At 40.6% G+C, this 144,179-nt stretch overlaps 3 protein-coding genes across 4 annotated transcripts in view; 1 reads left to right on the top strand and 2 right to left on the bottom strand.

Moving 5' to 3' along the window:
- The window catches only part of MFSD10 (major facilitator superfamily domain containing 10), a 30,978-nt gene extending 10,476 nt beyond the window's left edge, over positions 1-20,502 (bottom strand). The window contains exons 1-9 of one of the 2 annotated variants that reach the window (XM_045020008.1): positions 20,350-20,502; positions 14,618-14,810; positions 12,956-13,052; positions 10,720-10,823; positions 9,403-9,561; positions 7,988-8,176; positions 4,998-5,106; positions 3,180-3,291; positions 1,519-1,627 (exon numbers count right to left, since the gene is read on the bottom strand). In XM_045020008.1, the coding sequence (XP_044875943.1) occupies positions 1,519-1,627; positions 3,180-3,291; positions 4,998-5,106; positions 7,988-8,176; positions 9,403-9,561; positions 10,720-10,823; positions 12,956-13,052; positions 14,618-14,810; positions 20,350-20,363 (1,086 nt within the window). In that variant the 5' untranslated portion in view covers positions 20,364-20,502. Of the gene's footprint in view, positions 1-1,518; positions 1,628-3,179; positions 3,292-4,997; positions 5,107-7,987; positions 8,177-9,402; positions 9,562-10,719; positions 10,824-12,955; positions 13,053-14,617; positions 14,811-20,349 lie in introns of those variants that run through there. The other variant, XM_045020009.1, reaches the window with a different exon arrangement.
- Positions 20,503-31,163: 10,661 nt separating this feature from the next.
- Positions 31,164-71,409, bottom strand: NOP14 (NOP14 nucleolar protein). Its single transcript, XM_045019435.1, has 18 exons — positions 70,937-71,409; positions 65,175-65,309; positions 63,488-63,629; positions 61,238-61,383; positions 59,401-59,538; positions 57,897-58,019; positions 56,429-56,560; positions 54,681-54,984; positions 51,609-51,739; positions 51,246-51,331; positions 49,313-49,448; positions 47,522-47,623; positions 40,947-41,100; positions 37,807-37,966; positions 35,186-35,333; positions 33,391-33,509; positions 31,897-32,052; positions 31,164-31,477 (listed from the first exon to the last, which is right to left on the bottom strand). The coding sequence occupies exons 1-18, from the start codon at positions 71,132-71,134 to the stop codon at positions 31,378-31,380; spliced, it is 2,610 nt and encodes an 869-aa protein (XP_044875370.1). The 5' UTR covers positions 71,135-71,409; the 3' UTR covers positions 31,164-31,377.
- A 508-nt stretch (positions 71,410-71,917) lies between these two features.
- GRK4 (G protein-coupled receptor kinase 4) lies at positions 71,918-143,735 on the top strand. The gene is made up of 16 exons (XM_045018928.1): positions 71,918-72,040; positions 94,686-94,781; positions 96,768-96,880; positions 105,995-106,072; positions 109,324-109,424; positions 113,306-113,398; positions 114,544-114,607; positions 114,998-115,138; positions 124,183-124,373; positions 133,538-133,575; positions 135,679-135,768; positions 137,729-137,937; positions 138,937-139,074; positions 139,834-139,971; positions 141,426-141,557; positions 143,296-143,735. The coding sequence occupies exons 1-16, from the start codon at positions 71,989-71,991 to the stop codon at positions 143,347-143,349; spliced, it is 1,728 nt and encodes a 575-aa protein (XP_044874863.1). The 5' UTR covers positions 71,918-71,988; the 3' UTR covers positions 143,350-143,735.
- Positions 143,736-144,179: the final 444 nt, after the last annotated feature.

The following is a 144,179-nucleotide window of genomic DNA, read 5'->3' as shown; positions in this document are numbered from 1 at the left end:
GCGCTGCTGCTGCTGCTGAGAGGGGATATATTTAAGTTAAAGAGACAGTTCCCATGTTGCTAAGTTTCCCTCTCTAGATTGGTCTGTTGTTTTTATTCATGGGAGATTTATTTCCTGTTAGGTGTTGGGGAAGTGGAGATTGTGTCACTGATGATGTAAAGGTAGAGAATGCCCAGACCAGATTGGCAGAACTGGGAAAGAAACTTGTGTAGAATAGAGCAATAGGAGCATTTTGTCCCCTTTCTCCTGGTAGTGCTGATGGATGCTAGGAGATGCTGCATCCGCCCCTCATCAGCTGGAGGGTTAGTCACCATGGTGCAGGGGAAGAAGATCCTTAGAGTTCAAAGAACACGAACCACCCCAAGGTAAAAAGAAACAGGACAAGATTCTCCTCTTCCTGCTGTGCAGTAGATCTCTGCTCCCATGTTGTGCTTTCCCCCTTCCTATTTGAAAGCACAATATCAGAGCCAGGTTCCACCATGTGATTCACAAAAGAGAACTTTAATTTTTCCCCAACTCTCTCACATTTTTTACAATTCAAGCATAGCTGAATTGCTGTTTTCACTCTGCTAAAGAGGAACCACACCCTCAGCACTGACCCAGATTCACCTCTGAGTTACTAGAGTTAACCGTGACTGAAGGAAACTGACTAGATTTCAAAATTGATAGCATCCCTTAGAATGATTTACCCAGCGCCAGAAAGGCAGTCAGAGATGGGATTACAATTCAGGAGTTCTTGCCTCTTAGTCCTGTGTTCCACCACTAAACCACACCAGAAATCACTGGAAAATATACTCCTCATATCACATAGACTTGAACCTGTGTGCGTGAACTGGGCTAACTCTCGGAAGTGTCAGCAGCTATAAAGAACTTAGATTACAGACATTTTAAATAATATATTAGAGGGAAAGAAGCTACAGTACTGTGGGAGATGATTTGTATGTTTTAATGTTTTGTCTGCTTGAAGAATGTCACTACAGTGTTAATAGACAAAATATGCCCATTCAGTTAGAAGCATTAGCAAATGGCCTAAAGAAGTCACTTAGGCCTGGTCTACACTAAGAAGGGGGGGGTCGAACTAGGGTACGCAAATTCAGCTACGTGAATAGCGTAGCTGAATTCGAAGTACCCTAGTTCGACCTACTCACCCGTCCAGACGCAGCGGGGTCGAACTCCGCGGCTCCCCCGTCGACTCCGCCACCGCCGTTTGCAGTGATGGAGTACCGGAGTCGACCGCAGCGCTTCCGGAGTTCGAACTATCACATCTAGATCAGCCGCGATAGTTCGAACTCCGAGAAGTTGAACTCGCCGCGTCGACCCGGAAGGTAAGTGTAAACCTACCCTTAGATGTACTGATGAAGTCAAAACAAAGCTCACTCCATCCCTCTGATTTTAATCCCTAGTACAGTTACAGCCATAAAATGCCTTCTGGTTGCTTTATTAATTAAAAAGTAGCATGTCAGAGTCGAGAGGAAATGGAATAAATACAAATAATATATGTTTAAAAGAGAAATATACCCTTTTTACGGCTTTGATTTCACATCCTGGCCTGATTCGGCGAGTGTAGCCTCCCTGGATCACAGCCATTGTCATCCCAATAAAGAAAAACATCTTGCCTTGCTGCATACTAGAAGGGGTTGGAGAGAGGAAGGAAGCACAAATTATACACGGCTACCACTCATACACAAAGTCTTCCTCTTGGATCTAGATTACTATTTCCTAAATGAAAGAGATCTATACTTTAGGTGTCCACGTGGGGCCTTAACATTCAGACAGCATTAGACACCACCACCAATCAAAATAAAAAAATAAAGGTAGACTGGATTGCTCAGAGATATAGAGCTCTTCACTTTAGCCTGCTGCTATCTAAGGCATTCCTAGGGCAGCCCAAGGGTAGGTATTCCAGGACTTTACTGACCAAAATAGGTCACCAGAAAGCCGCCAGACAGTAAGCTATGTGAAATGAGTTGTTGGTTTCCAGTGGACAACGTGTTTCACATCCTAGAAACCAACACCCCCATCGGCAGCCTCAGCAGAGAGGGGAAGGAAACTGAACAATTAACCCTGGCAATGGCCCCTTGAGGTGAGGGTAAAGGTACATTGGTGGCGAAGCTTGTACTGCCATTGCCCACGCTGTTCCTCCTCTCTAGAAAATACAGCATCTTTAATAAACCACGGACAAATTTTAAATTAAAAAGATACAAGTTTGGGCAAAACAGAATTCCTGGGCCAGTCCTCTCTCATCACTATTGGCTACCAAAGTATTTGGATTGTATCAACTCTTACCTACATACCTAGCTTGTCCTCCTGCCCAGTTCATTCAAGGATGTCATAACACAGTCATGATCATGGTCATAAGAGTGACATATCCAAACAGCGGATAGTTATTATATCAATGAATGAATTGCGCAGAAGCAGCAGGATTATCACAAAGGAAAAGGCTTCTAGTGACATACAAAGATCTTCGTAAATCATATTATGATGAGGGAAAGACAGGAATAGAAAGAATATCTAGAAACAAAACCAACCAGGGACAAGGACTACTCACAGGAATAAATGCTACAAGATCTGGCCCCAAGTTGGGACTCTCTCTACAAGCCAGCAATTAAACTGCTTTCAAGAAGAGAATAATAATATGAAAGAGTACAACAGGGTTTGATTAAAGGAATTCAGCCAACCAAAAGTTGAATTACATAAGGGTTTGCAGACTGTATATAATACAGAACTCTGCTGAGCAAATATAATCACATAGCTAAACCCTATATCCATTCTGCTTTATTTAAGCCTCAAGATACATGCTGACACAGAAAAGCTCTTTGGGTAGCTTTACATGAATCAATACAGCCAGGCCAGTTAAGCACAAATTCAATGTACATTTTCCATTTGTTCTGATTCCATCTCTGCACATCAATTTTTCTTTAAATTTTAATTATAATTTCAGGGTATTTGCTTTCCTGATAGATGTGTCTGTATTTCAACTATTCTTCCTGGCTTATAAAGAGAAAACTTGGAGCATTAGAAATCAATTTGTAACAGAATGAAGTCTTCTAGCATGTTAACGCTGATCATTAAAAGGCACCCTCGAAAATTAGGAGAAGCCTTAAGAGGGTCTCTTGAGAAAACAATGAACAAAGTAACGCTAAAGAGTACACAGCACATCTCTTCTAAGCACACTGTACCTGCTGAACTGGAATCGCTGATGGGTGAGAAAACTCAATGTGTATTCAAGACCAGAAAACAGGAAGAGATAAAGGAAATAAACTAGGCCCAGGACCTTGAGATTCTGAAGGTCTAAATAAAAAAAAAAAGAGAGAAGGAGACACTACACCATAAGTACCATTTTAAAAAAAGATAAAAGCAACATTCAGTATCACTTAAATAAAAAAGGTCGGAGACTTATTTCCGATGCTCATATTAAATATCCACATGCCACACACCACAGATTAGACTCTGGCCCCATTTCTGTGACTAGAGTATAAGGGCAAGTCTACACTACTGTGCTACATCGGTGCAGCTGCACTGCTGTAGCGTGTCTGGTGAAGACGCGCTATGCCAACGAGAGAGTGCTCCCCCGGCGGCATAATTACTCCACCTCTGCGTGAGGCAGAAGCTATGTCAGCAGGAGAGCGCCTCCCACTGACATCACACTGTGTGGACACCGCTTTAAGTCAATGTAACCTACATTGCTCATGGGGGTGTTGTTTTCACACCCCTGAGCAACATATAAATTACATCAATTTAAGTGGTAGTGTAGATCAGTCCTTAGGGATTAAAGTGAAAAATAAGAGCAATAACTTCCAAGGACGTGAACACTCAGTCATATCATTAAAGTTCTCTTCCTACTGGAAGGAAGCCAATGGGTAAAGACTTTACTACCCCCAACATTTAGCCCTCAATGTTTTCTTTAATTGAATACCTTTGTTTTATAGGACCAATATGGATGCTAATGTTGTTGGTCTATCTCTTGAGCATTAGTGGAAGTGGTCAATTATAGAGTGTAGGTGGTTTGTAATTGGCCTTGAAAAAGGAAGTGTCCTGTGCTTTACAGAAGTAGATGGAGATGGTTTATATGGTTTTATGCTACACAGTTAAGAATAAGATGTGTTTCACAGTTCTAACAATATTCCTTTGCACCATTACAGTAGTTGGAAGGACAGATTAACTCACTGGTATGACCGGCAAATTCCAAACACCTTTACTCAGAGAAAGGCCCAGCCAAAGCCCTGTGTCTGAACATCCCCAAACTTTGAGAGGGGAAGTTTGAAATCAAAATTCCATCTGAAGTTAGAGAAAAATGCCTCAGGACATAAGTGCTGTCTTCTAGTTTTTTCCTAGGGACACTCCACCCCCACTCTGCCTCTTCCCCCCAAGGCCCCGCCCTCACCCACCTCTTCCTGCCCTTGCCACACACACCCCTGCCCCTGCTCTACCCCCTCCTTGAGGCCCCTGCCCACCGCTCTCCCCCAAGCCCCTCCCTGAGCTGCCAAATAGCTGTTTGGCAGTGTGGCCGAAGAGCGGTGGCTAGTGGGTGCTGAGCATCCACTATTTTTTTCCCCATGGGTGCTCCAAGGCCAGCTGAGTCTGCGCCTATGCCTCAGGATCTGGCATTCCTGGTTTCCAGCCTGGCACTGTGGAATCAAGGTTATCCAACTCACGGCTTGCTCTGTCTCTTTAGGTCAGTTAATTTGCTGTGATGTACCTACAGCTGCAGCTAATGCCCACGCAGAACAGAGAAGGAACGATGGAAAGGAGACTGGCTCCAGACCCCTGACATAAAACCTCAAAGCCATTCCTTGGAGATAACAAAGCCCTGGTCAACACCCAGTGCAGCTTGCAACTCCCATTTTGTAAATAGTTAACGTGGGTCTGAAAGATCGAGGGGTGGGGGGGTTTGCTTCTGAAATGGTCAAAATAAAGGGAGAAAAAGTGTATTTAGAAATCACCGCCATATCAAGGGAACACGTATGGCATAATGTGAAAAAACAAGCAGCGCTTACTCTCCCTCGAAGGTGAGTCCTTTCCTCTGGTGACGGCAGAGAACTGAAACAAAGCCAGCGGACTAAGCAAGTCACTCCCTGCCTGAAATCCACACATCACGGAGGATACCTAAGAAGAGAGAGACAACTGGGGCTAACTTGTATGAACTGGAGCAGGATGCCAACAATCCTAATGTTTGGAATGCATGTAAATGTGCTTCAAAATTGGCCTTTGGTAGCCAAAAGGCGGAACATTTCTAACAAAAACCAAAAAACCAAAAAATACTCAAACCTTTCACAGAGAACAGAATACAAGGTTTTACCTCTAACCAGACTTGACAGCATAGGCCACATGAGCAAATGTTCTCCATAAACAGGTGCATACACAAACTGCAATCAGCTAATGGCACGTCTACCAGATACACACATACAAACAAGGGGTTGGTGTGCACAATTTTATCCCAAGCACCTCTAGACTGATTTTGGCTATTGATTAACTTATACCCATTTCACCCTGAAGCCAGGATAAGTGTCAGGGCCCAAAGAAAAATAACCAGCAGATAACCATTTCTCCTCTTTTACTTTACCGGTTAGTTTTGTAATTAAGAATGGACAAGTTTGCCTCTGTTCCATTCACCAATCTTCACTTCCCTGTTGTCCAGAGGGGCTCCACTGGCCTTGCATATTTATAAGGCATATATTATTATTTGTTTGCATTACACTAGCACCTAGAAGACCCAAAGATCAGGTCCCCTAAAGCTATTGAAATACATGCAACATGTGCAATCGGATACATGATCTGTATCACACAAACAACCCAAGGTGTAGCATATAAGTGACTGCTTTATTGTTTGCATTTGCAGCCCTTTTAACCAGCCACTGACACCTACTGGGAAACCATGAGGAAAAAAAAATCCTTTCTAGAAACATTGTGCTAATATGGTCTGTATTTTTTATCGGCTAATTTTTCACTGAGAGGAATCTCTGCTTTTTTAATACTTCATCTACCCTTGCTGCTTATGCCTCACCTTAGCCACAGCCTTCTGTGATCCCACAATAGATTGTTCTGTGTAGTCAATTACTGTCTCACCATCAAAGGATTTGGATTTAAAAATCAAAGTGGGGAGAATTAGAGAAAACTATTAAATATGCGAAATCACCATTGCTAAATGGAGTGGTTTCTTTAAGACATTAAGGCAGGACTAAATCATAATTTCATGAGGCAGGCATGGGGAGCCACAAGGTGGATTGAAGAGCCCTGCATAATAATACAGATGCACTTTATATCTTCAAAGCCCTGTCCAGACCTGAACTAATGAACTCTCACATCATCTCTGTCTACAAAGAGTGTCCATAGCCCTAACAGACTGCCATAAACATACAAAAGGAATTGTTTGAATTTTTAAAAGTACGCAGGAAAAAAGCATCAAAGTCCTTAGCTAGGATTTCAGACCACATGATGTATGAAAGAGCCATAAAAAAATCATAGTGGGGGAATAAAGGAACAGCCATTGCACACGACACACCCAGCTGGCATCACTTAGGGAAGGTCTAAAGTTTTTGCCATGTCTGGAATAGCACAGGCAAACTTTCCTGTGCTATTCTAAATGCCCAAATATGGAGACAGAGGGTTCTCCATTCCACAAGTGCCTTGTAAATGGAGGGTATGTTTAAAGGGCTGGGTGCTGCTTAGAAAGGAGGGACAGAGACAATGACACTGATCAAGCCTGCTGCAATCCCTAAAATCAATGGCGTTTTACCTACTTACACCCAGGGCTGAATTTGGTCCAATGCTACAAGTTTCTGTCTCCAGGGGCTTACAGAGGAACCTGTTTCAGGGCCATCCTCAGGTATACGCGGCTGCTTAGGACACCCAAAAATTTGGGGCACAACTGGGACCATAAGTGCTGACTTCTCATCTTGCCAGTTATAATAATCCTCTTCTGGGCCAAAGAATGAGGCAGGAATTACTAATTACTAAGTCTGGGTAAAATTTTCAAAAGTACTGTACCTATACCACAGAATAAGGTATTGTTTTTTGAAAGCCTAAGACTCATTTTAGAAGTGGTTTAGGCACTTGGGGGGGCATATTTTCAGAAGGTATTTAGGTGCCTAAAGACACAGATAGACATATAGTGGGATTTTCAGAAACACCTAGATGTCTAACTCCCCTTTAGGCTCCTAATTATCTTTAACCAAAAACTGAGCCCTTAAACTTCTAACTTGCAATAAGACTTTACAGAACTCAGGCTCCTAAATCACTTCTGAAAATGGGATTTAGGTGCTTTTGACAATTTGACCCAGTGTCTATCTGATGTTGGCACAGCAATAATGGAGAATTAATAATGCACTCAAAGCTGGAGTTCTTGTTCATCCGAGTAAGACACAGAAATCTCCATCCTTCCCACTCCAAGTAGAGCATTCATGGTATTTTTAGTCTCATACAGTGCTTAGGCACTACAATGACGAGCACATTATAAATATTGACAGACAATTAGAAAAAGATTGCCAGACTGTTACTGACAGCTGTATCCTGATTAGTTTAGGCTAGACAACCAATTTATGGCCTGCTTTGGCTAATGGGAGAAATTATGTTTTAAACAAATTTCACTGTATTTTCATGATTGAGTTAGAATATTGTCTGAAATTCTCAAATTAGATTGGGCCAGCTCAGGGTGACACAGTATTCTTGGGTTTGTCTATTGGCCCTATCAGTTTCTGAAGAATTTGAAGTTTAGCAAACCCAACAGAAATTCAGTGGTAACTATCTAAGCATTTTTGATGCACTGCAGTACCTAGGACATGACTGCTAATCACAATTGCTACTTTCTGTCATCACCAATTTAGGTGGGTTTAACTTCTGGTCTAAGGACTGAACCAAATCCCTGAGCCATCAGGTTCTGGAGAGTTTCTGTCCCTCCCCATTCATTTCTACTGTTTCAATCATTTTCAAGTCCTGCCCTTGCCTATAGGAAATATGGATTTTCAGAGCCACTCTCAGCATATTTTACCCGTTTTTCTTTGGGGAGTGTCTCTGGAAGCAGGAAGAAGATGAAAATGAAGTCAGCAACAGCAAACATAAGCGCAAGCAAAGCTGACCGAAGATAGAAGACCTCTCCTTTCCCTGTTTCCATGGCAAGGTAAGCTCCAATCATAGGACCCACAGTAAATCCAAGTGAGAAAGCAACACCAATCATTGCCTGTTGAGATATAGTAAACTTGAAGTTAATGACGAAGAATTTTTTTTTTTGGTAAAACTTGATAACTGTTAGGTCTGTCATGCTCTGATAGAAGCTAAATTGTTGTGCCAAATGCTAACACAACATCAAGCGTGATCAATTATGCAGGTAATGGAATTAAACACCTTTTGATCCAATTCAGAGAGTCAGTTCTAAAGCTATTCTATCTCTTGCTAAACATCCATGAAGCAAATGCCAAAAAAAAATCCACATCCACCTCGAGGGAAGGGGCAAGCGTGTGGCAAACAGCAATGAATGGCAAGGCAGAGATAACTGCAACAAAGCTGAAGCTTTCATGACTGGGCAGAAAATAAAATGAGCTACCATTCAATAAATGGCCGTGACACTTTTCAGCATGGTAAAGGGCCACCCAGAAATCATTTCCACTGCTAAGGCTCCTTTGAAATAAAGAAAGTGGAGAAAAAAAATGGGGGGGGGAAGGTGAAACGTACTCATTCAGTTCAGGATTTTAGACAAAACGTGTCTAAAACCATAAAGCCCTGGGATGTGCTTTTAGATTGTAAAGCTGCTCAGTGTAGGATGGTGTCAGTGCATCATGTGTACCACCTTGGTGGCAATGATGTTGTTTCTCATCCCCCATGGTTCTTTTGCAATTCCTAGCTACTGCCCTATCGATACAAGTTAGATAAAGGTGAGCAGGCTTTGGCCTGGGCAGAATTAGGATTGGTGGAGTCTAAGAAAAACCTATGATGGTGCAGGAAATAGTAAAGGTGCCTCATTAGGTAGCTGTCTTCCCTCCAGTTCAGCATTAAATCAGTGCACCAGAACAGGGCTATAATGCTGGAGGAAGGAGGCTAAATACTGTGCCGATTTATACCCTGTGCACACACACTGGCTTCAATGGAACTTAGCACAGAATTTAGTCCAGTGTCTTTAAGAGGAGACATTAAGAAAAATCAATCTAGGGCTGACCACTTGCTGTCTGAGTACAGGACTGAAACAGGACACTCAAAGTTCTAACCCTGTTTGCAACTGAATCCCCCTTGGGCCTGAGAACAGCCTCTTACTCTTTCTGCCTCAAATTTGCAATCTGTAAAATAAGAATAGTACTACTGGCTTACCTACCACACAGGAGTATAGTGAGGAATATTGTGTGGAAAGTGCTTTGAAAATGAAAAGTACTGTATCGACACTTGATATTATTGTTGCCAGCATTTGTAACTCACCATGCCCTTGCTCCTAGCTTTTGGAGAGTGCAGGTCAGCAATTATAGCAGTAGACAGGCTGACATTCCCTTTACTTATTCCACCTAGGACTCTGGAGAGAAGAAAAATACCAAAACTCCTAGAGATAGCCCAGAGTGCATATGATGCTATCAACCCCACCTGCAGAGAGAAGAGGAAATTTCTCTTACATGATACAGTAAAATCAGCATCATTTTAGGATCGTTTTCTAGCTAGACTAATGTTTGAAAAGTAAAATAAATGTCTGCTCCATTAATCATGAAACAACAAATGCTTTCTTGAATAAACTGGCATTTCACCAGACATGTACTACACTGAATGTCAGACAGTAAAAATCCAATAAGGAGAACCCATCTGTAATCATTTCACACAATCCCACTATTGTACGTTATGTTAGGAGGAGGTTTGTCTGATGCAAAATCTATCCTGTTAATGCATTGAAAGATGTTTAGAACACCTTTGAACAACTTGCTCCATTTTGCTTACAAGACAGCCATGAAATGGTTTCCAATATAATTAAAATGTTTAAATAAAATCTGCAACCCAGAAAAATTCTAAGACAAAAAAAGAGAAAAAATCCACTGACCTGAAAGTCAATTTTAGCCTTCAGTTTTGGTGAATAATAATTGAACTCACACATGCTTAATGTATTAATCTGCAAAGACTTTATTGGATGATGGGTTGGGTATGTAATTTGTTGCCAAGATCCCTTATGCATGTTCATACTTGCACTGTATTATACCTATAATCAGAGCCCTAAATTTAAACTCATAACAACTACCAAAAAGAGAAACTGTTTGGTGAATGTTCATTAATACAATAAATAAAAGATATGTTGCATTTCTGTCAAGTGCTTTCCAATCAAAGATCCCAAGGTACTTTACAAGGGGCTGGAGTACATAATATTATTATCCCTATTATACAGATGGAGAACTCAGGGACAAAAAGATTAAGTCCAACGTTTTCAGACTGAGTGCCTAAAGCCAAGCACATAAATCTACATGTAGGCACCTGTACAGGTGGTCTGATCTTACATGTTAGAATGTCAATGGTATTGAGTTGCCTAAAAGATACAATTAAGCGCTTCTGAAAATCCCACTAGGTGCCTATCTGCACCCTTAGGCACCTAAATACCTTTTAAAATCTGGCCCTAAGTACCTAATGTTAGACCCCCATGCTTGATCAAGTGACTTGGCCAGGGGAGGCAGCAATGGTCAGGACTAGTGCTGTGCACTAAACACACTGGCCTCCCTCTGTACATTTGATTTATGCTGATTCTAGTCAGGCTGCCAGACATACCACTGTCAACAACATGATCGGCCTTCTCCCCAAGCAGTCAGATGCAGCGCCCGTGAGCGGAGAGGAAAAAAACTGCAGGATGGAAAAGATGGAGCCAATCAGACCTAGAAAAGATTGATCATTAGACTTAATCATTAGACATGCTGCCTTAGTTTTAAACACAAAGGCAGCATAATTGTTTAAGGCCTATCACTTCACTGTGGCCCTTAAAAAAAAACACAACAACAACTCAAACACATATAAAAAGATACACAATTATAATGTCAGACTGTGGCCATGAACAGCAGTTATCTCCCTGGAATGCAAAGAGCCGCAAAATATTATGGCTAAGTTGTTATTTAACTGAATTTAACTGGGTTTTCAAGGGAAAGGGAAATGCAGACAAACCAGAACAAGATGGGACTTATGGGGGAAGGACGGGGTGTGTCAGTAAAATGCAAATTCTGTGATATTTGCTAACTCTGACTGCAAACACTTCCTGCTCACGGAGAGAGGATAATATAGAATTTAACAGTCAGGCAGTGTAACACACAATTCTTTTAAGTGGTTTATTGATTAACTGAACTTGGATCGGTCACATTTAATTAGCTTATATTTTCTCCCCTTGGTATCAAAGGCAGCAGTGAGACACATCGGAGTATGTGACACTCTCAAATAAATGGCAGTGAGTCTACATATCTGAAGAGGTTCCTTGAAACCTACATTCTGTCCCTGTGATCTTTGGTTCCTCTCCTCTCTTGCCATCTCTAACTCAGTGCCCTCATTAATTTGCAATACCTTTGTGACAAACTGCCAAGAAAATGCTTTGTTGCCATAGTTTTTTTTTTCTTTAAAGGAGAGAGCTGGCTTATATGTCTTACTTAGACCACCTATCAAGGTTGAAAATGCACACAGAGGCCATGGGTTAAATTTTGCACCACTGAATGGTAAAACTGTAAAACTCCCCTTGACTTTAAAGGAGTCAGGATTTAACCTTAAGTATTTGGGTATCTGGGGGAGAATAATTTCTTTGTGGTTGCTCAACAACAAAAAAGTAAAAAAAAATAAACAAAAAACAAAACAAAACAAAAGCCATACACTCACTTACAGCTTTAGCTCACAAGTGAAGGCAGCAAGGTTCTTTCTTATTTGAATGGACATTAATTATTATTAATTATTATTATTAGCATTAAAGGAGCAACTGAGCTTCAAATCCATTATGCTAAGTGCTGTACAAACATATAACATAAAGTTGGTTTCTATCCTGATGAGATTTACAGTCCAAGTATGACACAAGAGACAACAGGTGGGTACAGGCAGGATGGCAGGATGGAGGTTGGAAGGACGAAGTAACAAAGAGATGATTACATTTGCAATGATAAGCAGCGGTCACCACAGATGGCTGCCAACATCAGATACTCATTTGCTGTGGCGGCTGGTGCCCAAAATCATTGGTGCGCCTACAAGTATGCCCCTTCCTCACTACATCTGTCTCATAGAGGGAAAGGAGGAAGAAGGCGGGAGAAAACAGTTACTCCCCATTCTCAGCCAGAATCCTGAAATTTTCACTCATGTCTCTTGGATGTATGAAGTGTGAAGCACCAGTGAAGGGTAGTGTAATGCAGATGGTACAGTTTAAACCACAACCTATGCCAAGAATGTGAACTTGCTTGTTTACACACCTGGCCCAAAACACAGGTCTCTTACCTTCCCTTGCTCACTATTAACAAATCTGAATTAGCCTTTCAGAGGCCTTGATTCACTGCTTTGCTGCCTGCAATGACTCAGAGGAGCTGGAGAAGACTCAGTCACAACACAAGTGCCCTGGTGGCAACAAATGGTACTGCACCCTGCAGAACAGTTGCCATGCCCCTTCCATAGACACCGCAGTGTGGCTGCCGGCTGAGGTATAAATGGTGAGCCTCTAGTCACTCGACACCCCCTGGCGATCTGCCTCCATTCCTGAGAAGCTCAGTGCTAAAGTAGTAAAGCACAGCAGGCCTGGCCTAGGAAGCATTACTGAGGAATAGGTTGAACTGCTTGCCTGACTAGTCAGAGCTATCAGTTCCATGTAAGCACTACCATTTACCAAATATTTATAATCTGCTTCTCTTGGGTACTTCTAGGGCATCTTTTACTGTGGTACTGAAGCCCCAATTTAATAATGGTGCCAGATGTTTAAAAGTTGTTCATAAATAAAAAACATTACCATAGAAGATAACCTGAAAATGACACTAGATTGCAGGTTCATTCATACCTCCAAACAAGACAGTGTTGTACTTCCTCTCCAGAGGTACCCCAAACACTGCAGCAAACCAGTCCACGCCATGCTGCAGTGATAGATAGAAACCATCCTACAAAGAGAGTCATATGTCATAGTTAATGGCACTTAGGGATAGGCTGACCAGGTAGCAAGTGTCAAAAACTGGGACAGGACGTGGGGGGTAATAGGTGCCTATTGAAAAAAAACCCAAAAATCGGGACTGTCCCTATAAAATTGGGACATCTGGTCACCCTACTTAGGGAACAAATTCTCTCTTGCAGGCTCTGACTTTATTTGCAAAAATGTAGCATTGCTTTGTATCCCAAAGACGCCACTTGAGACAACTTCCTTCCCCAAGTGTATGTATGGGGTATATGCCTGATGGATCAGTGTAGTCCCAGATATATTTACCCTCCCCTTGACCTATCCTCTCTCTCTCAAAATCTCTTCCATGGTGGCACAGACAGACTCCCACAGACTAGTGCTGGGTTCTGAAGCACGAATGGGATGCAAAGCCCATGTGCTGGCTCCTAGCATCTAGCCCCTCCCTACACAGCAGAGCTAGGCTGGTTCCACAGCAGATAGAGTCCTCAGCAACCATACAGCCAGGGTAGAAATTTGCCCCATCATGCCCTATAGAAACATATGACCGGAACACAGAGCAGAAGATGGTGAATAAATGCTACAGAGCTAGGCACTAACTCCTACACTTGCTAAGTCTGGATTTTATACATAACAGAGCCACGATTTGAGTTACAAACTCATATCATCCTAGCCAGGTCTTCTACATTCCTGTTAGAGTCCTGAGACTCTCCCTGTTTGTCCTCCACGTTGCACACCCACCCTAGAAACCATGTGTTTCTATCACCAGCCTCCTACCCAAGAGGAAGGGGCTATGAAGAGCTTCACAGCTCCTCATTAAAATTACTCAATTAACCAGGGGGGATGCCGATGAACAACACAAGGCTCTGAGTCTCCTTCCCACCTCCTAGAACTCAGGGAGCAATGGACTGGGACTAGGAAGGAGACCCAAGGTTTACACTTCGCTATTCAAAGCACTAGGCCACCAGCGCAGCCCAAACTCCTCACATTTTACTTGCGAGAGGAACATGTTGGTAACAAAATGGGAACTTTTTGTAATATTTCTATGAGGCTTATGTGTGCCTCAGTTTCTCCCATAATTTGCATTGCTACCCAATAGAGGGAAAAGGGATAAAGTTTGTTCTCAGGGCAGATTAAGAGACATGGGTGTGTGTGCATTAGAGGAAACCTCTCATCTGACTACTCATCACTGGAGACCAGGCAGCCACAGCCACATGTGAGCAAAAGAACAGCAAGGCGGAGGGCAAATTCAGGACAATTACAAGAAGTAGCCACTCAGTAATCTCTGGATTTTCCCAAACATAGACACCTGACCCCGACTCAGTGGCAAAGGTGAGAAAGTCTTACTAGGCGGAGCAAAACAAATCAATCAAATCCATAAGAACAATCTAAATACACTCCAGACTTGTGGGTGCGTTTTATTCTGCATGTAGCTTTTGAGCTGTATCAGGGGAATGGGCGCCTCTCACATCCCCCCTCCCTCTGCATCCCATTCTTCAGATCACCTCATGCCCAGACTGTATTTTCAGCAGGTACAGTTTAGTTCTTACTTACATCATTCTTGCTGTAATACTCAAGGATTGAAGGAAGGAGTGGCAAAATAAGAGTGAATCCCAGCAGGTCTATAAGGAGTGCCAGGAAGACAGTGGTGATCACCCGACCAGAGCCATCTTCGGCCTCTGACTTGCCTTTGGTGGGGCAGCTACTTTCCCCCATTCTCATGGCCATGTTGTCAGGCGTCGCACTTCTGAAACAGCATAACAGCACTCACTCTGAAGCATTTCAGGCACTGAGGTTATTTCACCAAAGGGGAAGAACTTGCTGACTCATTTTTACTCCACTTCCCTCACTGCAACCGTATAGCAATTGCTAGATTAGAATCCTGGTTCACTAGGGAGAGGGCTGTTTTGCAAAACAGAAAAGGCCCCAGGCCTCACAATTCCTGGACCTTAGTCACTCAGCTCATTTGTTCTGGTAAAAGTGGGGCATGATGGCAAGAACCACTGTTCAAAGGAAAACTTCAAGCACTCAGGACAATCAGTCCCAGATAAATGAATCTGTGTCTTAACAGGATATAAGTGATAAGTCATAATATCACTAACTATACCTCTTTCATGTTTAAATACAAACAATTTTTCAGGACTTACTTATTTTGTAAAAATGTTTTCAATCCAGCATTAAAGTATAATCATGGAATGGAACTGTCTCCTCAGGCAACTATCTAACAATGTTTATGTCTACAGTACATACTACAGTGATTAGTGCTGTATAAACACCTACAACAGTGTGACTCGCTGACCACTTCAGGGAGGGTGTTTTGCTCAGCAATGGCAACTCAACAAACACTGTAAAACAAAGTTCAATTTGAAATTACTAATATATCTTTAAATCTATACAAAACCATAGGAGGGGCATAACTGTAAGGCAGCTGACTCTTTACAAGGATCTTATTTTAATTTCTCGTACTGCTAGCATAACTGTCAGCAAAATATTTTTATTATTTGTATTCTGGGAGCACCTAAAGACCCCAGCCAGGGTTGGGGCCCCATTATGCTTGCTACTATACAAACACAGAAGACTGTCCATGTCCTAATGAGTTTACAATCTGTCTATATGTCTGGCTGTGATATATTACAAAAAGTTAGCAGTTTGTCAAACAAGATGGGGCATGATTTAAATTAAAGTGTTTTAAATCAGCAAGCATGAAACATTAATTTAAATGACTGTTTTTAAACTTGTTTTGTATTTGTACTTTAGTTATTTCCCTAAAGAAAGTTTCATTCTCATTGGTTGGTATAACTATTTAAATATGTTAATTTGCAAACAAATATAGTCTTTACACTAAATTTGGCACTTCTTTTTGGTAACCAGGAAGATATCATGCATCTATATACATTAATTTAAGCAATTATATAGTTTCTCTTACATTTATTCATAGTCTTAATATTGACATTTATTCAGAGTTTTAATTTTTACTTTTTTAATATTCAGAAATGGTGACTAATGCATTTCTTATTTACTAGATGATAATTTTTTATTTGTGATTTGTGTCAAGCTGCATTTGGATGAAAATTGGGATTCAATAAAAATGTACAACAGCATTTCAAAATGGTTTTTATTAGTTAAATTACACATGCTTAAATGTGCTGAATACATACAAAATTAAAATGTATCATAACATGTTTTGCATTTTAAATTATTTATTAAATAAAGATAGTATTAACTAAAGTTAGTGAATTAACAGATTGTTTCTGGTAACTATGGACAAATTTTAAAAAGGTATTTAGATGCATAAAGATGCAGATAGGCCCCAACTAGGATTTTCAAGAGTACCAAAGCACTAGATACCTATTGGCATCTTGAGACACCTAGATACCTTTGAATATCCGACTGCATGTCCTTCAAGATATTAGAATTAATAGATCTCATCCTCTCCCACCTGATTTTCTTCATAGGTTAGAAGAGGAAAACAAGCTTTCCAGCTTTTTCAACTCCCAATCAGGTTTTCAACTTTCACTAAATTGATCCAAATTAAGAAAATATTCTCTCTGCACCTGCTAGCTAAATTGAAATCAAAGACAATTAAGGCAGAAGCTTTTCTGCACAACAAAAATTGAAAGTACTCACATTTGTGAAAATGCAAATACCATCATTCATTCAGTTGTTAAGGCTGAAAATAACATAGACATTTAATACAGTTCATGACATTGTGACACATTTATAAAGCCTGAGTTTACCTGAAAAATTAAATATGCTTCCTCTGATTCTGTAAAGTTAAAGATATTCCTCTTAATTCTGTACATAGGTAAAAATGCAGCCCCTTTTAACATCTAAAATTTTAAAGGAGGCCTCATTGATGCAGCGTTTTATTATTTTTATTTTAGTGAGTTTAATAGATTATAGTATGTTTATACCTTACCATAGGCTGTCACAATTTAAAATTTAATTTTAAAACAGGTTAATTTTTTAAACAAAAAATGTATTTACTTTAAATAAGAAAAAATGTTAAATTAATATATACTTTTTAAAAATATATATTTTAATCCATGATGTTGTCAAAACACTACAGCACAATTTCTCTACACTTACATAACAATCTTCCCTCCCAAGGTCCCGACAACCCCAAAAAAACCCAACAAATTTAAATTCTGATTCTGCGTTTACTGGATCAAGCAGTAAAAACGGGAAAAACTACCTCTTTATCCTCCTTCAATTAATAGCTAAACTACTATTGATTTCCATTGCTCAGGATCAGGCCCACTGAATAATTTCTGGCATAAGTTCTATATTAAAGAGATACTCTGTATTCCAGGTACAGACCACTGGGGATATAAAATTGTGCTAAACCAAGTAACACTCACTGGAGATCTTAAAACTATTTGTGTTCACAGATAGATATTTTCACTACAATTCTTTAGTATTGTGTTATTGATTATTGCAGCTAAACTATTAAAGAACTAACATTTTCCAGTAAACAAAAGAGGAGGACATTTACAATCCATTTATTAACAACAATTGTTGCCATAATGCAGCCGAACCTACTACTGCATGTAACAAGTTTATTTCTTTTTGTATAAGAGTATGACACTTTTTTTTTAATTGCAAGTCACTCTAAATATAAATATTTAGCATTAGTTGTAGGGCTTCTGTTTTTCCCGTTTTTTTATTAGCAACTTTTGAGTTTTGTGTAGAGGTCCAAAAAATCATAGGATTTATGGCTCTTTGAATATATTGTAACAAGTAAAGTAGATACTGTAATGAGTAACCTCTTTGTAATGTTCTTTAGTGCACTTTAATGTAGCATTGTTTCAAATACTACTACACTTTAGGGAACACCAGCAGTGTTTACATGGACCAATTAATGTGCCTCATTAGTGTACTTCAGAAATCATACCCTTGCAGTCCACAAACTACTCTGCGAAGATAAGCCCTTAGATACAAGTAACCATTTCTCATGTTTACTGGATAAATGACAGATTCAATTTTTTTTTATAAATCAGGGATGTTTATCACATAAAACCAAAAATCAGGAGCCCTGATTATTTATTTATCTAAAAGATATCTGGGTAGTTGAAGTCAACTGTGAGTTTAGTTTTGACCTTGACACTTGGGCCAGGAATTTTTTGTTCTCATTCTTCTCTGGTTAGTGGTCAGGAGAGGTTGTTGTGCAGGCCTTTGCCTTCTTCTTCAGCAAGCAAGCCAAACTGCACTTCATAATACATAACCACCCTTCTTCATTCAATACAAGCAACACCACGTCAGCCCACCCTGCTTCCTGCAATGGCCATTCTATAGTAGGGAATATTTTAGTTCAAGGAAATAGTGACGGATGCAATGCTCTGGAAGCATGGAACATTCAAAGACTATTATGCTGAGATATGACAGACACTATGAACACATGGAATAGTCAAAGACAATTGTATCAGCTTTATAAATGTTATATGTATCTTTATGGGCTAGCTAGTGATTGCATTTCTGGCTCAATGCAGAAACTCAAATCACTGAGGGATAATCAGAGCCATAACCTGGGTGAAGCAACCAGGGCAGCTTCCCAAGGTGCAAATAAAGGCGTGGCGAGGGCTTGGTCGTGGGGGAGAGTGGGGGAAAGAGAGAAAGACACACCACCTCCACCCTCTGACTCACCTCAGCAGACCACCCAGCCTGTCTGGGTTGGGGGGGTGGGGGCGCAACCAAAAAATCTTGGGGGGGAGGGGCATGTGACCTTGCATTTCCCTTTCTCTCCTCCCCCCATGTGTCACCTCTGGGTGGAAAAATGAAAAAAATGGTAGAGGACGCAAATATACTTGCTCACCCTGGGCGCCTCTATGCTTAGTTACAGCACTGGGGGTAATTAATGCAAATCTCTTATGCAGGTAAGAAGTCTGTGGAAGTTTTCACCCCCTGGGGAAAGTGCATATAGTGGTTTGACCTGGTTCAAGAGGCCTGCCAAACAAAAAACTGAAAACTGTATAAAGAAACAACTCCCACCCGGGAGAGAGTCAGTCACCCTTGATCCACAAATGGACATGAGATTGTGACCAAGAGGCATAGATCCTGTACAGGACCTGAAGTACTTTGGAACCTGCCAGGGTCTCCATGGGGAAGATGGGTGACACCTGATAAGCTAGGCATGCCTATAAACTTTTTCTTTTCTTTAAGATATGCTTCCTCTATAATGCCATTGTTCTAAATAAACAATACTTTGCTTTATGAGAGTAGGCTGGTCACTGGTTAACTCTGTTATCGTCCCCTGAGAGAACAGAAGTGTGGGTGCTGAACTGAAGTCAGACCTGCTGAGAGACTCACAGTGAAGCAGGAGGGACTGCAGCTTGAGTCCCCTGTCTGGAGAGAACAGATTTCAGGATGCTGCCCAAAGAAAGGTGATGGCTAGAGGTCTGAGAGTTCAGAGGGCAGCCCCCATGAAGGGGTCAGAGGTGCAATTCCCTCAAGAACTGTGACAGAAATCTCTTCACTTACTGGAACCAGTTCGTGTCCAGACACTATAACCTCTCCCTCTTTGAGTTTCCTTCACAAATCCCCTCTTTGTTGCTTGCTTCCTCCTTCCCTTTCCAGACCTCATTACACCTATTCAGTCCCTGGCCAGGGACGCCAGCCTCCAGGTTCCAATAAAAAAACTGACTTGGAAGCTGACCCAGTCCATAACTCACACCTAGGGCCTTAGTCATTTGTCAGCGGCAGCCAGCCTCAACCTCACAGCTCCTTGCCTTTCTGGGCTTCTGCTGGAGGAGGAAACCCGTATTTCCCACCTCCGGATTTTTCTGCCAGTCTGCAGAAGGCTTTTGTGACTCATTAAGAGACTGGGTTTGATTCTGGAGAGAGAAAGAGCAGCAGGGCCACTTTCACAAACTACTTAACCTCCTCTGAGCCCCAGAGCGAATAGAAAAAAGGCATCTGACGAAGTGGGCATTCACCCAGGAAAGCTTATGCTCCAATACATCTGTTAGTCTTTAAGGTGCCACGGGCCTCTTTTGTTGCTTTTTACAGAGTGAATAGAGACACACGATCGAAGTGGGAGGGGGAGGGGGAGGGGGAGAGTTTGAATGAGACGCAGAGACCAAAGCATCACTTAGGGGGACATTATACTAGCTTGGGGTGCTGGAGACCGACCCCTATCCCCAGGTGTGAGCTGTAGCCACCCCCACGTCCGGGACACACCCCCTGCAAACTGCCCCCCGCCCCATCGGAGACAGCCCCGCATCCTGCTCACTGTGCCCAGCACAGATCCTGCCCCCGCCCCGGTCACCCACCCGGCACAAAGCCCTCACCTGTCCGCGTCCATCTGCAGCCTGAGCTCACCCCGCCCCGGCGCGCTCCTCCCCCTCGCCGGCCCGGCCCCGCGCGATGCTGGCCGGGGAAGGGAGGGGGCGCCGCAAGCTGCCCGGTGCACAGGGACCGGCTCCCCCTCTGCTCCCCAGCAGCTGCTCCACACGGCCGCGGCGCTTCCTCTTCCGGGCTGCTGCTGCTGCTGCTGGGCTGAGCCCTGCCAAGGGGGAAGAGAACATCTTCTGTGGGTGCCACTGTGCCCCCAGCCTCACTCCCCGGCAGGGAAACGCCCTCAGAGCAGAATTCATTTCCAGGGAGAGCTGCCCGCTCTGCTGAGGAACGAGTTGGCAGTGTGTAAAGTCCCCCTCAGCAGCTCTTTTTAGAGCCCCCGCCTCATTCAGATAATCCCTCCCCCAACAAAAAAATCTGAGACGCCCCACAAACTGCCCCAGCCTGTTAACTGACCAGCCAAACCCAAGGCATCCCCCATACTGGACCCCAAACTGCCTCAGCCTGTTACCTGCTCCTCCCCTGAGACAGCCAGGTAAACTGCCCTACCTTAAGCTTGAGACTTTAGCTCCAATCTAAAGTTAATGTTGGCCAAACATTTCAACATCCAGCAAAGAAGGTATAAAGGTCTTGGTTAAAAATCAGAGGGGTTTGGTTAAAAATGTTAGTCTGGATCTGTAAAGGCAGCAAAGAGTTCTGTGGCACCTTATAGACTAACAGATGTATTGGAGCATGAGCTTTTGTGGGTGAATCCCATGCATCCGACGAAGTGGGTATTCACCCACAAAAGCTCATGCTCCAATACGTCTGTTAGTCTATAAGGTGCCACAGAACTCTCTGCTGCTTTTGGTTAAAAATGTTGAGATTACATCCGTATCTAAAAGGAAATGTTTTGATTTTTCACCTATGACTCACTGAGAGTATTAGGGTTGTCATATAACATCAACTGTACAAACATCTGCATTATAGATGCCAAATGTAATGTAAATCCTATGAAAACCACTGATAAAATGATGATCTCACAGGGATTTTATATTATCTCCTTTTTACAGCAGGAAAAACTGAGGCAGACCATGTTAGTATCCTTAAGGCCATAGAGTTAGTATTAGAGCTGGAATACAAACAGAAGTTTCTGACTCCTAATTCTGTGCTCAGACACATTTCTCTCTTGCAGTAGTCTTGTCTACATTAGGGAAAGTTTGCAAACATTTCCCTTTGTTGCCCAGCAGTTCAGTTCCAACACCAGTAGCAATCTTGGAAGCCCTGGTCTGAATGGGTCACTGGCTGATGCTGTTGTTAGTGATTAAGACACAGTACATAAAATAGCAGCCTCCTGCCTACACAAATCCTTCTGTTGCTACCACCAGTGTTAGCTTCAGCAGGAAATATTTGCAAAATTTCCCTAGTGTAGTCAAGGCTAACAGAATGTGACTTTTTAGTGTGCGCACATGCTTATTTTTATTAAGAAGATGTTTAATCTCTTACAAATAAACTCTGGATGTTGAAATGTGTGGATTCTTCTGACAGAAAATCACAAGGAAAAAGAAATAAAATTAAGGTGGCTGACTTAGGGCAGATCCTCAGTGGGTGTAATACAGCATAGCTGAATTGACTTCACTCATTGGAACTGTGCTGGTTTACAGCAGCTGAAGATCTGGCCCAGTGTCTATTTCAGGGTTACATATATTTACATATAATTAATGTCTAGGAAAGTGAGAGAATTTTGGAACATAATTTTTCATATCTATACTGCCACAGCCAGTTCACTCAGCCTGTTCCCTATCAGTACATATTGTTACCAAACTTTGGCACCACTGCAGTGGTCGACTCTGCTAGTTTATCTTCTGACCTAACATCTTACCCCCTTGCCCATTCATATAAATGCTGTGTCTCATTTGGTATTTGTATGAATAGTGGCTTGTAAAATTAGATTATGTATGGTCATGTGGTTAAAGCACAAGACTGAAAGTCAGGACTCCTGGATTCTATTTTCAATTCTGCCTCAGACTTCCTGTGTGACCTTTGGCAAGTCACTTACTCTCTGTGTGGCTCAGTATCTCCTATTTGCAAAATGAGGATAATACCTACCTTAGGATGCTATAAAATTCAATTAATTAATATTGGTAAAACACTTTGTGATCCTCAGACCAAGAAAAATTGGGCTTTCTGCCCCACTCCAGATTAGTTTCTGCTTTTGTTTCTCAACAGAGGTTTCAGAATTCCCCATTCTCTTTTCAGAAGCACTTTTGTACCTCCATATCAAACTGAGTTTTTCACAAGTAAATGAAAATTGTACTGGTCCATCACTCAGCCTATAGGACACAGGAAAGTTACACAGCACAAATCTTGCAGAAATGCAACTTGTTTAAAAATAAGAAAAGAAAATAAGTGTAAGTTAGCAACATGTGAAAAATCAGCAGCAAGAAATTTTGATTTGATAGGAATGTAAATTTAGCATTTTCTTAAAGATTTTTTTAATTATTATTGTTGACAAGTTTTAACACGATTTATGTTAAAGAAAGCAGCAATAACAGCAGCACAGTGAAGTAGATCCTGAGTTGCATTCTGTTTATCTGTATTTGAATGGAGACATCATAACTTGCAATTGGTACCTGAACTTTGTATTTCCTACCCCCTAAATCAGTGATACTCAGACTGAGGCACCTGAACCACAAGTGCCTCTTTAATGTGTCTCCTGCAACTCTTTGCAGCACATATTAAGATTATTAACTGATCAGGATGCTTTTACTATGTTATTACCCAATTATCTATTTACACTACGTTATTAACATATGTGCTGTGAGAATAATATCTATTATAAACTAATTATTTCCCCTGTTATATGGTTTAAATATGAATAGTATTACAGTAAATGAAACAATGAAGTCGCACAACTGTGGCTCTTTTGGGTGATGTTGATTGCCAATTTGGCTCCTGAACCAGTGAGGTCTGCATATCACTGCCCTAAATGATATGAAGAGAATGCTAAGTTTTAGACAAACACCTTCCCCATACAGCATCCCCTCTGCCCATTAGCTGGGCATTTGGAGAGCTGTAGTTCAGGTTTCAGCCTCAAGTTATGTTGTCAGCATCCTGGTTCTCCAAAGTTTGCCAAAATCCTCAACAAAAGGAGGGAAGTTGTGGCCTGTAAGGTAAAAGATAAATTATATTTTAAATGCCTGTGGACATCAATTATTTTTCATTGTTCATCATACTTATTACAGTAGAGCTTAGGGGTCAACCAAGAATAGAGCCTCATTGTGCTAGGGACAATAAGAGACAGCCTCTGCCCCCAAATGTTACCTTCTAACTAGAGAAGATGGATACAAGGTAGGAGAAATGGATAGACCATACAAGCAATATGAACAATGTGATGGCTCAATAGGCTCATAAATCCAGGACTAAGCTCCAAATGTCATGTTGGTTGGTTTGGTTATTTAAATTCTTTCAGTGTGGTTATGTCAGGAGGGGATTAGCTAGAAATGGGGAAGGAAAGGAGGGGACAGGAAGGACTGGAGTAAACTGCCAAGCAGCACAGGTGTGAGAGAATGTTCTGAGTTATCGCTGCAGAAAGCACTTTTATGATATCACCAGTGTCCATTAGAACCTGCTTGCACTGCTTTCTTCACCTGCCGTGCCAGCTTCAGGCAGTGTCTTTCCAAAAGGCCACACGGCAGGGGAAAAGGTGGTATATCATATGGTTTCTGGTCTCCCCTACACAGTTCTGGGTCTGAAGAGTGCTGGATCAGAGGGCAGCCCCAGCTGGGCCCCATTTTACCCCATCCCACCCAATGCAGCAGTAGTAGTAAAGGACGCAAACAGAAATGTAGCAAAGAGTCCTGTGGCACCTTATAGACTAACAGACGTATTGGAGCATGAGCTTTCGCGGGTGAATACCCACTTCATCGGATGCATGCGGTATTCACCCGCGAAAGCTCATGCTCCAGTACGTCTTTTAGTCTATAAGGTGCCACAGGATTCTTTGCTGCTTTTACAGATCCAGACTAACACGGCTACCCCTCTGATAGCAAACAGAAATGTTTATGATAGACAGTTTCCTTTGAGAAGAAAGGAACTATGGATCACTGATTGCCACACAACTTGCTGTGCTATGAGTTTGCTACATAGCAGCAGTTAGTTGTGGCTTTGATAAACCAATATCTCTCACAGGCTGACGGACACCAGTAAAAACGTAAAAAGGTCCTTGTGAAAGACCAGTAAGCACCTGTCATATGCTCCCTTCTTTGAAAATGTTGAGTTATTGCTCCATTTCCGACTGAGAGGGTTTGAATAGGCTGATATCTACACCAGCTTTATAAAATCCATCTATAGTATTTGGCCTGCCAAAATCAAACTGTAAGTGTGCAATTATGAATAGGCTAATAATGCTTTCTCATAGCATGGCCGATTTTAAATAAGAAGGGACCCAGGCACAAAGTGGAAGTCTAAATCTAAATCAAGTCTAGCTATATAGCCTTTGAAAGGATTTTTGTTCTCTTCAAAGGCAATATAATACCATCTGTGGTCTGGATTTATGCCCATCAGAACTCTGGCAAGTACTTTACATTCTCCCAACAACCATATGCCTGGCATTTATTCCCCAGCAGATTAGCTTTGGAGGAGTTGGTCTAAACATCAGGATTAATCTCTGTCAGGATATCAGGATCTCACACAGCATCTTGAGATTTTGTTTAGATGAGTGGTTCATTACCCAGTCCAGTGTGTGAAAGAAAAAGGAGTGGACTTGCACACCAGCTACTGATCATGGATATGGTTCCTTATTATTGTTATTTATTATTTGTATTGAGTTAGCTCCTAGGACCCCGTCACTAACCAGTACTCCATTGTACAAGGCAATGTACAGATGCAGAACAAAAAGATGGTCCCTGACCCAAAAAGCTGACACTTAAAGACAAGAGACAAATGGTTACAGACAGGTAAATGGAGAGCACAAGGAAACAAGGTCCTTCAAGGTTATTAGAGAATTAGGGGTATTGTGTAGAATAATTCTACAGAATAAAATTAACTTTAATTTAAAATATATTTATAGCCTTTCTAGCTGCAATGAGCCTTGCAAATATAAACTGACCACCAATGGTTTCAAGTCAAATGGGAGCCTGGCAGCTGATTTCAGGACCAAGCCCCAAGACATGAATTTCCCCTATTCATTTCAACAGAATGTTCAGTTTGAACTAATCCAGTTCAAAGACCCTCTTCACGGAAATCTAATCAGAATCCAAGTGATTCAGTGGAATTTGAATTCTGTATCATTGCAAGTGTGTTGCCTGGGGTAGCAAGATAAGGAGACATGATCCTACCTGAAACCCCGTTTGCTATTGGCTTAATAAACCTCCAAACCTATCTAATCTGCAGTCCTGGTCTGCTGCTCTCACCACTGCCTCTGTTCCTACAGTCCTGGAACTCCAGACCTTGTTCAGAACCAACCCACCTATATCCTACAGTGGCTTTTCTTCTTAAGTCCTGACCACTCCATTCAACACTCTCCTTGAATATTTCATTATTTCAGAGTAACTCCAGAACAAGCGAATGAGAATTGCCTACCATCTACTCTAACAACTCAAATGTTAATTTTTGGAAGGATTTTTTTTTTTTAAACACAAAATATGTTTAAATAAATAGCTTCACTAGCACAAAACCTGGCCTCAGTGCCACAGGTATTCAGACACTATGATGATAATTCGGTATAAAAACCTAGATAGACTTGTATTCTAAAAAAAAGCCCTAGATACACATTAGTTGTTTCAATTTCTGCCCATGTTTGCTGATCTCTGATAATACAATAGCGTTTACACTCTTGGATAGAGGTTAGGACTCCAAGGTTCTATTCCTGTCACACACTTGCCAGCAAGAGGCTGTTCTAAGAATTAAACTTTTTAGTTAAAAAAGCTCTGAGACCTTAGAATGAGAGAATTAAGTGTGATTGTGGTAAGTCAGATTCTGGCAGCCAACAGAGGAATCTCACTGAAGGACTTCACTGACATGTATGCAAATAATCACTCAAAATGAACTACACTGGGGGAACATTAATCTTGCAACAGAAAATAAGAAAAACAAGGCAGTTCACAGTTGAATATGAAACTCTCTGCATTGGCTACAGCACAACCACCCCCCCAACCCAAAAGAGTAGGCAGAGGATTGATGTACAGTGGGTAATCCCTTTCCCATTTTTTTTAAACAAAAGAGTAGCTGCATCCGTGCTACCAATAATATAAGCTCTGCTGTAGATCAGGAGTAGGCATTTTGACCGCGGTTTCATCTATTTCTGTTCAAATGTAAGCAAAGGAGTGCAGGGTCCTGTTGATCCTGTTGTACTGTCAGTTTGCAATAATGACCACAGAACAATTCTGCTGTTGCTCCATAGCTTATGTGGTGTGTGGGAGGGGAATATTTGTCCTTCTCTAACCTCTGCTAAGCATAAAGCACAAAAATTACATAGGGCAGCAGGTTTCAGAGCATGGAGCATGTTAACATATATTCTACTTGCACACATTTCATAGCTATCCAATGTGATTTTTCCCCACTCATCAAATATATTTGATTTTTAAAAAGGACTTGAGCCATTCATCCCATTTTTGCTTCCTCATTGATCCTAAAGTGAAGTCACATCACCAAAGTGCATTATTTCCTCTGTGCATGGGGCTGCCATTGAAACGAATGCATTCAAATTCAGAATCTGGCCAGAAACATCCAGCATTCGCATGGTGACAAGATGAGGTCACAAAATCTTGGGCGTTTTCTGTAGAATCAGGCAAAAGGAGACGCTGGATGGGAGAGGAGAAATCTCTTATTCACCCAGAGTTATTGTAATATCAAAGGCACCACACAAAATGTCTGTCCCAGTAAACTGCTCTCCATAGAAATGTTCTGGTTCTGCAAGTGTGTCCCCTCTAACTGTGCGCTTCCTTCCTTCTATTGTTTGCTGCCTCAGTCTTAACTCTGGTTTAATCTGCAGTTCTCAGCACTGTTCATACTGTGATGGAATTGCTTTCTGCCACAGCGCTAGCCACTAACCTAATCCAAATGTAGTCCCTGCTGAATGAATATTTACATGCTTCACAATGGAATCCAGTGAGGCTGCCAAACTCTGACTCATAGAAGTCCTCCCCCAGCGGTTCCTCCAACTCTATGAACAGCCCCTCCTGCTTTTCCTCAGAAACCTTTTATTTTCTCACTGTCTCTCAGCAGCTCCTCCTGCCTCCCTTTAGTAACTTCTCTCTCCCCCACACTTACTTACTATATTTCTGCCTTCTTTCCTCACATCTCCACAGTTGATCTTGGTACAAGTTTGCCAATAAAACAAAACAAAAAGACCTGGGTAGCAAGTCTCAGAGCACAGGTCAACTGACTTGGGCCTACACTATGGGGCTAAAAATAGCTGTGTAGGTGTTTGCTGAAACCTAGACTCTAGCCAGAGCCCAGATATCTACATGGCTATTTTTAGCCTCACAGTGTGAGCCCTATGAGCCCGTCAGTTGACTGGGGCTCTGAGATTGGTTCCGGGTTTTGCCCCCTTTTTTTTTTTGGCTATGTGAATGGACCCACAATGGCTGATAAGACTATGCTGTGCCTGTGTCTCCAGCAGCAAGGTTGCAAGAGTCAACACCAGAGACAGAAACTGCATTTTCTACCTTTGCTGTTCTTTCCTTTTGTGTGTGTTTGATCTGTTTTGTTTTCTCGAAAATGGGATTGGACTCTATTGACATCTACTGTTTAATGTTAGACAATTTCAGGGTCATGTTAACACCTTTGATTCCTTGTATTTAAGTGGAATAAAGGGGTCCAAACACTGAATAATTCCATCAATGTCTGTAGAAGTTTTCTATATATTCCACAGTAATCACGATCAAAATCTGGCCCTGGTCCTAATGTAATAGACTACCCAGGTTTAGGCTAGGGTTCCCACTCCAGTCCTATTAAAAAGAAGTAGGTAACCTTCAGGTTTCCTGGAAAGGATCAGTCCAAGGTGTCTCTCATTGGGGGTTTCTCAGCATTGTCTGCATGCTGCTGAAACAGCACTTCCTGCACAGCTCCTGATAGTGGGCTGCTCCAACAACAATAGTTACTAGGTTACAAGCACCGTATCTGAATGTCATCTTTCGGCATTCCAAAGACTGGAGTGTGGGGACCTTGATCTCAAGAGCTAATCCTCAAGAGTGACCAGGAGGAAGTGCCAGACCAGCAGTGAGTGGTGCACCGTGTAATAAGAAAGCCTAGTAACAGAATAGCAAGTTAGTATGAAAATATTGTTCATTTTTAATTTTTTGCTGTCTTATTAAAAACAAGACATTTTCTAAGATCAGGATACAAAAAAGGAGAATTTCCATGATGCATCTGGTGGAAACACAAACATGTACATCAACCGCTCAAAATGTCTTTGAAGACTGCAGCCATCCTCGTTGACTCTTGGAATGGCTAACTAAACATTTGTCGTTGGAAAAAAAGTGCAAAACTATTTCAGATCAGGAAATCTTCATCTTTTATGCAGCATGAGTGCATGTACATATTATGCACTGGCTTTTTAACACCAAATAAAACTGATTTTAAAAGCAGAGAAATTGATGCATCATTATGCTATTTATCAGTTATATTGCAACATTAATTTTGAGATTTAGTAAAAATTAACTTTCCCAAATAAGGCGACATCTCTTTTGTATCAGAAATCTTGATACACAAAAAAGTCTAATTTTGCAAAAATGAAATACGGTTTTCTTGGCCTTAAAGGGGAAATTTAAATATCAGCACAGTTTTTCATTTGTACCCTCAAATTTCAGGGTCTATTGGTGCTTTCATTGTAAATCTAATTTGAGAAGGTAAGAAGCATACATTGTGGCTAGTTTGAGGCAGCTTAGTACAAATTTTGCATCTGGATTGATTGGAGTTGCATTATTTTTCAAGAAAAAGTTAAAAAGTCAAATCCACCATTTTAAATTCACAAATTGGCCAAACTATAAAATGACAGCTCTCCGGAACTCTGTTTAAAAATGAACATGTGATTCCATTTCTAATTTGAATGTACATTATACACCTACACAATCACAGAAATGAAGTTAGGAGCCATATAGATGCACAATCATGGTAAATACACATGCATATTAAAACTGCACCCTCTTGTTTTGACTGTTTTGACACAGTTCAGAAAACTACGTATTCAACTTTGAAACGGGACTTTAAATATGGCATTGTGAAGTTCTCTGTTTATATATCAAATCAAATTATCTTACTTTAAAAGTAAAAAGATGTTTATTCTAACCACTAGCGTGGCAAACTCAACTTGGCATTTAAAGGATTGAGCTAGAAAAAACACAGCTTTAGACGTCACTACTATTAATAAAAATCCTGCAGGACCAATGTTGACATCACCTGTGCAACATTGTGCTTATGTACAGGTATAGCTGAGTGCAGAATCTTGGAAAAAATTAGTTTTCAGGTTTTTAAAAGGGGAGAAGAAAGAAGAATGTATGTTTATGTGTAGGGAGATCCATCCTGGATTCTAGATGCCATTGTGAAAAGCATGGTATAAATATGTAGACAGAAAATAACTAGATTGCATAAAGGGATCTGAGGCAAGAATCTGGCCTTCCTACTGGAATTTAAGCCGCGATCCAGCAAAGCATTGAGCATTTGAGTTACTTCATACACGAGTGGTCCTAGGGGAACAAATGAATGATACATATAGAAAAGAATCCAACTCACTCTCCCACTGCTCTGCTGGCTCTGTAGGGCTAACAGTAAGTTTAAAGCTGCACTTTAAGGGTTTCATGTTTGTGCAGCTGTGAAGTAAAAATGGTTTCATTTTGCAGAGGTTCTTTAGAACCCTTAGCCTCTTCTTTAGAACAACTTTAAGCATTTTGAAACTGGAAAGTAATTATAGATTTCTTCACTGCACATATAATTAGACATGGATGGATTTAGGATATAGGCAGATTGTGATGAATCTTGGGATGGTGATCCAATTCAAGCGACCAACTTTACATGGTGAAGTAGGGGTGAAATACTTCTTGTTTCTGCACAAATGTAGCTGATAGAGTACAAATGTTTTCCAACTGTCATTCAGGTACCCAAGTAACTTAACTTGTTTTGTTATGAAATATGTAAAAATGATTTAAAGCTGTGAACCAGTCAGATAGTTATGAAGGTGCTGAGCTAGTCTGTTTAACTGACCCACGTTACACAGTGTTAGGACTGTACGTTGAGATCAACATTAAGATTCAATACATATGGAGCAAATGTGAACAGTTATTGAACTGATAAATGGATGTTGGGCTTTAACCATACACCAACTGTCAACAAACTAGTTCCATTAGGCCCTAGAGTACAGGAATCCTACTTTCCTAAAGCTAAATGCTATTTAAAACATTACTGCTTGAACTCCAAGTATTATATACTTGTGATGCTAATTTAATGTCAGCAATTTTGCAATACAGACGCCCCCCCGATTTACACAATCGTTCCATTCTGGAAAGCCTTGCGTAACTCGGATTTTGCACAAGTTGGAAACATATACCCGTACGTTATGCAAAAATTTCCACAACTTGAAAATCCTATTTCTGTCTTATGGAACTTTTTCCGTAAGTGTGAATTTGTGCAAGTATAACCCGGGGAGCATCTATATAAAAAATACACAAAAATGTCTATGCCTGTTACTTGATTCTTTTTAGAATACCCATACAATGCACCATAATATGGACTCTCAGAATTGGTCTGAAGTTCCTGTCAAGAACGTACAGTTTTCTGAACACCTATTAACCAAAATATTTCTCATTAATATGATAGTAAGTACAACAAATACAAAAGGATGTTATCTTTATTTTTCACATGAAAAAATACAGCCAGCTAACCAATTTATCAGAATCCTTTTTCAGACTGTTCTTGAAGAAACCTGTTTTCCACAAAAGGAATGCACCAAGATATAAAGTCTCCTCAAAATCCATCAGTTTATATATTTTACCTGAAAGTAAAAATATAATGTCCCATGGTTTCCTGTTGTAGAATGTCAATGTCTAATTTTTAAACTTCTTCCGCTTCATTGCCTTCCATTCACCTTCCTGTGTAGCAAGGCTATTGAAAAGATTTTTCACTTTTCTTTTTCTGTCAGAATCCCTATAAAAACAAACATATGTTTAAATCGTTATTCTGACGTCAGATAAAATAGGCAAAACAATATGTATTTTAATATTTATAAAAAGCTACATTTTTGAAACACCGCCTTCTGCTACAATTTAAATTACACATATTATAGATATGTTACTTAGAAATACACATTTCTTAGAAATGACTATATAAATGAAACCGCAAAATTCCAACACATTCAAAATATATAGAGGTTGATGAGCAATAAACATCAGGTAACTCTGATTGCAAGTCTTGTAGTGGTTGCTGCCAAGTTGTCAGACAACTGTTTTGACCTCAAAATATGGTTGACCAACATGTCAGTCCTGACAGGGACCAAGAGTGAACATTGGCCAGCATACAGAGTAACTCCACTGCCATAATTGCCACTGCCAGTAACCATATATTACCTTTCCATAATTTCTGAAAGCTGCATTCTAGCCAGGAATTGGTTATCTTTCCGGATCTCCCGAACAGCTCCTTTAAATTCACGTTTGTGTTTGTGAATCAGCCTCTTTCTTTCCTGCTCCTCCTTGCTGCCTCCCTGTTTCCTCCCAAACTCGAGGCTGAAATTAGAATGCATGTATGCATAAAATATTATATCAAGTATACTCTTTTATACTTCACAGGAACTAGCTTTTATATAGATGCTACTTTTTTTTTATAGTCTACGTCTTTGCACACTCCTATGGCAACTCTCAATACCAAGGGCTTAACAGTCTCACTTATAATTACATATTTATACGATACCATAACAAAAATATCTGACTACGTTATATAATTTAGATAAAGAGCAGATTTTCCAGAGCGCCAATACACAGCAATCTTCCACATGTAGCACTACATTCAGAAGTATAGAGGCAGAGAGAACCATACCAGCTGACTAAATCCAGAATGTCAGCATCTGCAGTTAGTGGAAAACCTGGACAAAAATGGAGTCTCACAATGTGTTCTAAGGTTAATATTTCTCATAATAAATTATAGGAAGGGCAAAATGTGTCTGTGTGTTTGGGGGAACGGCGGATACCTGATCTGTTTCACCCTTTCGGCAAATAGCCAGAGGGAGTTTAGGATGAATGCAAATAGTAGGGCAGATGCAGTCTTTTAACGGAGACCAACACGTAAGATAATTTATGATAGTCACTAGTGCCCTAGTGAATCAGCAGCCAGTGAAGAGTATTGGTGTAATATGCCCTTGCTGGTCTACCTGAGTCAGAGTGCAACTGCATTTGGTATTAGTAAAAGCTCCCAAATATCTTTCAAAGTTAATGCCCACTACAATCAGGATGTTGCTATAATCTAACCCAGAACACAAAAAGATACATATGATGTGTATGTGGAAAAGTCTATATCTGACAGGAAGGGGTGAAATTTCTTGGTCAGACAAACATAAAAAATGTGTTTCTGGCCATTGTGGCAATCTGGGAATCCAGGAAAGCTGAGAAGTCTAGACAGACCCCCAAAATTAAGAACCAGTGTAAAGTAGATACCCAGATTGTATTTTATGTTGTGTTGGAGGTCAGATCAAATGCTCATAATGGTCCTCCTGGCGTTAAAGATCTATGAATCTATTATTGAGGGAGAAATGAATAAGAGCTAGGAATAGTCTCCAGATCTCCTGATTTCCAGTCCTATACTCTAGCCATAAAACAAGACAATCCGTCCTCCATTTCTCAGGATTCCTCCTTCCCTTTTTTAGGGTTGTCCATCTTTGGCAGCATGTACACCTAATGTAGGAGACGCAACTCCATTCCCCTTGTTTTTCCTACTTTCCAGAAGCCTACTCTGCTTGGAAATTTAGAAAAGAATGACAAACAGCCTTTAGCTGAAGCCTATCTCCATGCTCCTCAATGCCTAACCTGCAGTTTTGCTTTCTTCACTTCTCTAAGGATTACTGTACTTACACTTTCACAATTTTGGGCATGTACAGTTTCAATGGCACAGGCTTCTTTTTCTCACATACCAACGGGGTATAGTGTTTTCCTTTGTCCTCTAGCTCTTTCAGAGCATTTTGATGCAACTCCTGAAAATGCAAAATGAGGTTAGGATTTTAAAAGCTAATCAAAGATATCACATTTTACAAACCAGTTATTGGCTGTCTCCGGAATAATGTTTTCCTGGCTAAGGCATCCTCAACAAACTATCTTCTCTTTTAGTAAGATCACAATTAACCTTTAGGATATTTGCTAGTCCTGAAGAGTTTTAAACCTTTAGGTCTGGCTGGTTTCAAAAGGCTTTCCAAGGTCTACAGGGGGTGCTGTGATGGACAGCAAGAAGGGTCTGTGGCCAAAGAGAAAAGAGGCCAGGTTGGCATGACTGACAACAGACTAAACCTAGTTTAACTCAGCTCCTGTTTCTCAGCTTAAAAACTCTAAGGCTGAATATTCATTGCTCTAAGGGTTAAATTTTGTGACTCTAACATAGCCTATCCATGCCATCGACATTACATCAAATTCTCTAACATATTTCATGCTGCCTCTTCTGCTAGAGAGGACGCATGCTACTGCTAAGTAAGACGGTCCATCGTCACTGAATGCAGAAGAGAGTCAGGCTACATTCAGATCATCTTATCCTTCCATCTCTGGAAAAGAACTAACTAACTGGTGAAGCTGACAATACATATTTATACTGGTTTTATTAAGGCACCCATGTCCATGATATCTATTACTTTATTTGATGAATTTGTTTGACTGTACCAGTGACTTACAGATTCATACAAGATCCTAAGAAACAGCACTGTCAGAATGCTAGTCCTATAAAAAGGAGCTACTTAAAGAGTTACCACAATGGAGATGCCTTAAATGTTACCCTCTCCACTTAAGTTCCCTCTAAGCTTGCGTGACTGTGCAGCAGGCTATCAAGGACTGTGTAGGTGGGGAGAGGCGTCTCTCCCCCGGCCCCAGACCCGGAGCTGCCGCAGCCGGGGAGAGGCACCGCTCTCCCAGCCCCAGGCTGCTGTGGCGAGAGGGAACTGGGGGGAGTCTTCTCCTCTTGCTGCAGCCCGCACCAGAAACCCCTCATCTCCAGCCCCACCCCAGAGCCTAAGCCCTCACCCCCAGCACACCCCAACCCTCTGACCCCAGCCCTGAACCCCCTCCCACACCTCGAACCCCCCTTATCCCTGGCCCCACCCCAGAGCCCAGCCCTGAGCCCCCTTCCACTCTCCAGACCCCTCAACCCCACCCCTGCCACACATCACCTCCATATTGGTGCACGTAACAAAATTCATTCTACACATGGATGTAAAAAATTAGAGGGAACATTGCAAAAAGGCGGGTTTGGCTGCACCATGGAAAAATATCTATGCAAAACATTATGTACACACTCCAACTTTTCCACAGAAACACTGATTTAGTCTTCAAATTGTCTAAGGGCTTGTCTATAGACCAACTTAGTGCACAACAAGCTGGGGTGTGACTTTACAGTATAACAGTCGTAGATCAATGTGCCTTACAGAATTTTTAGTGTGCAGCAGCAGGGACCACATGGGCACTTAGAGTGTGGCAGGCTAGCGCATCACAGATTCATACCCCAGGTATCTGCACATCAAATCCTAAAAAGATAACATGCTTGACCTTTGAAAAAATATTTCACTTTGTTTTTATTTTTAATTAGCTTTACGTTTTTTGTTAGCACATATTGTGACCCCAGAATTTACTAACTTCTACATGAGCAATTAGTTTTTTGGGGAACATTTACCTGCAGTGGTTCAGGGTATTCACTCACTGGTATATGTTCTGTAAGAAGTACTCTGATGGGCTGCATTATTTCATGGAAGGATGACAAAGATTCATACAAAGCTGCACATTTCTTAATGAGATCCAAACACATGGCTAGACATGATAACCTGTTAGAGAGATGTACACAGTCATGTTAAAATGTTTCTGCAATAATTTTACTGCATAATTAGAATATGCAGATGAAAGTTTCAAGAGCTTGAAACTAAACGAATTATAGGCAGGGCTGATAGTGCCACCTATTTTAATGAGAAGTGGCAGGCAACCTTAATAAGTTCTCTGTCCTCATGTTTTGGAGGAGGCACTTAAAATTTGGCATAGGTTGCCTTTTGTGTCAGGGTTGTGCCTTTTGCCATCTTTGTGAAAATTCACCCAAAACTGGCCAAGTTAAAAGCCTCTGAAAAATTTCAGTTTGCACATGCTCAGTAGAGACTTCAATTTTAGAAGCTAAATTTCTGAAGATTCCATCTTGACTGAGCATGGCTCAAGCTTCCCAGAACTCCTAGTGCTGACTATACTATGCATATACCATCCTCACAAAGAGCAACTGAGCAGGCTCCATCCCCTCACATCTTCTAATGATGACAGGACTCCACATGTGCCATCCCCACAGAGTGAATGAGCATGCTCCAGCTTGGGGCTATACGTGGCAAAGCCCAGCTTTCCCTACAGTGATTGCTCCCAACCAGAGGGATGTCAAGGGCTGGAAGTGAAACTCTCCTAAACTCTCAATGTTCCCTGGCACTCAGGCAGCATGGAAGAGAAAGCTGTCTAATTTAAAGGCAGAGGGAACAGCAGGACTGAGGGGAAGGGAAGGACTAGATAGGGGACAAGAGGTCTGGTGATACAAGGACTGGAGAGATGGGGGGAAGCTGGAACTGGTTGGGCAAGAAGAGTGGGATTCGAAGTCAGAGAAGAAAATGGCAGCGGGGGATGACAGACAGTTGGCTGGGGTGGGGAGGAGAAGGGGTGTGTGTGCTTGGGACTAGGAACCAGAGCATATATATGGGCAATTGGGTAAGGATGGGGGAGGAAGGGAGACAGATCCAACCAGGAGCCAGGGTGCAGGGGAAGAATTAAGACTTGCTGTGCAAAGTGACTGGGACAGGGAGACAGTGAGTGGGGAGACCTGGGCAAGGGGATGGTTTGATGGGATACTAGATGGGGAGGGCTCTGAGTTACTACAGAGAATTATTTCCCAGGTATCTGCCTAGTAGGTCTGACCCACATGCTCAGGGTCTAACTGATTGCCATATTTGGGGTTGGGAAGGAATTTCACCCCAGGTCAGATTGGCAGAGACCTTGTGGGTTTTTCGCCTTCCTCTGCAGCACTGGGCACAGACTACTTGCAGGTTTAAACTAGTGTATGGTGGATTTTCTGTAATGAAGTCTTTAAATCACTATTTGAGAACTTTAGTAACTCAGCCAGAGGTTAGGGCTCTATTACAGTGCAGGTCAGACTAGATCAGTGGTTTTTCAAACTGTGGGTCGCGACTCAGTACTGGGTCATGGAGTGTAAGGCACTGGGTCACGGCAGCTCTGGTCAGCATCGCCAACTGGGCCATTAAAAAGTCCCATCAGTGGTGCTGCCCGGCTAAGGCAGGCTAGTCCCTACCTGTTCTGACACCGCGCCACACCCCCCTCTCTGGGGGGAAAGGGGGCTGCATGGGGCTCTGGGCACTGCCCCCACCCTGAGAACAGATCTGCAACTATACTGAGCCCTCACAGCTGCAACTGAAGTCAGTAGGAGCTATGCTTTGAACATATAAAGTGCTATACTTCAAAAAATCAGGTCCCAGGAATCTCAAATTGGCATAGAAAATTAGTGGAAACTTTTGACCTTAATCTCCATGCCTTAGTTCCCTGCCTGTAAAATGGGGTAATATCACTCCCTCACTTCACAAGGATTTTGTGAAGATACATTCATTGATGTTTGTGAAGCACTCAGATATTATAGTGATGAGTGCCACCGAAAAGCCTAGGAAGAAATTAATAATTCTGTCTTCAGAGTAGGATTTGAATAGTGTGCAGTAAATAAGGCCTATGGCCACACAAGGAACAACGAGGATAAACTATTCAGTAGCTGCTCATTAAATAAACATAATCCATTCTGTGCACCGAATGAGGCTCAGACTCTGTGGAAAAACAGAATGTGATCATGTAACTGAACACTGAATCACAATGCATATCCACAACTTCTGAGCGCTTGACTTTGCGATCTTAATAAAGTTCTTTTGATGTGGTTATTTTTGCATGTAATCAAGATTTATTTCTTGCTTAAGGGTCTGACCCTTCAAAATGTTTAGCAACTCCTGTGGGGTGCTGAGCATCCTCAAATCTTAAGAAGGCCAAAAAGAGTTGGCGGTGCTTAGCACTCACAGAAAGTGCTTTGCACTTTGCAGCATCAGACCCAAAGAATGGTATATTTTATTTAATATGTTACAAGAACCATATGATGAAAATAATTTATGACAGTTGTCCACCCTCAGCTTTTGTCCTAGAAGGTACATGCTTGACAGAACACTGACACCGAAGTTACACAAGAAATAACTTGGAGTTTCCCCTTACATATTCTTCACATACCTGAAATGATTCATTTCTGTTTTGCTGCTTTCCTTTAATCTAGTCACAATACTGAGTGGCAGATTTTGCTTTTTCCAGGTCTCCATATCCTTCTTATCACAGACCAAGAGTAATTCTGAATTTTTTCCTGCTGGTCTGAAAGGATGTACTAGAATATAGCCTAAAAAACCAGTTACAACAGTTATATACAGATTAGTTCTCAAAATTAAAAAAAACTTAGTCTTAAAACAGGAAAAAGCTAATTTATAGTTTATAAAGATCCTTTATTAAAATTAGGCTATTTCAAATATACACAATGCTAATCTCTTTACAGAAACATTAGGCCAGTAGTAAAGTCAGCGGGGGTAGGGGAGAAAGACAGTGGCACCTGTAGGGACTAGAATAAGAGATCAGCTGGAAGAGGGAACTTGCAAAGCAGTAGGGATAGTGGTGTCAGGAAAAGTTTCACAGCTAGGGGAGAATCAGGAAGGTTAGTTTGATGTGGTTATCTAAAAACCACGATGGCATGGTATTTACCAGAGGTGGTTTTTACCAGGTTAAATCACAGTTTTTGCCGCCCAGTGAAAAACTAATTAGCCCCAGTTTAAGGAATTTTCTATGTTAAAATCTGTTTAATTAATGCATACCGCACTACACTTAGTTTTAGGTACACAGTCAAATTAAGCAGAAATTCATAGATTTTATTTGTACAACCCTAAATTAAAGTAAAACTGCAATGGGTGTAATAAGAAGATATGTAATTATAATACTGCACATCGGAATGTCTATGCATTTTGATTCAGTGTTTTCTCAAGGAAGTTATATCTGTCATGACTCATATTTCAGTTTTCAATATTATATAAACAAAAGTCAAAGATATTTCATTATATGAAAATGACAATAATGCAGAGTTGTGGGCTTGAAGCATTAAGCAATCAGAAGCCTGCAGAGTTGCAGACTACCAGTCCAGGGCCATTTGGTCATGCAGCATTCTGTAGCAGAAATCCAACTTTGACACAGTGGTTAGACCAAAACTGTTCCTCAGTTCTGAATGAATGTATCCAAAGTTTGAAAAAATTTGTTCTATACTTGCTGAACTTGCTGGATAATGATGCAATAATTTCCCCCCGTTTCCTGGTTTAAACTGGCTTTAAGCCAGTATTTACCAGCACCCTGTCCTAAACTAGTTCTCCCTGGGAAATTGCCAATCCTGATAAAGAAAAATAAATCTGTGCAATGAACATGTTTTTAAGTCCTGCATGCTTAGAAAGGAGCTCATTTCAAAACATTTTAGCAACAAAAATAAAAATATTTTTATTAAGTTATTTATATATTATATTGACATTGATGCAAGTGGCTCTTTATACGTATGCAAGAGAGTCTCTGAAAGTACAAAAATGACTCAGGAGGTAAAGATAGATGAGATTTTGGTTTTAAGGCTCCAATCCTGCAAATGCTCATGCTTAACTTTACTGTATGTAGTACCAGTAAGTCAATGGGACTACTCCTGGTAGTGAAGTAAAGCATGTGCACAACTGTTCACAGGATCAGGGCCTGAATGTTTAAATTATACTTATCTGCACTACTTCTAAGAGAATGGCAGACAGTATTTATTCTACTTGCATGTTTGATCAATGTTACCAAAAGCTACTTGCCTAAAAATGACACTTCTCCCCCAAAGGAAGAAGAATGGACTTTTTTTTTTTTAAAAAGGGGAACAATTTTTTCTAAAGCCTTAAGTACATCTGAATCTGCATTTGAGACATGCTCGTTCAGTCTTTTCTTAGGATCTGTTCCATATCACTTCCTAACAGGAAAGGCAGATGGATCAGGCCCTCAATATTAAAATAATGGAGTTATATTAAATTATGTTACTAGCTGTTAAGAAGAAATGTCAAGGAATTTATTAGTAGCATTTCAATATGTATCACAAAATTCGGTGTGAACTCATTTTTAAATATCCTGTGTCAACAGACAACCAAGCTGCCAGGAAATCATATGAAGCAAGTATTTGGCAGAGCCAAAGCCATATTAAATTGCACAGCAAATATCTCAGTAGTTCTAATGTGAATTTCTAAAATATGATTAGATTTTTTTATATATGCTTCAAATACCAAAGATTTAAAATATCTCACTCAGAAATGTTGATATTCTACGTGGAAGTAATTAATATCTATATAGAAGAGTGTTGCTGTACCACTAACAGACATTTTATTTAACTTTCCCTCACCATACACATAATTAGAAACCAGCAGTACTTCTAGGGAAGTTTCACATTGGTAACAATTTACAGACCTATAGACTATAAATCATATCAAAGTTTGAACAATGGAGAAGGTATTGCAAGCAAGCATTTGATTTCCATGATTTGGCAACAACTCTCCTCTTCCCCTTATAGGTGAATTACTGTCACTAAATTCCTTGACAAAGAAAAAAACCCATCATTTTTGCACCTAGAAATGGGGCACTGAGGAAGAGTGCCCAGAGAAAGAGAGAGGCTGGCATGGAAATCATGAGCAAGTAGAAAAGGCCAAATTAAAGAGAGAGTCTTAGTCTACATGGTATTCATTAGATGATGTTGTTGAAAAGTGCTAAATATGAAGATTGCTCTATGTTACAGGACAGATTGTCCCCTCTGTTAATATGAGTGCAAGGGTTGGCAAATCCAGACAGGTATGTAAGGAGGAAGAGTATCAGCTTTGTGGCATACACCTCCCTTGTATCCTGATTGCATGGAAGCCCCACTGCAGTTCTTCTGGCATTTTGGTTAACAGGTGAAGAGTGGGTAGCATCAGCTGCAGTCTGCAGCATCAATTGCTACCCCAACAACTCCACAGACATTAACTTTATCAGCATTAACTCACACTGGTTTCCTCACTATACCATGGTGCCCAAAGGGGAAGGAGCTGTTTTTCTGTGGGGGCTGGGAAGCAGTGTGGAAGACAGCGGCTTTAATGCAGATGGCGCTTGTGTCTGGTGGATCTCCTAGGAATTGCAGCATTTGAGAGCTTAGTTTCCTGGTCAGCTCAGGAGATCTATCTAGGAGATGACTTGGTCTTTCATTTGGAACATAAAGCTCTCAAGGTGGAATTTTTAATTGCAAGGAAGCTTGAGGTATAAAAACAATGCACATTCATATTTATCACTCCAAGCAAACTTACCTTGTGGTCGTTTCTGAGGTATAGATAAGTGAAGTACTCCAACGAGGAAATTGATAAGTTCTGGTATGAATCGTTGAGATAGTGATACATATTCCAGGAACAAACAGCACACAAACAATCCTTTAACAACATCTTGTAGTGTCATGACTTGGCACTAACAAAAAATAAAAAAAAAACCCTGCATTAACATATTAGTATGAAATTTAAGGCTTTATGCCATGAGCAAAAATAATAACCTCTGATAAAGAGATTTTAATAAGTTTCACAAAAATGTATGATCTAAACAACTGGTCACTTTTAGCAGCTTTTAAAAAATTAGCTAATACATTTTTTGCTGGGGTCATTTTTAATACATGTTGCTGCTCTGTAGTAAAATTTGACACCTTATCTCATTGAAGGGAGGATGTGCAGCATTCAGCAGAAACCTTGCCAAAAATACTTTAACCACTAGAGGGCACTAAAGCACAAGAATTACTTCCTTTTTATATCTTGCCTTGTTTCTGATATACACCTCTACCCCGATATAATGCTGTCCTCGGGAGCCAAAAAAATCTTACCGCATTATAGGTGAAACCGTGTTATATCGAACTTGCTTTGATCCACCAGAGCGCGCAGCCCTGCCCCCCTGGAGTGCTGCTTTACCGCATTATATCCGAATTAGTGTTATATCGGATCTCGTTATATCGAGGTAGAGGTGTACTTATTCTATTATTTGCTCGTCTGTTAAATTTAGGTCCTACAGTTTGCATCGCGATGGTGTGATATCCACTTTTAGAAAGGAACTAAAGAACAACCAGATTTCAAAGAAACTCTGCACCTCAGATGAGATAGGAGCAACTGAATCTGGACATTTCAATTATATAAATAGGGCTTTAGGATTGAAAAATGAGTCACTTTTGTTCAATATATTTCAATGTAGTTAGGCAAGTTCTGGAGGGACAGAATAGATATTTTATTTATAAAATCAACTGTCCCTCTTAAATAAGAGCTATTAGCATATATGGAAGATAGCATCACTAATTAATAGGATTCATTAATCCTGAATTTCATGACTCTCACAGACTTTATATACCAACAAAAGAATGGCTATACTGGGTCAGACCAATGGTCCATCTAACCCAGTCTTCTGACAGCAACCAATGCCAGATGCTTCAGTGGGAATGAACAGAACAGGGATATTATCAGGTGATCCATTTTCTGTTGTCTAGTCCCAGCTTCTGGAAATTAGACATTTAGGGAAACCCAGAGCATAGGGTTCCGTCCCTGACCATCTTAGGTAATAATCATTGATGCACCTATCCTCCAACAAATTATCTAATTCTTTTTTGAACCTACTTATACTTTTGGCCTTCACAACTTCTGGCAACAAGTGCCATACGTTGACTGTATGTTGTGTGAAGAAGTACTTCCTTATGTTTGTTTTACACCTACTCCCTATTAATTTCATTGAGTACCCCTGGTTCTTTTGTTATGTGAAGGGATAAATAACACATCCCTATTCACTTTCTCCACACCACTCATAATTTTATAGACCTCTTACCATATCTCCCCCCTTAGTTGTCTCTTTCTAAGCTGAACAGTCTCTCTTTTTAATCTCCCCTCTAATTGGCTCTGTTGCCTCTCTCTTTACCCTTTCCAATCCTAATATATCGCTTTTGGAATGGGGCGACCAGATCTGCATACAGTAGTCAAGATTTGCGCATATCAGCGATTTATATAGTGGCCTGATGATATTTTCTGCCTTATCATCTGTAACTTTCCTAATGGTTGCCAACACTGTTAGCTTTGTTGATTGCTGCTGCACATTGAGCAGATGTTTTCATCTGCATGGACGTCTTACGTCTTCAGAGAACTATCCAAGATGACTCCAAGATCTCTTTCCTGATTAGTTGTAGCTAAATTAGCCCCCATCATATTGTATGTACAGTTGGGGTTATTTTTTCCAATGTGTATTACTCTACATTTATCCACATTAAATTTCATTTGCTATTTTGTTGCCAAATCATTTAGTTTTGTGAGATCTTTTTGAAGTTCTTCACAGTCTGCTTTGGTCTTAACTATCTTGAGCAGTTTAGTATCATCTGCAAACTTTGCCACCTCACTGTTTACCCCTTTCTCCAAATCATTTATGAATAAGTTGAATAGGATTGGTCCTAGGACTGACCCTTGGGGAACACCACTAGTTACCCCTCTCCATTCTGAAAATTTACCATTTATTCCTATCCTTCGTTCCCTGTCTTTTAACCAGTTCTCAATTCATGAAAGGATCTTCCCTCTTATCCCATGACAACTTAATTTATGCAAGAGTCTTTGGTGAGGGACCTTGTCAAAGGCTTTCTGGAAATCTAAGCACCCTATCTCCACTGGATCCCCCTTGTCCACATGTTTGTTGACCCCTTTAAAGATCTCTAATTGATTAGTAAGGCATGATTTCTCTTTACAGAAACCATGTTGACTTTTGCCCAACATGTTATGTTCTTCTATGTGTCTGACAATTTTATTCTTTATTACTGTTTCAACTAATTTGCCCAGTATGGACGTTAGATTTACCAGTCTGTAATTGCCAGGATCACCTCTAGAGCCCTTTTAAAATATTGGTGTTACATTAGCTATCTTCCAGTCATTGGGTACAGAAGCTGATTTAAAGGACAGGTTACAAACCATAGTTAATAGTTCTGCAATTTCACATTTGAGTTCTTTCAGAACTCTTGGGTGAATATCATCTGGTCCCGGTGACTTGTTACTGTTAAGTTTATCAATTAATTCCAGAACCTCCTCTATGACACTTCAATCTGTGACAATCCCTCAGATTTGTCACCTACAAAGGACGGCTCAGATTTGGGAATCTCCCTAACATCCTCAGCCGTGAAGACTGAAGCAAAGAATCCATTTAGTTTCTCCGCAATGACTATCATCTTTAAGTGCTCCTTTTTTATCTCGATTGTCCAGGGGCCCCACTGGTTGTTTAGCAGGCTTCCTGCTTCTGATGTACTGTTCAGGACGGAAGTGTCAGTAGAAAACTCACTTCATCAGATGCATGGAGTGGAAAATACAGTAGGGAGGTATAAATACACAGCACATGAAAAGATTGGAGTTGCCTTACCAAGGGGGGGTGGGAGGGGGGGTGTCAGTGCTAACAAGCCAATTCAATTAAGGTAAGGCAACTTGGTAAGGCAACTCCCATCTTTTCATATACTGTGTATTTATACCTCCCTACTGTATTTTCCACTCCATGCATCTGATGAAGTGGTTTTAGCCAATGAAAGCTTATGCCCAGATAAATGTGTTAGCCACAATGACTAACACGGCTACCACTCTGAAACCTGATAAGATAATAACCTATCATAGTTAGCAGCTCTGCAATTTCATATTTGAGTTCCTTCACAGAACTCTTGGGTGAATACCATCTGGTCCTGGTGACTTATTACTGTTTAATTTATTAATTTGTTCCACAATGTTTTCTACTGACACCTCTGTCCTGGACAGTTTCTCAGACGTGTCACCTAAGAAGAATGGCCCGGCTGTGGGGATCTCACCCACATCCTCTCCAAAGAAAGAACGATGCCAAGAATTCATTTAGTTTCTCTGCAATGGCCTTTTTTCTCCTTAAAAACTCCTTTAGCACCTTGATTGTCCAGTGAACCCACTGATAGTTTGGCAGACTTCCTGCTTCTGATGTACTTAAATATATTTGCTGTTAGTTTTTGTGTCTTTTGCTATAGTTGGAAGTAGCTCTTCTAATTATTTTTTGGCTTGCCTAATTATACTTTTACACTTGACTTTCCAGAGTTTATGCTCCTTTCTATTTTCCTCAGTAGGATTGGACTTCCAATTTTTAAACGATGCCTTTTTGCCTCTAAACACCGCTTTTACTCAGTGGTTTAGCGATGGTGGCTTTTTTTTTTGTCCTCTGTTGTTGTTTTTTAATTTGGGGTTGTGACCAAATTCACCCCAGTATTCAGAGCCTACACACTATTGTAATAATATGTACAAATTATGCTTTGTGAGGTATCATTTGAAAACTAAACTCATCGGTCAGTAATAGCACGGTGAAATGTATGTAGCAACACTATATGTAAAGCTATGAATATAATCTGAAATACACCGCAACCTCAATATAACGCCACCCGATAGAACACGAATTTGGATATAACATGGTAAAGCAGTGCTCCGGGGGAGGAGGGGGCAGGGCTGCACACTCCGGTGGATCAAAGCAAGTTCAATATAACACGGTTTCACCTATAACACGGTAAGATTTTTTGGCTCCCAAGGACAGCGTTATATTGAGGTAGAGGTGTAATAACAAATGTGGTTACCAGACAAATCTGGGGAGTGGATAAACTGGTTCCTCACAGACAAAAGACAAGCAGACACCTCTAGCCAGGTGTGATCAAAGTTGATGAGCAATCACCTGCCAAGTGGCCATTCTTTGGTAAGGAAGGGTGACCGGAACAAACAGATCTGCGTTTTTGCAAATAGCAGCATGGAATCTACCATGTGCCTCCCTGTCTCCATCCTCACAACGGAAATAAAGTTTATCTAGGGCAGGAGTCAGCAATCTTTGGCACGTGGCCCATCAAGGTAATCTGCTGGCTCACCATGAGACATTTTGTTTATGTTAACTGTCCACAGGCACAGCCTGCTGCAGCTCCCATTGGCTGGGAATGGCGAACTGCGGTCACTTGGAGCTGCGGGGGGCCATGCCTGCAGACGGTCAACGTAAATAATATGTCTCGCAGCCCACCAGCGGATTACCCTGATGGACTGCCTGTCGAAGGCTGCCGACCCGATTTAGGGGTAGGCCACAGAAAATGCATTTCAAAAAGGAACTGAACTATAAAAATGAGGGACAAAAACGCCCCATGGTATCTCTCCCTGTCCATCTCTTTCACCTAAGGCAAAAGAAATAGCCATTTGACTTTGGGAGTGATCCTGACCTGAAATTTGGTCAGCCCTGTTGCTGGGAGCATGTGGTAACGATTCCACCTTGAACCAAGTCTAGTTTGTTAAGTTTTAGTACTAGAAAGCATTTTATCTTTATTTGTCTTGTATGCATTTCTGACTTAATGCCTTATACTTGTACTCACAAACTCTCTCTTTGCACTTTGATTAAAGAATAAAACAAGTTTATCTAACTAATCCAGTGTTGCATTTAAACTGAATTGTTTAGGTAACTCCATTTAAAGTAGCAAACTGTTGGATATTGTTCTGTTACTGGGGCAACAGACCTAAAATTTCTGAATTTTCCGGGAAAGAGCTGGACAAAGCACAACACGTGTTTTGGGGGAAAATTCAGGACTGGAAGTGTAAATGATAATCAAGATTGGCGGAAGCCACAGTGTAACTGGAGCATGCTGGCATGCTGCAGCTATACACAGGCACTTAGGGTGTGACCTACAAGCTGTTTAGATGTTTGTGAGGGGCCCAGGTTGAAAGCTACAACACCAAATCACTGTGACGCATCCCAGGTTGCAGGGCAGGTGGTGACACAACCTCCCACTGGTCTGGATTGTACCCTGAAATGTCATAGGGGTATACATTTAGTCTGAGCTTCTAGTCTATTATGATGTTCTTAAATGGTTTCCATTCAGCTTGCAGATATTTCACTCCTATGATTGTTTCTTTTAATTTCCATTTAACTAGCTTCCTCATTTTTGTATGGTTACCTTTTTTAAATTAAATGTTATTTTGGTGGGTTTCTTTGGTATTTTCCCCCATACAAAGACCTTCAATTTAATTACATTATGGTCGCTATTACCAAGTGGTTCAGCTATATTCACCGTGGACAGATCCTGTGCTACACACTTAGGACTAAATCAAGGATTGCATCTCTCCTTGTGGGTTCCAAGACAAGCTGCTCCAAGAAGCAGTCATTAGTGGCGTCTAGAAATTTTATCTCTGCATCCGTCTGTCCCAGTCAATATGGGGATAGTAGAAATCCCCCATTATTATTAGATTTTTTGTTTCTGTAGCCTCCCTAATCTTCCTGAGCATTTCATAATCACCATCCTGGTCAACTGGTTGATTGTATATTCGTACTGCTATGCTCTTATTATTTAAGTATGGAATTTCTAGACATAAGAGATTCTATGGTCCAGTTTGATTCATTTGTGATTTTTCTATATTTTATTCTACTTTCTTTCACACACAATGCCACTCCCCCAATAGCACAAACTATTCTGTCATATATATTTTGTTCCCTGGCATTACCGTGTCCCACTGATTATCATTGTTCTACCAAGTTTCTATGATGCCTGTTATAGCAACATCCTCATTTAATACTAGGCACTCAAGTTCAAGTGTGGAGTTTTTGTACGACAGCTCGGTGGATGTGATCTTGTAAGAGTAAGGCTTTACTAAGTGGGACTTTACTCCTCAACCAAAAATATTTTCCTGACAATTACTGATACAACATACTGTTATATATTGATATAACATACCAAAACATATTCCTAGCTATTCTTTCAAAAAAGTTCTAAATATATATCTTAATCTCATTGCCATTTTAAATTGGAGTACAAGAAAGAAATGGAAGGATTGAAGCCTTATACTGAAGTAAAATATTACAGACATACCTTATTAAGTAACTGACTCATATATACCAATGCAGGTGTTACTACTGGGTGCCAGAAGTCAGAGGTAGGAAATAGTATTGCAGTAATTTTCAAATAAATGAGCTGAAAAAAGAATAAAACAGATTAAGAAGTTAGAATACAGTAAATCAATTACGATACTCAGAAAGTTGTTTTACATATAATGTGACTCTTGACGTGGAACAGCTACGGTAGTAATCTCAAGAATATGGAGAAGTAATAATTGATATGTAACCTAGTTACTGAGATAGTCTGTACAACATATTGGAGCAGTGGAATATTTATTATGTATTTATATTGCTTTAATTCAATGGGAGCGGTTATAAGAACAAACAGGCAATACAATGGCTCCCCAGATAAGGACATCATGGCACAAATTTGAAAGACTATGTGGGTGATCAAAAGGACTAAACAGCTTTTAAAGAGCACTCTCCTTGAAGCTGGAAAAAGAACTGTTTGGTGCGTTAAGAGAAGAGACCCACACCTTGTTGGTCTTGGAAGGTTCGGAAGCTCAGACCTACCAGGATTCCTATATGGAAGATGGATAGTTTTCTCTATAATGCTTTTGTTCTAAATAAATAATACTTTGCTCTAAGAAGGCTGTTTGGGTACTGGATCTCAGAGCGAAATGAACTGCAAGCACTGAAGATAAACCAGGCAATCATGGTTGATCAGAGGGGACTTCAACCTATGGCCCAGTCTAAGAATTCCATCCCAAAAGATCAGAAGAGGTCAGAGGTTCAGTTAACCTGGTAACTGTGACAGTGACATAGTAAATGTAGAAGCTAGAAGAGAACACACAGTCTTCCATGATGCATCCACAAGTACTGCCCAAACCATATTGGAATAACAACTCAAGAAAAAACAACCTACCCAATCTTAAAAATCTCTTAAACCTGCTAATTGTCTCCTCTCCTCTTAGTCTGTATTACTCCAATACACTAATCACAGTCTTCACTCTTGTACTACTTCATTAAGCCTGGAGAGATGAGGCAAGCAGTTCCCTTTGAATCAAACACCGACTTTTAGCTTGTCCTTTAAGCATGTTATCAAACAATAAGTTGTCACTATTTTAAAATCATCCCATCCTGAATTCTCAAATAGCCAATTGCCTATAGTTTGGAAGAAGAGTCTATTCATAGATTTAGGATAGCCAAAGAACTGTGAAGCACTAATAAAGAGCGACGCTCAACTATTTCATTCCAAGGTCCCTAATTTATTGTCTATCATATCTACGTCTTAAAAAAAAATAATTTGTATTACCTCCACAGTTCTGTTTGTTAATGATGCAGAAACTTTTCTGCACTGTAGAATACTAAATCTCTGTGGAGACTATTTTAGAACAGTTTATTTAACTGAATTTTTTTTTTCCATTTGATCAAGGATAGGAAGGACAACATTGCCTTGCTCTACGTGGCAGTAATTTTAGCAATGTTATTAAGTGTTGCAGGAAACCCACAGAATCCTACACTCAAGTCTCAGGCAAAACAATGTTCAGTTATTTTAAGACTGAATAAAAAACCTGCAAATCAGTTAATTTAGAATCAGACAGGGTTTTCTTCTCTCAATTAACATTTTTGCTGCCATGCTTCTGTTCTGTAATATTAATTTATTCCAAGAAGGCGATTCAGGGCATAGAAAACCCACGGAAGCTGCAATGTGTCATATTTTGAATGATAAGCTGTGAAATGCAAAACAAGATTTAATGTCACCCTGGTATTTTACACTAAAGGAAAAGGCAACACACTTTTCTAAACAAAATGTGTTAATTACCATGTCTAGCCCTGGAAATGTTGCACGGCCTTTGACTTCAATCATTTCTTCCATGTCATGTGCAGCATCTTGGAGGACAAACTTAACGCTGTTACTTGCAGCTTCAGGAAACATCTGGCAAAGACTGTACAACGGCCTATTAACAAGAAACAAGTTACCATGAAGTTACACCATTTATATTAATAAAGAACTACGATTTTTAAGCACCTTTGGAAATGTTATTTGTGCTAGGCTAAACACATACTTTGAATAAAATTATTTCTGCAGAAGATAATTAACTGGTGCACACATATGGCTGCTATGCTTTTGGTTTTCATTAGGGCTTGTGAAATACAACCTCACTTATAGGTTTGTGGGTTTTTTAAATTTGAATATGAATTTCTAATGCATAGATATAGTATTGTACTCAAAAACCATGGTAAGGTAGCATGATCTGAAGACTTCTTTCTGAATTTCATGACCGTTAGAGTTATTGTGACTAGGTATGGAAGTAAATGGAATATGTGTTCAGAATGCCCTGATGTTTAGATTTTGCTCAATATGCAATGAGACATAGTTTCGTTATCTATTCGTGTTTTCCCAGATGTGGCATTTTAAGGTAATATTGTTATAAGAAGACGGTGGTAGCAACCCTTGTATTTAGGTTGCCTTACATCTTCCATTACAAAAGATTTATTTCCCCCTGCAAAAAAGCTTCAACTTCTCCATTGTTTGCAGCAGGGTTTTGGAACTGAGTAGGGACAAAGTCCTCGGGCTAGAAGCGCGATTTTTTTGTCCCATGAAATTCCATTCAGGTTAAGCTGAGATGTAAACTGCTAAAAATCACCATTTCCTCTCTCTTGCTGGCATGCCTCAGGAAAAATTTGTAGCATGCCAAAACAACAACATTAAACATTCTAAACAGTCTAGCCCATGCCACCACCAAAGTGATGCAAGCAACATATATTCTGCACAGGAAGCATCTGGGAATGCTCAGATCAACTGTAGTGGTGAGGTGACAGGAGAGTAGAGCCAGCTCCCCCTTCCCTAACCACAAACCCAAGACCGAGAACATGGGTCTAGCCTCCCATCTCTATCTTCTAGGGGCAGGAGCCCTCCATCTATCAGGGAGAAGAGTGCTAGACCAGGCCAGCATTCCAACACCACCGCCTGGACTTGCACATGGTGTTAGAGGTCCATCCTCCCCTCTAGGATAACAACCTTCCCCTGCTGCAAGCTAATACAGATAGTCCTGTATCTCAAGTCTGCACTGCAATGCTGACAGTTCAAGGTTCAAATCCTGTTTATGATGCATGATGGGGAGATTGTTTCAGTTGCATGTAATAAAATTTTTACTCTTTCCTTAAAAGATAAAATAAAATAAAATGGAAATTACATACACAAACCCCCCCTCTATGTTGAAAGAAAAATTTTCAGGTTGAAAAGTCAACCACTTGAAAGTTAGGTAATGCCACACTTACATGTATGCATTACAACACAGTCTCTAATTACCTGATCACTTTTTGCCCTTGGTCCCCTGCCTCATTTAGTGCCCGGGCAACCATAAATCTGGCATTGCCTAACTTTCAAATGCTTGACTTAGTAATCTAAATAACTTTCCTTTACAATAGAGTGCGTGTGTGTGTGTGAGAGAGTGTGAGTGTGAGAGAGATTACATATTTCTATAGCTCTAACACCTATGGGAGGTCTAATGCATACTGAGAATTCTATTAATTTCCTTCTGGAATGTTGAAAGCTTTTTAATACAATTAATGACTAACGCACTAAAAGAAACAATGTTAAAACACAATAAAGTAAATAGAAAACCAGTAGCTTTCAATGTTAGTAGGCGAATTTAAATTAAGTAACGCACTATGTGTTTTATTACCATGCAACTATCTTTTCCCTTCCAACCACCACGAAGGGGCCACAGACAACATGTTTTATTACTTACAGGACCAATTTGTCAATTGTTTTGAGCTCTGGTGGCTCCACAGTTGCTAATTCCCCAATGTACTCCAGAAGGAAGCCAAACAGTTTCTGCAAGAAGCATACCATGTTAAAACCGTTACAGTTTTGTTCTTTGTATGTGTGTATATATATATATGTACTTAAATATAGATATTTTTAAAAGCATAGAAAAATAATGAGACAGCACATGGCAAATGAACACTGCCTAGGTTCTCCCATATGTACATTTTGGATAAAGTTTTCTTCAAGTAATGTGAATACAAAACCAATATATTTCAAACTGCTCCTTGAATACTTAGCAAACTCACTTTGCATTCAAAGTTCATTTAAAAACTAATAAACGTACTTCTAACTTTGCTTTGTTTCCCACTGCAAGGCTTGGATGATTGCACTTCTGAATCCTCTCTAAGATAACTAGCTGTTCTTCTATTATTCTTCCAAACAGTAAAGATTTAAGTTTCTCATAGGATTCTGGAACTATTATAAAAATAAAAACAAAAATCAAGCATACCCAGTTGAACAAACATAAATTAGAAAATATTTTACTATGTTAACAAACTTCTGGAAAATAACTATTTCAAATCAGAACAAAACAATAAAACTGCTGGAAACATTTTTAAGTTAACATATTTTAAACATTAATAAAAACATTAACATTGTGTTATCTGACACAGTATGCAATCATATAAAGACTTGATTGCAACACACACACACACACACACACACGCGCGCAGAGCTAAAGCTCAGGGTCCATTTACCCATAATTTTATATTTTCTGACTTGTGTTTTTATAGTAACACTAACTGTGTAATTTTAAAGTCACACTAACTTAGCATTCTGTATGGAATATATAAGAAATGTAAGAGCCTACCCACTAATGGGAAAAAAATACATATGTGCCAGTCAACATGTTTTATAAAACCTTAACCATTATATTTCCTTAGAGTTCTTTGCTGGATTCAATTTAAACTATTTTATGCAATGTACATTATTTTATCACCTGCCATCAAATGGAAACTGCAACACTCTGGCAAGTAGTTTGAATGGTTGTCTAATTTCAGCATAGCTTGTTTAAATACTGTACTTCAGTATTCCCTACTGGCATACTAGTTTGGTGAAATATTCAGTTAACAAGAATGAATATCCTGTACACATGCAGAATAGTTTCTTTCTCCACAACCACAGATCTATTCTAGAGATACTAAGAACATAAGAACGGCCGTTCCGGGTCAGACCAAAGGTCCATCTAGCCCAGTATCCTGTCTACTGACAGTGACCAATGCCAGGTGCCCCAGAGGGAGTGGATCTAACAGGCAATGATCAAGTGATCTCTCTCCTGCCATCCATCTCCATCCTCTGACAAACAGAGGCTAGGACACCATTCCTTACCCATCCTGGCTAATAGCCATTAATGGACTTAACCACCATGAATTTATCCAGTTCTCTTTTAAATGCTGTTATAGTCCTAGCCTTCACAACCTCCTCAGGTAAGGGGTTCCACAAGTTGACTGTGCGCTGCGTGAAGAAGAACTTCCTTGTATTTGTTTTAAACCTGCTGCCTATTAATTTCATTTGGTGACCCCTAGTTCTTGTATTATGGGAATAAGTAATTAACTTTTCCTTATCCACTTTCTCCACATCAGTCATGATTTTATATACCTCTATCCCCCCCTTAATCTCCTCTTTTTCAAGCTGAAGAATCCTAGCCTCTTTAATCTCTCCTCATATGGGACCTGTTCCAAATCCCTAATCATTTTAGTTGCCCTTTTCTGAACCTTTTCTAATGCCAGTATATCTTTTTTGAGATGAGGAGACCACATCTGTACACAGTATTTGAGATGTGGGAGTACCATGGATTTATATTAGGGCAATAAGATATTCTCCGTCTTATTCTCTATCCCTTTTTAATGATTCCTAACATCCTGTTTGCTTTTCTGACCGCCTCTGCACACTGCGTGGACATCTTCGGAAAACTATCCACGATGACTCCAAGATCTCTTTCCTGATTAGTTGTAGCTAAATTAGCCCCCATCATATTGTATGTATAGTTGGGGTTATTTTTTCCAATGTGCATTACTTTATATTTATCCACATTAAATTTCATTTGCCATATCACTTAGTTTTGTGAGATCCTTTTGAAGTTTGTCACAGTCTGCTTTGGTCTTAACTATCTTGAGCAGTTTAGTATCATCTGCAAACTTTGCCACCTCACTGTTTACCCCTGTCTCCAAATCATGACCCTTGGGGAACACCACTAGTTACCCCTCTCCATTCTGAAAATTTACCATTTATTCCTACCCTTTGTTCCCTGTCTTTTAACCAGCTCTCAATCCATAAAAGGATCTTCCCTTTTATCCCATGACAACTTAATTTATGCAAGAGCCTTTAGTGAGGGGCCTTGTCAAAGGCTTTCTGGAAATCTAAGTATACTATGTCCACTGGATCCCCCTTGTCCACGTTTGTTGACCCCTTCAAAGAACTCTAATAGATTAGTAAGACACGATTTCCCTTTACAGAAACCATGTTGACTATTGCTCAACAATTTATGGTTTTCTATATGTCTGACAATTTTATTTTTAACTATTATTTCGACTAATTTGCCCGGTACTGATGTAAGACTTACCGGTCTGTAATTGCCGGGATCACCTCTAGAGTCCTTTTTAAATATTGGTGTTACATTAGCTAACTTCCAGTCATTGGGTACAGAAGTCGATTTAAAGGACAGGTTACAAACCTTAGTTAATAGTTCCGCAACTTCACATTTGAGTTCTTTCAGACCTTGGGTGAATGCCATCTGGTCCCGGTGACTTGTTAATGTTAAGTTTATCAATTAATTCCAAAACCTCCTCTAGTGACACTTCAATCTGTGACAGTTTCTCAGATTTGTCACCTACAAAAGCCGGCTCAGGTTTGGGAAGCCACACAGTGTTCTATTACAGAGACTATATGTTAAGAAGGGGCAGCATACCACTTTTGTGAGCTTCTTCTAAGACAAGCTGCCTTTATTTCAGACACAATGCATACCTGTTTCTAGTTTTCAATACATACTAGAAAATTAATATGTATTATTTTCTGCAAGACAACACTATTCTGTGCAAGCTGTACGTTTGGTCTTGAGGCAACACTGGGCACAATCTTACATGAAACTTGATTTCAATCAAGGCTTTTTGTCTTTCACTTCTAGGGCTGAAAGGGGCAGTAGAAATAGCCTACTTAGCTCCTGGACAGAAAGGGATTTTCTCATGCTACTCAGAGAAATTCTGCTTGCTGACAACAAGTCGCGTTTTCAAGATCTGAAGAGTCATGTCCAGTACTCATTGGCCAGAAGGAGTGCAATTATGATGTGGAGCCTCAGATATATAGGGCTCCAACAAACAGACAACCCCTCCCCTACCTATTCAGTCATTAGGAATCTTACCAGTAAATGTGTATGGAAGCTCAGATCTGGCAGCTTCTATTTTAGCATTCTGTTCTTCCTCACTTTGCAATCTCTCTTCATTTCCTTTGTGTTTCTCCTTCTGTTCTTCATTTGCAGTGACCTCTTCCTCACTCCCCATGTCAGATTCAAGGTCAGAGGGACTATCTGTAGCATCATCTTCTTCAACAATTGCTTCTTCCTCATCTTCTCCACCAGGCTCTCCCTCACTCTCTTCTTCACTCTCTCCCTCCTCTTTTTCATTCCCACCTTCTTCCTTGTCATTTCCAACATTGAGTTTTCCACCCTATTAATAGAGAAAAGAAACCTACAATATCTTACAGGAATACTTCTGGGTTTAAAATTATAATTTAAAGTAACGTCCCTACTTGTGTTACTAGAAACACATCAGATTATGATCCTCTCATCTCTGAATCTGATACATATTGAATCTTATTTAAAATCCAGTGGTGTATCAGGTGGATCAGCTGGTTATAGATGAAAGTTTGGTTCAGACAATACACAGAAGACAGGATATCAGTCGTAGAGGGAAGATGGAGAAGTAGAAACCAAGAGGAAGAAAGCTGGGATGGATTGGAAGCGGTTGAACAACAGGCAGTCAGGTGACATGCAGGAAAAGCAGTGCTGGGGATGGAAAAGTTGGAAGATGGGCAGCCGGGAGCAGTGTGTGTAGCTGGAGAGTTGCACCACAAAAAGAAGACTTCAACTCTATTTAAAAAGTGCCGTCTATGGGACTTTTGTACAAATAGGACAAAGAAGATTTGGCCCTTAATATGGGCTTGATCCCAAAATGTCAGAAGCCACAACAACTTGACCTGAATAAGAGCTGAGGGTGGGCCAAATTCTGTTCTGACTTGCACATTTTGTAACTCAACTGTTCTCAATGAGATTACAAAGGATGTAAGACAAGAAAAACTTTGCCCCCAGAATAAAGTTTTACTCCCTTTTATTCCTGTTGGCAGTGTAGAACTAATACTGACCTCGGAGAGGAGACTATTTATAGTCTGCCTCATACACCATACGTAGTTACAGGATCTTTATTACTGGTGATTATGCATGAGGGTGTTGTACACAGATGCCACGTACAATTTGCAGCAACCGAACTCTTGTTTTTCTTGTTAACCAAGTATATTTGACATTGAGAAAATGAAAGACAAACATGAAATCCCACTATGCTGTTTTTACAGGGTAATTTTTCAGAGAGTATAATCATTCAGCTAAGCCAATGCATTCAAAACAGAGTGATCCCTCCATATGAAGGACAAAGGTGACTTTATGAGAGCTCTGATCCTCCACTGCAGCTAAGAGATACACAGCACAATCCAGGGGCAGGAGGAGGAGGCATTTAATAAAAAAGTTTACTTTAAGTCACTTTTATGATCTCCCAGTTTATGACTGTTGTGTACCAGTCAGGTCCTTCTGGGTGGAGGGAAACCACAGCTATAGCCCTTATGCTGGTTGCATAGAAGTGGATGATGTAGGAGCTACTATGCTGATTACACCACCAAGTGATCTCCCTACACTGGGGTGGTTTTCTATGATGGCTTTACGCTGCTTTACATTGCAAGCATGGCCAAAGCTGCCCTAATACAGGGAATGAAGTTCAGGTGGAAAGTGCAGCAGCTAGATAAAAATAATAAAGTGAACAGAAAAGAGTTCTGTTTAATTTGAAATGATTTTTCTTCATTTCAGTGACTTTGAAAGTCACTATAAAACAATCAAATTCTTACTTTATAAGAAAGTAAACGTCTATCATCTTTATCCAGGATGAAGCCATCTGCTAAATCATCAGCTGACATATGCTTGGGTTTCTTTTTGTTCTCCTGTTCATCTTTTCCATGCATTCGACGCAGTCGGTCGGCCTGTGATTTAAAATAAATTCAGGAGAGGGACAATATAGTACACATGACCTAAATTACTTTGTATGAAAATTTTGGAGAAAATACAGATAATTAAGAAAAGAAAATCAAAGAGAAAATAAATTATTAACTAGCATTATTCACCTAGCAGAGGGGAGGAAGGAACAATACAAAGCAGAGACATGATAACATATTAGCCTGAACTCTTGATTTTCTTTGTTTTGGTGGGTGGGACTGGTAAATTAGTCTGACTGTATATATTTTAAATCTTATTTGGAAGATATTGAAATATATCATTTATCGAAAGCCTTGTGTATCTTTGGTAATGAAATATTTATTTATATACATATATTATCTTAAATACATATTTTGATAAACATATTATTTACCAGAAAGTAGTAGCTTCTTTAGAGTTTTATGGTTCTGCAATGTGTATGTATATTTCCTATATTTAAAATGGGTTTGAACAAAACACAAGGCTTTGAAAATAATTTTAACTCTATGGGAATCTGTCAACTGACTCATCAGGCTGTAACTGAGCCATTACTTATTGTGGGGCATTCCCTCCTCCCCCAGCAATTAGTTGGACTAGACACTAGAGAGATGCACAGTATGGAGAAGGGGAAACAAATCCTTCCCCCGCACTTTGATGAGTAGTTGCTGAGCAGCTCTGTGGTCACTATAGAAGGCTTGATGCTGAGGTAGCCCTGCAGTCCTAATTTGACCCTTCTATGTGGGGAAGATCAATTTAACAGAAGGCTTTTGGCCCTACCTAGATCCACTCTTTGTGCACTGATGCACAGGGAGCACTGAGCTCCAAATTGTGTAGGGAACATACAAACCTTCCCAGGCAAATCCTACCCCTTCACAGAGCAGAATCACATTAGCGCAATTGCCAGGGGACCCTTTGCAGCTACAGGAGGGAAGCGGTGCAGGATTTGCCCAGATGTTAATTCAGCTCCTGTGCACCAAACAGGCTCATCTAACAAAGTTTAAGCACATCTTAGGTCTGAATGATATATAAAACATAGCCAACGTGCTACTTGTTTTTAACTGAAAAAAAAAAAATGTTCTCTTGCTATGTAATCTCACAAGCCAAGTATTCAGCATATTTTTTAATGGTCAAACTAAAAATCCATGAAAAAAAAAAAGGTAAATCACAAAATCAGTGTAGTGATGCAAATAGTGGCATTAGAACAGGACAGGGGACTTATTCTCAGATTCATCTCCTGCAATTTTTAGTGTGACTGCTTTCAAACTGAGGTTAAGCAATGTCAAAAAACTGTAAGAGGTCACTACCGGTGAGAGGGCTACAACACAATCTGAAACAGTCTGGTACCTCTAATTTCTGGAGTCTTTCTTGCTCCTCTTTCGCCAACTCTTCCTCAGTCTTCATCCTGTCAGAGGGTTGCGCCTTCATCTCAAACCCAAGTTCTCGAACAATCATATCATACTCATCAGGCTAAAGAAATACACAATTTCATAATTAATAAATATATTACTTTTCTGTGCTCCTCCACAGGAAGCCCTCTGGCTCATTCAGGAATGACTATGATTGGCTCTGGAGAAGGCGGGAAGGAAGGCCAACACAATACAAGGTCAAGGGAAAGACTAATGGGTGGAAATTAAAATTCATGAAGACTTCCCCCTCCAGGAAAATTCTCATTCTACAAAGCATACATACATTTGTAAATATGAAGTCATAAGAAAATATATCCCTTCAAAAATAGACAAAATATTTAATAAAATTATAACTTACATAGCACTTTATATCTTCAAAGCACTGTACAAAACATGAGTGACATCTCTGTTATGAAGGCATTATCCTCTTTTTACAGATAGGGAAACTGAGGTACAGTTACTCAACATGCCCAAAGCCACACTGCAAAATCAGTGGTAGAGATGAAACTGGAATTCATAAATTCCTAGTTCCCAGTCACGCATGGAATTCCCTAGACCACGCCACTTGTCTAAAAAATTAGAGATATAAATCTGACAAACTTTTCCTCTTATACTTAACCAGATTATGAATTATCTCCCAAACTGCATACGAATGCAACAGAACATTACTGATTCCCATTTTCTCTGTAATCAACAGATCTCAAAACAAAATCCATAGGGGTCTCACATCTCAATTTAACACCCATTATGCCGATCCCTAGCAAAAAACCTGATCAGTTATTCATGGCATAATAGATTTGTCTACCTGTTAGAATTTCTGGGTTCATTTTCACAATGAATCTATCCAAATCACTAGTATTTCCACCCTTTTTTGTTTAAGTCTCAAGAGAGATTTCATAGGTCAGGTGACGCAGAAGTGAAGTTACTGCCACAGAAAGCTATTGCTAAGTTAGAGAATTTGTGTACAAAAGACATTTCAAAAGCATTTACAAAGTCAGTCAATATCCTTTTCAAGCAAATGCCAACTCGTCAGGAAAATGTTTGTCTTAAAAATAAACCAGAATATTGTTAACATTTTTATCCAACGAGGAATCTCTCTCAAATTCAACAGCTAATGAAAAAGAACGAAGAGTAGCCATAATTATGACTTACTGGGAGTATAAGTCTTAAAATACTTAATATGAATCCTTTTATTTCTCTAAAATTAGTATCTACTTAAGATCCTTCCAACCTCACAATTCTGACATGAAACTCCTCAAAGACTGTAGAATTCTTTCAATTTAACTAACACACAGGGGGTTTATTTTTAATATTTTAATTAGAAATGATCAGCTACAAATCACTAGTAATCAACTTCCCCCTTAACTTGCATCTCTACTTTGGTTCCAGTAATGGAGTCATATCAGTTGCAACAAAACAAAGCTGTATTGCCAGAACCTTACCTTGGGTTTCTCCTCTTCTTTATCTTTCCTCTCTGACTTGGGGGTTTTGTGGGACAGAAGGGTTTGGATTTCTTTCCAGTCAGTGTCAAGTTTTTCTGTGAGTTCCAAGGCATTCTCTCTCTGAGTCTGTCTCTCTCTCTAGAAAGATAAAAATATGCATACAACATTATTTTTCAATTGGCCAGTAATGTATGTAACTGAACAAGGAATACTCCTGAGAGCATTCTGTGCCAAAATAATTAAAATGTGCAGAATTTTAAAATATTGTGAAGTCTCCAGCATGGGACTGGGGAGCACAGGCCACTGGCTGCACAGAGGTGGGAGATCACTGTTCAGCTCCCCTCTGGGACATGGACTCAGCGATGAGGCTGCACCCAACCCTGACAGCGCAAGAACAGGGCTTGCCCCAGAAACACCCCAGGGCCCTGCCCCTCCGTGCCAGGTGCACCAGGTGTGGGCGGGCAGGCAGGCTCAGCAAGGCAGGATCCAAGTGTGGAGGGGCTTAGTGTGGGGGTATCCAGGTGTGGGTTTGAGAGGGTTCTATATGGGGCAATCTGGGTACAGGCAGGATCTGGATGCACAGAGGCTTGATGGAGGGTTTCTGGGTGCAATGGTAATTGGACTCTGCAGGGGGGTCCAAGTGAAGGTGGTTGGGGTTCAGTGGGGGAGGTTCCTGAGTGTGGGAAGATAGACCTCAGCAGGGAGGCTTTGTTGGGGGGATCCAGATGCTGGGGAAGTGGGGCTCAGTGGGGTGGAGATCCAGGTGCAGCTGGGGCTCGGTAGCGTGTGCATCCAGGTGCAGGTGGCTAGCCAGGGTGGTCCAGGTGCAGGGGGAGTGAGGCTCGTTGGGGGGGTTCTGGGTACGGGGTGAGGCTTGGCAGGAGGGTCTGAATATGAGGGGGTCTGGATGCATGGGGGTTGGGCGGATGGGGGAGCAGCTCCCTATACAGTGATCCCCCTGCAGCTGAAGAGCTATGGGAGCAGGAAGCGCAGGGGAGGAATAGAGGGAAAGAGAGTTTCCTACAGCCAGAGTAGAAATCTGGGGGTGGGTCTGACATGGCCCCGGATGCTGTGCAGGGGAAGAGGAATTCCTGTCCTCCCGAGCCCAGCAGGTGAGCCCGGTGCAGGGTAGGGGTCTTCCCCAGTCCCACCCCATCCCCACAGTGATTTACCCCTCTGCTGGCTGGCCTGGGCACCCGAAACATTCTGCTGGGAAGGGCTGCATGACCGCTCTTGTGGCTTCCCTTTGCTTCCCTGTCAGAAAGTCATTTTTCTGCAGGGAAGCAAAGAAATCTGCAGGGGACATAATTTTGCGCATGCGCAGTGGCACAGAATTCTCCCAGAAGTAAAGGAAGTCACCTGCAGCATCAAGAGCAAATGAGGTCCATATGTAGTCAAAACCAAATATGTAATAAAAAATTAGTTCATATCAACTCCTATTTTGCAGCGTTAAGCACCCTTGGCAGAAGAAGTAGCACAAACCTGCAATGGGTGACTCCAGGGCAGAGCATGGCAAACAAGTCAGCCATGCTAACAGAGTTCATAGGTGGAGGGTTTGGGAACCTACAGAAAGGCAGACACTCTATACAGTTTTCCCAAGGTAAACAGAATCAGATATATGATTTTTGGCTCTATATTTAGAAAGCCATCTCCCCTCTGCTTACTGTGCCACCAATATTTCTTCTCCTGTGAAGAGAGAGGATTTGTTTGTTTCCATGTCCTAAAGCTGATAATGGTTTTATTGAATGTTTTCTGCTTCTGTAAGTTTTCACATGGAAAATGATGTGGTACTTAATGTTGTCTGTTCAGTTTTTTTATTCAAAAGCTATAAACTCACCTTCTCTTTTTTGGATTTGGCAATCAGCTCTTCAATGAGCTCCTTGCGAGATTTAGGTTTTTCCTCCTCTTCATCTTGTTCTCCAGTGAGTGCTTTCCTACGAAGGAGACCTCCACCCCCTCCAAAGTGAGCAGCAGTTAGCTCAGCTGAAAAAAAGAGAATTGAAAGAATTAATGAATCTATAGATTTATTCTCCCCTTAAGCTGTTGGGTCCTATTTCCCTATTATTAGGGCACAGGAGCAACTGATGGATTCCATGAAAGAATAAAATAGCTAGTTAACCAAGGTTTAAACCCCATTTCTGCAGATAAAGATTGATGCTTGGCCTAAGTTAAGACTTTTCAGAAAAGGATTCCCACCATGACCCTGGATTTCCAAACTTTGTTAAATTTTCTTTCATATACACACAGGCAAAAGATACTTTTTGATTTAAGACAGCAATATAGCACTTTTTATCTGATGGCCTCAAAGCACTTTAATATATTAATTAAGCCTTACAACACTAATATGAAGATAACCATTATTATTCCTATTTTACAGATAGAGCACTGAGAAGTCAAGTGACTTGACCAACATTCCAGAAAAGGTCTATGCCAGGAACAAAATGTGCTTTAATCACCAGACATTGACTGTATTTAATTTATAAGAGCACATAAACTTAGGCCCTGATCCCACAGATATTTAGAAACAATTAATTTTAAGAACATGAGTAGTCCCACTGGACTACAAACATGCAGAAGGGTTTCCAGGACCAGGTCTTCCAGGACCAGGACATCACAAAGACATACGCCTCATGAGAGGAACCTAGGATAATATGTTAGCCTCAACAATGGATTTTTTTGCTTGTGTTCACTGTCCTAACTTTCATGTAAGACACAATTTGTGTGTTCAGTGCTTTTATTCAATGAGTACCCCCAAAACAAAATAACCTGAAAACCTGTTTAAAACAAAATTTTTATGTAAAGTGTTTATAATCTAATGGGCTACAGAATTAAATATCTATTTTTTCTTTAAAGCTATCTTTCATCAAGTTAAAAAGAAATCAGCTATTGTTTTAACATAACTAAGGCCATGATCCTGCAATTTGCTTTGGTCAGGTGCAGTAGTCCAATAGGGCCTATGCTGCATGAACTCCTACCACTTAACTCATTAGCAAAACATTCACAAACACTATTGTAAGAGGTGTGCACATTTCTATTGACATGAAAGACATAGATAAACTAAAGGAAGTAAACAAAATCAGCCAGGTTGGCTTTTACCTATCTACCTAGCCAAACATCATGCAAACAACCTTTATTCAGTGAGCAATATTTATTTATATATGTAGACCTTTCCAAGTCAAGGGAGATATTTGCATAAAAACAGATTACTCACATGAGTAAGGGTTGCAGAAACTAGCTCCAGATTTGCCAAATAGAAAAGATAAAAATCAGTATGGAAAGAATTTTAATTTATATCTCCTATGAACAGCTATACCCAAAATGGCCAGACTGCAAACCCCTTTCTCACTTAGTGAGCACTTATTGACACAAGGAATCCCACTGACTTCAATGAGATTATTTGCATGAGTAACTGCTCACTATTGTAAGTAGAGGGTTCATAATCTGGTCCAAAGAAATGCAAAACACACACAAAATTTAAAGTTATTTGTTTTAACATGAACAAAACAATGTATTTTCCCCTAACTTGTTCTGAGAAACAACTGCCCTGTTTGTGCTGAAATTCCCCCGCCCCCCCCCCCCCCAAAACACCACACACACACACGGAAAATTACAGCCCATATAGTTGAAGTATGGTAAAATTATAAAGCAACTGAAAATAGTGTCTTATAATGGAATGTAGCAGGCAGCCTCAATTACAGGTGTTCCCTTTGGTGCCACCTATAATGTACCATACTTGCAAGCATCCTGGCATCTCTAAATAGTTGATTTTAAACCAGAGTTCATTGTAATTCTGAATGCACTTACTTTAACGATAATCCATATGTGAAAAGTCAATTATGATGTGATGAAATATTATACATATTTATTAAAATTGTGAATGGTTAAAAATTACAGCATGATATTGGCCCATATCCAGTTCTAATCACCACTTTCTATCAGACTAAAGAGAACAGAGATTTAAATCTGAACATTTTCTTTACATTATTTTTCAATGAAAGCAGGCTACGCAACAATTCACAGAGCTATATTAACAATGAAAATTACATTGGATAAAAATGTATTAAGGTATCAGTTTGATTTTTCTTACCTGACAATATTCCTCTTTCTTCAGTATCACTGTCACTATCAATAACATCATTAAGTTTTTCAATATCTGCTAAAGATTGGCCAAAATGGGTCAATTCGTCATCTTCATTGAGATTATAGATACTTTTCTTTTCATGATTTTGCTGTGAAAAATAATCAAACCAACCAATTTAGTAATGAGACATTTTTCAGATTAATACCAGTTAACGACGGCTGGTCAAGAAAGATTTTTTCCCCCCCCCAAAAGATCATATTTTCAGTTTAGGCCAGGAGAGCCCTATTTCACTTCTCGGTTATTTTAACAACATTAACAAGCCTACAATTTCATTCAGATACATTAAGCGAGAAATGGTGAGCGTCTCACAACAGTTTTTACTCTCCATTAAATCCATTGTAGAAACTACAGACTCACAACACTGGTTTAATTAAGTGAGTGGTGAATCAGGCACAGTATTCTGGGGAAGGGCGTTTTTTATTAGTTAAAAAATGACTGGTAAAATTACTAAAAAAGCAAGCTTGGATTTTGTATATGTAAAAAGTAAAAAAATAATAATAATTTTTTTTAAATAAAATGTTTCAAGCTTAATAACCACTAAAAAATTAGTTAACCATTCCAGTAACTTAATCTTATTCCTAGAATTTTCTGCACATGCAATTATGCTGCTTAACTCAGGAGTCCAAACATGATGTAGATGGAAGTAGTATTCAAAACTAATTCCATTTCTTAGAGCAGAGGTCCCCAAACTGTGGGGTGCGCCCCCCTTGGGGGGCACCAAGGAATGTTCAGGGGGTGCAACTGGGGCCTGGGCCAGCCCCTACAGGGGGTGGGGAGGGAACACCACCGAGCTTTGCTCCTGGACCCAGCTGCTGGCCTTGGCTCTGCTGCCGGCCCCGCCCTCAGCTGTGGCCCCAGACTTAGCCCCCTTACCCTCTCTTCATATCCTCCCCTCCCAGAGCCACGGCCCCACTCCTGGGAAGGGTAAGGGGGGAACACGAGGTAAAAAGTTTGGGGATCACTGTCTTAGAGTGGTAAGACCCAAAAATGAGCTTCATGGGCCATCGAGGGAAACGGCCTTTTTCAGGAGTGTCAGTAAGAACGTAAAATAGTGTTTAATGACAGGTAAAGGATTTACATTTTGTGGGAATTAAATTTAATTCTGTCCAGTTTAACCCCCCAAAATCACAACTTTGTAAATGTTAAAGTAATTCAGTTTTAAATTTTTTATTTTGGATTGGGCTGGTCAAAAATTTTCGGGGCAAAAACTTGTTCAATAGAAAAATTGATTTTTGACTAAATAATTTTTTCATCAAAAATGTCTCCTTTACATAGAAAATTTTGATTTTTCATAAAAATCCTCAAATCCCTGACAACCAAACTATTTCAGTTTTTGGCCAAAATGTTTTGGTTTTCTTATTTCCACCAAAAATTCTGAAATTTTCTATATTTTTTTTTTATGAGCTCTAATTCTGGAATTCATTTACATCAAATAAAAGATGCAGATAGGCTTTCAGAAAACAGAATGTGTGGAAGTAAAAAAAAATGAAAGTTAGGTATGGTTGCCATGTTATAGGTTTTGGTAGAATCCTTAGGGGCAAAGCAACGTATTATTTACAGAGAGCTTTATTTGGCAAATGAAAAATTTCTACATCTATTTTTTTTTAAATTATTTTTCATTCCTATACTTTACCTGTCGTTCCAATGCAAACCTCTTCATCATCTTCTCCTCTGGGCTTATTTTGGTATTATATTCACCAAAACGCTTATCTTTAAATACATTGGACTTTTCCCGTTCTTTGTATTCTTTCAGCAAAGTTTGTGTACGCTGAAAAACAGATCAATGCATTAACTTAACAAAAGCACACCTGAAGCCAATGAATTAAGGCCTAATTTATTCAAACATATACACACTGAATATGAGAACACTACAGTGGAATATAAAAAGACCAATTCTAATCAATAAATTTATTTAAATTTATTTTTATTTATTATAAACTTATAAAATTTATGTTTTTACCTTTATTTCATTCAATGATTATACTTTATTATAGTCCTAAAACAACTATAAACAATGACAATGAAGAACTGTCATCTCAGTCCAGCTCCTTGTGTACAAGAAAGAATCTATCTATCTATCTATATCAGGGGTCGGCAACCTATGGCATGCGTGTCAAAGATGGCATGCGAGCCAATTTTTAATGGCGGCGTCCCGGCAGGCAGCAGCGTGCCATTAAAAATCCTGCCCAGCCCGGCCCGGCCCCCAGTTCTCCGCCCTCCGCTCCCCCTGCCCTCCCCTCCCCCCACGAGGGCACGGGGCAAGGGGCAGAAGCTTGGTCCTGCAGGCTCCCCTGCCTCTTCCCATAGTGTGCTCCCTCCCTGCCGGCCGATCAGCTGATGGCCCTTGCGAGGGAGGGGGTCGGGAGGGAGCAGAGTCAGCGTGCTTGCTGCTCCCAGCTGAGGTGGAGAAGCGGGGGCAGGGCCTTGGGGAAGGGGGGCGTGGAATAGGGGCATATCCCCTCCAGCCCCTGCCCTGACCCCCCTCACACACACCCCAGCCCTCTGCCCTGAGCCCCGCACACCCCCCAGACCCCTGCCCTGAGCCCCACACACCCCCCAGCCCTCTGCCCTGAGCCTCGCACACCCCCCAGACCCCTGCCCTGAGCCCTGTACCCCCCTCATACACACCCAGCCCTCTGCTTGACTCCTTCACTCCCCCACGACCCCAGCCCTGACTCTTGCACCCCCCCCACATACCCAGCCCAGTCACACCCCATGCACCCCCTACATCCTGACTCTTGCACCCCTCCCTCCCATTCCCACCTGCACCCCTTGCACCAAATGGGAGCTGCCCAGGTAAGTGCCCCACACTCAAACCTCCTGCCCCAACCCTGAGCCCCCCGTCGTTCTAGCTCCTGGCCAGACCCTTCACCTCCAGCCCTGTGCTCAGTGCACTCCCACCCTCAGCGCAGTGCAGAGAGAGGAAGAGAATGGGCCAGAACCAGGGAAAAGGTAGGTACCCACTGTATGTGGGCAGGGCCGGGACCCCAGACCAGCAGCGGGCTGAGCGGGTCCGGCAGCCGGGATCCCGGCTGGCAGGAGCCGGCGGATGGAACCCATGGGTGGCAGTGGGCTGAGCGGCACAGCCAACTGCCGGTCTGGGGTCCCGGCCGCCGGCCCTACACAGCCCGCTGCCAGATCCTTGCCAGCTGGGGTCCCAGCCACCAGCCCTGCTCAGCCCGCTGCTGGCCTAGGTGAACAGAACCCCAGACCAGCAGCGGGCTGAGCGGGCCGGCGGTGTAAGATCAACATTTTTATTTAATTTTAAAATGCAGCTTCTTAAACATTTTGAAAACCTTGTTTATTTTACAATACAACAATAGTTTTGTTATATAATATACAGACCTATATAGAGAGACCTTCTAAAAAACATTAAAATGTATTACCGGCACGCAAAACCTTAAATTAGAGTGAATACATAAAGACTCGGCACACCACTTCTGAAAGGTTGCCGACCCCTGTTCAAGCTATAGCCTTTTACACCCATGTCACAGATGCAGAATCTGCAGATTCAGGATTACTAAATAGTGGAAGTCTTACTTCAGATGAGACACTGCAGAATTTATGTTCCCTTTCCATCCGTTTATTTTACGTCCCTGTATATAATTTTCAAGGAATTTTTAACAAGATGCAGTTTCTCTTTGTAATATTTTTGGAAAAAAAACAAAAACAAACTTCTCCATCTTGACACATATTACGGAGACCCTTTCATTGATTAACTTTATTCACAGTAACTTTATCTCATACAGGGCTTCTCAAGGGTTTTCAAAGTATACATGATGATAAATTAAACAACGGTGTCCTCTGTGCTGTAGTCTCTCTCAGATAGATTTGTTTTTCTTTTGAAGGAGATCTCTCAAGTCTGTTTGCTGATGGGTGGTATATACCAGGGGTGACCAAACTTACTGACCCTTTGAGCTGCATACAACAATCTTCAGAAGTTCAAGAGCTGGGGTGCACCTGCTTGGGCACAGGGTTTCAGCGCTTCTCCCGCTGAAGCCCCAAGCTCCGGCAGGCGCCTCCTACAGGGCTGAAGCCCTGAGACCACCCCCATCCCTATTGGGCAGAAGAAGCCACAAGCCTCATCACCTCCCACTGCAGGGCAGAAGCCCTGAGCTCCCCTAGTCTGGTAGGTGGAGAATGGGGGAGGGCATGCGGGCTCTGCGAGCCACACTTTAACTATAAAAGAGCCACATGTGGCTCATGAGCTGCAGTTTGGCTACCCCTGGTATACATAGCAGTGAGAAAGTGAGGAAAATAAATTTATTTTTAACAGAGATTTAATACAATCCAGTACTGCATTTCCATCACACTTGCAGATAGGGAAGTACTTCTGGTGCCTTCAGTAAGGGATGCATCAGATTACTGGGCTCCCAGACATATAGTATGTATGTAGTCAAGATGCTCTCTAATGTGGTGGTACTTTTGGCTATGGACTTGGTGCCAAGTCAGAGTAACCACTCTGATTTTGCTGTCTGTGGCCTATTATTTATATTACAGTAGCATCAAGGAATCTTAATCAAGGAACAGGCACGATACAAAGAAGAAGTAAAGAAGACAGTCCCTTCCCCCAGAGCTCACAATCTAGGATACAGAGAGTACAGGATGCAACTGACGGATGAAATAAACAAATTGGGTAAAGGTAGTTTGATAGATAAGATAACAACACAGAGTTTAAAAGAAAAGCAGAAGTCTTATCTCAACACTTGCCTAACTATTTCCTTTCCAATGAGGGGAAACTTTAAAGTAGTATTTTATTTTTTTTAATCAATGTTGGGTACAGGTCCTTCGCAATCCAGACTTATTCCTCTTGGTCTTCTCAGATAAATGTGTTTCCCATAAAGTAAAAAATGTCTAAGGCTCCTTAGTGCAAAGACTTAAGCACATCCTTACATTGAAATCAAAGAGACTATAAATATTAATGAAGTTAACATTTGACAGGCTTGGGGCCTAAACTCCCACTGCGATATAAAACAGTATTTCTCAACCTTTTTGATACCAGGGACTGCCTTGCTGCCTTCCTAAACTGTATCAGAGAAATCTGAGGCCTGGCAAGGAGGCTGACGTGGACCGGTCGCTGAGAAACATTGGTATAGACCATTTGGGGAAGTTTGAATCTTGTCTGAAGCTGGTCTATACCTAAGATTTAGGTCATCCTACACACATTGCTCAGGGTTGTAAAAAATGTATTGCCTCATGCATCATAGTTAGGTTGACCTAATCCCCACTGTAGATGCAGCTAGCTTGATGAAAGAATTCTTCCATCTGTCTCTGTCTTTTGAGAAGGTGTATTTACTGTCTCTTGAGAAGGTGGATTTACCATAGCAATGGAAAAACTCTTCCTGTCACTGTAGTGTCTACACTACACTGGCACAGCTGTAGCTGTGGCACAGTAGCACAGACATACCCTCATCTGTAAGCCCAGCAAGCTACAATATTACCTTTCTTGGACAGTAAGCCTGAATCACTTATGAGGCAGTTTGGGAGCATATATGTTAGGTTTCCTATACTTTTATATGTTGACTATGAGCCTTAGCAAGGTGAAAGTAAATGAAGGCTTATGTATTTTCACCATTCAACTAACGTGGCTGTAGTTTTCAGTGATTAATAAGTCACTACATCCTGAAGACAGAGCTCTGACCTTGATATCAACAGCAGGGGCAGTCACTAACAGCGTAGGAGCCAGTTTTAGAGATGGTCTCAGGGTGTGGGACATATAGAACACACAGAGACATTCATGAACACCCTTAAAGGGGCATTTTGAGGCATCATCACATTGTAGCCTTACTTTGTCTACTCCACAACACCAGTTGGACCAGTGTAGCTTGGATCAACATAATAATAAAAAAAAAGGTTTCTGTAGTTAAGAACGACCATACTGGGTCAGACCAATGGTCCATCTTGCCCAGTATCCTGTTTTCAGACAGTGGCTAATGCCAGGTGCTTCAGCAGGAATGAACAAAACAAGCAATCATCAAGTGATCCATCTCTTGTCATTCACTCCCAGCTTCTGGAAGAGGCTAGGGATGCTCAGTGCATTGTGTTGCATCCCTGCCCATCCTGGCTAATAGCCATTGACAGACTTATCCTCCAGGAAATCATGTCGTTCTTTGTGAACCCTGTTATAGATTTGGCCTTCACAACATCCCCAGGCATGAAGTTCCACAGGCTGACTGTGCATTGTGTGAAGGACTTCTGTTTGTTTTAAACCTGCCACCTATTAATCTGAATGCTGCCAATTTCTTGTGTTTGTGAAGGAATAAAATTCCTTATTCACTTTCTCCACACCAGTCAAGATTTTATAGACCTTTATCATATCCCCCCTAGTCATCTCTCCCAAGCTGAACAGTCCCAGTCTCTTTACTCTCTCCTCATACGGAAGCTGTTCCATACCCTCTAATCATTTTTCTCTGTACGTTTTCCAATTCCAAATATCCTTTTTTCAGATGGGTTGGGGGTGGCGGGAGGGACACCAGATCCGCACCTAGCATTCAAGATGTGAATATATAGGATGCATAGTTCTTTAGACTATAGCATTTTTCATCTGGGGGTCCCAAAAGGCTTTATAACATTAAGTCTCACAATCCTTGAGTGAGGTAAATGTCATTTTCAAGTCAGAGAAATCAAGGCATAGAGCAATCTTTTTGCTTGACAATTTTCCAGAGCAGGGATGGTTTATCAACATTTATACAGCACTAACTAAAATGGGGCTCTAGTCCTCTCCAGGCCCCTTAGACAATACTGCAATACAAATGTTCATTGTTATCATCACCACCATCAACAAGTAGAAGAATAAAGTGGCTTACCAAAAGTCACAGAGCAAGTAAATAACAAAGGCTGGAAAAAAATCCCTACTCACTGGCCTATATTCTATTCCAGGGCTATAGAGTTTGAGAATGGGGCTTACCCCAACATGACATAAGGACAGCCTTGGTGAGGTTTGTGACATCAACCTCTCTGAGCCATGCTATAGAACAGAGGTAGGCAACCTATGGCACGCATACTGATTTTCAGTGGCACTCACACTTAATTTATTTATTAATTTAATTTTAAAATGAAGCTTCTTAAACATTTTAAAAACCTTATTTACTTTACATACAACAATAGTTTAGTTATATATTATAGACTTATAGAAAGAAACCTAAAAATGTTAAAATGTATTACTGGCACACGAAACCTTACATTAGAGTGAATAAATGAAGACTCGGCATACCACTTACGAAAGGTTGCCGACCCCTGCTATAGAATCCTGTGTTCAAACAGTTTGTGTACCATCATTTGCACAGTCTGTGGGTGTGCACCACCACTGCCCCCATCTGGCAGCAAAGGCTTGCTCCAGAGTGGTGGGATCCACACCTTGTCCTCATTTGATGAGTGCCCTCCCCCCAGTCTTACCTTCTTGACAGCCTTGGACCGCGAGACGCCCGGCAGCCCCACGTCGTGTTTGGTTCTCCTCCCCAAGATATTAAACTTCTGCTTGTTGACCTTCACCTCGAAAGGGTTGTTCTTGACCAACGCTGTCCCTGCCCCACTTGGGCCCTTGGCCCTGGCAGCCACTTGGCCCTTTCTCCTCTGCTTAGTTGACTTCCCCATTGTCGTGGGTGGCTGGGGTCAATACTCACTCAGCAGCATAAAGAACCAGGACTACGGTCTTGTACAGGCTCCTGAGGTAGAGGGAATGGGCCTGTGGAGCGAGCCACGCTAAACAAAATGGCGACCGGGGGGGGCGACCTTAAACTGCCCCAAGCTGCCCCCCGCTGTGTGAACGCACCACCTCGCGCGAGAGCTTCTAAGTATCGTGAGATCTAAAGGCTCGACCAGAGTCCCTAATCAGCCTGTCCAGCGTCTCTACTGACTACCGCTCACATTACCTACAGAGCAAGCTAAGCAGCAACGCGGTCACACTTCTCGCGAGAGGTGACCTCGACATCCCGCGGGACTTAGTGGTAGTAGCGGCTAGGCTCTGTAGGAGAAGAGATCGGAGCGGTATGAACTACATGACTATATATCCCGGCATGCAATGCTCCACCCTTGCGGGTGAGAGGCGAGGAACACCCCACCGAGCGCGCGTGCTTACTACTCTTAGCTACCAATGAGCCAGCTTTGACGCAAGAGGCCGCCGGGCCGGGGGAGCGCGTTGCCTGCTGGGAGCTGTAGTCTTCGGGGCGGAGCTGTAAGGGGCGAGAGGCGGGAGAGCGCGGCATAGTCCGGCCCAGTGTGGGCAGGCCCCGCCCCGCCCGTCCCCTTTCTCCGCCCCCCCGGGCACAGGCGGGAGGGGGCGGCGAGTGAGTGAGTGAGGAGCGGGTGATGGGGGAGAGGAGAGCCCAGCACTAGCCCTCGGGGCTGGATGAGTGGAGCCCGGGTGTCCCGGCGGTGGCGGGGCAGGAGGAGGGGGCGAAGGAGGTGGTGCCTCTGAGGGGACAGGGGACTTGGTTGGAGCCCTGATCATGGAGATCGAGAACATCGTGGCCAACACGGTGCTGCTGAAAGCCAGGGAAGGTGAGCGCAGGGAGGGGGCGAAGAAGGGATGTGTGCGTGCCGGGGAGGGGCTCTGAGGGGACGGGGTGCTGGGGGAGGAGGAGGGGGCGCTGGGAAACGACTGGTGCAAGGGGGGAGGACTTAGGGTGAGAAGAGAGGGAGGCGGCAGTGCCAGGGGAGGGGGCGAGAGGGTTTGGGGAAGGGGGCACTCGAAGGGGGCAGGGAGCGGAGGGGTTGTAAAGGGGGGCTGGGCGAGGAGCAATGGCATGGAAATGTGGGGGTGACGCGGGTTGCTGTCAGAGCTAGGGAGCGTCGTGAGCGGAGAGGGGAGCTTGTTCCTCAACTTCACCAAGGTAGGATGTAAACAGCCATATAATAAAGGCACCTGCCAAAGCTCCCTTGTTTAGGATTAATTGTAAACAGTTTTTAATGTTTCTTTGCTCTCCCACTTCCCTGGGTGCAAATGACTTTGCCGGATGTTTCCGAGAGATATTTTAACCGTATTCTTTAACTCAAAAAGTGATTATGGGAAGGTGGGTTACTAGCAGGAGGACACTCCCTGTTCAACTGAAATAGGCTCTAACTTTGTCAAAAACTTTAAGAAACGTTTGCCTTGTCCTCAAAATCCCTGGCAACGTAAAAAGTACCTGATGAATGCCGTCTGCAGTTTCAGGTTGAGTGTTTTACATTGCTTGGTATGAAAGTGTCTGACTGTATAACTGCAGAGAGTCTCCTAACTTTGAGAGGGCTTCTCCAAAGAGCAACCATATTTTAAATAAGTCTGAAATCTTGTTCTCTCAAATAGTTTTTTTTCTGAATGCACAGTTGCATAAGTGGCTACATGAAAGCCTCCCCAGACTTGCATAAGTGGCTGCATAAAAGCTTTCATACTACCCTTTGCTCTTAGTAGATCCTTGCTCTGAGCTCCACTGTTCTTCTCTTTGGACCTGATCTTCCTACTTTTAATTGCATTGGGTAGCTTACTGAGTAGTTCCACTGATTTCAGTGGGATGAGTCAAAGTGAGTAAGGGTGGAGGAATCTGGCCCTATAAGTTTTGCAAGTCACTCCCACTCTGAATAGGTTTGGCATGTATACTGTATGTGTATCCGGTGAAATCTGTCTTAAGCTGCCTGAACCAAAAAAAAAACAACAACAAAAAAAACAAACCAGTCTTTAGCTTTGAAATTGGGCTTAGAAAGTAGAATAATGATCACAATGTTGATACATCTCCCAATGTTAGTTAAAAAGACCGCGTCAGCCTAGATGAGTGATTTAGTTCCACTGACAATATACATCTGTAGTGTTGCAGCCTGGGTTTGGAGTTTGCATTGGAATGATCTAAGAAATGGGGAGAGTGTGGGCAGCACATGAGCATAGTAGAGCTTGGAGCCAGGTCCCACTAAGGATAGAGTGGTAACTGGGAATATTTTCAAGTGGCTGCTTAACATAGGGTTGCCTCCTTAGTTTAGATTCCACTATATATAGAATAAATTACGATGGTATGACTGACCAAAAGGGAGTTTTTACTGTACTCTCAGATGTATAAACAAAAAGATCGAGGAGTACTTGTGGCACCTTAGAGACTAATAAATTTATTTGGGCATAAGCTTTCGTGGGCTAAAACCCACTTCATCAGATGCATGTAGTGGAAAATACAGTAGGAAGATATATATAAACAGAGAACATGAAAAAATGAGTGTTGCCATACCAACTCCAATGAGACTAATCAATTAAGGTGGGCTATTATCATCAGGAGAAAAAAACCTTTTGTAGTGATAATCAGGATAGCCCATTTCAAACATTTGACAAGAAGGTGTGAGTAACAGTAGGGGAAAAATTAGCATGGGGAAATAGTTTTTACTTTGTGTAATGACCCATCCACTCCCAGTCTTTATTCAAGCCTCAGATGTATAGTTTGACAGCAGCTGGCTTGATATGACCAGTCGTACTCAAGATTAAAGTATTGTGAGTAGTAATGACAGTGCATAAACATTGTTTCTATTTTTCTCCCTTTCCCCCTTAGATAGATATGAGCAAGTACAACATATTTTGGCTTGGAATCCTGATCCCTTGATCAGTAGGGAGTGTCTTATTTTCAGTCTTTTAGGTCTCTGTCCTGGAGGCATCCTGATGTGTCTTGCATTTTTCAAAGTGCTGCTCAAATAGTAATGTTTTTGTCACATGTGGAGTGCACCCATTGGTCCTGGAAAGATCTCTTTCACTGCTTTAACCAGGAACAGGGCCGTCTCCGGGCACCAGCGGAGGAAGCATGTGCCTGGGGCGGCATTCTGTCCATTCTTGGGGCGGCACAGTCCGGCAGCCTTTTTTTTTTTTTTTTTTTTTTGGTGGGGTGGCAAAAATGGTAGAGCCGGCCCTGATTAGGAACACCCCACATCAGCTTAGTTGCTGTCCCCTTTATCCTGAGTTGGTGTGAGGGCTGTGAGTGCATGAAACTGACTCATATGCTGTAGTGATGGATGCATAAGAAATAAAGTTAATCTTCACTTGAAGAGAGCTGGACAGGTGAGGCAAAAACCATCCAGATCTCTGAGACATCCTCTCCTTCCCTGCTGCCATTTTTCTCATCTCTCAATGCATGGTATGAAGGGGCAGGAGAGACTAGAGAAGTGCATAGTTGCTGCTTCTTACATAAAGGGTCAAATCCTTAGTTGGTGTAAGGCGGCGTAGCGCCAAGGATCTTGCAGATAATGTTGGAGTACATCAATAATTCATCCTATGAAATGGGGAAATTGCATGAGGTTCGATAGGAGCAGGTTACATTACATTTATTAGAGCATAAATATTTCACTTGAATTTGCTAATTATTTTTCCTACTCTACTGTGCTCTTGTGAAAAGTTAAACCCATTTCCACTTCCCAAAGCCATGATAGAGGAAAAAGGACTATGTTCTCAATTATGGACTGCACAGCTCTTTTAATCCGAGACTTTCTCATGACACAGATGGGGGTAGGCAAAATATTAATCTTAAAAGCACTTTACAGACACTAATCCTTCACATCCTTGTGAGGTAGATGGCTGTTAACCACATTTCACAGATAAGGAAATTGAAACAGAGGTGTTGCGTGCCTTGCTCAAATCCATAGAAAAGGTCTACTTCAAAGTGTTGGTTAAAATTCAGGAGTTCCTGACTCTCAGGCGTTGTTTACACTAGCACTTTTGTTAGTCAAGGGTTCGGGAAAAAAAACATACCCCTGACTGACACAAGTTTCATCCGCAAAAGCGCTGGTGTGGACATCATTATATCAGTGAGAGAGCATCTCCAGCTGACATAGCTACCGCTGCTTGTTAGGGATGGTTCAGTAATGCTGGTGGGAACGATCTCTCCCGCCCCCATAGAGCGACTGCACAGGAGACCCTACAGCAGTGCAGCTGCAGCGGTACAGCTGTGCCGCTGTAGGGTCCATAGCATAGATGCAGCCTTAGATGCTAAATCAGATCACTAGACCATGCTTCGTGCTGGCTTGAAACTATCAGATCTGGTGATCTCTAAGAATGACTTCAAACAAAATAACTTCCCAATTCTTTTCCTCTTTTTTGTTTGGTTGGCCCTAATGATGTTGGCAGTTGATAGTACAAAAGTACTGCCAACTGTTTGCCAAATAAGTGTAAAGTGTCAACATAGCAGCAGAAACAATCTAGAAGAGATGTGTGGGTATGGAAACACTTGCTGCTTAAAGTATGGTTTGCTTTAATGAATCAGAAGGAATAATTTAAAATATAAAATCAAATTAACTGAATTTTAGTTAAACTCTCAATTAGCCTAGTCACTGAATAGCCAAAGACTTTGATTGTCTCCTAAGATCTTTGCATAATATGCCTTTACTTGTGTCGCTAAATTTATATTTCAATTTGCTTGACAATGATGCCAGTCTTTATTAATCCATTAGTCCAATTTTCCCTATAGCACCTTCATGTTTTCACATTATAGCCAAAAACAGCTGAGTCTAGAAACTCTAAATTTGTCCTATATACTTCTCATTGAGGACTAGTACCTTGGAACAACATGGATCACCTCTTCTGCATTCATGATCACATACCATCCGTGTAGCAACTACAGCAATTCCTTGTACGGGAAAATATTCACTGTAGTTTTTAACGTCTTTTTACATAACTTAGCAGCTGGGCAATAGCTCATCTTGTATGTCTGGCCATTATGTTCAAAGACAGGACTTCCTATTACTCCTTGGTCCTACCTCACATTCTTGTAGAAATCTGCCTGGCTTATATCTAGGTTAGTGATGCTTTTATTTATTTATTTTTAAAATCAAACTGGGATAAATAAATAATAATAACTGGGATAAATAAATAATAATAACTTGGTCCTTCACTAGCAGGACCAAGTACTGACTTTGCCCCAGATCCCTAAGTGGCTCCCTCAAGGTTTGAACTCACAACCCTAGGTTTAGCAGGCCAATGCGCAAACCACTGAGTTATCAGGGTAAGGAGACCTCTTCTTCCCTCCCCACTACATTAAGAATACTTAAAAAATCATCAGAAGAAATGGAAATAACACTTAAGGTATTTAGGGGGTTATTTATTTATTTTTTAAGAAAGGTGTGGCAGGGGAGAGGCAGGGGGAGAGGAATTCAAGATAGCTCAAGTATGGAAAGTTTCATCTGAAAAAAAACCCTTGTTTGCTGGAAGCGATGAGCTATTATTGCAAAGAGAGAAATTCTAAAGAAAGCTGGAAAGCTGCTTTGAATGCAGTGGGCACTACATTATGTACTATATAAGCAACTGAGGTAAAAGGCTGTACTAGTGTAAAAGCAATTATGGGAGCTATGAGAGGAAAGCCAGAATGCTTGTAACTGCATGAAAAAATTGTACATTTTTATACATAACTTTCCTGTGCAGGGATTTTTATATTTAAAAGAAAAAATAGTTGGATTACTTCTACAATAAGTAATATTTACAATAAAATGGGGAAATTAATACTTATACTTACGCTTGCTTTTTCTAGGAAAAATGTTTCATATAATATTAGGTTTCCTGGAAGACATGAAGAGGGAATCCATGGGGGAAGGCGGGAATAATTTATCAAATATAAACTGATTATTCTGAAATAATTTTGTAAGAGTTCAGAAAAGCCATTTAGTTCTTGTTCTGTTACTGCTTTTGTATCAATAATTTGTTAGTTTTATACATCATTCACTAGCTTGCTACGTTTTTGAATATAAATATGTAGGCCTCATATTCATTTCAGTCTTCTATAAGGCAAATAAAAAGAAATGTAGTGTAGCTTGTGATAAATTGCTTTCCTTCATAACACTAATGTATATCTTTATCTTGCTCCTTTTTTCATTGCTTAAAGCAATCTGGTGTATAAATACTCCAGAGGAAGCACCTCTTAAATGCATTGGGCCCATTTACACTCACTTTATACAGCCAAAGCTGTATAAAGAAAATTTAGATGTCTAAGGTGTTGTCTACACTTGAAACACTACAGTGGCACAGCAGCAGCAGCCAGGGGCAGCAGGTTTGTATAATTTTTGGTGGTGCCCAGAACAGGTCAAGTCCTGCCCTCTCCCCTCCCCCCCCCACACCTGCCTAAGGCTCTGGGAGGGAGTTTAGGTGCGAGCTCTGGGCTGGGGCATGGAGTTGGGGTACTGGAGGCGGTGTGGGGTGGAGGCTCTGAGAGGGAGTTTGGGTGTGGGAGGGAGTTTGGGGTACGGGCTCTTGGCTGGGGCAGGGGGTTGGGGTGTGGGAGAGGGTGAGGGGGGTGGCGCTTACCTTGGGCAGCTCCCAAAAGGGATCTGCACACCCTTCTGGCAGCAGCTCCTAGGAGAGGGGGGTGGGGGATCTCTGCATGCCACTTCCTGTAGGCACTGCCCCCGCAGCTCCCATTGACTGGAATTCCCTGCCAATGGGAGCTGCGGAGTCAGCACTTGGGGCAGGGGCAGCACACAGAGACATACACCCCTCCCGTGACCGCAGGGACTTGCTGGCCACTTCTGGGAGTGGCGTGCAGCGAGGGTGGGCAGGAAGCTGCCTTAGCCCTACTGTGCCGCTAGTGGTGGTGGCAGTGGCTGGGGGCCCCCTGGCCCTTTTAAATTGCCCGGGGGCAGCAGGCAGGGCCAGGAGATGCTCCAGGGGAGGCGCGTGGGGACGGCAGGCAGGGCTGGGGAGGAGACCTGGCCCCAAACATTAGTGGAGTCGTGCCCCTGGGCCCTGAATATTCCTGGGGCACAGGCACCATGGGCCCATATAACTCACCGGCCCGGCAGCAGTGTTGCAGCTGTAGTGCTTCAGTGTAGACATTACCTACGCCGATGGGAGGTTATTCGCCTCCCCAAGAGGCAGTAGCTAGGTTGATGGAAGACCTAGTTGGCTTAACTGTGTCATTCAGAAATGTGAATTTTTCACACCCATCTTGAACAACATAGCTGGTCAATCTAAGTATTGACCAACTCTAAGTCTGACTGAACATCAGGCCAATTGTTAGGAAAGTATTAATGCAGGAAGAGGTTAAAGGCTGTGCATTTTCTTGTTTTTATGTTGGAATTCTACCAGTTTAAGTGCTCTATTTCTGAAGACTAAATAACATTACCTTCCTCCCTCCCCTGCCTCAGAGTACACATTTTATCTCCCATGCAAAGAGTGTCTTTGAAGTCAATTGGATTACTCCTGTATTTAAGGCAAGCAGGATTTTGCCTCAGGTAAGCAGGTATTTCTTATTATCTTGAAATACGATAGGTGGTGATTGTGACGGGTTGGATCACAGAAACCCCCTTGGGAACTGCCAACTGATGTGCCAAGACTACTTCTACCCCTGCCTTCCCTGCCAGCTTGAGACTCCAGCACCCTGTCTTGTTGAGCCAAACTCTGCTCCAACACAGACCCAGGGTCTGAACCACATGCCCCAAAGCTGCAGATTTAGCTGAAAGCAACTGAAGAAGTGTTCCTGTCTTTAACACTCAGATGCCCAACTCCCAATGGGGTCCAAACCCCAAATAAATCCATTTTACCCTGTATAAAGCTTATAGAGGGTAAACTCATAAATTGTTCGCCTCTATAACACTGATGGAGAGATATGCACAGCTGTGTCCCCCCCTGGTATTCATACATACTCTGGGTTAATAAATAAAAAGTGATTTGATTAAATACAGAAAGTAGGATTTAAGTGGTTCCGAGTAGTAACAGACAGAACAAAGTGAATTACCAAGCAAAATAAAATAGAACATCCAAGTCCATGTCTAAGAAAACTGAATACAGATAAAACCTCACCCTCAGAGGAATTTCAGTAAGCTTCCTTTTATAGGCTAGTCTCCTTCTAGTCTGGGTCCAGCAATCACTCACACCCCCTGTAGCTACTGTCCTTTGTTCCTTGGGGGTGGAGAGGCTCTCTCTTTAGTCAGTTGAAGACAAAAATGGAGGAGTCTCCCACGGGCTTAAAGAGATTTATCTTGTGGGTGGGGACCCCCTCCTCTCTCCTATGTAAAGTCCAGCTCAAAGATGGAGTTTTGGAGTCACCTGGGCAAGTTACATGTCCATGCATGACTCAGTTTTTACAGGCAGCAGCCATTGCTCACATGCTACCTTGAACACCCTCATGTAGACTTCTTATGTGGATTGGAGCCTTCCAAGATCCATTGTCCCTTAAGTGCTTCTTGATTGGGCACTTAATTTGCACATTCCTTTCTCAAGAAGCTGACCAAATGCTTTACAAAGGCTACTTAAAAATTAACTAAGTACACAGATAATATTCATAACTTTGAACACAAAAATGATACATGCATATAAATAGGATTAGTAGATTCAGTAGATTATAACCTTTACAGAGATATGTTACATGCCATATGTAGCATAAAACATATTCCAGTTATGTCATATATCCATTCATAAGCATATTTCCATAAAGCCACCATCACAGTGATACCTGGGCAGACGTCTTCTGACATGTACACACTACTAGACCTTGCAAGTAGGAAACAAGTTCCAGTGGGGATGGTTTCTGCTAAGCCTCTGTAACTGACAGAAACATGAACAAAACCTTTCAGATTATTTCTTGAGAGCATGTGGGCAAGTGATACTGGGGTATACACAAACTTGTGCTTTTAGGTACTGTAAATAAAGATCCATACTCTCTGATCATCTGTATTATAAAAACATACAGGTCTTGAAAATCCACTCATCAGTGGTAAATGTCATCAGTTTCTGCAGAATCTAAGCTTTCATTTAAAAAAGACATTTTTAGCTTTTGTGAATACTGCTACCTTTTCCCTTTCCCTCTATAGTTTGGGGCATCCTAAGCTACCAAGTGCATCCCTCAGGTGACAGACGAGGGTACCCCATACATAACATGGGCTGCTCTGAATATATTGAATAAGGACCTGTGGTCCCATGGCTGTGAGTCAGGCAAACTTCCTCTCCATATATATATTACATGTCCATGTTTTATATATATAACTTCCTCTATGAGAGTATAATCTTCCTGAATAGAGTACTGAGATACCATCTGAAAGGAGTCTTCCACACCCAGCCCATCTCACAATTATTTCTGTAACTGACACATATATATATTTTAAAATACGTGTGTATGTGTCAGTTACAGAAATAATTGTGAGATGGGCTGGGTGTGGAAGACTCCTTTCAGATGGTATCTCAGTACTCTATTCAGGAAGATTATACTCTCATGGAGGAGGTTAGAGTACTCCTCAACAAAAAGACAACACAAGCTGTACAAGAATGGGAACAAGTTGACTCAAAAATTACAAAAGCAAGCTATTGTGATACCCACATTGTTATATTTCTGAAACTTGGCAAATGCTAGGAAACCCACAACAGAAAACTTAATGCATTCTATCTGAGATGCTTATGAAGAAAATTTGGTGTCAGCTGGTGGGATAAAGTAACCAATACTGATGTGTTATAAAGGACTGGCCATTAGACTGTAGAGATGATTCAAGAAAGAAGCTGAAGTGGTTTGGACATGTACAAATGTCAGAAAACTGTCTTCCTAGACAAGTACTTGATTGCCTCCCCCATCTTCCACTAGAGATAGCCAGGGAAAGGACAACAGATGATGTATAAGAAAACCATTGAATAAGATGGAGCTGTCTATAACTGAGTAAGAAACTTGGCATTAGACAGAAGGAGGCGCAAAGACTGGGTTGCTTTGTGTCACAAGGCATAAGAGCATCTAATAATAATAGCTTGTTGTACTCATTTGCATCTTGTTTTAAAATAGACTTTAAGTTCTTTGTGGCAGAGAATCTGTCTTCCTGTGTTTGTACAGCACTATGCACAATGGGGCTGTCTTGACTTTTGCCCTTTTTTATGACAAAAAGAGTAAGAAGAAATGATGTGGGCATGGTGGGGTCCAAATAAATATGTTTACTAAATATACTCGATATACAAGGCCTAGTTATCTATGCACATTGCTGCTCTGGGCGTTCTCTGAAACATATAGCACAGTGAGCACGCTAGAGGTCTCCCAATCTATTTAAAGAGATACTACCTTATTCTCTAAATCAGTGGTCTTTAACCAGGGGTTTGTGTACCCCTGAGGGTATGCAGAGGCCTTCCGGGGGTACAATCATTCATCTAGATATTTGCCTAGTTTTACAACAGGCTGCATAAAAAGCACTAGTGAAGTTACTATAAACTAAAATTTCATACTTGTTTATACTGCTCTATATACTATACACTGAAATGTAAGTACAATATTTATATTCCAATTGATTTATTTTATAAATATATGGTAAAAATAAGGAAATAAGCAATTTTTCAGTAATAGTGCGCTGTGACACTTTTGTATTTTTATGTCTGATTTTTTTTAAGCAAGTAGTTCTTAAGTGAGGTGAAACTTGGGGTACGCAAGACACATCAGACTCCTGAAAGGGGTACAGTAGTCTGGAAAGGTTGAGAGCCACTGCTCTACATTACTGGCTCTAAGCCTGCTTGGGGCCTGCAATGCTAGCATAATATAAATTATTATAAATGCCTCAGACCATAAGTAAGAATCAGATCTGGGATGTTAAAACACTTTTTTTAAATAATTGGGATTATGTATATAAAGTTGAAGTTATGTCTGTTTTGTTCCACTTCATCCTGTTAATTAAATATCTCTACTGGATGCTTTACAATAGAATGTGGTCTACAGTTACATTAGTTTATATTCTATTGAAAAATAAGAATACTAAATTCTAGGTCAGATTAGCTAAACCTAGTTTAAACTGAGGTAAATTTACTGGATGAGCAGGCTTGAGGGAATATGGGAGACTTGTAGGTTATGGATACTGGTTGCACAAACTAAAATGTTTATGCATTAGCATTTCTAACTGTTCACTGAGATTGGACATTCAGTTGATATAAAGGACTAATTACTTGTTCTAATGGCTTCAGCTGTGGGTTTTGTGAGTTATTGTGCACATAAACTAGCCGCACAAATGTGCACATAATGTTATATGAATTATTTTAAAAATCTAATGCACTAAGTCGCTAAAATCCAGATCTGAAATTCTTTCTAGATCTTTTTATTTTTTTAAACAAAGAAGATCAAAATACAGCAGTTTTTCTACAGGCTGTCCCAAAAAGTTTGACCCTAAAAGGGCCACTTCCTGATTTTTTTTCCTTCTGGCTTTTGTAAGGACGTATCCGATTCACACAACTATTCCATCCTGTCAGTTCATCAAAGACCATACTGAGTAATGTGAAATAGGAAGAGAGAAATTAACTTGCCTTCCCTGCATCTGTTTCTTTGGTGTTGGTTTCATTATTGCTTTTAACATATTCTGCGTCTAGCACACATTTTGCTTATACAGGTGGGACTGGTACATCTGCCAGTTTCTTGCTGTTCTTAACATTCAAATAGTCTCAAACTTGACATCTACAAACAAAATAATTCTGCACTGTATGTCTGTCTTAAATTGTGGTCTTGGTCATACTGTGGATTATCTCTATAGCTTCACAGCCTACAGAAATGTTCTGGTCAAGGCAGATGAATACCTTTTGAATATTCTGAGATAAAAGATGTTAGAAAGTTTTGATCAGTTTGAAAAAGCAATTTCACTCTCTTCTTTCTGTCCTTGTAAGGGATTGTTGGGAGAAGTAGCTTTTTCTCCGTTCTGAGGGGATAATAAGGAGGTGATGTGTGAGATGAGTAAACTAATGTTAATCTAAAGCAGTGGTTTTCAAACTTTTTTTTCTGGCGACCCAGTTCAAGAAAATTGTTGATGCCTGTGATCCAACAGAACTGGGGATGAGGGGTTTGGGGTGTGGAAGGGGCTCAGGGCTGGGGCAAAGGGTTGGGGTGCAGGGGTGAGGGCTGTGGGGCTGGGGAAGAGGGGCTTGAGGTGCAGGAGGGGGCTCTGGGCTGGGGATGAGAGGCTTGGGGTGCAGGAAGGGACTCTGGGTTTGGGGGGGCTCAGGGCTTGGGCAGGGGATTGGGTTGTAGGAGGGGGTCAGGACTCTGGGGTGGGGGTGCATGCTCTGGAGTAGGGATGGGGATGAGGGGTTTGGGGTGCAGGAAGGGACTCAGGGCTGGGGCAGGGGATTGGGGTGCAGGGTTAGGGCACAGGCTTACCTCAGGTGGCTCCTAGTCAGCAGCACAGCAGGGGTGCTAAGGCAGGCTTCCTGCCTGTCCTGGCACCGTGGACCATGCTGCACCTTGGAAGCAGCCGGTAGCAGATCCAGCTCCTAGGCAGAGGCGCGCAAGCGGCTCTGTGCAGCTCATGCCCGCAGGCACATCCCAGCTCCCATTGGCCTGGTCGGCAGTGCTTAGCAGAGCCACCACGACCCAGTGCCTTACATTCCACAACCCAATACTGCATCATGACCTGCAGTTTGAAAACCACTGATCTAGAGGAGCAGTTGTATCATGTAGGCAGGGCTGATGATTGGCTAGGGAAGTACAATGCTGGATGGAGCACAATGTTTGATGATAGTAAGTTGGAAGTAGTGGATGTTTGTTGGTCAGCATAACCCCTAAAACAGGTCCCATGGATCTTATATTTTGTATATGTGTACGGGTCACCTCATTCAGAATGACACAAAGTGCTTGAAAAAATAAATACACATGAATGGAAAAATTTACCAGATTCCACTTGGTCAGAAGACCAATCTTACCAGCCAAATGTAGACATGAAATATAAGGGGAGGTTGCTGTGATTTCTGCCAGGATACAGCCCCAGACTCTTTTGGGGGATCCTTTCCTATCAGCTTCTGGTTTGTGGGGGTCTGATAAATATGAAACTATTGGAAGAGGGAGAGAATTTTATGTCTTTCTTGCTCCTTCCCCTTCCCTCTTAAAGCCTCCAAGCAGCTTCTAAGGGGATGTCTCTACTCAACCATTCCACACAGCCTGCTGAGAGGAGGCTTGTGTGATGGGGTAGAGTAATGAAGAAGGAAAGTTCCTTTGACTTGCCAGCAACTAGAAGGCGTATGGAGCTTCCAATTTACCAAAGGCTAATATAAAAGCCTCCAAGAAGGGTGCAACAACAGGATCCTGGTAGAAATCTTGGTTGCTTCTACTTCGAAGCAGCATGATGTAATTGAAGGCCGCAAAGAGTTATGGGGGTCAGGGCAAGAAATAGCTTCTCTTTGAGTCCTAGGCTGTGGCTACACTTAGCACTTCAAAGCGCTGCCGCGGCAGCGCTTTGAAGCGCTAAGTGTAGTCAAAGCACCAGCGCTGGGAGAGAGCTCTCCCAGCGCTGTCCGTACTCCACCTCCCTGTGGGGAATAACGGACAGCGCTGGGAGCCGCGCTCCCAGCGCTGGGGCTTTGACCACACTGGCGCTTTGCAGCGCCGCAATTTGCAGCGCTGGAGAGGGTGTGTTTTCACACCCTGCTGCAGCGCTGCAAATTTGTAAGTGTAGCCAAGCCCCTAGATAGTTTAGATATTTGACTTTTTTTTCTAAGCCCTGTACAGTGTATTCTGCTTCTGCATAAAATGCCTAACGATTTAAAGACTGAGTTACTGTACATGCTTTAATGTAATATGATCTGATTCTTTGCACCAACTCAATTAAATAATAGAAAGAATAAAGGAAGAAGTCCCCTTATATTGATATGTTATGATTAAAAATGTAAACACAGAATTGTCAGAAAATTAAAAATTGTGATTCCCTCAGCTTTATTTAGACCAGGGTTTCTCAAACTGGGGTCGCCGCTTGTGTAGGGAAAGCCCCTGGGGGGCCAGGCCGGTTTATTTACCTGCCCTGTCTGCAGGTCCGTCCGATCACGGCTCCCACTGGCCGTGGATCGCTGCTCCGGGCCAATGGGGACTGCTGGAAGCAGCACGGGTCGAGGGGCATACTGGCCACCGCTTCCAGCAGCTCCCATTGGCCCGGAGCAGCGATCTGTGGCTAGTGGGAGTCACGATCGGCCGGACCCGCAGATGGGGCAGGTAAACAAACCGGCCTGGCCTGCCAGGGGCTTTCCCTACACCAGTGGTCACCCCAGTTTAAGAAACCCTGATTTAAACCCCTTGTGCATAAATGGTACTGTATATTACTATATACCGTTGGGTTTGTGCCTGTTCATCAAGTTTATGGCTGATGGAGGGGAATTGCAACTATGTATCTGTGTTCTCCTTATATCTCCTGTCACTGAACTTTTTTTTTTCTTTTCCAAAAATAAAAAACAAAATGATGAAGACCAACCCTTTGATCACATATTCCGATAAAGGCATGTAGTGTGTTTCTGATACAGTTGTGTGCTTTCAGAATTCTGCTGGGTGGGGCTGACTTGGCTTTCTCATCTAATGTTATCTGATTGTTTGGCTTTTGGAGTTAGTCGTGCAAGTATTTGTGTGGAAGCAAACATGAACCTATAGTATTGCACTTCCTGAGTGCTCTTCAACCATAGAGTTCAAAGTATTTTGCAAAGGCGGATAGGATCTTTATCAGCAATATAGAGGTGGCTAAACTAAGGTGCAAAAAGATGTCATGACTTGCCCAGTCTTCTAGTGCTCTAACCACTGGATCTTATTGCATAGATCTTATGGATTTATTTAGGAGCATCTTACCATTACTTTGCTAATAAAGACTTTGATCATATAGTAGAGAGTCCAATTTCTCTACTTCTGCCCCTCACCAGAAAGACCAGGAGTAGTGTAATCACTGAAATAAATGCACATTAATGTGGATAGTAATGTGACCACATTCTGGCTGACTATGTAGAGGAAAATCATCTGCTACTTTTGAAAAATATGCTCCCAGAAGCAGTGGCATGTCCCCCCTCTGGCTCCTATGTGTAGGGGGGCAGTCAAGGGGATCTGCATGCTGCCCCCACCCCAAGCGCCGCCCATGCAGCTCCCATTGGCCGGGAATCATGGCCAATGGGAGCTGCAGGGGTGGCGCCCACGGACAGGGCAGCGCGCAAAGCTGCCTGGCCACGCCTCTGTGTAGGAGCTAGAGGGGGGACATGCCACTGCTTCTGGGAGCTGCTTGAGTTAAGCACCGCCTGGAGCCTGCACCCCATGCCCCCTGTCCAAGCCCTGATCCCCTCAAATGCCCTCGGTTCCAGCTCGAAGCAACCTCCTGCACCCACAACCCTTCATCCGCAGCCCCACCCTCCCGCACCCCAACCCCTGCCCCAGCCTGGAGCCCCCTCCCGCACCCTGAACTCCTCATTTCTGGCCCCACCCCAGAGCCTGCACCCCCAGATGGAGCTCTCACACCTTCCCGCACCCCAGCCCCCAATTTTGTGAGTATTCATGGCCCACCATACAATTTCCATACCCAGATGTGGCCCTTGGGCCAAAAAGTTGGCCCACTCCTGATCTAATGGAATCTCACTGAACTTTCCTAGAAGAAAAACACTGCCTCTTTACACTGAAAGTAAAAGGTTTAAACAAATAAAAGGAAGTTCTTCTTCACACAGCGCACAGTCAACTTGTGGAACTCCTTACCTGAGGAGGTTGTGAAGGCTAGGACTATAACAGCATTTAAAAGAGAACTGGATAAATTAATGGAGGTGAAGTCCATTAATGGCTATTAGCCACGATGGGTAAGGAATGGTGTCCCTCGACTCTGTTTGTCAGAGGGTGAAGATGGATGGCAGGAGAGAGATCACTTGATCATTACCTGTTAGGTTCACTCCCTCTGGGGCACCTGGCATTGGCCACTGTCAGTAGACAGGATACTGGGCTAGATGGACCTTTGGTCTGAGCCAGTACGGCCGTTCTTATGTAAACAAGAGAAATTTCATCCCATGGGGTAATGTTTTTTGGGAAACTCTTTGTAAGTGCTTGAAAACATGTTCTTATTAAAGTGCCTCTTCAGTCATAACCATAGTGTCAGTCTCACAACTGTTTTCCCCCGCCTTCCTCCCCCCTTCATATGAACATGTATCACTTGCCATTGGAGACCTATCTAGCCCATAGATATATCTGAAGGAGACTAAACTAATGGCTCATCAGAACATAAGAACGGACATACTGGGTCAAAGCAATGGTCCATATAGCCCAGTATCCTGTCTTATGACAGTGGCCAATGCCAGATGCTTCTGAGGCAATGAAAAGAACAGGGCAACTATTGAGTGAAAAATTCCCGTCATCCAGTCTCAGCTTGTAGCAGTTGGAGGTTTAGGGACACACAGAGTGTGGGGTTGCGTCCCTGACCATCTTGGTTAATAGCCATTGATGGACCTATCCTCCGTGAATTCCTCTTATAACTTCCTTATTCATTTTCTCCACTTCCTATTTCTGATGTACTTAAAAAGTTTTGCTGTTAGCTTTTGTGTCCTTAGCTAATTGGTCTTCATATTCTTTCTTGGTCTGCCTTTTTATACTTTTTACACTTGACTTGCTAGAGTTTATGATCGTCTCTATTTTCCTCACTAGGATATGACTTCCAATTTTTAAAGGATGCCTTTTTGCTTCTAACCATCTCTTTACTCTGTTTTACCAGTATGGCTTTTTTTTTTTGTCCTCTGACTCTGTGTGTGTGTTTGTGTGTGTGTGTGTGTGTGTGTGTGTGTGGTTTTTCTGGTTTTTGTTTCATTAGGGCAGGGGTAGGGAACCTATGGCACGTGTGCCGAAGGCGGCACACGAGCTGATTTTCAGTGGCACTCACACTGCCCGGGTCCTGGCCAACGGTCAGGGGGCTCTGCATTTTAATTTAATTTTAAATGAAGCTTCTTAAACATTTTAAAAACCTTATTTACTTTATATACAGCAACAGTTTAGTTATATATTATAGACTTATAGAAAGAGACCTTCTAAAAACATTAAAATGTATCACTGGCACGCAAAACCTTAAATTAGAGTGAATAAATAAAGACTCAGCACACCACTTCTGAAAGGTTGCCGACCCCTGCATTAGGGCATAAGTAAGAACGGCCATACTGGGTCAGACCAAAAGGTCTATCTAGTCTGGTAACCTGTCTTTTGACACTGGCCAATGCCAGGTGCACCAGACGGAATGAATAGAACAGGTAATCATCAAGTGATCCATTTTCTGTTGCTCATTCCCTGCTTCTGGCAAACAGGCTATGGATACTATCTCTGACCATCTTGGCTAATAGCCACTGATGGACTTATCTATGAATTTATCTAGTTCTTTTTTGAACCCTGTTATAGTCTTGGCCTTCTCAATATCCTCTGGCAAAGAGTTCCACAAGTTGACTGTGTGTTGTGTGGAAAAAATACTTCCTTTTGTTTGTTTTAAACCTTCTGCCAATTAATTTCATTTGGTGACCCCTAGTTCTTATGTTATGAGAAGGAGTAAATAACACTTCCTTATTTACTTTCTTCACACCAGTCATGATTTTATAGACCTCAATCATATCCCCCACCTTAGTTGTCTCTTTTCCAAGCTGAAAAGTCCCAGTCTTATTAATCTCTCCTCATACGGCAGCTGTTCCATACCCCATATCATTTTTTTGCCCTTTTCTGAACCTTTTCCAATTCCAATATATATATTTTTGAGATGAGGCAACCACATCTTCACGCGTTATTCAAGTTATGGGCATACCATGGATTTATATAGAGGCAACATGATGTTTTCTGTCTTATCTATCCCTTTCCTAATGATTCCCAACATTCTGTTTGCTTTGTTGACTGCCGATGCACAGAGTGGATGTTTTCAGAGAACTATCCACAATGACTCCAAGATCTCTTTCTTGAGTGGTAACAGCAAATTTAGACCCCATTTCATATGTATAGTTGGGATTTTGTTTTCCAATGTGCATTTTTTTGCATTTATCAACATTTAATTTCACCTGCCATTTTGTTGCCCAGTCACTTAGCTTTGAGAGATCCTTTTGACATATCTGGCTTTAAGACTAAGCTTGATAAGTTTATGGAAGGGATGATATGATGGGATAGCCTAATTTTGGCAATTGATCTTTGATTATCAGCAGGTAAGTATGCCCAGTGGTCTGTGATGGGATGTTATATGGGATGGGACCTGAGTTACTGCAGAGAATTCTTTCCTGGGTGCTGGCGGGTGAGTCTTGCCCACATGCTCAGGGTTTAACTGATCGCCATATTTGGGATTGGGAAGGAATTTTCCTCCGGGGCAGATTGGCAGAGGCCCTGGAGGTTTTTCGCCTTCCTCTGCAGCATGGGGCATGGGTCACTTGCTGGAGGATTCTCTGCAGCTTGAGGTCTTCAAACCACAATTTGAAGACTTCAATAACTCAGACATAGGTTAGGGGTTTGTTATAGAAGTGGATGGGTAAGATTCTGTGGCCTGCTTTGTGCAGGAGGTCAGACTAGATGATCATAATGGTCCCTTCTGACCTTAAAGTCTATGAGTCTATGAGCTCTTCACAGTCTGCCTGGGACTTAACTATCATGAGTTGTTTTGTATCATCTGCAAATTTTGCCACCTCACTGTTTACCCCTTTTTCCAGATCATTTATGAATATGTTAAATAAGACTGGTCCCAATACAGAGCCCAAGGGGACACCACTATTTGCCTCTCTCCTTTCTGAAAACTGACCATTTGTTCCTACCCTTTGTTGCCTATCTTTTAACCAGTTACCAATCCATGAAAGGACCTTCCCTCTTAACCCATGACAGCTTACTTTGCTTTTGAGCCTTTGGTAAGGGACCTTTTCAAGGCTTTCTGAAAATCTATGTACACTATAGCCAGTGGATGACCCTTGTCCAAATGCTTGTTGACTAACCCCCTCAAAGAACTCTAGTAGATTGCTGAGGCATGATTTCCCTTTACAAAAAACATGTTGACTCTTCCCCAACAAATTATTTTCATCTATGTGTCTGACAATTTTGTTCTTTACTATAGTTTCAACCAGTTTGCCCAATCCTGAAGTCAGGCTTACTGGTCTGTAATTGCTGGGATCACCTCTGGAGCCCTTTTAAAAAATTGGCATCACATTAGCTATCCTTCACTCATTTTGGTGCAGAAGCTGATTTAAATGATGGGTTACAGACTACAGTTAGTAGTTCTTCAGTTTCACATTTGAGTTCCTTCAGAACTCCCATCTGGTCCTGATGACTTATTACTGTTTAGTTTCTCATTTTTTTCCAAAACCTCCTCTAATGACACTTCTGTCTGGGACAGTTTCTCAGATTTGTCAGCTAAAAAGAATGGCTCAGGTTTGGGAATCTCCCTCATATCCTTAGTCTTGAAGATCAATGCAGTTTCATTTCATTTGAGTCTCTAAAGTATTTTTAAATTGTCTCCATACCATTTACAGGCATTTCATCCTTGTGACTGTTCTTTTTCATTTCCATTTAACTAGCTTCCTTTTTGAAGTTAAATGCTACTGTGCTGGGCTTCTTTGGCATTTTTTGCCCCTACAAAGATGTTAAATAAAATTACACTACAGGTGAACTGCTTGGTAATAGCGATCATAGTCACCTCTTGTACCAGATCCTGTGCTACACTTAGGACTAGATCAAGAATGGCCTCTCTCCTTGTGGGTTGCAGGCAAAGCTGCTCCAAGGAGCTGTCACTTATGGTGTCTAGAAACTTTATTTCTTCATTCTATCCTGAGATGACACATACCCAGTCAATATGGGGTTATTTTGAAATCCTCCATCAGAGTGGCTACAAAGGCAGAAAATGCAATAATAATCTTGAGCATTTCACAGTCTGTCAGCATACTGGTCAGGTCTTCAGTAGTATATTCCTACTGCTATACTCTTATTGTTCAAGCATGGAATTTCTATCTATAGAAATTCTATGGTACTGTTGGATTCACTGAAGATGTTTTACTTATTTGACTCTGCTTTCTTTCACATATGGTGCCACTCTGTCATTCCTGTGTATTTTGTATCCTGGTATTACCTTGCACCATTAATTATCCTCATTCCACCAAGTTTCCTTAATGTCTATTATATCAATATTCTCATTTAATGCCAGGCATTCTAGGTCGCCCATTTTAGTATTTAGACTTTGTATATAAGTACTTCTGCATTTTGTCAGTATTCAGTTGCTTGCCTTCATGTGTTCAGGCTCTCTTACATTTGAAGCCTGTTGCTCAGTCATAAAGCAGAGTTCAGAACCTGTCAGTTTCATTATTTCTGTTTGGCAAAGCACAGCACTGGTCTTTCTATAAGAATTTATCTGAAACACCTCTCAGTGAGATTTCAGAGCAGGAGCTCTGGAATCAATAGATATTGTCACAGAGCATAATCATTACAGCCTCAGTTATAGCAGGTTTTGAATAGCTACAGAAATGTAACAAGATGCACCATAAGATGAGTCTAGCTGAAAAGCAAATTGCCCTCCTGCACAATTTTTAATAGAAACAACGTATTTAAGAGTGTGGTTTTAAAAAAACAAAACCAAAAAACCGTGCTGGATCCTCTAATGATGCATGCAGTCTTCTCAGTATTGGATAGCCTGATTTGTTCTTTGCATGCATATTGTAGATATGTTCCTAATTATAATAGGAACCAGATGCACATAGAAAGAACCAGGCTGGTTGCAGTGAATAAAATAAGCTGTTGACTGTAGTATATCATGAACAAGATGTTCAACTTTATATAAGAGGATGAATGTGACTGGATTGTGATCTTTAAAAATTCCTTTTTGTAAACTGAGGAACAAAGGACTTATAAATATCTCATAATATTTGGGGCAAAGTACCAGCAGGCATTCTTGATTATTTACCAGTATTGAGGCCAGGGCCGACTGCAGGGGTTTTGCTGCCCCAAGCAGCCAACAAAAAAAAAAAAAAAAGCTGCAATTGCAATCTGCGACAATTCAGCGGGAGGTCCTTCGTTCCAAGCGGCAGTGAGGGACCCTCCGCTGAATTGCCGCCGAATACCTGAAAGTGCCGCCCTGCTCTGGAGTTGCCGCCCAAGCACCTGCTTGATAAGCTGGTGCTTGGAGCCGGCCCTGATTGAGGCCTGAACTACGGTGATCAGTGCAGTGGTCTTATTGGTGTTTCTTACTTTTTCTGTGTCTTTAGAAGCTTGTTTATTTAGCATACATCCTAGATCAGAAGTTTTCTGCAACAAAATGTTGCAGTCACAAAGCATGTGTCCTCCCCATCTGCTATAGTGTGCCATCAAACACGCTAACTGGGTTGTTTGATACCTTATACAACATTGCCTGTTCAAAGCTGCAATTGCAGTGTCTTTGTCTTGTCAGCCCCACTTTAGAAAAGTAACAATAGAATGCCAACAACGAACTAGTTCAGCAGGACCCAAGACCAATGGGGCATTTGGGAATCTAGCACATGCATGCCTGTTAGGGTTCCTAGGCATATTACCATACATAGTTTTGCCCGACTTGGCATTTTTTTCTTCAAAGTTGACCTTTCCTGGATTCACAGGCCCCCCACTTCTCCCACCAGAGATGGGTCTCTTTGAAAGATCAGACAACACACACAGACAGACATGTTAAACTTTTTTTTACTGGAGCATTGAAGATATCCTCCTAAACTGGGATTGTTGGTTGTGAAGATATTGTAATATTGCACCTTTGTGGTGAATTTTGAGGCTGGGTAGAGCTAGAGAAAAACAGAACACTGAGGTAAATCTAATGCATCCTGTAACATGTTGTGCACAAGTACCCTTCCTGTCCCCTCCCAAGTGTGGTTAACAATATCTTGAGATATTTTCATTGCTAAAGAGTAGGGCTTCGAAAATGTCTCATTGTCTGCTTCTGGTCTGTCATGCGGATACACGTTTGTATTGGTTCAGTATGTAAAATTAAATGCTTTTAAAAACCTCTGTGAAGCATGAAGTTTACATAACTGAAATATTTTGATATGCTTAGACTGATACATTTCATAACAATCTCTTTTAAAATGATCATATCTATTGATCACTTAGCCTCTCCACAAAATGTATACATATACACATCTTCACTGTGTTAAGAAAATAGAGCTCTTAAGGTCTGATAAGTGTAGAGAGGTTAAAGTCTCTTATATTGTTACCTTCATCTTACAATAAGTGAATTAAATATACCTTCATGAGATAATAACAAAATCCTGTCTGTAGTTATGAAATGTGAAAAAATACTCTTGATATAACATCAAAGTTGATAGCCTTCAAAAGGTTCAGTTTCTACAGCGATTAATTCTGTCATGTTGATTGTCCTGTATATTATGTAGTCTGTACCATAAAACATACAGTATGTATTTGTACAGTGGTCAGCGAGGTTCTGGTCCATGATTTGGGCCCCTACGTGCTGTCATAATAGTGGTAGTACACCTCTACCCCGATATAACATGACCCGATATAACACGAATTCGGATATAACGTGGTAAAGCAGTGCTCTGGGTGGTCAGGGCTGCGCACTCTGGTGGATCAAAGCAAGTTCGATATAACACGGTTTCACCTATAACTCGGTAAGATTTTTTGGCTTCTGAGGACAGCGTTATATCGGGGTAGAGGTGTATTAATGCTTATTCTTACATGGAAAATAGAATAGAAAAGGCTATTTATGTACAATTTGTTTTTTTAACATTGCTGTAAAACCTGAGTTTCAAGTGCTTAATTCCTTAACTGTAATGGTCATGATATCTTGACTTCAGTCTTGCGTTGTTTCTTGGTTCTGTCACTTTTTTGCTTCTTTTTTAAAATAAAAACCATTTGGGAGGTAAAGGGAGCCAGATGCATTTGAGAACCCTTTGAAACTGAACCTTCAAGATATTGATTGAACTCTGTATGGCATCACAATATACATGTGGGATTTTATTTATTTTCTTTAAAGATTAATGATAGAAACACACTTGTTAATATGATATTGAAATTGTAATGCTAATAAAGGAAGGAAATTTACTATAGACTTCTGGCCTATCCTAAACCTACTTGAATATACCTAGATATTTTCAGATTCTCCAAAGCTGTGAATTTTCTTATAAAATATGCACATCTGGATAGATGAAAGTTTTTCTGATCTTGTGGATGGATCACAATCCTATGTCTAATTTTAAGAGTTAATTTGAATTATGGGTTCGAAAGGATGATGTTCTGCATGGAAGTACAAAGTGCCTGGAGGCTAAACATTTTTGCACATGGTAGAAAATTGGAATACGCAAGAGATATTAAAGACAATGTGGGAATTGTTAGGAGACTCACATTTGCTTGTTTAGATTCCCTTGCTTGCAGGAAAAAATAGTCCAGTCCACTTGCAAAATATCTGGCACCTCTCTGTAGAAATGAGAATGACCTAAGGCTACAATATATGCTCTGCAGAGGAGAGAGAGCATATTGTAGCATTGGATTGACTTGTAGATTACTCTTGTTTACATGGGGCTTTGTTTTCCTTTTAGGAGGGTGTGGCAAACGGAATGGACGCAGTAAGAAATGGAAGGAGATGCTAAAGTTACCACATCTCAGTTATTGTGAAGACCTTAGACATTCAATCGGTAGGTGTGTGTGTATAATACGCAAGTCTAATTCCTTGTGGGAGTATGCCATTATCCAGTGAAGGTATTTCTTCTTGCTTCTGACTAGATAGTTTGCTAGTTTGTAATCCTACCTCAAGTCCTCTAATTTAATTGAGAATTCCTGAGGGGAAAGCAATCATCGCAGCTACTGTTGATTGTGTCCAAGAAAACTGCTCCTGAAATCTCATTAACTTGTGATTTAAAGACATCATTATGTTCTGGTTTGGGTCTCAAAAACTAAGCATCCTCATCAGACTGTTTAAAATTGCAGATGCTAACAAGTTACTAGCAACAATGTTAGAGTGGCCTGTTCAAGGAAATCTGGGTATACTGCTGTGACTGTGACAACATGCCTTTGTGAAGCAATGATCTATAATTGCCTCAAATTGAATAGTTCTTTTGTTTATGTTTTTAAAGCCGTTTTAAATTAGCTCGGAAGAACTGAAATCAAAATGTAAACCCCTTTCAGTGGGAAACCTTTTGAACCAGAAAGCTTCTGTGTAAGCACCAAGCTACCATGAAAGTGCATTAATTCTTACTTTGGACAGAGATGTTGCACATAAAACTACCAAGATAAAACTTCTTAATCAGTTTTGGCATCTGTAAGACAAACAGGAACTATCAGCTTTATTTCCCAACCCCCAAAATTTGACTATATTGTTTAATACTGTAATCCACATTTTTTTTTCTTGTTCCGCTTTTGGTCTCTCTCTCTCCCTCTCTTTCTCTCTCTTGTCCTCCCTGCCCCCCTTTTCTCTCTTTTGGCCTTTATTCCCTTGCCCACCAGAAAAACATCCCAAACCCACCTTGGCAGGCTCCCAAATTCAAGATCCAGTTGTCCTTGGACACACCTATTTAAAAAAACACACCCTTTTCCTTAATGTGCATCATTAATGTGCATACTGTCTGAAGGAAGGGTAAAGACGTTTATTTCATATTTGTTCCAGGATGTTGGCCAACTGCTTGGTTTAGGAAGAAGCTTTCCGATGAACTTGTTATTGCATAATAGTTCTTTATGAGGATTTTTACACTTTCCTCCAAGCATTACTTAGCGTGTAAGACTATTTTGACAGAGATAGTCTTTCTGTTCACTGATTGTACAGCACCTTGCACAACGGGGCCCTGGTCCATGGCTAGGGTTTCTAGCTGCTACAATAATACAAATAATTAATATTTTACTAACCCTATCTGATGTTGAATATATGGACCACAGGTATTTTGGTCAAATGATTATAGTGGAATTCAAATAGGGAAGCTGATCCCACAGTACTTGGTCACATGAGTAGTCCTATTTATGGTAATGAGACTCTTCATGTTAGTAAGGTCTACAGAATCAGCTTGCTTTTGTTTGCATTGGGGCCGGCACTCCAACTCCACTATGTAATATGCAGGACCTTAGCAAGTGTTTTTCCTTAATATATTAGCAATTAGCAGCTAATTTAATATAAAAGTTTTGTGTATGTGTGGGGTGGGATGTTGGAAGCAGCAGTGGTGGTAAGCAAGTCTCTGTCACTTTCCTTTGTGACCTTTACAGCTGGTTTAGCCCTGCTCCTTTGACATGTTAATGATTGCATGAAATCTTGGTGGTCCTATCTGAATGGGAATCTGCAATATAAATGCTCTGAATCAATGTTTCTCAAACTTTTGTACTGGTGACCCCTTTTACATAGCAAGGCTCTGAGTGCTACCTCCCCCCTTATAAATTAAAAACACTTTGTAATATATTTATATAACACCATTATAAATGCTGGAGACAAAGCGGGGTTTGGGGTGGAGGCTGACATCTCGTAACTCCCCAGGTAATAACCTCATTGACCCCCTGAGGGGTCCCAACCCCCAGTTTGAGAACTCTTGCTCTAAATGTTGCTTTTTCTGTTGCAGTCTTAAATTGGTATAGTAAGGGGTGTGAGGAACAGCTCTCTGGCTTGTAATGATGTCATCTGTTTAATCTCTTCTTTTACCCAGAAAAAAACTATAACCAGCTCTGTGACAAGCAGCCAATAGGGAGACTTCTCTTCAGACAGTTCTGTGACACTAGGCCAGATTTGAAGACATGTATTGAATTCCTGGATGCAGTGGTAAGTAGTAGACTCCTCCTAGAAGTTCTCCAGCCTTGTTCTTCTGAGGAATTAGGAACTGGCGCAAATAGTCTATTTTAAAGTTTTATAAAATGTGCCTGCCACATTCTTTAGCTCCAAATGCATACTAATACCACAACTATTAAAATGTAGCAAAACTGATTCAGTGTCAACTAAAGAGAGCTCAGCAAAAGAAATTCAATGCCCTTAAGGGCTACAACTTCTGACAAAATCTGGAGTAAATTTGTACGTCTTGTAGTGTGCCTTAGAGGTCAATAAATTTGGGCTCCATTGGGGGAAACTTTAGTTCACTGAAAATGCTCTTCCTGCTTATGTATAGATCTAGGTTTCAGTATCTCACTTGATATCAGTTTAGTTAGGTGCTCTCTAAGAGCTGGTTTACACTGAAAACTTACATTGACATATGCTTCTCTAAGGAGTGTGAAAAGTCCACACCTCTGAGAGAGACATTTTTGCTGACCTAATCCCCAGCATAGACAGTGCTAGGTCAATGGAAGAATTCTTCCGGTGACCTAGCTACTGCCTCTCAGGGAGATGGATTAACTGTGATAGGAGAATGCTGTCGTGTCTACAGTGTAGCACTACAATTGCACAGCTGTATGTGTAGACATAGCCTAAGACAGTCGTTCTTAACCTGCGGTGCACGCACTCCTTGCGGGTGTAAGATGCCCTTTCTGGGGGTGTGAGACATGCCAGATTTTTTTAGAAGGTAAATCATCAAAAACACAAATTAAGCACAGGCACATAAGTACAACTATTTTGTTTCATCAAACCTATGTATTTATTAACATTATACATTTAACGATTACTGTAATATTCAAACAAAAAATATATCTAGGTTTAAGGGGTGCGAGAACATATTTTGAGAACCAAAGGGGTGCAGGCTGCAGTAAAGGTTAAGAACCACTGGCCTAAGGGTATGTCTACACTACAAATTTTTGCCAACCCAAGTTACCTTGACATAAAGCTTTCACAGTTAGTATGTTGCTTGTGCGCATGTGTACTTGGCTTCTTGCATTGGTACTGCATGTACTCCCCAGGAATGATTTGTGTTGATGCACAGTGCAATGCACCATGGTTAGGTAGCCCAGTGTTCAGCTCACCGTTCTCCAACATAATGTCTTTCAGGACATTTTGGCAATGCATGGTAGGGCAGAAATGAGTTGCACAGGGGTGACTGGAACTGTGGGGACAAGTTCCTATTATGCAAATTTCTCCACCACATAATGTCATCTCTATCCTATAATTTTCATGCCTATTTTGAAAATCCCTCGAACCCATGTGGGACTTGTCACTCTCCACCATCGCTGATAGAAACATGGAGCCTGCAGAGCTCTGAACTATTGCCATGAGTATTCCAAACACAGGACACACAATACTCTGGTATTTGCAGAGCTGCAGGAAGAGATGAGGGAACATAATGATTTCCTGAAGAGCAGATTGCTGTGAGACATAGCAAGAACCAATTCAAGATTGTTGGAAGCATTCACGAAGCAGCTGTAAATGATGGAGTGCCATTTCTGGGCCTGAGAAATGAGTACTGACTGGTGAGACTGTATCATAATGGAGGTTTGGGATGATGAGCAGTGGCTGCAGAACTTTTGGATGCGCAAGCCCACAGTCCTGGATCTGTATATTGAGTTTGCCCCAAAGCTGGAACACCAGAATGATAGCTGCACTGACAGAGCTATTGCCGTTTACGTCTTCACTGTGGAAACTTGCAATGCCAGGTTGCTACCGGTCAGTAGGAAGTAATTTTAGAATTGGAAAATCCACTGGGGGGGGGGGCGGGATTGTTATGATGCAAGTTTGCAGGGCCATTAACCATCTCCTGCTATGTAGGATGGTGATTCTTGGCAATGTGTGGGATGTATTGGATGGATTTGCAGCAATGGGATTCCCAAACTGGTGAAGCATATTCCTATTTTGGCACCAGACCACCTTGCCACCGAGTATATCAACAAAAGGGCTACTTTTCTATGCTTACGCAAGCACTGGTGGATCAATAGGGATGCTTCATTAACATCAGAGTTGGCTGGTCTAGCAAAGTGCATGACGCTTGTATCTTTAAGAACACAGGCCAGTTCAGAAAGCTATAAGCGTGGACTTTCTTTGCCAACCAATAGATTACCATTGGTGATGTTGAAATGCCAATAGTGATCCTGGGGGACCCAGCCTACCCCTTATTCCTCTGTCTCACAAAGCTGTATACCAGCACCTCAACAGCACCAAGGAAATATTCAACTGCTGGCTTAGCAGATGAAGAAGGTTAAACATGCTTTTAGTAGATTAAAGGGGTGCTGGTGTTATTTACTCACAAGGTTGGCTCGGATTGAGAAAAATATCCCAATGGTTATAGCTGCCTGTTGTGTTATGCCTGCTGAAGCAAAGTGGGGAAAGTTGCCATGGGATTAAGGTGGAGTGGCTGTCTGCTGAGTTTGAATAGGCACACAAGGGCTATTATACAAGCTCAACACAGAGCTATATGGCTCAGGGAGGCATTGAAAGAACACTATCAGCGAGCTATAGTAATGTGTTGTGGTGTACTGTGCTGTACGTGGCCCTGCTGTTTGGGGGCCCATTATGAATTGTGTGGTGCTTGAAGTACATGGAAGGTTGAGGCGCGGTGTAGTGAGGTGCTATACCGGAGTTCTCCATGGACTGCAAAGGAATGCTAGCCCATGATTGTTGAACCTGTAAATCCACAAGAATCTGCAGCATCTGTGTTTTCAGCCAAAGAAGCCCATTATATCTTGGTGCATCTCCCTCTCACTTTCCTGCTGGTTCTCCTAGGGATTTCTCCTGTCCGTTCTTTCCTCCTCCATACAGTCTGCAGTATTCATCCTCCAGGCCCTCTGGTCATGATCTGATGCATCACTGACTTGCAGAATCTCACCGACTATGTCTTCCCAAGTCCTCTTCTTTCTTCTCCTTATCTGGTTCAGGCATTCCACAGGTGTGGAGGGGAAACACCTCAAGGCTGCAATGGCAGCAGCTATGGATAAAACACGCAGAGGTATCATTGTCAGTATAGTTGCTACAGAAAACAAAAGTTAAGTTTCAGAACTCCCTTCCCTTGTTCCCCTAAAGGTTTAAACAAGACATGCTTATTGACACCTCTACTTTGGATTGCTTGTGCATGGTGCCACTAATAGCGCCAGCCATGGTGAGCATGGCCTGCCACGGGTGAGGAAAGTGAGGTGGGAATTGCTCAGTTGCATGAAACTGAGTACAGGGCAATGGCACTGAAAACTGGCACCATTTTACACAGGCAGTGGTAATTTTAGCTGATATCTCACTCCTGAGGGTAACAAAGGCACAGAGAACACAGCTGCTGCTGACATCCTGGAGCCACCTGGGGCCTGTATGCTGTTACCTACTTATTGTAATGGTGCAAGCCAAAGTTCTCCAACCGGTGTGGAAAAGTGTCCTGCTGAGGAGAAAGAAAGAAGGGTGCCATCCCTAGAAACCTTTGGGAGAGGATTGCAGTGTACCACCATGAAAGTTTCATCAAGATATCTCAGGAGGCTTCAATGGCCATCCCTGTGTACATAAAGAAACTGCTCCTTATGCTCCCTCTGCTTAACTCTACAAGGGAGAGAAAAGTAGATCACTACTCTACCTCTTCTAGTATGAGTAAATTAACAAAAAATCAGTAGCTGTTTGCTGCTAAATTGTGGGGCACTATCACTAATGGGAAATAAATTTACATGTTTTCCTGAGGTTTCTTCCCTTGCATTGGGCTCACCTATGTTCAACTGCTGGGACTGACTGGACTGTGGTGGAGTCTCAAACAGACCTTGGCTCAGGGCATAGCTGGGTCCTCACCCCCCTTGGTCACATGTCCCACATCCTCCTCCTTTATCTCCTCCTTGCTGTTCATGCCAGGGGCTTGTGACTCAGACTCCTCGGAGGTATCCAGAGGGGTGTGTGGGGCAGTGCGGGAGGTCTCTAAGTATGGCATGCAGTTCTTTGTAAATGTGGCAGATCTGCAGCTTGGCACCAGATCAATTGTTGGCCTCCTGATATGCCTGCTATAGTTCCTTTGCATTCACATGGCACTGCTGCTGATTGCTGTCTTACCCCTTCTCCTACATCCCATGTGCAATCTGCTCATAGTTGTACATGTTTCTATATCTGGTCCATAGCTGTGCCTGCAACAGCCTTTTCTCCCCACAGGCCGAGAGCCAATATCTCCAGTCTACTCCAGACTGGAGCGCATCTGGAGCATGTAGCTGGCATAGTCAGACAGGCAGTTGCACATAACAATGGAGAGCTGCCAGTTGTGTTAATCAAGATGGACAATCAGGAAAGGGCATTTCAAAAATGTGCAGGCTTTTAAAGAGGGTGAGTTGGACTTTCAGTCTCCGTGTCCCCTGCACAGTGGAGTTCACAACTGTGACTAGAGTGGTCAGTGTCGAGCGTTGTAGGAAAGCTGCTGGAGGACTGCTAGGGTTGACATAGGTAATGCAGTGTCTGCATTTGGGCTGTGTTGACCTCAATAGGTTGACCATGACTCAGTGCTGCATGGGGAGGTGGTGTTACTATGTCTGTGTAATAGAGAACTTACATCGATGGGAGACAAATTTTAAGTGTAGACACATCGATTCAAGGCAGTTTATGTTGACCTAACTTTGTAGTATAGATATACCTAAGATAAACGGAACAAAACCAATTCCTAGAAATTAACACTAAGGCAATGTTGTCTTTGCCACGTCTGTCATCCTTCATGGGAGACCCATGCTGGTAATTAAGCACCAGCCATTTTCAGCACTAGCTGTATCTTCTGAGTGGCCTCAAAGTATATTTGTATAGCTTTGTATATATTGTTCCTATTAAATTAGCCTGGATCTCACAAAGGCATAAATTGCTGTTGTGAGCCCCAGATCTGAGGAGAGAGTTTGCATTTTTTCCCCCCAATTGAAAAGTTTTGGAGAGGAAGCATCCTTGAGAATTGCTGTTGCCAGATAAAACCAGAAGCATCCCTGGATCTAATATAACCCAAGTTGTCAATCTTACAGTCTAAGGGCAGGCATACCCTCTTAGTTAAAGGGGTCAGTTATAATATCTGCCATCTCTTCCAGATAGGTCCTCAACCAACCAGGATCCCCTCTTTCTTTTCTGGATTGAGCTTCAGCCAGCTAACTCAAGTTCTTAAAACAGACAAAAGTAATGGTGTGAAGTGGACAAGCCAGTTTTCTTGTAGTCAAATAATGACCTAATTTTCTATAAACTTTCTCCTTTGGCATATCATAATTACACAGAGTCCTGAGAACACAAGCTGTTTCAAAGTTTTTCAGCATATGCAGTTCAGCATAGGATTTAAATTTTTCCACATATTCAGGCAGGAACTATATTTGAGACACAGAAATACAGTATAGAGTCAGGGAAGGAGGATCCGTAAAAAAAACAATTCTACGAGCCTAGTGCATCTCTCAATTTAGTGTATTTTCTGTTATTATCCTAGGGACAACTTGATTTCTACAACATAAATATGTTGAGAGGCTGAAATGGCAAGTTCAAGGTAGAGTTAAGCCATGCTACATAGTTTATGTATTGTTAGTTTTAAGATGGATAATAGTCTGAAAAATCTTCAGGCAGTTGCAAGGGTGCTGGGACAGTTTTTATAGTGGAGATGTTGAGAGCCATTGAACTAAACTGTAAACCCTGCATATAATGGAAACCACTTCAAGCCAGGGGGCGCTGCAGCACCCCCCGCATCCGTAGTTCCAGCACCTATGGCAGTTGAATGGCTTTAGAAAAGGAAGAGTTGAGAAAATGATTGAATAGGTTTTAGTGACCTCAAAAATAGTCCTCATCTTACCATAAATCCATTCCAATATCTGGAGTGGGGGTTACTAAAGTGTGAAGAAATTGCACTTTGAGGTAGTGACTCAAACTTCCTTCTCAATTTTTTTGTTACGTAGAATATGAAATTAGATTACATTGAAGCAAGCGTTCTTTAACTTCCTCTAAATTAGATGAAATGCTTGTCCTCTGATTAGTGGAAATAAAACCATAAGGCTAAAAGTTTATATTAGGTGACTAACTTCTTTGGCATAATATAAAAATGTTAAGACACCCAATGTGCTGCTGCAGTTGATCAATCATTGCTGCAGAATTTGTATTTCCACTATAGGTATTACTTTAATTTCATGATAGCAAAAGTACTGACTTAATTGTTTAATGGTTGAATTTTTTTGAAGTGATCAAGATCAAAATGTTCAAGCAGAAAAGCTATGTCTTGAGGATAATTTACTAGGTTGATCATGGGACTGGATTCTAGGGAGTCTGGATTTCCAGTCCTAGCTATGCCGCTGACTGTGACTTTAGATAAGTCATTTAGAACCAAAATTTCAAAAATAGCTTCTAATTGTGGTTGTCTTTATATTTGGGTGCTCAACTTGAGACACTGAAGAGCCTGATATTTATTCATTCCAGAGAAGTGTAGTGCCTGTACACATTGACTTCATTTGATGTTATAGGTATTAGTACTTCTGAAAATGAACCCCCTAGATATTTCAAGTTAAGTACACACAATTCAAACTCTCTTTGAAAATGTGACCCTTAGAGATACCACTGAACATGAAATAACACTTGTTTGAAAATGTACCTGCTGTAGTTATTAACATCTAAGCTTTCAGTAACTATATTGTTAGCAATTTTTTCTCTTTCCATGTTTTACCTTGTGCTTTTAACGGCATTTTATATGTAGTCTTGATGTTTCCCTCACTCATTCACTGTTTCTTTTTTGCTGAATAGACCCTCAAATGTCAACAGGAGAGGAGAAATTATTTCAAAGACATTTATTTAGATATTAATTTGTTTTTAAATTCAAGATCTACTATTTAGTGGGTGCTGTATCAGAAATCTGAATTCTCTATTGTTGTAGCCATATCAGTCCCAAGATATTAAAGAGACGAGGTGGGTCAGGTAATATCTTTTACTGGACCAACTTTTGTTGGTGAGAGAGACAAGAAGTTGGTCCAATAAAAGATACTACCTCACTCACCTTGTTTCTCTATCATGAGTCAGTTTAACAAGATTCCTGTTGTGTGTCCCTTTTACTTTTATCTTGAGCAGTCTGTGTGTGTATACGGTAGGGATAATACCTTCGTCTCACAGGGGAGTGATAACAGTTACGTTTGTACTGTACAGTTATCTTTGAACTGATGAAGCTCTGTATTCATAGTTTGGAGGAGGAGGAGTTTAAATGTCAAAAAGGACCATTAGGTCCTCTAGTCTGACCTTCTGTGTATCACATGCCATTACATTTCTCCAAGTTACTCCAGTAACTTGTTTGACTAAAGCATACCTTCCAGAAAGATATCCAGTCTAGATTTGCAGACATCAAAAGAAGGGGAATCTACAAGTTTCCTTGGTAGTTGGTTCCAATGAGTAATCATACTCATTTTTTATAAAATTGTGCCTAGTATCTGGCATCAACTTTCAGCTACTGGTTTTTGTTAGGCTTTTCTCTGCTAGATTAAAGACTCCTTTATTACCTGATAATTTCTCCCCATGAAGGTATTGTAATGAAGTCACTTCTCCTCTTCTTTTTGATAAACTGAACAGATTGGGAGCTTAAATCTCTCAATGTGTAAGACATTTTCCTAGCCCCTGAATCAATTTTGTGGCTCTTTTCTGCACTCTCTCTAATTTTTCCCCATCCTTTTAAAAATGGGGACACCAGACCTGCATGCATTATTCCAGTATCTGTGTCCTCAGTGCTGTATACAGAGGTAAAGTCACCTCTCTATACCTACTCATTATTCTCCTGTTTATACATCCAAGGATTGCCTTAGCTCTTTTTGCCACAGCATTGCTCTGGGAGCTCATGTTCAGTTGCTTGTCCATTGTGACCCGTAATCAGAGTTATTGTTTTCCAGAATAGAATGAACCATTCTGTAGTTTTGTCCTACATTTTTTTTTTGTTCCTATGTGTGTGATCTTGCATTTGTCTGTATTACAATACACTTTGTTTGAATGGACCTAGTTTACCATGCAATCCTGATTACTCTGTATGATTGCCTTGTCCTAGCTAATACCACTCCACCAATCTTTGTGTCAACCACACATTTTATTGGCAGTGATTCTTATGTTTGCTTCTTGGTTGCTGATAAAAAATGTTGGGCCTAGGACCAATCTTGCAGAATCTCACTAGAAACACCTCCATTCAATGAGGTTGATGACTACCTTTTTAGATCCATCACTTAGCCAGTTTTTATTCCATTTAACATGTGCTTGGTTGATATTGTATAGTGCTAATTTTCAGTCAGAATGTTTTTGTGTAGTACTAAGTCAAATGCCGTACATAGTCTATTATCTGTATGCAGTTAGCTTTTATCAACCAAATTTGTAATCTCAAAAAGTGAAATCAGGTTGAAAACCTATTATCCATAAAACAGTGTTGACTGGTGTTGATTATAGTCCCATCCTTTAAGTCTTTCTTAATTGAATCTCATATCAGCTTTTCCATTATTTTGCCTAGAAGTGATGTCAGACTAACCAGCCTAAGATTATGCACATTATCCTGCTGTGTTAAGGCTTCCTATTATGTGAAATATAATTTCAGTGTAATTATGCATACTTCTAAGGCATAGCTTCTGGGCAGGGCCGGCTCCAGGGGTTTTGCCGCCCCAAGCAGCCAGAAAAAAAAAAAAAAAAAGCTGCGATCGCGATCTGCGGCAATTCAGCGGGAGGTCCTTCGCTCCGAGCAGGAATTGCCTCCGAATAGCTGAAAGTGCCGCCCCACTCCGGATTGGCTGCCCCAAGCACCTGCTTTATAAGCTGGTGCCTGGAGCCGGCCCTGCTTCTGGGATTTTACAAATCAAATCTCCAGTTTCAATATGTCTTAGGAGAGGTACAGTTTTGGCATACTTAACTTTTTTTTTTAAGATGGTGTGGATAATTATCTGTTTCGGTATGCATCCTAAAAATCCCTAAATTCTTGAACGCCATAGATGAGAACAGTTTATAATCCATAGGTGAGATGCCTCCCAATATTTGTGATAGAAATCACATTGGATCACAGTAACTATTGCAATATAAGATAACAACGGATCTAATTTAATTTTCATTCCTTTTCCCTAGGCCAAGTATGAAGTGTCTTCAGATGAAAAGCGTAAAGATTGTGGTTTGAAAGTTTTAGACACATACTTCGCTAACGGGGTAAGTATATCCTGTTGCAAAATACTTTGTCAAACTGCATTGTAAGCGCTGACCAAATTAGAGCTCAAAACAGCAACAATTTCAGATGGTGTTTTAGTTTTCAAAATACTAAGTAAATTGCTCTCAAAATGAGAAACTCTAATAAAATTTTGCAAGTCATTCTGGAATGTGGACGAGCCCTTCCTTTCAAGATTATTGCGAAACTTCATTAACTCAAGCACAAAGCTTGACTGCTCTCTACCATTATTTTTTCATTAGCACTATGACATTTAACTTTTATCTATGGTAATCTAAATGTCAAAAAGTAGCTAAATTGCTGTTTTAGCATATTACTTTAAAGCTGTGTGGTTTAGAGACATGAGAATCATCGGAATGCAAGGAACTCTTGAGTTCTAGATCTGGCTTTGCAGCTGACATGTTGTGTGGACTTGAGAAATTAGGTGTAAATTTTCAAAAGTGTTTCAGGCTCCCCAGCTTGAGAAACACAGGAGTTGATTTTTCAGAAGATGCTGGGCACCCACAGCTCCTACTGAGTTTATTAATATCTGATTACTGCCCTGGTAAATTAGGTCTGCCTAGAGATGTCCCTGGTAGAATTCAAGGAGTCTTTGTTCTTCTCCCTATTCTGTCTGTCAGAAGTTCTGCCAGGGATATAACTTCCATCCTCTTTTCTCCCTCTCCCCTCCAATTGTTCTGGTTATGTTGAGGAAGCTTTATCTTGAGGAAGATATGGATTTTGCGGGTGTCCTAAAAATGCTCAGGCTCTGGATTAGTCTCATCTTCTCTGGAAGCTTATTTAACAGCTGGCATGGTCTTTAAAAACCAGTGAAAACTGGTCAGGCCTCTTAAGCCACCTAACCATCATATCCCGAACTGGTTTTAAAATGTGTTTAGCTGAAGTTATTTGTTTTTTAAACCAGTTAGAAAACTTCCTCTGATGAAGAGAGCAGAATTGGTTGTGAATCTGAAGGTGAAAGGCAGTTTGGTTGAAAATGATCATGAAATGATAGATTTAATGAACTCTAAGGAGAGGAAGGAGTGAGAACAGCAGAATAAGCACAATGGACTTTAGAAAACATACTTTAATAAACTCAGAGCACTGGTAGGTAAGGTCCCATGGGAAGAATATCTAAGGGATAAAGTAGATCAGGAAAGCTGGCAGTTTCTCAAAGAGAGAATATTAAAGGAAGAACTGCAATCTATCCCGATGCAAAGAAAAGATAGGAAGAATAGTTAGAAGCCAATATGGCTGCATCAGGAGCTCTTTAATGACCTGAAAGTAAAAAATGATCCTACAAAAGTAGAAATATGGGCGAACTGCTAAGTAGTATAGAAAAAATAGCACAAGCATGAAGAGACAAAATTCAGAAAAACCAAGGCACAAAATGAGTTGCTCCTGGCAAGGAACATAAAAGGCCAATAAGAGGTTCTTTAAATACATTAGGAGTGGTAGAAAGATGAAGGAAAGTGTAGGTCCTCTGCTTGTCAAGAAGACTGAGGTGTTTAATGCCTATTTTGCATCAGTCTTCACTAAAAGGTTAATTGTGACCAGATGCATAACACAATATTAACATCAAAGGGGAAGAAACCCAGCCAGATTAGGGAAAGATAAAGTTAAAGAATATTTAGATGTAGTCAAGTTGGCAGGGCATGATGAAGTTCACTCTAGGGTACTTAGGAAACCAATTGCAGCGGTCTTGTAACTGTTAGCAATTATCTTTGAGAACATGTGGAGGATGGGTGAGGTCCGGAGGACTGGAGAAAGGCAAACAAAGCACATATCTTTAAAAAGGGGAACAAGAGAACTTGGGGAATTATGGGCCAGTCAACTTAACTTCCACTATCTTTCCAGGAATTGAACAAATTACCTACAAAATGATTGTTTAATTTTTACTACATAGAGGATCAGTAATAGCCAACATGAATTTGTCAAGAACAAATCATGCCAAACAAACCTGACATATATATTGATTTTTAGTAAGGCCTTTGACACAGTCCAACATGACATACTCATAAGCAAACTGGGGAAATGAGGTCTGGATGAAATAACTATAAGGTGGGCTCAAAATTGGTTGAAAGACCATACTGCTCTGTCATCATGTCTGTACTCAAATCATCTAAGCGGTGCCTCACTTTCTACACTGCTATTTGTACCTGTGCTCAAGGGCATGCAGTGTATGTACTCTATACACTGTTGTAAATAGAGACATAGCCTTAGGAAACAAAAATCAAATGCACAGATAGAAAATGGGGATTAATTGGCTAGGTAGTACAGTAAAAGCTGTTTTATCTGACACTTCACCAACCAGAAAGCTCTCTAAACCGGTGTGACTGGATTCCAAAAGGAGCCAACTGAAGTCAGTCAATTAGAATGAACTGCAAAGAATGGGGGTGCTCCAGCTCTGCACCCCCTCCCACACCCAAACACTCTCCTTCTTTTTGTTAAATGGCATTTTTCACTTACCGGCACCATTTCCTCAACATGCCAGATTAAACAGCTTTTACTGTAGTACTACTGAAAAAGATCTGGGGAGTATAGTGTATTACAAATAAAACATGAGCCAACAATGTGATGCAGCTGGGGGGGGGGGGAGAAAAAACAAACAATACCATAGGAGTGTCATATGTAAGACATGGGCGGTAACTGTCCTGGCTGTCCTCAGCACTAGTGAGACCTTCACTGGAGTACTGTGCCCAGTTTTAGGTCCCAAACTTTAGGAAAGATGTGGACAAATTGGAGATAGGCCAGAGCAACAAAAATGATATTATTAAAAACAGGCCTATGAGGAAAGGTTAAAAAAACTGGGCATGCTTTAGTCTTAAGGAAAGAAGACTGATTGGGGGAGGGGGGAAAACCTGATAAGCCTTCAAGTATTGTAAGGCCTGTTATAAAGAGGATGGTGATCCATTGTTCTCCATGTCCACTGGAGATAGGCCAAGAAGTAATGGGCTTAATCTGAAGCAAAAGAGATATTAGGTTAGATATCAGGAAAAACTCTCATTATAAAGGCTAATTACCTACTGGATTAGGTTACCAAGGGAGATTGTGGAATCCCCATCACTGAAGGTTTTTAAGAACAGGTTGGACAAAGACCTCTCATATACTGTATATACTTGATCCTGCCTGGGTGCAGGTGGATGGACTAGTTGACCTCTTGAGGGTCTCTTACAGCCCTACATTTTTATGATTCTTTATCTTTGTTAGATTACTAATTGTTTTTATTATTGTTTTTGGTTTATATCATGTAAAGTCTGCAGCCCACTTACCGGAAATACCTCAAGATACAGTGAATGAATGTAAAACAAGACTGGAACAGAACCCTTGCAAAGATCTTTTTAATGACTGCACTAGGTACGTGATGAATGTTGGCTAAAAGTATACTGAAAATTTGTATTTCCAGGGAGGTTACAGGGAAAGTTTAAAGGGATACTATCAGATGAAATTCTGGTGAGGACACAACTAAGAATCTAGTGCTCTTTGTTTTCCTGTGTAGTGTATTCAGCACTCACGTTGTTCTTAGAGTTACTTCTGTGCTGTAACAGAAGTGACATTATTATTGTGCCTTTGACTTTAGTAGGAGTTGGGAAAATGTGTCCAAAGACAGAAGAATCTGGGACACTAATACAATACGAGAGCAGAATACATACAGACCAAAAACATGTTTATCAAACTAAAACTAGGTTTTTTTGGTTTCAGGAAGTTCTGCAACTGTTATTGTTTGCAGCCCCCTTTTAGTATTTATAGAAGATTTAGTAATGATTCCACTTTTAAAATTGATGAAATTTGCATTTAAAAACAGTTAATCCTCTGTTATTTTAAATTATTTTTTTGGAGCCTCCATACTGACTTAGTAGATAGCGCACTACACGCTACCAGGCAAGTATTTTCACAAGTTCAAAAAACTGAGTATGAGAGAACTGTATATTTTTCATCTTCCTCTTACAGGTCAGGATTTTAGATGTACAGAGATGTGTTGAGGATAGTTTCCTTGTCTTGTTTTTAGACTGTGCTAGGAAATCGTTTATTGGAGCAGCCTGTTTATAAAAGGATTGCAGGCCTAATGCTTACACAGCAGGACAGTCATACAATTTTTAGGACAGATGGCAACACTAATTACATTGCTAGCTCAAGAGGCATTATGTTGTCCTTGAAGTGCTCTGATCTCAAGATAGCAGACAAATAGGACAAGGTATGATTCTGGAAGCTGAGATTGTCACTTCAAGGACAGTAAAAACTACTGCTTCTTAAGAACCCACTAGTGACTGCCTCTGAGAGATGGTGGCAACTTATACCTCTACTGAAACAAAGTAGCATATCAGAATAAATTGGCTGGTGGAAGCTAGAAGACCTTCACCTAGGCAAATGTTCCTTTTGCAGACACACTTGATGTGGAGTGAAGGCCTCCTCACTGTGCATCATGACTGGGGATCTGTGTTGCTGGTGGAAGGGGAGTTCGGAGGGGATGGAGTACTCATCATTTAAAATAAAAAAATCCTAAGCATTTAAATGTGGTTTAGGACAAATTTCTTTGAACTTCAGGGGATGAATAACTAACTTTCTGGATTTTAGCTGTATGAATCTCATATATTTGTGGAAAAGGTGGCAAGGGATAAAGGCTCCTGTTCTTCAAAGTGATCTATGGAGGCAGAGCATTCTGGTTGAACAATGTCCAACTGAAGTCTTTAGGGCTGTTCATGGGCAGCAGAGTCTGCCTGCATGGTTTTGTTAACCTGCCTTTCCATTTCTCTTAATTCTTTTGTTCTTGTGAACCAATGAAGTTGATAGGGAAATATTCTGATTTACTGCATTTAAAAAATATCAGATTAAGAAAAAAATCACACTACTTCCTGAATTTTTTTTGTACCCATTATTAATGGTAAGAACTAAGATTTTTCTAGCTGAAATAAATTAGAGAAATATTTCTCTTTATTCCAGTTTTACTTTATGTATAGTTTCATTGTTTTTCCCCCCTCTCATTTGTAGGGGCCTATTTTTTTACTTCAGTAAAGGAGAGAAACTATTTTTCCTTTTTATAAAAAGGAAAGTGTAAAATCATAAATTTCAGATAACTACACCAGGCAAAGGACTCTTCTCAAAAGGATGGTACATATTTACAAATGTTCAGTCTTCTAGAGCCCTTACACTTCTAATATTACTGGTTCTTCTAGGCATGCTTGATCATGTCTGCCGAAAAGCCTGCAACATTTGAGTCACAGCTTGGGTCACCTCCCCATCAATTGAAAACTAAATACTATGCATAATTTGAGAATAAGAGATAAAAAAGATGCACAGAATACACACTACTAAAAAGTTAAACAGATGACCTCCTTTTTTTGGACTTCCAGTGAATGTCTGTGTTCAGCAAGATGAGGCCTTCCCATTTTTTATCTTGTCTTGCATTTTGTTGCTTAGTTTGAGGGAAGTGGTGTACAGGCCTAACCATCAGGTTTGGAAGGGTGGTTTTAATGATCAAAGTTCAAATCCCGGGAAAGGGTCCGCTCACCTCTATATTCTTCTGAGGCAGATAATTTGTATGCTAGGCAATTACTTTGTATTGGTCTTTTAAAAATGAGGCCCTGTCTGCTCTGCATAGACACAGAGAGGCTTTTATTTTTTCCCCGCCAAACAAGGCATTTATTTCAGTGGGCACAATTACATGCATTCTGTAAATGAAAGATGTGGATGCAAAATTGTGCATCGCAACCCTGTCATCTTAGCAATGGAACTTGTATTCCAAAACCACTTTAACAGTTTTGATAAAACCCATCTGAAATGATTGTCTAGTATTAATAAGTAACATTCTCAACACACCCACTGCCTAGCTGGATTATTCTTAAAAAGAATTCAGGAAAAATCATCGAGTACTCAATCACATTTTAAAGACAATGTCTCTTTGTAATGTGCCAAACTGATCTTAAAAGGAGAATTTTGCCTTAAATCCATGTTTAAACTATTAACAATTAGTCCTTTAAGTGTACTTGTTTTGAACAGGTTAACTATGTCAAACCAGAGTCTGTGCTTTAAAGAGTTTTTTCATCTCAAGGCACAAAATATTTTTATTCTGTTTGTGTCATTGATCTGCATCTGGGAATTCAAAGGCCTTGTTAACTGTGCTGCTTATAACTCTGATTTAAAATGTGTTTGTCAGTTGTCTTGTGTCTTCAGCGGTCTAACTTTGCTATGAAGTTTTTTGGCAGTTGTAATGTACCCTGATAGACTGTGTCCCAGTTGGTTGAGATGTTTTTGTGTAAGTGAAACTGTAACAGTCAATTATTCCAGTTGTAAAATAGCAGCTGATGCATAGTATCCTGCTGAGCTGGGTCTGATAACTCATTCCCCTGACTACACAGATACCAAGATTTTAGGAGTAGTTGGGAAGCTGGGGATTGCACTGTTCAGTAATGCTTCTAAAAGCAATTATGGGCAGAGGTTAGAAACTGCAGCCAAAGTAACTTTATGTTGATGCTATCTCTGGGAAAGGTATAGGTGATGGAGACTTTCTGGGAAAGGAATGCTTGTGAGTAAAAAATAAAAGTGAAGTAGGAGCACTTCAAGGATTTTTGATCTAGTTAAATTGCCATCTTATCCCTCTTTCAATAGTACCATGCTGTTGATGTACAGATATCTTTTTAAATGGCTGCATCTATACTCATGATAGGACAGTGATACCAGCTCTCAAGGTGAGCCACATCCTCTGATCAGGCTGTCCTTGGAAAGCTGCTGAGAAGTGCTTCTGTTTTTGTCTCCACACCTGAAACCCTCACCTCTTGTCCCAAAATTGAATCTCCTTATGATCGACAGGGGAAGGGAGTGCAGACCTCTACATGCAATCCCCAAACAGGCCATGCTTATGGGGGGTTTGTCTCACCTCCCATGCCACCTTAAAATTAGCTCTGCTGGTGGGTTAGTCATTTTGAGCTCTAATTCCTCAAGAATTATTTTAAAACTTCCAACCCGCTAAAATAAGCACGATATGTTACTTCTGCACTCACTAGTGACCCTACAGGCACAGTTCTCAATGGAATTGTACTAGCTGCTCACTCTTTCTGAGGCAGGCACAGTAAACTCATTGTGTAGTGCAGTATGATAAACTCATTGTGTAGTGTAGTAATATGTTCACTCCATCTCCTGACAGATTAATTGATACATCTAAATTGGTGTCTAATGAAGTGGTTAGCTTCTCATCCCTGATAGCGCCAGTCTACCAACATAAACGTGGATTGTTTTTGCAGGGTTGTCCAGGATTATTTAAGTGGAGCACCTTTTGAGGCTTATCAAAAAAGCATCTATTTCTCTCGTTTTTTACAGTGGAAATGGTTGGAAAGGTAAGGTATTTTTATATTTAACACTTACTGCAGTAGTACATAAAAGCCATCCAACATGGGGCCCCATTGTACAAATATAGTAAATGACATTCCCTGCCTCAAAGAACGTACAGTCTAAAAGACAAGATGTAATGGGCTGATGAGATGTCAAACAAGTGGAGCTGTGGTAGATGTGTATTAATAATGAAAGCATCTGTTTAATGACCTCAAAGCATTTTACATTTAACTACTCTAAACTTAAAAATCTTTCTGTGTGTTTGTATAGTGCATAGCTCCCAATGGGGTTCTGAACTTGATTGGGGCCTTGGGTGCTATTATAATACAATTATATTAATCATTAAGCCCACTGTATGGTAAGGTAATTAACTGGTTTTATAGGTGGGTTAACTGAGGCACAGGTTAAGTGACTTGCCCAACCGTAGAGACCAAGATTTTTAAAATAAGGGCCTATGTTAAGGGTCCTAAATCCATATTTTAAGCCATTAAATAAGTGGCCTGATTTTTTCAGAAGAGCTGTCACCTAGAAGGAGGTCAGTGGCAGTTGCTGGATGTTCAGTACTCTTGACAATCAAGCCTGCTCCTTTAGGCTCCTAGTTTCCTAACCATGATTTTCACTGTAGGCTTCTATTAGTGGAAAAATCTTTTGTTTAAGTAAGCTAGAGGTAGATGCAAGAGGAAAACTAGGAAACTTATATTCAGACCTCTAGACCAAATACTTCTGAAACATAGAACAAGCAAGGTGGTAAAACTTGTACTGGCTTCAGTGGGAAAAGAATTGAGTCAGTGGTGAACACTTGAAAATCCCAGCTTGAAACATTGTCTCCTCACAAACCATGCATGAGAAGAACAACCAACATGCATGGCGGTGGCATAGATCCTAAATTTTTGTTCATTCTGCTTGTAGTGACTGCTTGCTGCCCACAAGGGGGAGCCAGTGGACATGAGCAAAAGCACCTTTCCTTTGGTATTCAGTTTGTATGCTAATCCTTTCATCCACTCAGGTGAAGGAAAGGCATTGTGTAGTCTGGTGGTCATGGAAGTTATATAGGACAAGAGGAAAGAAACCGAAACAAACAGGGCTCTGAAAGAAAAACAAAAAATATAATTGGAAATTAGACCAGTAATTATTCCATTCTGTCTATTAGGCAACCAGTAACCAAGAACACATTTAGACATTACCGAGTACTAGGCAAAGGAGGATTTGGGGAGGTGAGTACTGTGAGATCTCTACTTGTGTTTGCAACTCCTTAAAGGGAACATGAGGAAAAGGAAACTTACACTCTTCGTTCCTTGAATAAATAACAGATTTGATTGGTAAATTGGTGAATTACAATTGATCTAAATTGAAAAGGCAGAATTTTTACTTTTAAACACTTGCATCTAACAAGACAGTTGGTTCGTGTAACAATTCTTTTCCACTGTTACAAAAAAAAACCCCAAAACCAAACAACCCAGTGTGTCCACCCATGAAACAGTTTTAATTGGTTCTCCTGTATTTTACTTGTCTTCAGGGCTCCCAAGGGGGTTAGAAAAGAGAGAACTGTTTTTGTTCCAGTGTAAAACCTGGTACATCTGACATATCTTTCCTCTTTCCATTAGGTATGCGCTTGCCAAGTGCGGGCAACAGGAAAAATGTATGCTTGTAAAAAGCTAGAAAAAAAGAGAATAAAGAAGAGAAAAGGAGAATCGATGGCATTAAATGAAAAAAGAATTTTAGAAAAAGTGAACAGTAGATTTGTAGTAAGTATATATTTCTGGCCTTGTGCAATTTACAAGTTTGTCTCCCGTAGGCCTTTCTTTATTCCTGTCTCTTCCAGTGGCAGCTGGGCAGCATAATAATTTCATTATTAAAATCAGCTCAACTGTGCTTAATAGTTCAGTTATACCATTATCTTTTCAATGTTACCCTGTACATTTTAGGTCTGCATGGGATGTGTGTGTTATCTCTGGCCTATCAGTTTTGTCTAGTCTATGGTCAAGGTGCTTTGTCTTATGTTAATGTATATCATTCTGGTAAATTTCTCCTTGTTTAAAAGGGGGCTAGACTGTGATCTGAATGATGAATGTGATCCTAGTTTTGCTGCAGCCAGTGGTTGCTAATATGGCCACTCAATTTAGTAATGTTCTCCTTAGTCTTATTGCCCCACATCTCTCCCCAAATCTATACTTGCTTCTTCTACCTCCTGCTTTCATGAGAGGAAATATTCATTTGAATTAAAGTGTATTTACAGTAGGGCTAACTTCAATGCATATCAGCTCCTTGGGAGGTTGGACCTTTATTTTGACTTACATTGGAATCATGGTTTCCATTATATCAGTTTTTTCCCCAACAAAAATACCCAACTTTTAACTTCTTAAGACTCTTTTGAATGCTATGGGTGAATAGTATGGTAAGTGGATGAATATTGAGAGGTAATAATGGAGAGCAGCAGAGTTCAACCATGGACTGCATGGGAACCAGGAGGTCAATGACAACACAGTGGTGGTACAATATAGTAGACTAGTGAGAATAATAATTCCCCGAAGGTCTATAAGATCACCTATTTTTCTGATGTTTTTAAATGTAGATATGATTGCTCTCTATAAATATATCAGAGGAATAAATACCGGGGAGGGAGAGGAATTATTTAAGCTCAGTACCAATCTGGACACAAGAACAAATGGATATAAACTGGCTATCAGGAAGTTTAGACTTGAAATTAGACAAAGGTTTCTAACCAACAGAGGAGTGAAGTTCTGGAACAGCCTTCCAAGGGGAGTAGTGGGGGCAAAAGGCGTACCTGGTTTCAAGACTAAGCTTGATAAGTTTATGGAGGGGATGGTATAATGGGGTAGCCTAATTTTGGCAATTAATTAATCTTTGACTATGTAGAGGAGCGGATTCACCCCTGCGGCGCCTCCTGCTGGTGACTCCTACGAATTAGCTTGATTCAGCCCCGGAGCACCCTCTGCAGGCCGATGATCCGCCTGTCCTCTGGCCCCCGTGTCCCTCCCTGGACCCGGTACCCTTTTACCTGGGATGCTGCCCCCTGGCAGTAACCCCCTTTCTCTCAGGGTCTCCCCTTCTCGGGGAACCTCCACCCTCTATCCCCACCTTGCCTCAGTATATGGCTACTGCCAGTCATTGTCTAGCCCCATGCCCTGGGGCAGACTGCAGTATCAGCCTACTCATCACTGGCAAGGTTGGGTTTGGACCTGCTGCCTTGGCCTACCCCTGGGCTGCCCTCTGCAACCCCCAGTACCTGTTGGCCTTGTGCTAGGCCACAGCTTAGAGCTTTCCAGGCTGGAGCTCCCCAGGTCCTCAGCCTTTCCCCAGCCCTGCTTCACTCAGGTATCCTGTCTCTAGCTCCCTGCAGCCAGGCCCATCTCACTCTACAGCTAGAGAGAGACTGTTTGGGTGCCTGGCTCACAGCCTCTTTTAGGGGCCAGCTGGGCCTGATTGGGGCATGGCCACAGCTGAGCCTACTTTCCCTAATCAGCCCAGCTTAGTAGCTCCCAGCCACAACCTTCCCCCAGGGCTGTTTTAAGCCCTTCAGGGCAGGAGCAGGGTAAGCACCCTGCTACAGACTACTAGCGGTAAATATGCCCAATGGCTTGTGATGGGATGCTAGATGGGTTGGGATCTGAGTTACTACAGAGAATTCTTTCCTGGGTGTCTGGCTGGTGAGTCTTGCCCACATGCTCAGGGTTTAGCTGACGCCATATTTGGGGTCGGGAAGGAATTTTGCTCCAGAGCAGACTGGCAGAAGCCCTGGGGTTTTTTTGCCTTCCTCTGCAGCATGGGGCACGGGTCACTTTCTGGAAGATTCTCTGCACCTTGAAGTCTTTAAACCATGATTTGAGGATTTCAGTGGCTCAGACACAGGTTTGATACAGGAGTGGGTGAGTGAGATTCTGTGGCTTGCATTGTGCAGGAGGTCAGACTAGATGATCATAATGGTCCCGTCTGACCTTAACGTCTATGATCCTCTGATTCTGTGATATTTGTTTCTTGTATCTGTAGATATTTCAGTCACATTCATCACAATAATGCCATATACATGCTAGGAGAATCATGAAAAGTAGCTGCTCTATGAGAACTTTCTGACATCGAAATTGCTACTGCCTATGCAATAAAGTTGAAAGGGAGGTGGATTGAAAAGCTATGTTGGGTATAAAATAAAAAGTATAAGTGCTGATGATTTTTAACTCAACATCATTTCCATGTCTCAACTCTTTCACCATGACATTTCCCAATAAATTATGACCAACTCACAGCCCTGATCACTAAACAACAGATGTGATGGTCTAAAATACTCAAGGAATACATATGTTAAGAAAACTGTTTTTCCAGCTAGGATCATCTATCTTTATCAGTGAATTGCTATTATTTAAAGATTAGCTATAGGTGAATGTCTGTTAAAATCCATTAACAGATGTATTTTGTTTTACGTTTCAGAGAGAGTTCTAAAGCGCTTGAACTTCTAAGATTTTGCTTTTATACATTATTCTAAACAAACATAGAATTCTGGTATCTTAAAGAAGGGAAACCATGCTGGCCAGAGAAATCTCATTAGCATCTTAAGCCGTGCATAAATAGATTCTTTTATAAAGGATAATATTTTTCCACCTGAGACAAAGCTCACAATCCACAGTCATTTTCCCACAAGTATAAGTTATAAGGCTGCATTGGATATTAAAACTGAAACTTTATTTGATCTTGCTACATCTACCTATACAGTAACACTCTTCCTTGTATAAAAGTTTTAAAATGCTGATGTGACTTTAATTCGTATATTCATAGGACTGGAAGGGACCTCAAGAGGTCATCTAGTCCAGACCCCTGCACTCATGGCAGGACTAAGTATTATCTAGACCATCCCTGACAGATGTTTGTCTAACCTGCTCTTAAAAATCTCCAATGATGGAGATTCCACAACTTCCCTAGGCAATTTATTCCAGTGCTTAGCCACCCTGTCAGTAAAGAAGTTTTTCCTAATGTCCAACCTAAACCTCCCTTACTGCAATTTAAGCTCATTGCTTCTTGTCCTATCCTTATCGGTTAAGAACAATTTTTCTCCCTCCTTGTAACAACTTTTTATGTACTTGAAAACTGTTATCATGTCCCCTCTCAGTCTTCTCTTTTCCAGACTAAACAAACCCAATTCTTTCAGCCTTTCTTCATAGGTCATGTTCTCTAGACCTTTAATCATTTTTGTTGCTCTTCTCCAATTTGTACACATCTTTCCTGAAATGTGGTGCCCAGAACGGGACACAATACTCCAGTTGAGGCCTAATCAGTGTGGAGTAGAATGGAAGAATTACTTCTTGTGTCTTACTTACAACACTCCTGCTAATACATCCCAGAATGATGTTCGCTTTTTTTGCAACAGTGTTGTTGCACTGTTTTGTTACACTGTTGACCCAGCTTGTGGTCCACTATGACTCCCAGATCCCTTTCTGCAGCACTCCTTCCTACACAGTCATTTCCCATTTTGTATGTGTGCAACTGATTGTTCTTTCCTAAATGGAGTACTTTGCATTTGTCCTTATTGAATTTCCTCCTATTTACTTAAGATCATTTTGAATTATAATCCTTTTCTCCAAAGCACTTGCAACTCCTCCAAGCTTGGTATTGTCCGCAAACTTTATAAGTATTCTCTATGCCATTATCTAAATCGTTGATGAAGATATTGAATAGAAACAGACCCAGAACTGATCCATGGAGGACCCCACTCATTATGCCCTTCCAGCATGACTGTGAACCACTGATAACAACTGGTTGGAAAACCATTCATAGAGAGTAATGCACCCACCTTATAGTAGCTCCATCGAGGTTGCATTTCCCTAGTTTGTTTATGAGACGGTCATGTGGGACAGTATCAAAAGCTTTACTAAAGTCAAGATATACCACGTCTACCACTTTCCCCCACATCCACAAGGCTTGTTACCCTGTCAAAGAAAGCTATCAGGTTGGTTTGACATGATTTGTTCTCGACAAATCCATGCTGACTGTTACTTATCACCTTATTATCTTCTAGATGTTTGCAAATTGATTGCTTAACTATTTGTTCCATTATCTTCCCGGATACAGAAATTAAGGTGACTGGTCTGTAATTCCCCGGGTTGTCCTTATGTTCCCTTTTTATAGATTGGCACTAGATTTGCCCTTTTCCAGTCTTCTGGAATCTCTCCCATCTTCCATGACTTTCCAAAGTCATGACCATCCCTGAGAGGTGTTTGTCTAACCTGCTCTTAAAAATCTCCAGTGATGGAGATTCCAATTGTGTAACATCACTTCAAAAGAATAAAAGTAATCTTACTCTAACTCTCCCTGTGTTATGTGGTTGCTAAAAGAGCAGATGTGATCCTTGGATCTCTAGGTAGGGATATATCAAGTTGAAATAGGGAGGCAATATTACCATGTTATGTGGCATGACTGAGACCATTACAGGCAGGGTAGAATGATTTAAATCACTTTGATTTTAAATCATCAATTTTAATCATGATTTTAATTAGAAAGCAAGAAACCTTATTTTAATTCATTGATTTAAATCTTGTTTTGCATTTGTACTATTTTGAACTTTCTTTAGGAAGACAACTTCCTCTTTATCCTGGACGCTCAGGATGAGTATGCAATGGATGTATCCTAATTAGGTGGCCGCTGGTGATATTAACTTATCTGGGATAACCCAGCAATAAATCATTCTGCTTTGGAGGATAGATTCATAATTCAAAATGACCTGGACAAATTGGAGAAATGGTCTGAGGTAAACAGGATGAAGTTTAATAAAGACAAATGCAAAGTGCTCCACTTAGGAAGGAACAATCACTTGTCACACATACAGAATGGAAAGAGACTGTCTAGGAAGGAGTACAGCGGAAAGGGATCTAGGGGTTATAGTGGACCACAAGCTAAATATGAGTCAACAGTGCGATGCTGTTGCAAAAAAAGCAAACGTGATTCTGGGATGCATTAACAGGTGTGTTGTGAGCAAGACACAAGAAATCACTCTCCCTCTCTACTCTGCGCTGGTTAGGCCTCAACTGGAGTATTGTGTCCAGTTCTGGGCACCACATTTCAAGAAAGATGTGGAGAAATTGGAGACGGTCCAGAGAAGAGCAACAATAATGATTAAAGGTGTAGAGAACATGACCTATGAAGAAAGGCTGAAAGAATTGGGTTTGTTTAGTTTAGAAAAGAGAAGACTGAGAGGGGACATGATAGCAGTTTTCAGGCATCTAAAAGGGTGTCATAAGGAGGAGGGAGAAAACTTGGTCATCTTAGCCTCTAAGGATAGAACAAGAAGCAATGGGCTTAAACTGCAACAAGGGAGGTTTAGGTTGGACGTTAGGAAAAAGTTCCTAACTGTCAGGGTGGTTAAACACTGGAATAAACTGCCTAGGGAGGTTGTGGAATCTCCATCTCTGGAGATATTTAAGAATAGGTTAGATAAATGTCTATCAGGGATGGTCTAGACCGTATTTGGTCCTGCCATGAGGGCAGGGGACTGGACTCGATGACCTCTCGAGGTCCCTTCCAGTCCTAGAAGCTATGAATCTATGAATACAGTTCAGGTCTTCATTCTTTCCTCTATTTCCATGTATTTGGGACTCCCCTTTCCCAACCTGGTCCCAGGCCATTGCTGGGACCCTGTTGCCTGCCCCTCATATGAAAGTTAAGGGAGGCTGGGGAAAGGAGGGGGTTGTTTCCCCACTGTATCAGACTTTAGGAGCCCCAAGCTTCTTTACAGGAGACCTTCCCTTAAATCCTCTCTGGTTTATCAGGTAATTGGACACTGGACAATTGCTCTTTAATTTAGTAGACCAGGTATAATATAATGGTTGGAAACTGAAGCTAGACAACTTCAGACTAGAAATAAGTTGCACATTTTTAAGTGAGCATAATTTACTGTTAGAACAATTTACCTAGGGGTGTGATAGATTCTCCATCTTTTGATAGGAATAAATGTCTTTCTAAAATATGTGCTCTTTCCAAACAGATGTTATTGGGTTTGATACAGGAATCACAGAGAAAAATTCTATGATTTTTTTTTATGCCAGAGAGCAGACTAGATAATCATAATGTTCCCTCTGGCTTTAATCTATTAATAATATTGACTCTCTTCTGGTTCTGTGACCAATGCCAATCCCATCTGTTCATGGTAATGAGCATATAGCTAGTTTTCAAAGCAAAAATGGTCAAATTCAAAAATGAAGGCCAGTTAACTTTAAGGACTAACTCATGCATCACATAATTTGTCAATATAGAATCTGCTGAAAAATTGATAAGGGTGGCCATCATTCTGTCTGTCTCTGAGAAATAAAATATGTAATATTGAATCTCCCTACCTAGAGGGTAGTTCAGACTTCATTTCACTTGGGAGTTGCATTTATCTAGTGGGAATAGCAGAGCACCTTAAAGACCTGTCTACATTGCAGATAAAATGTTATAACATGACTGACTGCATTTGACTTTTGCCCCTATTTGACACACTATTTCTAATACTGTGGGTGTATCACGTGTCAACCCTACTTACAGTCAGGGCTGGAATGGGATTATCAGGCTGCAACTTGGTTCTAACCTAGTTTTTCTGTTGCATAGATGTATCAGCCTAACCATCTGTACCTCTGTTAGCCAGTCACCTTATTGCCCAAGATTTTGTGTAGGAAGATATCTCAAAATTTATTTGCTTTATGTGCAAAACAATCTTCTGTCTTGCTGCACCTTAAGGAAATAAGGAATAGCTGAGTTCCCCAAACATGCACAGACACCAACACATTGGGTATGTCTACACTAGCCGCCGGATCAGCAGACAGTGATGGATCCAGTGGGGGTCGATTTTATCGCATCTAGTCTAGACGCGATAAATCGATCCCCGAGCACTCTGCCGTTGACTCCTGTACTCCAGCTTGGCGAGAGGTGCAGGCAGAGTCGACGGGGGAGTGGCAGCAGTCGACTCAACGTGGTGAAGACACCACGGTAAGTCGATCTAAGTACATCGGCTTCAGCTAGATTATTTACGTAGCTGAAGTTGTGTAACTTAGATCGATTACGCCCCCCTCCTCCCCCAGTGTAGACCAGGCCATTGTATAGCACATTGTATAGGACAAGGAATATGAATGAAACAGTTTTGATAGGAAAATTGCCACTGCCCGGGTACATTGAATAGGATCCAGTTTAAAACTGCCTTCTGCATTTTTAAATATTTCAAGTTTTGCTTCACATACAGGATATGTCTAGGCTAGAGATTTTACTGCAAGTTAATCAACTGCCAGTTAACTCAAGTTGCTTAACACCTTTGTAAATTCTAATTAAGACCCACTGAATTCTAGGGTAAGCCACAGTGTTTCGTTTCCCGGAACAAACGTTTGTGGTGTTAAGTCATTTAATTGCCAGTTAACTTGAATACTGCCTCAGCAAGAATTCTAGTCTATAAATAGCCACAAGGTGTCTCGCTAGTCCTACCTCTTTTCACACAATCCTGCCGCAGTTACTAGGCTTCCTTCTTCAGCTCTGTGGTCTGGAACAGCATCCCTATATTTTTTCATCTCATCAACTTTTTATGTCTTGAAAGATCTCTGAAAGCACATAATCTCTTCTTGTTTGTGGCTCTTAGGGTATGTCTACACTGAAGTTAGACACCTGCAACTGGCCTGTGCCAGGTGACTCAGGCTTGCAGGGCTCGAGCTGCAGGGCTGTTTCATTGTAGCGTAGACTTCTGTGTTCAGGTTGGAGCCCAGGCTCTAGGACTCTTCCCACCTTGCAGAGTCCTAGAGCCTGGGCCCCAGCCTGAACCCGTAAGTCTACACTGCAATGAAACAGCCCTGCAGCGCAACCCCCATGTGCTGCAGGTTTTTAATTGCAGTGTAGACATACCTTAAGTGTCTGGGTATTGGCTTTATAACTGAGTGTTTCACTTTTATTTACCATAGTGTCCATACTTCACTTCTTGGACAATGTATGGTCTGTGTTTCTGTTTGTATTGAATTTTAATCAAACATTTTGAGATGTATTTTGTATGCAGGATGCTATACAGACTCCTGTGGCTGTTCTGATGTAGCTTTTTTCCACTTTGTATTTTTATTTTGTTTGTCTCCTCCTCTCCCTATGGCTTTTTCACTTCTCTGTCTGCTCTGCTGATGCCTCATTCTGAATACTGTGCCTCCAGCCAACCAATGAGAGGAGATACTGTGCTTGGCTTCATGCAGCTCTTCATTTCACTGTTAGAGAGTGCTGTTATCAAGAAAGGAAATGACTATTCTAGTGGCTAGAATTAGGGACTTGAAGTTGGGCATTCTGGGTTATTTGTCTTGGTGTGTCATTGACTCTGTCTGACTTGGCAATTTACAGCCTCTCTGTGTGCTTCTCTAAGTCTCACTTTTTACAAACAGTGATTACGCATTTCTGAGTGTTCATGGAAAGGTACTCTGTGTGCAAGTTATTATCTTCATCCATATGGACTGAAAACGGAAGGGCACAGCCAATAAGAGATCCAATATCTGGATGGTGTTCCAGGGGGCATAAGCCATTTTCCTGTACAAGTTTTCATCATACTGTGGTATTGGTCTTGGCTGATAATCAGCTTGGACTGTTTTGCCCCATAGTTAACAATGGTGATTGTTTGTGGGTTTTCCCCGTACTCTCTGGGAAATTAAAATGGCTGGTTATCCAAAACATAACTTTAGCAGAGTTACCTATTGCTTAATTGGCTGATTATAAAAGTACTATCTACTGGTTGAATTAGAAAGAAGGGATGAAACTGGGGGTCATGAATGAACCAACAAGTATTTTTTGTCTTTAGGTTAGTTTATCCTACACCTATGAGACTAAAGATGCCCTATGTTTAGTATTAACCATTATGAATGGAGGCGATTTGAAGTTTCACATTTACAACATGGGAAATCCTGGCTTTGATGAAGAAAGGGCTGTTTTCTATGCTGCAGAGCTCTGCTGCGGCTTAGAGGACTTACACAGAGAGCGAATTGTTTACAGGTAAGTATTAACTGCAGTAATGCATACCTTGAAACTTGTCAACTCTGCATGTTTGCATATAGGATTAAATGGACTTTTCTTGCTTCAAAGCTGTTAGGTTATTTTGTATACCTATTTCTGTCTGCTAATGATCTATTAGTTCCATTGAATTGTGCGGGTTTTTTTTTCTTCTTCTCACTGTATATTGGAAATGCTGTTTCCTAGTCCCTGTTCTGTTAAAATTCTTATCCAAAAAGTCTGTATACACTTAAAATAAGCATCAATCCATGGTTGACTATAAAATAACAGAAGAATTCTCCCTGGAAAATGTTGAGTGTTAGGGGCATAGCAATATTCAGATGTGAAGAGAGGAGATCCCTGCAAGTACAAATTCACTGGTGGGGAATGCTGTACAATGAGGGAAGGCCCCTTGCTATGGCACCCATCTGAAATATATGTCTCATAATCTATGGCAGCCTCCCTAGCCCAGGCTCTGTCTCCCACAAGAATTTTTTTATTAAATTAACTGAACCATCAAGATGTGCACATAGCATAACTGAATAACCATGTGACTTTATTGCTATGGTCTGCATCTGTCATTAACCTCTACTGTACATTAAATGTGCTGCAATGAGTGAGGATCAACTCAATTGTAAACACTTTGGGTAAAGGATCTTGCCTCTTTATTTGTTCTATAAAGCACCTAGTATAACCTGGGCTTGTGAGTGTGTGCATAAAATTATAAAAAATTGGGGCTCTTTTCCTCACAGATAAAATGTTGGGAAAGGGGAAGATATTGAGACATGCAAAGGTCAAATTACTTGCCCAAGGTATTACAGGAAATCAATGGCAAAGTCAGAGATAAAGTCCAGGTCTTTCAGACTTGTGGCTTCAATACAAAATCATCCTTCTTCTCTTAATCTTTTAATCTGAAAGTACTTCAATTTTGCGGATACAGACTAACACGGCTGCTACTCTGAAACCTTTCTTTAATAGTATATAACTATTGATGTTTCTTCCATACTGGGTTAGTAGTTAATCATAACAATAATGAACAGGCTTTTCTACTGTCTATATCTGTATTAGCGTGTTTCTCAGTTAATTAAGAAGCAATATGCCAATTATTCATAAACAGCATTTGATCCCTTTTCCTTTTTTAAATGGTTTGAGTGAAATGAGCGTTTATAGAAGTGGATGACAGTTGCAGTAGCTTTCACTAGTTGCTGAGCAAGTTTTACATTAAATGGTAATAAGTCACCAGGCCAAATTGTATTCTCCGAAGAGTTCTGAAGGAACTCATGTATGTAATCGAAGAACTACTGACTGTGGTATGTACCCTATTACTTAAATTGGCTTTCTGTACCAGATGACTGGAGGGTAACTAATGTAACACTGATTTTTTTTAAAAAGGGTTGAGACACAATCCTGGCAATTACAGGCTGGTAAACCTAACCTCATTGCCAGACAAATTGGTTGAAATGATAGTAAGGAACAGAATTATGAGACACATATTAATGTGATATTTTGGGGAAGAGGCATGTAAAGAGAAATCATGCCTCACAAGTTTACTAGAATTCTTTCAGGGTATCAATAAACATGTGGTCAGGGTGATCCAGTTGATGTAGTGTAATTGGACTTTCAGAAAGCCTTTGACAAGGTCCCACATCAAAGGCTCTTAAGCAAAATAAGCAATCATGGATAAAAGGAAAGGTTCTCTCATGGATCAGTAACTGATTAAAAGTTAGGGTTAAAACAAATGTTTGGTTAAAATGAAGGAATAAATGGTCAGTTTTCACAATGGAGATTGGTAAATAGCAGGATGCCCCAAGGATCTGTACTGAGACCAGGGCTGTTCAACATATTCATAAATGCTCTGGAAAAGGGGCTAAACAGTGAGGTGGCAAATTTGCAGATGATACCAAATTACTCAAGATTGGTCAGCTTTGAGTGAACTAAGAGTTACAATAAGATCTCACAAAACTGGGTGACTGGGCAACAAAATGGCAGATGAAATTCAATGTTGATAAATGCAAAGTAATGCACATTGGAAAACATAATCCCAACTATATATACAAAGCGATGGGGTATAAATTGTTACTGCTCAAGAAAGGGATCTTGAAGTCATTGTGGATAGCTCTCTGAAAACGTCTGCTCTATGTGCTGCAGTAGTCAAAAAAGCGAACAGAATGTTAGGAACCATTAGGAAAGGGATAGATAATAAGACTGAAAATATCATAATGCCACTATATAAATCCATGGTATGCCCATACCTTGAATATTGCATACAGTTCTGGTCACCTCATCTCAAAAAAGATACATTAGAAATGGAAAAAGTACAAAGAAAGGCAACAAAAATTATTAGGAGTATGGATCAACTTCCATATGAGGAGAGATAAAGACTTGGACTGTTGATGATTTAGTTGGGGATTGGCCCTGCTTTGAGCAGGGGTTGGACTAGATGACCTCCTGAGGTGCCTTTCAACCCTGATAGTCTATGATTTTATATTTAGTTTAGAAAAGAAATGACTAAGGGGGATATGGTAGAGGTACATAAAATCATCAATGATGTGGAGAAAGTGAATAACATAACACAAGAACCGGGGTCACCTAATAAAATTAATAGACAGCAGGTTTAAAAGAAACAAAATGAAGTACTTCACACAATGCACAGGCAACCCATGGAACTCATTGCTGGGCAAGTTGCGAAGGCCAAAAGTATAACAGAGTTGAAAAAGAAAGGTCCATCAATGGCATTTAGCCAAGATGGTCAGGGATGCAACCCCTACTCTGGATGTCCCTACATCTTTAACTGCCAGAATCTGGGACTGAAAGACAGAGATCACTCTATAAATTGCCCTATTCTGTTCATTCCCTCTGAAGCTTTTATTACTGGCAGCTCTCAGAAAGGAGGATACTAAACTAGATGAAGTAATGGCCTGACCCAGTAAGGCCGTTCTGATGTCCTTTCCACCCAAATCTGCAGGTACATATTAATCCTAATCTGCAGCACTCTTTGAGTCATAGATCGGGCACTGTTAATTGTGCCAAATTGTGTAGTGGTTTCTGAGATGACCATAAGAAGCGAGCTAGGCTGAGACTGCCAAATGCATTTCTGTAGTGCTGCCACCTCAACAAGGCCTGTGGCTGGATCCTTTAAATTAGGGCTAAATAAAAAGCTGTGGAGACTTGTTTGAACCTAGTTTGTTAAATATTAAAATAACCTAAAAGAGATTAAGCCCTACCTGCTTGTTGGATTCCAGTTTTTTATTTTCTGTTAAAATTCTAGAATCTTGTATGTTCTTGCTTGAGTCTGAGCCCTCTCCTTATGCAATTTAATAAATGATGAGATACAAATTGATGAACTAAGTGCTTCTTAGAGACATCAGTCTCACAAAGCTGTCTGAAATTCAACAATTTCATTCTTGTGCAGTACCTCCAGAATATCACTGCAAATAACCCAGGATAAAGTTACATCCCGGTCAGAAACCAAAACTATTCTGTTATTGCTTTCTGCATTTCTTCATACATAAGAGGACCAATGAGCAGAGATAAGTACACATACATATATTGGATAATTTGCACACATTCAGGAAAAAGACTTATGTTTAGCCCTAATACTTATACCATCTATGCAGCACAATGTAAGACCTTTGTAAAGCAGTCCCTGCCTAATATGTAAATGGCCAACAGAGTAGGCATTTGGAAATAAGGTCTGAGATTCAAGTGATCCCTGAGGAATAAAACTAGAAAATATCTGGATGATTTTCTGGCTGCTATGTGGACTCTGTCAAATCTCTCTCTCCCTCTTCAATATAAAATGGTCAGTTTCATCTAAAGCAGAAAGAGGTTTTGTTTTGATATATTGTACCTGTCAGGGAAGAACCTGCCACTAAAAAATTTTAATTAATTAGTGTTTTCAAATGGTTTTCTTTATAGAATCAGGAATATAGTAATTGTAATATCTGATTATAGAAATCATGTAGAAAAAATCAGTTTACACAGTTATGTTCAGAACATAAGTCACTTGCATTTTGTGATGATTAAAATCCTGTGTTAATTCTTGAGCTTTCTGATTTCTTAATAGGAATGTATCTATGTGGAAATGGTGAAGCCTAAAACTTAAGGCAGTCAGTTTGAAGAAATTTATACAGATAATTTGACTTCCTCCACATAGGATTTGGTGGACAAATCCATAATCATCCTAATGCAACTTGATTTGGTTTTCAGTTGAGTCCAGTTTGTTTTTTACAAATTTGTTTTCTTCTCTAACTGCAATAATTAACATGCTCTACCTCTCTACACTTTCTTCCAGCACAGAAGGTTCTCTATTCCTGTTAGCTTTTAAAGCTTTTTGAATAATATCTGAGAGTAGATCTGTTGGATTATCATTATGTTGACGTAACTCCAACATGTTTTGAAAGAGGCTTTCATTTTCCTTAGGCCAAGTTCAGAGGGAAAGTTTGAATGGTGACACAACTTTCTTACATATTTGAACTTAAAATCTTCTGCTTACATTGATTATTATACACAAAGACATCAGTAGTCCAATTTCATAAAATCTATTTCTTTCTTAATGCTTTTTTCTGCCTTAAAGATCCCACAACTCTTTACAAACCATGATCTTGACCCTGAAAGAAATTGAGTACCCTCAACTGCCATGGATTTAATTGGTATTTCAGGATGCTCAACACCTTGTAGAACTGGACCATTAATTCATAAATATTTTACTTCACTCATTTGTCATCTAGCATTATGCTGATCATTTGAGAGAGCTTGAATCTCCTTGTGTATTGCCACTCTCTACAAGTGAGTAATCCCTGAAATGAATCAAATTGAAATCAGTAGCATTGCCTTGTTTAGGAATACATACCTAAATTGAAAAAAAAATCATCCTCTTTTTACATAGTGGACTGTGTCCACTTTATTGAAATAATCTATCACAAGAATTTCCAAGTGATGGCTTGTACTTGATTGGGACAGGAGGAATGTTCATCAATAGATTTATTAAACAGTATGCACCACCTTTAGCTACTTGGAAAGCATTGTGGTGGCCATTAACTATTAACTTCAGCTCCATTCTTAACACACAATAAAACTGCAACATTTTTCACTTTAAAAACTTTTCAAGAACTGATCTTGAAAACTGGAACAGGATCAAAACTGTAATCTCTTTGGGACAGGGATTGACATTTTGTTCTGAGTTCCTCCAGTGCCTAGCACAATGGGGCCTGATCCATGACAGGGACTCCTAGGCACTCCAATAATACGAATAATAGTAATGTTATGTTATAGTCCAGACTGGTTTTATTGCTGTTTATCTAGTATAATTATCTCAGGCCTGACTTTCCAAAGCATGTGAACTCTTGTAGCGTCTGTTCACTTTAAATGGAGTTCAGAGAGAGTGCTCAACACTCTTAAAATTGAGTTCCTCGGTGTAGATGGGCCCATAGTGTGCAATGGAAGAAAACTGAACTGATCTTAACACATTTTGCTTAACCAAAATTGCTCTCAGACCCATACAGCAACTTGCAGTGCCAAAATTTCATTGTTGTTTGTCCAGAGTAAATGTCTACACACCTCTGGGAATGATTTTAACTTCAGTTGCTATTGCAATTCCTTCAGGAGGAGCCAAAAACATTGTGGTGTTCTGTTAGTTTCTTAATCTCTAAAGTAGCAGAATTAACTTGAACCAATATAATTTTCTTTATTAGGACACCTTGCTCATCACCAATGACAGAGTGAATTTTTTTTACTGAAAGTCGTGTTTGTTTTTGGCAAAAAAAAGGCAGATTCAGTAACACTGAAACACAGCAAATTTGTGTTGATTTAATCCAGTTGTTTTCATTTCAAAATTTCCAAATGAACACTTCAATTTATTGTATTCAATTTCCAAACAACTTTATATTTTAAAACAAAATATGTTAAATGGTGAAAATTGAAATGTTTTGGGTTGAACAAAATGTTTTGTTTTGCCTGGATCTTATGGAAGAGAGGGTTACAACTTTCCTCCCTTTCTCTCCTACTGTCCCTTTCCTGGTGTAGCATAGTAGGGTTATGAGCATCTTTGAAGTAGGATTATGTGCCTGGGAAGGAGCGGGGAGAGAGCTTTTGTAAACAAGACCAGGAAGCTGCACTAGACCTCAGAGTCTAGGTTTTCAAGAGTATCTGTCTGTCATGCTCATGGAAGAGGAAGGAAACATGGCAGTATGTGACCAGCCTGTTGGTAGCTGGTCCCTGCACTTGATAACCTAGTGTCCAGCCTTGCTGGCTAGCAGCTCCTGCAGCTGGCCAGAGTCTTCAAGGGGTTACAAAAACTGGGACAGAACACTGTTTTGAAAAACATACATGCACAGGCCCTGAAAACAAGGACATTCCTGGTTTTCCAGGACATGGGATCACTCTGTACATGTATTACAGCAAAGGAGGGACTGAAAACTGCTTTTAGTGATGCTTATATCCTTATCATGTGTCTCATGCGAGTTCTGTCTGTTCTTTGCATTTTGCATATCACTAGATCACTGAAATGTGCCCTCATTAAGCATGAATATTAACAATATTCTGTACTTACAGCACCTTTCATCCAGGGATTTTAATACACTTCTCAAACATTAAGGTGCAGCTGGGTTTCTGTGTAGTCTTATGATGGTTTGAGTTTTTATATGTGTGCTTCCATGTAGAACATGATGGCCACAGAACCAGCCCTTGTCTAATTTCTAATATTTATTTTTTTTAAATCCAGTTTTAGAACAATGCCTTTTTCAATCTTCTCACGTTTCCCTGGCTTCAGAAAAAAGTCCAGTCATGATGCCTCCATTCCCAATGTTAAAGTTGCCTACCGTGGCCCTGATCCTGTATTGTGGTCCATTCAAGTACAGTGTTACATACTTAGGGGTCACAATGCAGGATTGGGGTCTGAGTTTCCAGCAAGGATGGTGACTGTTGCCACTGCAGAAAGAAAAAGCTGCTGCCTCAAATAACAGCAGCATAAGAAGAAAAAGCACCATCAGGCCAAGGGACCATTGACAGTTCCCAAGTCCAATATGTTGCAAACCACCAGGCCTGGAAACTCATCTTAGGCACCATTTAACTGCTGGATTGTAACTCCAGTAGTTCTTGAGCTAATGGCTATCAAAATCAGGCCAGATATTAATTACTGTCCCCATTAAGCAACAGTCATTGCTATTAAGTATGGTTAGGTTTTAATCAGTTCCCTGGGAGTTGTCCCAATTAGGGAGAGAGTATTGTGTTTAGAATTTACATGCCATAGTTTACCCAAACAGGTCTGAATTCTTAAAGTAGATTTGATTTTTCAGCTTAAAATTTATGCAGTCTTTTAAAATATTCTTACTTCCTCTATGTGAAACAGATCGCTATCTTCCAAATCACTACCTTCTGACTACCATTATCTTTGTAGTCTCTTAAATCCCTGGTTTTCAACCCTTTTTTCATTTGTGGACCTCTAAAAAAATTCCAAATTGAGGACCCCTTTGGAAATTCAACCCGTGGTGCACGGGCCTCTACCACAGAAGTCTTAGACTTAAAACTGACTGAACCAAATGTAATTATAAATGTTGCATGTGCTAGGCATGGCATTTGACACAGTGTGAGAAAAGGCACTAAACTGTGGGCTTCTATGGTAAGAACAACACTTCTGGGTTTTGACAGGGGGTATTCACATACTTTTGATTGATCAGAAAAATGGAATGTCTTTTCTGGAATTTGAAACTTTATTTTCACCGTTACCTTTAATGGATGCCTTAGACATCGTCTGTGGAACCCTAGGTGTCCACGGACCATAGGCTGAAAACCATGGTTTTAAATCACATAGTTTTAATCCTTTGCCACGTGTTTGTTTTGAATCTTCATTTGCTTGGAGAAAAATATTGCACTGACTACACCATTTTGTTGATCTCCTAAATAGTATATTTGAAAATGTAGAAAACACCAATTTTCAGAATGGAGAGGGGTAACTAGTGGTGTTCCCCAAGGGTCAGTTCTAGGACCAATCCTATTCAACTTATTCATAAATGATTTGGAGAAAGGGGTAAACAGTGAGGTGGCAAAATTTGCAGACGATACTAAACTACTCAAGATAGTTAAGACCAGACTGTAAAGAACTTCAAAAAGATCTCACAAAACTAAGTGATTGGGCAACAAAATGACAAATGAAATGTAATGTAGATAAATGTGTAAAGTAATGCACACTGGAAAAAATAACCCCAAATATACATACAATATGATGGGGGCTAATTTAGCTACAACTAATCAGGAAAGAGATCTTGGAGTCATCGTGGATAGTTCTCTGAAGACAGCCACTCAGTGTGCAGCAGCAGTCAAAAAAACAAACAGGATGTTAGGAATCATTAAAAAAGGGATAGAGAATAAGATGGAGAATATCTTATTGCCCTTATATAAATCCATGGTACTCCCAGATCTTGAATACTGTGTATAGATGTGATCTCCTCATCTCAAGAAAGATATACTGGCACTAGAAAAGGTTCAGAGAAGGGCAACTAAAATGATTAGGGGTTTGGAACGGGTCCCATATGAGGAGAGATTATAGAGGCTAGGACTTTTCAGCTTGGAAAAGAGGAGACTAGGGTGGATATGATAGAAATATATAAAATCATGGGTAGTGTGGAGAAAGTGAATAAGGAAAAGTTATTTACTTGTTCCCATAATATAAGAACTAGGGGCCACCAAATGAAATTAATGGGCAGCAGGTTTAAAACAAACAAAAGGAAGTTCTTCTTCACACAGCACACAGTCAACCTGTGGAACTCCTTGCCTGAGGAGGTTGTGAAGGCTAGAACTATAACAGGGTTTAAAAGAGAACTACATAAATTCCTAAAATCTTTGTGTATGGGTTTAGATTTCCCCCATCCCCCGAAGTCAACATTTTCCAGGAAAATTTTGTTATGGATTCATCAGTCTTCTGCAGGGAGAGAAGGGGATCAGTTTGACAATTTCTACTGTAAAACTTCTTAATCTATAGTTCATCAGGTTGTTGTTTAAATACGTATTATAAATGATAAAGTTGCAAACTTGAGATTCTTATAGTCTCTTCACACTTAAGTCACGCTTTTCTAAGGAAAGCAATTTTGTGGTTTCTGCAAAACCCACACTTGATAGTGACTATAATTTTCCCTTTTAGATAACTGGGTTTTGTTTTGTTTGCTTTGTAGAGACTTGAAGCCTGAAAATATTCTCCTTGATGACTGTGGTAAATAAACATAAATTTCTTGGCACGTACACTAAAAATGTATACATGTATTCTGAATAAGTGCAAAGATATTTAAGGTGATTTAGCAATTTTGCTACAATACTAGAAACATAATTAATAAAATATTAGCATGCAAGTGTGCTTATATGAGTGGAAAAAAGATTGGCTGTTCTTACTTTACCAAAAGTAATAGAACACACTGCAATTTCATTCCTTGATTCTTTCAGACAACTTTTAGCACTGGATCTAATGTGGCTATTTGAGGTATTCACGGGGTTGATTGGAAGACAATTTTACCTGAATTCTGCAAACAAGAATTCATACAGGCGTGCACAGTAGTACAGAATTCCCCCAAGAGTAAAAGACTTAGTCTGAGACAATTACAAAATGGGGCATCATCATTTATGTAAAATCTATTTTTATCACTGTCTTCCCATTTACAAGAATTTTTTGTGAAAAGTCTAGTTTGTGTCTAGGATCTTCCACTCGTGTGCTAATTTATATTTGATATTCTTCATTTTTATCAGTTGCTTCTAAATGCTCTATGCAAAATTATGTAATATTCATACTACAGTTATGCTTAGAGACCCCACTGAGATTGCCCTACTATTCTAGGCACTGTACAAACATGTATGAAGACACTGCCCCTGTCCTAAAAGCTATCAAAATGTGGTGTTGTTTTTTTATCTTATTACTAAAACTGGTTGGAAATTTTCCATTTAAATGATTTTTCCAATGGAAAATACAGTTTCTACCGAACTGATTTTTTTTTTTGCATGGGAAAATTTAGATTTTTGCCTGATTATTTTGATTTTTTTCCCCACAGTATAAAAATCAATTAGTTTGTTGAGAACAGATCCAACCCAAATCAAAATATTTTGGTTTGTTGAACTGAATCAAAATATTTAATTTTGAATCAGTTCAACATTAAATTGATACTGTGGTGACACAGTATCTCATGAAAGTTGTAGTTTGGGTAATTTGTGTTGCTCCCATTTTTCCCTATGGAATGGGCTCCCTGGGTGGACTCTCTCCACTGATGCACTGTGGTCTCCCCTCTCACCAAGCAACATGGTGTCTTATGGGAGTTAAATGAGTGTAGTGTATCATAGTAGACGTAATCTGATTAGGGAGCCTGGCCTATGCAGAGGAATAAGGGCACGACACATTTGAATTACAACTCCTTGAGGCATTGCAGAACCATTGGCTGATGCAGTTTAATGTTGAACTGACTTGAAAATATTTATTGTAATTTAATTTTACACTTTCAAAAATTTTTGATTTAGAACTTGTTCTTTGAAACATTTTGATTTAGTATGTGAAACAAATGTTGAAATATCAGAATTTCCTGTGGGATGGATATTCTGCTTTCCACTCTGTTCTACTTATTACAGTGTCTTCAAGAGGAAACTAATAATTTTGCATAATCTTTCTCATGTAAAGAATTAAATGGAGCAAGCTCCAATGTTCTACTAAGAAGTCAAGAAACTTATTACAGTATAATAAAGACTTAAATATGATACTATATTGCCGTTCCTGTGGCTGCTGAATAAACATAGGAGTTGAAATGGACACTCATAAAGCCTATTCAGCCTACAGTCATGTTTTCATGTGAAGTATTCTGTACCATGCTCAGCCACAAAGTTCTTGTGTGAACTTGAGCATATCAGTTCTGTGCCTCATTTTTTCCAATTTGTAAAATGGAAGGATAAGACCACACAAAGGTATTTTTTGATTAAATTGATTAAAGAGCTTATGGCTATGTCTCTCAGGGGTGTGGAATTTGCTTCAGGATAACTAAGTCTGCCAGGGGTGTGAAAAATCCATACCCCTCAGAGATGTAGCCATACTAACCTAACCCCCCTTATAGACCAGCACTAGGTAGACTGAAGAATTCTTCGGTTGAACTAAATACCGCCTCTCAGGGAGATACACTACCTGTGCCCATGGGAGAAGCCCTTCTGTCGGTGTAGGCAATGTCTTAGGCCTAATAAGTGATTTGGTGGGATGGAGGGTGATGGATACTATAGAAATCCCATATATTTGAAAATGCTAATACTCCATTCCTTGTTGAATTTGTGTAATTAATTTCAATGTAAACAGGACACATCAGGATTTCAGATCTTGGATTAGCTGTGCAGATCCCAGAAGGAGAAACAGTCCGAGGGCGGGTTGGAACAGTTGGATATATGGGTATGTAAAATGCCTGTAGCTAGCTAAACCATACTAGTGAGGTCTATTACACTTGCTTAAGTATAGGTGACTCTAGAATACAGAATCATACTGGGTTTGATTTGCTTTTGGGACATTATTAGTGTGAAGAAAAGATGCAGTATGTGAATAGGTGTATCATGATGTCTGTAATGGCTCATGACAGAGAGTTACAGCGTCAGGGCAGACTGTCAAAAAGCAGGGCAGAAACCCCAGACTGATTGTATATTATATCATTAGATTTCACCAACCCAGTAACAAGTGTGAACTATTAACATACTAACCAGTCTTACTATGCAGTCACAGACAGTCCCCTTGGGCATTCCAGTTTATCTTGCCACCCAGGCAAGCTGGACTATGTGATAGATGGTCATTTTATACCAAAAATCACAATTTTCAGGTTACTCCCAGTCCCAAAGGACTAGTCACTTACCTCAGGCCTGTAGTCTTTGGGCTGAGATCTGAGTACAACACCTGTAGTTAATCCTGTAATAAACTAACTAAAGATTTATTAACTAAGAAAATAACTGAGTTGTTTTTTTAACAAGGTTAAAAAACATGTACACAAATTAGTTAGTCTTAGCGTTAAAAAGGTACTATAAGCTTCTGTAATAAGCAGCTCTATATGTCCTTTGGGCTGGCCCATGCTAGGCAGCATGGGGATCTCTTGCTTATGTTTAGGAATATTTGTCCCTGAGAGTCCAGACACCATAAAAAATCCAGTTTCTCCTTGTCAGGGATTTTTATCCATTTCTTCCCCTCCCCCCCACCCCGAATCCAAGCTGATAGGATAAGTGCTCCTGCACATAACCTCTTCATGGTGGGTGGGGAGAACAATAGACAAAGTCTTTGTTCTGCAATGGCCCATTTGGACTCAGTAATCAGCGGCAGCTCCAGGCACCAGTGCTCCAAGCGTGTGCCTGGGGCGGTAAGCCGCGGGGGCGCCCTGCTGGTCCCTGCGAGGGCGGCAGTCAGGCAGCCTTCTGTGGCTTGCCTGCGGGAGGTCTGTGGATTCGGCAGCAATTCGGCGGCAGGTACGCTGAAGCTGTGGGACTGGCAGACCTCCCGCGGGCAAGCTGACGAATCCGCGGGACCGGGGACCTCCGCAGGCATGCCGCCAAAGGCTGCTGTGCTTGGGGCAGCAAAAAAGCTAGAGCCGTCCCTGTCAGTAGTCCTTCTAGTTGGCCAGGAAATAACACCTCTTGGGGTAAATTAATATTTCACACATGGTAATGCTTGTCTCCTAACATTTTTATAGTTACAGAGAAAATGTTTAAATATTACCTTATAACATGAGATATAGATATAAGTAGGATTAATACACGCAGTATCCCACAAGCATTCCATAAAGTCTAAACACATTGTTATAACTCTAATATTTATTTTGATAATGCTAACACACAAGTAAGCAAGAATGGTTTCCAGCGATGCATTTTAAAGTATTCAATGAGGCCTAGAGACCTTGGCATGAGTTGGTACCTGGTCTGCCAGCTTCACAAGGTCATGTTTGATAAAATTACAAAATTAAATTTTAGATATAGCCATCTCAGAAAGTTAATTACTCTGAGTAAAATTTTCAAGAACACCTAAATCTCATTGACATTATTTGACTCTGAGCTCCTAAGTGCACAAGTCACTTTTGAAAATGTGGCTTGGACTCCTAAGTCACTTAGGTGCTTAGCTTGTGAAAATTTTACCTTCATTTAAAAAATGGCTTAAGGATCATATTGATATAGAAAAGAAGCAATTAAGGACCTACAGTTAGCTGAGCAAAAGAGTCCTTAATATGGGAATGAGGACTTTCTGTAACTCTGGACATCCACTATTGCTGTACAGTCTGTTTTTAGGAGAGTGCAATGTTAGCTTAGTGGATTTGTTTTACTTATCAAATAATGGAAAAAAATTAAAACACATGAATCTTTCTATTTTTTATTTTTGGTAGCTCCAGAAATCCTCAACAATGAAAGCTATACATTCAGCCCTGACTGGTGGGGTCTTGGCTGCCTAATTTATGAAATGATTCAGGGACAATCACCATTCAGGAAGCGTAAGGAAAAGGTCAAACTGAATGAGATAGACCGAAGAGTGAAGGAAGACCAGGAAGTGTACTCGGACAAATTCTCAGAGGAGGCAAAATCCATCTGCAGGATGGTGGGTGAAGAGACGTAGAGGTTTGGAAATTAAATTTCTAACACTCTTTAAAGAGCTGAAATTTTAAATTTTAGTGTCTTTATTTTGTTGGAAATTTTTCATAATTCAGGTGACATGGCTTAGGTGACCTGCATAGGTTGTTTTCATCTCTTTTTATGATTCAACTATTGATATGATAGAAGTCCATAAACAGTTCCATGCTGTTGTTGTCAGACTTAGGAACTGAGGACTTCTCTTCATCATGTTTGTTGTATTGTATCTTACAAAATGGTGTACTGTATAGATGTCGTAGTCCATATCCTCAAGCTAAACCACAGTTTGAACGTAGCATAACCAAGGGCATAGTTAAGCCATCTCAACAGAAAAAAAACTGGGATTTAATATGGGGAAGATGTGGTAGAAAAGCAGCATATTAGTTCTCTTGTGTAAAGAAAAAGACCATGTAATAGGATAGCTTGATTTTTTTTTTTTACCTTTATTGACTGAAGTAAAATCCAGTTAAATTTGGTAGATAACATGCATTTACACAGTTGAAGAGTTTTTTTAGAAAAATATTTATAATATATATGTTTCTTATGGTTGATTTACAAAAATATCTTGTCTAGAGTTACTAAGATACTAAAACAATTTTAGATCTGCATTTGAGGAAAGCAAGATATGTGGCAAAGCATATATGATCACCAAGTATATAAACATAGAGATAACTTAGCAGCTCATTAAACTATGGGTAGAACCTACAATAATTAAAAAGTAGAATGTTTGTAATTTAAACTGGTCTAATGAAAATACTTTAATGCTCTTAAGCCACATATTTCAGATTTCCAGTTCTTTAAAAGTTAACATTTTGGTACAGCATTCAGTTGCAGATTTCAGTAAGCAAAGGAGCCAAAAAAAAACCCCTATATATATTTTTTTCTATTGAAAAATACTGTAAAGATAATTTTTAAAAGGGCATGTATAAAAGACTAATTCAGTGATATATTTACTATTTCTGTGCAGTTACTTGCCAAAGATCCAAAGGAAAGATTGGGGTGCACTGGAGATGGAGCTGCTGCTGTAAAGCAGCATCCCATTTTCAAGAATATTAACTTCAAGAGACTGGAAGCAAACATGTTAGAACCTCCATTTTTACCAGATGTAAGTAGATGAGACAGATGTGTCTAGTACTTAAATAGACACAATATACTTCTATGCTAATTAAATCAATTTGCACTGGAAAATAGGAAGGGTGCAGAAGCTAGTTATTATCTGCAAAAGGGGTTGAATAGGGAGGTGGCATTAATTGTAGATGATTGACCTGAATTTTGTGCAAAGACAGAGCCCTATCTCCAGATAGTCCTGACAAAACTATTTAAATGGGCAACACAATGCAAATGTAATTCAGTGTTGTCTAATTATGATATTTAGCTGTTTATATGGTACTTCCTTTTGTAAAGGGTTTTGAGACCCATGTCCAAGTACATCTCCAAGGGGCTGTGAAGTTGGTTCCCCAGCTCTTTAAATCACTACTTCCCCTGCCATGACAAATGAAAGTTGGGAACTGAGAAAGTTCCTGGGGAGTTAGGAGGCAGAGCAGGAGTCAACTGCCACAGCCTCAGGAGGTAAGAGGAAGCAGGCTGCTATAGTACTTCCTTTCTCTGTCAGGGCTTCCTCTGGGTCCTAGTGACCATTTATTTTGCTGCTCTGGGTTGCATGCATTTAATGACTCCCTACAGGTCTCATACCACTTGTTAAGCAGTACTAGTTTAGAGAGTGTAGTAGTATCCTTTTGCTGTTCAGGTAAATAAATAGTGAATAGGCAACAATGTGAACCTAAGATGTATTTTTTTAAATTGCCCAATTTTCTCTGAAAATTAAAAATTCTCTCAAAGAAGCAATCGTTGTTTCATATTGCAGCCACGTGCGGTGTATTGTAAGGATGTCTTGGATATAGAGCAATTCTCCACAGTAAAAGGAGTGAACCTGGATACTACAGATGATGACTTCTATTCCAAATTTGTTACAGGTTGCGTCTCAATCCCTTGGCAAAATGAGGTACTGTACTTTGAACAAGTCCTGTTTGTGTTAGTGTAACAATAATGAACATTAAAAGATACAAAACTGTTTAACTTCCTTAACCAGGCTTTATGATGAAACTTCCTTTTTACTTCAGGCATTTGCTCCAGAATGTTCCCAACTAACAGCCCCATTGACGATTTGATAGGAGCCCAAGGACCATACTTAACTTGCATAAAATTGAACAGATGGAAGCCGCACCACTCTATGCTTTAGTGAATGCTGCCCAGAAAACAATAGCATCCGCTACAGTGCACACACTTCTTGTTTTTATCCTGTTTCTGAAAGATTTCTAATACACCTCTACCTCGATATAACGCTGTCCTTGGGAGCCAAAAATCTTACCGCGTTATAGGTGAAACTGCATTATATTGAACTTGCTTTGATCCACCGGAGTGCGCAGCTCCGCTCCCCCACGTTATATCCAAATTTGTGTTATATCGGGTGACGCTATATCAAGGTAGCAGTGTATTATCGTTCAAAGCAGTGGGACCTGAAGGAGTGCCATTCAAAGTACAAAAAAATAAATTTACTCAACGTTAGCTGTTATTACAGGGGTCTCAAATACATCATACCTGTGTATTCATGTTGAGAGCAGCCAGGAGCCACAGTGCAGAACTCTGTGGACTCTCCTGGCTCTAGGTTTTCAGAACAAGCAGTTATTACTTTAGTCAAACATTACTAGATATTGCTTCCTAAATAAGTATTCCAAACTGACTAATGAATGAATTCATTTAGGACTATGTATAGAGTTAATTCCCCCTACCAATGTGGCTGGTGATTGTAATTAATGAGATTGCATATCCAGCTTCACCTACTCCAGGTTAGGCTGCCCTGAAACAGAAGATGGGAGAAAGAGATATCTATGTTTATGTATCTGGCATGGATTAAATCCAGTTCAAGAAGTTGTGCATGTTGCAGTTTGGGCAATGGAAATTCAGCTGCAAAGTGTGTGTGTGTGTGTGTGTGTGTGTGTGTGTGTGTGTGTTGGGGCGCGGGGATGTGGGGCATGCTTATATGAGTGCTTTTATGTTATGGTTCAAGCAAGAATTATAGAAAGCTGGTCATAGTTTCTTCACATAAGGGCCCAGATTTATGGCTATGCTGTGTCTGCTTTTTTGCCTGATTGCTGTCACAAAGCAGCCATAAATCTAGTGGACCAGCGTGTGCAATAGAGAGGGTGTGGCTAGAGAAGCAGCTGTGTCCTGCTGATCCTTGTCAGCTGTGTTCTCTTTCCAGGACTGAGAGTAGCTAATTATAAAATAAAATACCTTTTAGGTTGCCCAAAGGTGGTTAAAGCTATTTTGTGTCTTCTATGTGGCCCTGGTTCAGCAAAGAATCCAGTTATGCCTCTTGCATGAACTGGAATAATGTCTGGGGGTCTTTATATGACTGAGTTTTTCATTTGTATCTCTTCTTCTCTTTCCATGTAGATGATTGAAACAGAATGCTTTCAAGAGCTCAATATGTATGAAACTGATGTCACTTTGTCACCAGACCTAGATATGAGTAAAGATACTCCTAGACCAAAGAGAGGCTTCTTTCACAGACTCCTCATGAGAGGGGTAAGTACTGCCTATGGCTTTTTGTTTTTTCTTATACGATACAAATATATAATACCTTTTTGCCTTTGCTTTTTAAATTAATTTAAAATGTTTATCAAATGACAGTCTCTCACTATTTATAAAAAAGGCTTATAATGGAAAGAAATCATCAAAACTGTAGATTGGACTAAATGTAGATGTCTGATTGATCACTGAATGGACAGTGACTCCGAAGAAGAAATGATAGGAGACAAACATCAGGATATTTTAGGGGGGGGTGTATATTTTGAGATAAGTTATTGTTGTTTGGGAAATGGTGTAGATATACATGAGTTCCCTAATGAGCAAGTTGACTCCACTTCTAAGACCTAATGTTTAATAAATATCTTAAAATTGAGCAATCTTTTGGAATCGCACCCCAAAATATTTACCATAAAAGACACAAGAAATATAGGTTGTTTTAATATAATCTACTTGCATATATATTTGACCAAAATAGGCTGTTTACTAGTGTGTTCCACATGCAGACCAGCATATACATTTTGTTTGCTCTGCACATACAAATTCAGAGTGAAATTATTTTGGGAAGGATGAGTTCATCCCAGTAAAGAACCATAGAAATAATGTTGGCTTTCAACAGAGATTTAGTTATTTTAAATTGCTAGGAACAAATCATGAAGCATCCACATTATAGCTGTGCATTATAATAGCACATTAAACATTTTTGTCATCGATTGGGCATTTGAATGTTGGTGTGAACTGACCTTTTGATTACAATAAAAAAGACTCTTTAAACAAGGAAAAACAACAGAGTAACATTTTTAGAAAATATATTTGATCTATACCTATAAGAAAATTTCCAGTTTGTTTTTAACATAGGAATTATGTGTTACCAGCCTATACATTATTCAGGAATCTAGTCTTCTTTGGATGCCTATGAATGATTCCCATTTAAGTTATTGAGAGCTCGAGATCTACACTGAGGGAAGACTAGACATCTGCATTATTTTGATTTGAAACTGTTTATATTGAATGTGGACATTCAATTATTCATATGAGAAATATAAAAGAAGAAATATTTTAATCCCTACACTGTCCGAGTATCAGGAAATTCACTAAGGCCTTGAAACATAGAACCAAAATATGTAGGTTAATTTATACAGTAATATGACGTTTTGTTACTGATTGATCCAGTACAGTTATCTCTGGCTGATGTACAGGAGGCTACATAACAAAATACTGTTTTCAGCTTTTGCAGGCACTGTGCTATCCCAGCTGGAGAATGAAAAATAATTTGCAAATGTACCAATAGTTCCTAGGCTAGCATGGCTGCAGTCAAAATGTTGGTCTTTTGACCACAGTTTTGCTTTGCACTTGTATGGCTGATTATAATTTTTCTTCTGCCTAAGGTGTCCTCAAAAACTGGGCTTTGTATTGATGAAGAATGTTTGCAAATATTTTATGGGTTGAGGTCCTTCAATTGGCTATGAAATACTGTTTATAAATCTTGTCTTCGTTACTGACTTCACAAGGAAAGAATTAAAATAAGGTTAGATGAAGTGACAATGGTTTGACGCGGCTTCTGCTGCTTCCTTTTGATATCCACAAAACTACTTATTTAGTAGAAAAATTATATGAACTCTATAAAAGAATATGTATGGACTCTATTTAAAAAAAAAAAAACACAAGCCAACCACAAAACACCAGCTGTGCTACTTATTTAACTAAATGCAGCCATTTTGTCTTGTCTCTTTCTCAGGTCTGTTTTAAATCTGGTTATATTGATGATGAAGAGGAGTTCTCTAGACTCTAAATCAGAGAATTGTAGCCAAAAAATAAAAGGATGAGTGAACTCTGAATGTTTTTATCTATGTAAAGTGTATTATAAATGTAAAAAATTATGTATGGGCTTACAGATATTGTATATTTGTACTTTAGTTTTAAGTGTTAAGATGTATATTTTCACTAAATCTTTATTGTACAAAAGCCATGAGTGCCACTTAAGTGTAAGCATGTATGTGTGATATATTATGTATTTTAGTATGAAGCTGGAAATACTTAAGGGTTTTAAAGTACAGAAACTTATGCTATCTGTGATATGGATGTTACTTGGCTTTGGTGGTGGTTGTTGTTGTTCCTGGCAACTCCAGTGAAAGGCACTATGTTTCTTATTCCTCAGAATATTATTTAGGTTTGTTCTCAACAGTAGACTAACTGTTATACTGATTAGTATTAATATTTCTGGTGTTAATAGCACTTCATTTCTGTTTGCTGTCAGATTGCACTCTAATGTAGTTCCCAAGTCATTTAAAATGAAACTGCTAGGAAAAGAAGGAATGAGTTCAGTGCACTGTGACCAGTTTCTGTAAAATACTTTTTACAAGTTTGGATTTAAAGACTAGTTGGTTTGTATATTGTGTGTAATATGTAATGCCTTATTTTTGAAACAAACTTAATTTCTCCAAATGTTGATATCAGGAGACAGTAATAGATTTCTGACTAAGTATATATATTCTCCCCCATTTATCAGAAAGATAAATGGTTTCTCTGTATCTTTTTAGAATAATTGCCTTTCTATTCATATCTTTGTCAGGAGTGAACACAACAGGAATTCCAGATTTTTTAGAAGTAGTAATTTATGCT

The sequence above is a fragment of the Mauremys mutica genome, chromosome 5 (genome assembly GCF_020497125.1).
Source record: "Mauremys mutica isolate MM-2020 ecotype Southern chromosome 5, ASM2049712v1, whole genome shotgun sequence".
NCBI lineage: Eukaryota > Metazoa > Chordata > Testudines > Geoemydidae > Mauremys > Mauremys mutica.
This window is presented reverse-complemented; position numbering and strand designations above follow the sequence as displayed.

What these genes read in the sequence shown, in the direction of transcription:
- NOP14 (XM_045019435.1), bottom strand. Translation starts at nt 71,134, where the DNA reads ATGGGGAAGTCAACTAAGCAGAGGAGAAAGGGCCAAGTGGCTGCCAGG. An exon ending in GAAACAAAGCAAAGTTAGAA is followed by an intron (nt 51,332 to 51,608) that starts GTACGTTTATTA and finishes TGCTTCTTGCAG; the next exon opens with AAACTGTTTGGCTTCCTTCT. An exon ending in TGAGTCAGTTACTTAATAAG is followed by an intron (nt 41,101 to 47,521) that starts GTATGTCTGTAA and finishes ATTTTTTGTTAG; the next exon opens with TGCCAAGTCATGACACTACA.
- GRK4 (XM_045018928.1), top strand. Translation starts at nt 71,989, where the DNA reads ATGGAGATCGAGAACATCGTGGCCAACACGGTGCTGCTGAAAGCCAGG. An exon ending in CAAAATCCATCTGCAGGATG is followed by an intron (nt 137,938 to 138,936) that starts GTGGGTGAAGAG and finishes ATTTCTGTGCAG; the next exon opens with TTACTTGCCAAAGATCCAAA. An exon ending in CAATCCCTTGGCAAAATGAG is followed by an intron (nt 139,972 to 141,425) that starts GTACTGTACTTT and finishes CTTTCCATGTAG; the next exon opens with ATGATTGAAACAGAATGCTT.